A 112,544-nucleotide genomic window follows, 5' to 3' on the forward strand; every position below is an offset into this window, starting at 1 on the left:
CAACAGCGATTACTTACCCTATTTCTATGTATATGTGTATATTATCATTGCTAACCTGTTACACTTATATCCTTGCAGTTAGTGTGCTGTATTTCTCATTTTCTTAATTAAAAAAAAACTTTATTAGTTTCTAGTAATCACAGACTCCAACAAGTGTTCCATTTCTGCTGGTTTGACAACCCAGTTATGGGGTACGTAACAGAGGATAGACAAAGAAAAATCAGTGGATGCTGTTTATTTGATTTTCTGGTTTTTGACAAGGTGCCACCCATGAGGCTGATCAACAAGAGCCCATGGAATTAAAGGAAAGGTACGAGCATTGATGGAAGATTGGCTGACTGACAGGAGACATAGGACGAGGCCTTTTCTGGTTGGCTGCCAGTGACTGGTTGGGTGCCGTAGAGGGACTGCTTGGGACTGTTTCTTTTCATGTCATATGTCAATGATTTGGATGAAGGAATCGATGGCTTTGTAGCCAAGTTTGCTGACGATATGAAGATAGGTGGAGGAGCAGGTTTTGCTGAGGAAGCAGGGTGTTTGCAGAGGAACTTAGACAGAATGGGAGAATGGGCGGAGAAGTGGAGATGGAATATAGTATAAGGGAAGTGTATGGCAGAAGTAATAAAAATGTGGACCATTTTCTAAACGAGGAGAAAATTCAAAAATCAGAGGTGCAACTTGACTTGGGAGTCCTCATGCAGGAATCACTAAAGGGTTAACTTGCAGGTTGAGTTGGTGGTGAGGAAGGCTAATGCAATGTTAACATTCGTTCTGAGAGGACTAGAATACAAAAGAATGTAATGCTGAGGCTTTATAAGGCATTGATCAGAATGCACCTGGGAGTATTGGGAGCAGGTTTGGGTTCCTGGTGGCATTGGAGACAGTCCAGAGGAGATACCTGACTCTCATAGTTCATACACTTACCAATAAAGGCAAGGATGCCAAAAAACCTTTTTACCTCTCAGATACTTGCTGAGACAGAAGGTGCGAGAGAGTGCATGAGAGAAGCCCATAATTAAAGTGACAAAGAAATTGGGATCAAACTTCGCCTGTAGGTGTGTTTTCAGTGAACTATAATCTGAAGGGGAGTGTCATGATAATTGTTGGGGATTTTAACATGAAAGTGGATTGGGAAAACCAGGCCAGTACTGGACCTCAAGAGAGTGAATTTGTAGAATGTCTGATGGATGGCTTTTTAGAACAGCTTGTTGTTGAGCCCACTAGGGGATCAGCTGTGCTGGATTGGCTGTTGCGCAATGATCCGGAGGTGATAAGAGAGCTTAAGGTTAAGGAACCCTTTGGGAACAGTGATTACAATATGATCAAGTTCCCTTTGAAATTTGAGAAGGAGAAACTAAATTCCAATGGTCGGTATTTCAGTGGAATAAAGGAAGTTACAGTGGTATGAGAGGGAAACTGGCCAAGGTTGACTGGAAAGGAACACTAGCAGGAAGGACAGCAGAGCAGGAATGGCTGGAGTTACTGCAAAAAATGAGGAAAGTGTAAAACAGATTTTTGAATGGAAGAAGGAAATTACTGTGGCTGACAAGTGAAGTCAGCACCAAAGTAAAAACAAAAGAGAGGGCATACAAGGAAGCCAAAGCTAGTGGGAAGATAGAGGATTGGGAAGCTTTTAAAAACTTGCAGAAGGAAACTAAGAAGGTCATTAGGAAGGAAAAGATGAATTATGAAAGGAAACTGGCGACTAATATCAAAGAAGATACTAAAAGCATTTTTTAAGTATATAAAGGGTAAAAGAGAGTTGAGGGTAGATATAGGATCAATAGAAAATGACGCTGGAGATATTGTAATGGGAGACGTAGAGATGGCAGAGGAACTGAATGCGTACTTTCCATCAGTCTTCACAGTGGAAGATATCTGCAGTAAACCAGACATTCGAGAGTGTCAGGGAAGTGAAGTATGAGCAGTGAAAATTACGACTGAGAAGGTGCTCAGGAAGCTTAATGGTCTGAGGGTGGATAAATCTCCTGGACCTGATGGAATGCACCCTAGGTTCTGAAGGAAGTAACTAGAGAGATTGCAGAGGCATTAACAATGATCTTTCAAGAATCAATAGATTCTAGCATTGTACCGGATGACTGGAGAATTGCAAATGTTCTCCGCTATTTTAGAAGGGTGGGAGGCAGCAGAAAGGAAACTATAGACCTATTAGCCTGACATCAGTGGTTGGGAAGTTGTTGGAATTGATTGTTAGGGATGAAATTACGGAGTACCTGGAGGCACATGACAAGATAGGCTAAAGCCCGCATGGTTTCCTGAAAGGAAAATCCTGCCGGACTAACCTACTGCAATTTTTTGAGGAAATTACAAGCAGGGTAGACAAAGGAGATGCAGTAGATGAGGTGTGGTGTACTTGGATTTTCAGAAGGCCTTTGACAAGGTGCCACACATGAGGTTGCTTAACAAGATAAGAGCCCACGGAATTACAGGGGAGTTACTAGCATGGGTGGAGCATTGGCTGATTGGCAGAAAACAGAGTGAGAATAAGGGATCCTATTCTGGCTGGCTGCCAGTTACCAGTGGAGTTCCACAAGAGGTCACTGTTGGGACCGCTGCTTTTTACAATGTATTCAATGATTTGGGATTAATAGATTTGTGGCTGGATTTTGACTAAATTTGCCGATGATACAAAGATAGGTGGAGGAGTGGCTTGTATTGAGGAAAGAGAGAACCTGCAGAGAGACTTAGATAGTTTAGGGGAATGGGGAAAGAAGTGGCAAATGAAATACAATGTTGGAAAGTGTATGGTCATGCACTTTGGTGGAAGAAATAAATGGGCAGACTATGATTTAGATGGGGAGAGAATTCAAAATGCAGAGATGCAAAGGGACTTGGGAGTCCTTGTGCAAGATACCCTAAAGGTTAACCTCCAGGTTAAGTCAGTGGTGCAGAAAGCGAATTCAATGTTGGCAGTCATTTCTAGAGGTATAGAATATGAGAGTAGGGACATGATGTTGAGGCTCTATAAGGCACTCGTGAGACCACACTTGGAGTATTGTGTGCAGTTTTGGGCTCCTTGTTTTAGAAAGGATATACTGATATTGGAGAGGGTTCAGAGAAGATTCATGAGAATGATTCCAGGAATGAAAGGAACATCTGGCAGCTCTTGGGCTGTATTCCCTGGAGTTCAGGAGAATGAGGGGTATCTCATAGAAACATTCCAAATGTTAAAAGGCCTGAACAGATTAGACATGGCAAAGTTATTTCCCATGGTAGGGGAGTCTAGGACAAGAGGATGCAACTTCAGGATTGAAGGATGTCCATTTAGAACAGAGATGCAGAGAAATTACTTTAGTCAGAGGGTGGTAACTCTGTGGAATTTGTTGCTATGAGCAGCTGTGGAGGCCAAGTCGTCAGCTGTATTTAAGGCAGAGATAGATGGGTTCTTGATTAGCCGAGGCATCAAAGGGTACGGGGAGGAGGCAGGGGATGGGGATGACTGGAAGAATTGGATCAGCCCATGATTGAAAGGCAGAGCAGACACGATGGGCCAAATGGCCTACTTCTGCTCCCATATCTTATGGTCTTATCCAGTGGAACCCAACATGCTTATGCTCCCTTAACTAACTTTGAATTGCCATGAGCTTCTTTGTAGGTCAGAAAAATATCATACTTTATAGGTCAGAAGAATATCATAATAGTGAGGGGAAAGCATTCTTTTCAAACACAAGTTGTGCTATGTGATGGGATAGAGAGATGCAGTATTTGGTTTTACAAAGTATGTAGAATAAATATTTTAAAAGGGAGAAAAAGAATTGAATTGTTCTGGGTTAGGAACAGCAGTGTGTGATTAACCAAACAGCTCATAGGACAGGTATAGGCACAAGTCAGTGGGAGTACAGGTAAACAATCCTCCCACAGAAGAGGAGATCGGAATTAGAATCAGGATTAATATCACCGGCATATGATGTGAAATTTATTAACTTAGCAGCAGCAGTACAATGAAATACAGTGCATGATTTATAGAGAAAAAATATGACTGACGGTAAGTATATATGTCTATTAAATAGTTATGCAAGTAGTGCAAAATAAGAAGTGTGAAAAAACAGAAATAAAGAAGTAGTGAGATAGTATTCATGTGTTCAATGTCCATTTACAAATCGGATGGCAGAAGGGAAGAAGCTGTTCCTGAATCACTGAGTGTGTGAGTTAGGTTTCTATACCTCCTTCCTGACGGTAACAGTTTGAAGAGGGCATGTCCTGGGTGGTGGGGATCCGGAATCATAGATGCTGCCTTCCTGAGGCACTGCTCCTTGAATTAGAACCAGAATCAGAATCAGGTTTATTATCACCGGCATGCGACGTGAAATTTGTTAACTTAGCAGCAGCAGTTCAATGCAATACATAATCTAGCAGAGAGAAAAATAATAATAATAATAAATAAACAAGTAAATCAATTACGTATATTGAATAGATTTTTAAAAAGTGCAAAAACAGAAATGCTGTATCTTAAAAAAAAAAGTGAGGTAGTGTCCAAAGATTCAATGTCCATTTAGGAATCGGGTGGCAGAGGGGAAGAAGCTGTTCCTGAATCGCTGAGTGGGTGCCTTCAGGCTTCTGTACCTCCTTCCTGATGGTAACAGTGAGAAAAGGGCATTCCCTGGGTGCTGGAGGTCCTTAATAATGAAAGCTGCCTTTCTGAGACACCGCTAGCTGAAGATGTCCTGGATACCTTGTGGGCTAGTACCCAAGATGGAGCTGACTAGATTTACAACCATCTGCAGCTTCTTTCAGTCCTGTGCAGTAGCCCCTCAATACCAAACAATGATGCAGCCTGTCAGAATGCTCTCCACGGTGCAACTATATAAGTTTTTGAGTGTATTTGTTGACATGCCAAATCTCTTTAAACTCCTAATAAAGTATAGCCACTGTCTTGGCTTCTTTATAACTACATCGATATGTTGGGACCAGGATAGATCCTCAGCGATCTTGACACCCAGGAACTTAAAGCTGCTCACTCTCTCCACTTCTGATCCCTCTATGAGGATTGGTATGTGTTCCTTCGTCTTACCCTTCCTGAAGTCCACAATCAGTTCTTTCGTCTTACTGACATTGAGTGCCAAGTTGTTGCTATGGCACCACTCCACTAGTTGGCATATCTCTCTCCTGTACGCCCTCTCGTCACCACCTGAGATTCTACCAACAATGGTTGTATCATCAGCAAATTTATAGATGGTATTTGAGCTATGCCTAGCCACACAGTCATGGGTATACAGAGAGTAGAGCAGTGGGCTAAGCACACACCCCTGAGGTGCGCCAGTGTTGATCGTCAGTGATGAGGGTATGTTATCACCAATCCGCACAGATTGTGGTCTTCTGGTTAGGAAGTCGAGGATCCAATTACAGGAGGAGGTACAGAGGCCCAGGTTCTGCAGCTTCTCAATCAGGATTGTGGGAATGATGGTATTAAATGCTGAGCTATAGTCAATGAACAGCATCCTGGCGTAGGTGTTTGTGTTGTCCAGGTGGTCTAAAGCCATGTGGAGAGTCATTGAGATTGCGTCTGCCATTGACCTATTGTGGCGATAGGCAAATGCAATGGGTCCAGGTCCTTGCTGAGACAGGAGTTCAGTCTAGTCATGACCAGCCTCTCAAGGCATTTCATCACTATCGATGTGAGTGCTACCGGGCGATAGTCAAGATGTTTTGGATACTATGGAGGCTAGTACCCATGATGGATCTAACTAATTTTACAAGTTTCTGCAACTTACAGTGCCCAGGTGTCAATACTACAATGTAGTTTCAGTTACATGATTATGCTAGTGGGCAAATAACCCCTAGGCCTCACTTGGCCACTCAGTTCACCTGCTGACACATGCTCTAATCCAATCACAGCAACTGGGAACTGTTTAAGTTAATAAAATAAACCTGAGATAAAAAGTAACAAAAATAGTGAGTCGTGAACGCTTGAAATCTGAAATAAAAATAGAAAATGCTGGAAATTCTCAGTAGGTCAGGCAGCATTCATGGAGAGAGAGAGTAATGTTTCAGTGTTTGTGGAATTTTCAATTTTCATTGTTGAAAAATTATCTATTCAAACATTACAATTAAGCTTAGCTTTATTTGTCACATGCACATTGGAACACACAGTGAAATGTGACATTTGCATTAACGGCCAACATGGTGCAAGGATGCACTAGGTGCAGCCCACAAGTGCCGTTGTGCTCCCGACACTAACGCAGCACACCCACACCTGCTAACCTGTACGTCTTTGGGATGTGGGAGGAAACCAGAGCACCCCAAGGAAACCCACGCAGTCACGGGGAGAAAGCACAAACCTCCTTACAGACAGTGGCAGGAATTGATTTCCAGTCGCTGGCACTGTATAGTGTTACGTTAACTGTTCCACTACCATGCTGATGCGTGGAAGGTGATCAAGGGTCAGAGTGCTGAGAGTCAGCATGTTCCTCAAAGGGCAAGAGGCAAAGGTGGCAAGATTAGGGAACCGGGAGATTTGATCGGAGATAAAAAGGAAGCACATGGCAGGTACAGGAACTTGGCATTGAGTGAGCCCGCAGAGGAGAGAACTTCAGGAAAAAATTACAACAGCAAAGAGAACACATGAAGTGCCCTGGCAAACAGGATTAAGAAGAATCCCAGAAGTATATTAGAAGTAAGAAGGTGTTATGGAGGGAGTAGGTCCCTTCAGGGATGAGCAGGGAAATCTGAGAGAGGATCCAGGGGATATGAGCAAGATCCTGAATTGGTATTCACCAGAGGGAAAGATGTGGGGACTTAGGGGAAGGATATCCCGGAACACAGCACTGTCAAGGAGAAGGAAGTGTTAAAGACATTAAGATGGATATTTCCCCAGGGCCTGAAGGGAACTACCCCAGGATACTCCGAGCAAATTTCTGTAACCTGAACAGCCGTAACATCTAAGGGATGAGATTTATGTTCACTTGGAGAGGCAAGGACTGACTAGGAGGAGTCAGCATGGGAGATCATGTCTCCCAAATCTGATAGAGTTTTTCTGAGGAGATAACCAAGAAAATTAATCAAGGCAGAACGGTGGACAAGGTTTACATGCATTTTTAGCAAGGCTTCTGAAAACTGTTATCTATCTTAAACAAACTCAACAATCATTCCATTGCATATAACAGCAAAAAAAAATCACATGGGACCTAGCAACAGTCACAACAGACACAAAATGCGGAAGGAACGTAGCAAGTCATGTTCAATACTTCAATCATTCCATTTAATGTCAGAAAAAGTACACAAAATACAATCTGAAATTCTTGTTCTTCACATCTGCGGAAAGGAATGCAGCCAAAGCTAATGGCTGAGATCCTTCATCAGGGCTGAAAAGGAAGAGGGGAGAAGGCAAGAGGAGAGTAAGGATTACAAGCTGGCAGGTGATAGTTGAGAGGGAAAGAGGGTGGGGAGGCAATGAAGAAAGGAGCTGGAGGGGATGGAGGACAATGGTAAAGGGCTAAAGGAGGAGGAATCTAACAAGAGAGGACAGAATAAAAGGAAGGAGGTGGGGAACCAGAGAGAGGTGATGGGCAGGTCATACTGGCGGGAGAGAAGGGGTGACGGGGGGGAGAATTTAACCAAAATGTGGAATGGTTAAAAGAAACAGGGCAGGTGGCTGGAAGAAAATAATTACTGGAGGTTAGGGAAAAAAATCAATGTTTATACCATAAGGTTGGAGACTACCCAAATAAAATGAGGTGTTCCTCCTCCAACCTGAGTTTGGCATCATCCCACCTTCCCTTCATCTGTGCTCACCTATAACCACCACCTGCCCCACATTCTTATTCTGGCTTTTTGCCCCCTTCCTTTCCAGTCCTGATGGTACATCTCAGCACAAGATATCAGCTGCTCATTCCCCTCCATAGATGCTGTCTGATCTGCCGAGCTCCTTTTGTGGGTGTCACGCAAGATTTCCAGTGTCTGCAGAATCTCGTGCCAGGGGCATAGCAGTTTACAATAACCACCCAACAGTACCTCCAAAGTTAACTTGGTATGGGTAGGCTGTGCCAATGTTGCACACATCACCTTAACTAACTAGTGAGACTTAAATTGTTTGTACGTAGGAGTGAGAGGAAGTGATAAAGGTAACAAGAGTCAACCATTTTGGTACAAGAAAGGAGAGGGGTCGGGTGAAAGGGGGCTCCATTTTGAGATACATCAACTTAGCTGTGGCAGAGGTAAAAAGACTTGTATTTGCAGAGCATATTCATGATGTTAGGACATCCCGAGATAGTTTACAAACAACAATGTACTTTCAAAGTGAAGCACAGTAGCCAACTCGTACACAGGAAGCACACAAATAATGGCCACATAATCTCAGCAGGAGATGAAGAGCATTGACCAGGAGGCCAGGGGGAAAGTACTCTTCAAAATAATGCAGGCATTGTTCACATCCACCTGAGGGAACAAGCAGATGTAACCTTACCAATTGAAGCAACTGGTAATTGAGCATAGGTAGGTCAGGGCAATGATGATGGGAAATTCTGGACTGATAATTTGCCTCCGACAATTGTTGGTGTAGAGCAGGGTTCCCAACCTGGAGTCCACAGGCCCCTTGCTTAATGGTATTGGTCCATGGCATAAAAAAGGTTGGGAGCCCCTGGTGTAGAGTATTATGTTAATATAGTGCTGGACTTGTTCACAGTCAGATATGCTGCTGAGGTCTGGAATCGTACAGGCCAGAGCAGCTGAGGGTGGCAGATTTTTTTTCCCTCTAAAAGGACTTGCAAACCTCAGGAGGCATGGTAGTGTAGCAGTTAGCATAATGGGATTACAGCACCAGTGACCTGTGGTTTATTCCCATCACTGTCTGAAAGGAGCCTGGACATCCTCCCTGTGACTGCATGGCTTTCCTTTCAAGGGGCCTTTTCTTTAAGGGAACCTCAGCCAAGGTACAAGGAAGACAATTTAGCTGCCCTGTGTCAATTCGTATCATCGCTAACCTTCCTCAGAAGGCCAAAGGAAGTCAAGTTGTATTTCTAAGCTAGTTACTTGTACTTAAATTGTTCATGGCCCATATTCCTCTAAATATTCTTATCCATGCACCTGCCTTCATGGCTTTTAAACATTGTATTGTGACCACTTCCTCTTCCACCTGCTTTAAGTGTTAACCCCAGCTTCTTTGGTCTATCCACATAAATGTAACCCTTCATTCACAAATGGTCTTCTGCACTCTCTAAAGCCTTCTATAGTAGCAGGAAATAGACAAGAATCTAAGCCTATGCATTCAAGAGTTGATAATTATTTATTAAATGTCAAGGGTAGTGTTTGTCAAGTAAAATAAACTTGTTGCATTTGGAGAGAGTCCTTAAACACTCAGTACAAAATCTATTTTTTCTAAAGAATGAAGCTGCAAGATTAGATCAGTGATATGTACAGAGCTGCCTAAGGGTTGTAGAAAGATGCATGTCACGCAAAGCTTCTCAGTTACCAGCAGGACGAGGTCCAAACACACCCCTAGGATTGTTTTCCTGCTACTACATTGGAATACAGATCTGAAACAGTATTTGACCTGCAAGGATTAACAACACAGTAGAAGACTGCTGAAATCGGCAATATGCCTCGCTACTTGCCAGCCAGTGTAATTTATTTTTGTAATTGTTTGTTTATCATCCTTTAATCAACCATAATATTGCTCTTTGCCCAACCCTGAGCAAATTCCACAATTTAGCAAGGTGACAGTATTTTACCAATTATCTACTAAGTGATGAAATGCCCTCACCGAGGTTCAAAACAAAGGGAAAATGGAAAATAGGCTTCTTACCAAGGAGGTTTATGATCCCCATTTTCACTTGGCAGAGGCTCAAGAATGAAAGCATTTTATAGAATGACAATTTTATTCCACTTGGCCTGGGTTCAGAAGCAGAGCAAAAATGACTTGCCTTGTTCCACATTACCAAACCAATTCATAAATGTGTCTTGAGCCCCAGGACTCCGAACCTTTTGTACTAGTCACCCAGGGACCACATGGGAGGCTGGTCCATGGAACCCAGGGCAAGTTGGTAGATTGGATAGGCAATAGGAGGTAAGCAGGTGACGGTAGGGGACCGGTAGCTGTTGGTGATTGGAAGCCCAGGGAATGGTAGCAGGAGAAGAAGATGGCAATGCAACGCAGCTCGCAGCGGCCACTCCGGTGGTGATGTCTGTTATTTGTCAAGTAGGGTGCCGTGCACAATCCTGATTTGATGGAGATAGACGTGAGAGCACGGAGGAACATCTAGTGAAACTTCTGAAATGCCTGCTTCGCTGCTGCTGCTACTGTGTGGTCCAGAATCTCCGGAGGAGAAGGCCCCGAGTCCTCGGCTTTGCTTGTTGCTCAGCAGCCGGGGCGGGGTCGAAGCGCTCGGTAGAGGATGATGCTCAGAGAGGCTGTGTCGGAAGGGGCTGGTCAGAGGCTCGAAGTTTTCGGACGGACTCAGAGTCGGCTGCGGGTCGGGTGCTTCCAATGGTGCTGCATCTGCAAGTTGGCGACCCTTGGAGGTTCATGGCAGGGAGAGTTTCTCCCTTCTGCCACCTGCGTGAGATGATGAGTCTATCAGGACTTTGAGACTTTTTTTTACCGTGCCCATGGTCTGCTCTTTATCAAATTATGGTATTGCTTTGCACTGTTGTAACTGTGTGTTATAATTATGTGGTTTTGTCAGTTTTAGTCTTGGTTTGTCCTGTGTTTTCTTGTGATATCATTCTGGAGGAATGTTGTATCATTTTTTAATGCATGCATTTCTAAATGACAATAAATGAGGACTGAGTGTCCTCATAATCTAATCTAATCTAATATAAAGGATGTCAGGGTGGGGATGGGTACTGTACCGTCAGCAAGTTTGTGGATAACAAAGATTGCCCAAGTCCTTGAGGCTAGGTTCAGGGATCTCCAAAAAAGGAAGGAGACAGGCAATGCATTTTCAGAGTACTATTGAGGCTAGGACACACAGCATGAATTGGCAAGGTCCTAGGAAGTACAGACTAAGATGCATGTCGATGGGCAACTTCAAGGATCTAACAGAGGTAGATAATGTGGTTAGGAAGGCAGGTGGGACACGGCCCCTCGTTAATCAGGGCACCGAAAACAGGAGGTGGTTACACTCCAACTTGGATCAACCCTTGGTCAGACCTCAGCTGGAGTACGGTGTACAGTTCTGGTCAGCACTCTACAAGGATGTGGTTGTGCTAAAGAGGATACAGAGGAGATGCACTGGGATGTGCAGGGAGCAGTTTAGTTATGGAGGAGAGAATGATTCTGTCCTCTCTAGAACAGAGGTTAGGAGGGGAAATGATTGAGATGTGCAAAATTAAGAGGGTCAAGAGGGGTAGGCTGCTTATGTGAATAAAACTAGAGGACATGTGTATAGAGTCAGAAGTACAGCATAGAAACAGATCCTTTGGCCCATCATGTCCATACTGAAAACCATTTAAACCACCTACTCCCAACAACCCTCCATGTCCCTACTACCCATGTATCTATCCAAAATGTTGAAACCAAGCTAGCATGGACTACTCAGGCTGACAACTCATTCCACATCCTCACAACCCTCTGAGTGAAGAAATTTCCCTTCATTCAAATTTCTTGCCTTTTACCCTTAACCCATGACCTCTGGTTGTAGTTGCACCCAACCTCAGTGGAAAAAGCCTGCTTGCATTTACCCTATCTATACCCCTCAATTTTGTATATCTCTATCAAATCTCCTTTCAATCTTCTATTTCCTAAGCAATACAGTCCTAACCTAATACTGTACAGTCATTTCTTTGGCAGTTTGAACGGGGTATGACTGCGCAAACGCATGAAGGTCGGCCTGTGAGACAGCGGGAGAGTTTAAAAAGCGAGCAGATTAACGGAGCAGCTGATGTAGTAGCGGGCGACAGAGTAGTGGGACACAGAGTAGGAGTAGATGAGTGAGCTTTGGCTCGAGAGGCTTCGGTGAGCAGAGGCCGAGGACGAGCTTGCTCCCAGTGAGGTAAGGCCGGGTAAGTTCCTTTAATTACTCTAATTAATTTAGGAATAGGTAATGGAGGCAGCCGTTAGGGCAGTCAAGTGCTCCGTTTGCAGTATGTGGGAAGTCAGGATGAGCGCAATTGTCCCTGATGACTATACCTGTAAAAGGTGCATCCAGCTACAGCTCCTGACAAACCGAGTTAGGGAACTGGAGCTGGAGCTGGATGATCTTCGGATCATTCGTGAGGCACAGGCAGAAATAGACAGCAGTTTCAGGGAGATAGTCACCCCTAAAAGTCAGGAGGCAGGTAACTGGGTGACTGTCAGGAGTGGGAAAGGGAATAGACAGAAAGAGCAGAGCACCCCTGTGGCCGTTCTCATCAACAGTAAGTATACTGTTTTGGATACTGTTGGTGGGGATGACCTACCAGGGACAAGTTGCAGTGGTCGCGTTTCTGGCACCGAGACTGGACCCTCAGCTCAGAAAGGAAGGAGGGAAAAGAGGAGAGCAGTAGTGATAGGGGATTCGATAGTTAGGGGGACAGATAAGAGGTTCTGTGGAAGAGATCGAGAATCCCGGATGGTCTGTTGCCTCCCTGGTGCCAGGGTTCACGATATCTCGGATCGAGTTCTCGGTATTCTCAGGAAGGAGGGTGAGCAGCCAGATATCGTGGTCCATGTAGGGACCAAAGACGTGGGTAGGAAGGAGGAGGTCCTGCAAGGACAGTTTAGGGAGTTAGGTGTAAAGTTGAAGGACAGGACCTCCAGGGTTGCAGTCTCAGGATTGCTACCCGTGCCACGTGCTAGTGAGGCTAGAAATAGGAAGATAATGCAGCTAAATACGTGGCTAAGGAGTTGGTGCAGGAGGGAAGGCTTCATGTTTCTGGACAATTGGGCCTTGTTCCAGGGAAGGTGGGACCTGTTCCGACAGGACGGGTTGTACCTGAACTGGAGGGGGACTAACATCCTTGCGGGAAGGTTTGCTAGTGCTGCTCCGGGGGGTTTAAACTAGATTTGCCGGGGGGGGGGGAGAGCAGGGAACCAGAGTGTCAGAGCAGATAGTGAGGTGGAGGAGGATAAAGGTCATGTGAGAACAGCAAGTATAGTGCATGGAGTAAGCCGGATCTAACATATAAAGAGACTTTGAGGAAAGAGACGCAGAATAAAGGGTGTAAAAGTAGTAAGGCAGAAGGGCTAAGGTGCGTGTACTTCAATGCAAGAAGCATCAGGAACAAAGGTGATGAACTGAGAGCTTGGATACATACATTGAATTATGTGGTGGCCATTACAGAGACTTGGCTGGCACCAGGGCAGGAATGGATTCTCAATATTCCTGAATTACAGTGCTTTAAAAGGGATGGGGGGGGGAGGGGGGAGGCGGGGTGGCATTACTGGTCAGGGATACTATTACAGCTACAGAAAGGGTGTGTAATGTAGCAGGATCCTCTTTTGAGTCAATATGGGTGGAAGTCAGGAACAGGAAGAGAGTAGTTACCCTATTGGGAGTATTCTATAGACCCCCTGGTAGCAGCAGAGATACCGAGGAGCAGATTGAGAGGCAGACTTTGGAAAGGCGCAAAAATAACAGGGTTGTTATCATGGGTAACTTTAACTTCCTTAATATTGATTGGCACCTGATTAGTTCCAATGGTTTAGACGGGGCAGAGTTTGTTAAGTGTGTCCAGGATGGATTCCTGTCACAGTATGTTGACAGGCTGACTCGGGGGAATGCCATACTAGATCTAGTACTAGGTAACGAACCGGGTCAGGTCACAGATCTCTCAGTGGGTGAGCATCTGGGGGACAGTGACCAACACTCCCTGGCCTTTAACATGATCATGGAAAGGGACAGAATCAGAGAGAACAGGAAAATTTTTTAATTGGGGAAAGGCAAATTATAAGGCTATAAGGCTAGAACTTGCGGGTATGAATTAGGATGATGTTTTTGCAGGGAAATGTACTATGGACATGTGGTCGATGTTTAGAGATCTCTTGCGGGATGTTAGGGATAAATTTGTCCCGGTGAGGAAGATTAAGAATGGTAGGGTGAAGGAACCATGGGTGACAAGTGAGGTGGAAAATCTAATCAGGTGGAAGAAGGCAGCATACATAAGGTTTAGGAAGCAAGGATCAATTGGGTCTATTGAGGAATATAGGGTAGCAAGAAAGGAGTTAAGAAGGGGCTGAGGAGAGCAAGAAGGGGGCATGAGAAGGCCTTGGCGAGTAGGGTAAAGGAAAACCAAGGCATTCTTCAATTAGGTGAAGAACAAAATGATGACAGGAGTGAAGGTAGGACCGATTAGAGATAAAGGTGGGAAGATGTGCATGGAGGCAGTGGAAGTGAGTGAGGTCCTCAATGAATACTTCTCTTCAGTATTCACCAATGAGAGGGAACTTGATAAAGGCGAGGACAATATGAGTGAGGTTGATGTTCTGGAGCATGTTGATATTAAGGAAGAGGAGTGTTGGAGTTGTTAAAATACATTAGGATGGATAAGTCCACGGGGCCTGATGGAATATTCCTCAAGCTACTCCACGAGGTGAGGGAAGAGATTGCTGAGCCTCTGGCTAGGATCTTCATGTCCTCGTTGTCCATGGGAATGGTACTGGAGGATTGGAGGAAGGTGAATGTTGTCCCCTTGTTCAAAAAAGGTAGTAGGGATAGTCCGGGTAATTATAGACCAGTGAGCCTCATGTCTGTGGTGGGAAAGCTGTTGGAAAAGATTCTTAGAGATAGGATCTATGGGCATTTAGAGAATCATGGTCTGATCAGGGGCAGCCAGCATGGCTTTGTGAAGGGCAGATCGTGTCTAACAAGCCTGATAGAGTTCTTTGAGGAGATGATCAGGCATATAGATGAGGGTAGTGCAGTGGATGTGATGTACATGGATTTTAGTAAGGCATTTGACAAGGTTCCACACGGTAGGCTTATTCAGAAAGTCAGAAAGCATGGGATCCTGGGAAGTTTGGCGAGGTGGATTCAGAATTGGCTCACTTGCAGAAAGCAGAGGTTCGTGGTGGAGGGAGTACATTTGGATTGGAGGGTTGTGACTAGTGGTGTCCCACAAGGATCGGTTCTGAGACCTCTGCTTTTCCTGGTTTTTATTAACGACCTGGATGTGGGGGTAGAAGGGTGGGTTGGCAAGTTTGCAGACGACACAAAGGTTGGTGGCGTTGTGGATAGTGTAGAGGGTTGTCAAAGATTGCAGAGAGACATTGATAGGATGCAGAAGTGGGCTGAGAAGTGGCAGATGGAGTTCAACCCAGAGAATTGTGAGGTGGTACACTTTGGAAGGACAAACTCCAAGGCAGAGTACAAGGTAAATGGCAGGATACTTGGTAGTGTGGAGGAGCAGAGGGATCTGGGGGTACATGTCCACAGATCCCTGAAAGTTGCCTCACAGGTAGATAGGGTAGTTAAGAAAGCTTATGGGATGTGAGCTTTCATAAGTCGAGGGATAGAGTTTAAGAGTGCGGGGTAATGATGCGGGTCTATAAAACTCTGGTTAGGCCACACTTGGAGTACTGTGTCCAGTTCTGGTCACCTCACTATAGGAAGGATGTGGAAGCATTGGAAAGGGTACAGAGGAGATTTACCAGGATGCAGCCTGGTTTAGAGAGTATGCATTATGATCAGAGATTAAGGGAGCTAGGGCTTTACTCTTTGGCGAGAAGGAGGATGAGAGGAGACATGATAGAGGTATACAAGATATTAAGAGGAATAGATAGAGTGGACAGCCAGCGTCTCTTCCCCAGGGCACCACTGCTCAATACAAGAGGACATGGCTTTAAGGGTAAGGGGTGGGAAGTTCAAGGGGGATATTAGAGAAAGATTTTTTTTCCCCCCCACTCAGAGTGGTTGGTGCATGGAATGCACTGCCTGAGTCAGTGGTGGAGGCAGATACACTAGTGAAATTTAAGATACTGCTAGACAGGTATATGGAGGAATTTAAAGGTGGGGGGGTATGTGGGAGGTAGGGTTTAAGGGTCGGCACAACATTGTGGGCCGAAGGGCCTGTGCTGTTATGTTCTATGTTCGATCCTATTCAAATCTTTTCATACAACTCGGGTCCTCCAGACCCAGCAACATCCTTGTAAACTTTCTCTGCGCTTTTTCCAACCTTGTTTACATTTTTCCTGTAGGTAGGTGACCAAAACTACACACAATACTCCAAATTAGGCTTCACCAACATCTTAAACAACTTCAACATAACATCCCATCTCCTGTACCCAATATATTGGTCTATGAAGGCCAAAGCTTTCTTAATGAACCTATCTACCTGAGCAGCCACTTTCAATGAATTATGGACCTGCATTTCCAGATCCCTTTGTTCTACCACACTCCTCAGTGCCCTACTTTTCACTGTGCAAGACCTACCCTGGTTGGTCCTACCAAACAGCAACATCTCACACTTGTCTACGTTACAAGGTGAGGGGCAAAAGATTCAGAGGGGATCCCAGAGAATTTTTTCAGAAAGTAACCAGTACCTGGAAAGCACTGCCCAGGACAACATTAAAGAATGTTCTGAACACTTAATCATTGGACACAGTGGGCCATGTATGGATCAGGTGCCAAGAGTTGGGATAGAAGATGCCCACAGGTCATTGTTGTTAAGTTAGACCAAGTGGTATTTTCCATGCTATACAATTGACTAGATTTCTGAATGAAGGCTGCAAAAGCTATCATCCTTGTGTAGTGTCACCATCATCCCACTCACCACAATCACCACCCCTCCAGACTTCCCTCCGCCAAAAATGGAGGCAGAGCACCTTCCACTTCAGGATAAATACGAGACCCATTCCACAAACTGGAAGTGACATATTTTGGGCTTTTACAACTGCGTCAAATTTAATAAAACAGGAGCACAAAATAAATCTCAATACACGAGGCTACAAGTCCGAAGAGATGATTGAGGTAGTGTCTTTTCACAATCCATTGAAGGAGGCACCACTGGCTTTGGCCTTCAGCTTACAGCAGAGTGAAAGCCTTTCACTGCAGCTCCCCGTCAGCTCTGCGTCTCAATTCTCAGGGAAACGAAGACGCAAAGCCAGTCATCCTCTTTAATAGAACCACACAAAGTCCAGGCAGCCACTAAAGCAATAATTGTTTTTTAATTGAAAAATTCATGTCTGCATTACACAACTTCTGACCTCTCTTCTACACTTTCATTGATACAAAATGGATACTGTTGGCAAAAAGCACAAAATAAACTTCAATACACAAGGCTACAACTCAAAAGAGATGCAGCATTTTTCCCCAGATTTCAACATACAACGTACGAGTCAAGACTAAATAATTTAGAGGGTTTTTAAGTGATTTAACAGGCAGATGAAGCAAAGCTCTCAAGTCGTTGTGCTGATTTCCACGTAAATGACTTTACATCTGCAGTGAACATTTCATTATGGAAAGCACGGAACATAACTGGCTCAGTCAACTGTGATTTCAATAGAGAAGACAAGTTTATATTTATGATTCTGTCAATCACAACCCTTACATCTGACAGCCAATGCAGCATTTTTGTTTTCGTTTCTCACTCTGGACATCAGTCCAAAAAAAGTTTCATGATTGATCCGATTTAATGAAGTGCCATCCAAGTTTTGATTCAGTAGAATACACACATCTACAAATGGCATCCACTGTAGGTGAACTGCCCTTCTGACCACTCAGCAAACCAGCAACACAACCAGGTAATGAGTGAAACAGGTGCAAATGTCCAATCTTGACAATCAAAACACTCGAAGAGCCAAGCCAACAACTTGCTAGGTCAAGCTGTCGTTCAGTACATGTGATCAGCAACATTCAAACACCCACCAACCGATGGGGAACCATGTTCACATCACCCTCCAAAAAGTGTTGGGCTTGCCCCTACAGAACAGTTGGACAAGCTTTGTGCAAGAGCAAAAGGATTCTTGCTTGTTCAAAAAAAAAAAAAATGGGATACTGTCGAAATTCAGGGATTTCACCCAAGTTTATTGCACACACTTCAGTTAATTTCTTTTTCTTGGATTATTTGTGGCCCCACATAATTAGGTTTATAATTCGGTGTTTCCTTAATTCTTGGAGGCTGGTACATTCAGTCTGTTCGTCTCAAATCCATGAAATGGAGGGACGCTTCAATATTCCTTCAGTTAGGAATCAAATCTAGAATTTAAAAAAGTGTTGAGACTGAGATTTTTTAAAAATTACTTAATCTACATTTAATTAGAGATGCTGATATTAAGCAATTGAACACACCATTACTAAAAAGTTACTTACAGACTTTGGTTAAATGGTTGTGATTCCTCAGTACAGTAATAGACACCCAATTTTCTTTCCTGATTAGAAAGAATTTGGTGGATGTTGCCATGCCCCAGAATTGGAATGAGTCAGCTGCTCTCCCCACTCATTGTTATTATTGCAGGCTTCTAATGGACAGGACGACTCACAGCACAATTTCTTTGACACTGAAATGGCAGCAGTGAGGAATCTTTCAAAATGGAGATGCATAGAAATTGCATTTTGTAGAGGGTGGCAAATCTCTGGAAAACTATACTCCCATTCCCATGCCCACCCCCGGCAGATCAAGGAAGTGAGAGCTCTATTAAACTGGCAGAGGAGAGGCCAGCATAGATCAGCCAGTGGCATATTCAATGGCAGAGCAGATGGTGTATTCACAGGACACAGAAGTACAGCACAGGAACCGGCCCTTCCGCTCAAGTTCACACCAAACAATGCTAAATTAAAGTATTTCTCATCTACCTGTATCCCTCCATTATTTAGACACATAGGTGTACAGATATTGAACCAGCTTTCATCATTCCCCCAGCACTTTCAGGAATCTTGACTTAGGACTCTTAAATCCCTCTGTATGTTAAATGCTATTAAGGGTTATGCCATTAATGCCATACTTTCCCCTTATATTTCACCTCCCTGTAATGCCTCACACTTGCTCAGATTAAACCATCTGCCATTTCTCTGGCCATGTTTGCAATTGATCTATATTCTGCTGTGTCCTTTGACAGCTCTCTACACTGTCCACAATTCCACTCTGCAAACTTACTAACCCCACTCACCCAGATTTTCAAAGTTACTTGTACAGATCACAGATGTCCCAGCACCAATCCCCGCAGAACACTACTGATCACTGATTACAGACCTCCAGCCAAAGTAACGTCCTTCTACTACTCTATACAGCAGGGGTTCCCAGTCTGGGGTTCATGGACCCCTTCATAATGGCATTGCTTCATGACACAAGAAAGTTTGGGAACCTCTATAGGGCACCATGGACCCGATGCATCTTCTTCTGTATCACGACCTTGAGGGACCTGGTAAATACCATACTGAAGTCCATGCAGACAATACACACAAAATGCTGGAGGAACTCAGCAGGCCTGGCAGCTTCTATGGAAAAGAGTAGAGTTGATATTTCAGGCTGAAACCCTTCGGCAGGACTAGAGAAATAAAGCAGAGGAGTAGATTTGAAAGGTGGGGGGGGGAGGGGAGAGAAACACCAGGTGATAGGTGAAACTTGGAGGGGGAGGGATGAAGCAAAGAGCTAGGAAGTTGATTGGTGAAAGAGACAGAAGGCCATGGAAGAAGTGGGGGGTGCGGGGGAGGAGCACCAGAGGGAGGTGATGGGCTGGCAAGGAGATAACATGAGGGGGTCAAAGAAATGGGAAAGGGTGAAGTGGGGGTGGAGGCATTACTGAAAGTTTGAGAAATCGATATTCATGCCATCAGGTTGGAGGCTACCCAAATGGAGTACAAGGTGTTGCTCCTTCAATCTAAGTGTGGCCTTATCCTGACAGTGGAGGCCATGGATTGACATATCGGAATGGGAAGGGGAATTATAATGGGTGGCCACTGGGAGATCCTGCTTGTTCTGGCGAAGGGAGCATAGACACCTCCGTGAAGCGGTCTCCCAATCTACGTCAGATCTCACCGATATACAAGAGGCCACACTGGGAGCGCCAAGCACAGTATATGACCCCAGCAGACTCACAGGTGAAGTGTTGCCTCACCCGGACTGACTGTTTGGGGCCCTGAATGGTAGTGAGGAAGGAAGAACACTCAGGTTGGAGGAACAACACCTTGTATTGTTTGGGTAGCTTCCAACCAGATGGCATGAACATCGATTTCTCAAACTTCCAGTAACACCTCCACCACCCACCCCTCACCATTTCACATCCCCTTGTTCCTCTCTCATATTATATCCTTGCCCACCCATCCCCTCCCTCTGGTGCTCCAAACTGCACCCCCCCTTTCTTCCATTGCCTTCTGTCTATTTTACCAATCAACTTCCCAGCTCTTTGCTTCATCCCCTTCAAGTTTCACCTATCACCTGGTATTTCTCTCCCCTCTCCCCCAACCTTTCAAATCTATTCATCTTGTTTTCCTCCAGTCCTGCCAAGGGGTCTCGGCCCAAAACATCAACTGTACTTGCCCCTCCACCCCCTCACAGATGCTGCCCGGCCTGATGAGTTCCTCCAGCATTTTGTGTTGCTCACATATCAGATGTTGTCTTGCCCAAAAGCAGCTGCTGTCAGTTAGCTCTCCCGCACACACCCCGCCCCCAGCTCCTGTCCAATGTCGGCACAATTTTCCCTCCCTTACTTCAGTACTTCACTGCAAATCCAGACTTGGCCATGTATGTAACCATCTTAAAGCCCAAGGAGTTGTGATCATTGTTTCCAAAACGCTCTCCCTCTCAGAGGCCAGCCAGCTGGCCAGGTTCATTTCCAAATCAAGGTTAGTATGAACAAAATCCTCCTGAATGCACTGAAAAACTTCTGCCCATCTCAGTCTCTTTGTACTAAGGAAGACCCAGTCAATATTCTGGAAATTAGTCACCCATTACAATATAAATAATGCTCTACGTCTTTCCACATATCCCCCCCCCCCCCGCCCAGTAGCTACTGGGAAGCCTATAACATAATCCCCAGAGTGACTAGACTTCCCTTATCTTCAGTTTCCCCATATTGCTTCAAGTGATCAGCCCTCTGGGGAGGACTGCAGCAGTGATATTCTCTTCCAAATTAGTAATGCTAGTATACCACCTTTTACCTTACACTCTACCTTCTAAAACCCAGCTGCCAGTCCTATCCCTATCCCAGTCATCTTTGTAAATGGCCACAGCATCATAGCTCCAGGTCCTGATCCATTCAAATTCATTCCTTACAGTACTATTTCAGCCCACCAGTCCCACTGGTTTGATTAACCTGCTCTTATTTTCTTGCATTCTTGTATCTTGACAAGTTGTCCGTACCCGAGCAGAAGTGTGGGATTGTGGGATAGGAATGCAATGTGACCTCGTGCGCAAACTCACCGATCCTCCTCGCTCTGAATGGTCCAACAGTCAACGCCTGAACAAGACTCCAGTTTAATCAGTCTCTGGTTCATCTTAACAAGTAGTGTGGGATTCACAAGCTTGCGGATATTGGTTAATTGATATGCATCAGCAGTCAAGTTATAGACTTCAACAAAATTCTAAAAGGTAGAGGGGAAAGAAACAACAAAATTAATACAAGCTAACATGGTGAAACCTACAGGAAGTCCAGTACCTGATTCCTCACTGATATTTACAGGTTTCAAATTAAGGAGATAATAATCACTATAAAGTATTCTACTTTGTACTTCTGGAGGTGGAGCGAAGTCAAGATGGTGCTAAACAGTGACTCCTTTGCTTACATCTTTGGAAACAGCTCCATTTCTATCTTTGGTATCTCTTTTTTCCTTTTCAAGGTTCTTTTGAAGACCCTGACCTGGAGTTACACTCTTGGCTTTGATCCTTTGCAGGAAATGGATCCACTCTCAGGGCTTCACGACCGGCCGCTTTTTGATCGCCTAAGGATGTGGCCTGGAAGACTAGCGCGCCTTCAGGGTTCTGGATTTTCGTGGCTCTGGCAACGGGCTGTTTCTAGGCCGGTGCCCCTGACTGAAGTGTCGCGGGAGAACACAGAACATCGGGAGCAGCGGGTTAGCTGCCGGGGGTTGTGTGTCTGGAGAACCGCGCCAAGCCGAGCCATGCTGGGACCAACTCTCTGGGAACAGCACTCGGAAAAAGCGACGCAATGGACTTTTAACATCGTAAATCAGCAAGTTGTTTGTTATGTCTCCCCTCTCGCTGTGACATGGGACACCTCTTTTTCCCTTATTAGGGAGAGAGCGAGCGCCTGTGGCATGTCGAATTAACGGATGAACGAGTAGTCTTTGGGGTACTGCAAGTCTGTGTCTTTATTGATGCTTTGCTGCATGCTTGAGTGCTCGGTGAAGGATGCTGATGCTTTTTTTGCTGGTAGGGGTAGGGGGGATCATTGCCTTGCTACTGCTTGTGCGTGGGGGGGCTTTGGGGTTCTAATGTTTTAACTGTCATTTATTCTTTAAGGTACTCCTCTGTTTTTGTGGATGTTTGCGAAGAAAAAGAATTTCAGGATGTATATTGTATACATTTCTGACTTTCAAAAGGTATATTTAAAGTTATGGAAAGTGGGAGGCACAGAAAGCACAGTGATGGAAGTACAATGGCAGGATATACTTCACTCACCTCATAGTCTGCAAACTCACAGTACTGCAGATTGCTTTGGGATAGTGTCCGGACACAGGCGTAGGTGTTGTTGAAAGCATCCTCACACACACAGTCTGGAAAACATTCCTAGGAAGGAGAAATGAATGTGTTTTAAAAGTTTCCTGATTTTTTTTTAATACAAATTCATACGTTGGAGCCCTTTGTTGACCTGCAGGCTCTATCTCATTGTAGGAACTCTGAGCAAATTCCAGCCATGAGCAAGATTTAATCATTCACCCTCTCCCTCAGAATCCGATTTAATATCACTAGCATATGTCGGTGACAAACTTGGTTTCTCAGGCACCAAACACCCTCCAGCACTTTATACAAGTGTTGGCCCCAGAGCAGACGCACCTTTGGTACACAACCACCACCCAGCACACCACAGGGGAGTCTCAGACACTCAATCACCACCATTGCAGCAGAGAAATGCCCAATTCCCCCCACCCACACACACACAGTTTCCTTGGATAAAAGCCCAAGATTATTGAAATATTCGCAGTCCTAAACCCATTGTTATTTTTAAGAATTTGCCCTTGAAACACAACAGCACAATTAATTTTGCCTGCAAATCTTATCCCAGCGATGTCTTTATCAAGTGCCATTGAACGAGTTGGTCTGATGTTTCAGTCACCTTTCTTCATCTGCCACCCACACACAGCAATGTTTCAGTTACAAAAGTAATAAGCCACTTAGAAATAAAGTCTTTATTATAAGAGAAGTATTCTGCAAAAAAAGTGCATTGCTCATATTTATTGAGTGTGTCTTCCCTACATTAAGCAAGCCTACAAAATACAAGCCAGTGACAAGTACTCACAGCCTCACCAGGCCCTACGTGGGGGCATGAAGGGTCACTCTTGTCATGACCTTCCCCTGTGTATTCCACCAGGAAGTCAGTGCGCCACTTGCTTTTAGTCTGCGAAGGGACCTGGGATAAATACCAATGCAAACAGAAAGGTGTTCAGACAACTCCACTCTCTAGAGTAAACAAAATGGACTTGAGCATCCAGAAGTTCAGAGAAACATACAATATTCTGGATGGAGGGGAGAGGGGAGAGGGGAGAGGGGAGAGGGGAGAGGGGAGAGGGGAGAGGGGAGAGGGGAGAGGGGAGAGGGGAGGGGAGGGGAGAGGGGAGAGGGGAGAGGGGAGAGGGGAGAGGGGAGAGGGGAGAGGGGAGAGGGGAGAGGGGAGAGGGGAGAGGGGAGAGGGGAGAGGGGAGAGGGGAGAGGGGAGAGGGGAGAGGGGAGAGGGGAGAGGGGAGAGGGGAGAGGGGAGAGGGGAGAGGGGAGAGGGGAGAGGGGAGAGGGGAGAGGGGAGAGGGGAGAGGGGAGAGGGAGAGGGGAGAGGGGAGAGGGGAGAGGGGAGAGGGGAGAGGGGAGAGGGGAGAGGGGAGAGGGGAGAGGGGAGAGGGGAGAGGGGAGAGGGGAGAGGGGAGAGGGGAGAGGGGAGAGGGGAGAGGGGAGAGGGGAGAGGGGAGAGGGGAGAGGGGAGAGGGGAGAGGGGAGAGGGGAGAGGGGAGAGGGGAGAGGGAGAGAGGGGAGAGGGGAGAGGGGAGAGGGGAGAGGGGAGAGGGGAGAGGGGAGAGGGGAGAGGGGAGAGGGGAGAGGGGAGAGGGGAGAGGGGAGAGGGGAGAGGGGAGAGGGGAGAGGGGAGAGGGGAGAGGGGAGAGGGGAGAGGGGAGAGGGGAGAGGGGAGAGGGGAGAGGGGAGAGGGGAGAGGGGAGAGGGGAGAGGGGAGAGGGGAGAGGGGAGAGGGGAGAGGGGAGAGGGGAGAGGGGAGAGGGATGGAGCCAAGAGCTGGACAGTTGATTGGCAAAAGGGATACAAGGCTGGAGAAGGGGGAGTGTCATAGGACAGAAGGCCTTGGAAGCAAGAAAGGGGGAGGGGAGTACCAGAGGAAGATGGAGAATAGGCAAGGAGTTATTGTGAGAGGGAAAGAGAGAAAAAATAATAATAAATAAATTTGGGATGGGGTAAGAAGGGGAGGAGGGGCATTTACAGAAGTTAGAGAAATCAATATTCATGCCATCAGGTTGGAGGCTACCATATTTTAAAGTTTTTAACCAGTCTGAATCTGAGATGAAGGAGATGTGGGAGGGCAGAGTGACCTTTAGGGGTAAAAAGGGGTACAGGAACTACTGCGGGATTTTGCCACAAGCCTTCAGGTAGAACAGCAACAGCATGGATTTCAAAAGGAATTTACCGAAAACAATTGCTGCCAACAGCATACTTGGATTATCTGGGAGAGAGCGCTTTCCACACACCTCACTTCCTCCCCACCCAAACACTCAGTACATGGTCTGTGAGCATCCATGAAACTTCCCTGTATTAGGACTAAGCATCCCATTATCTGGTATAAAGATGGCTGCTCCTTCTGTGACTGTAACCAGGGTGACCAGTGCAAGAATCCTTCCCCTCCAAGAGGCAGAAAGATAACGAGTTCATATTGTGCAAAAATAACCAATACTATTGAAATTAAGTTGGCAGAACTTGTTAGTATTTAGGATTGGGGAGGGGTGTGACTCTAGGCTCCTCTCTCCGACAGCACCATGTCATGACCTTCTAGAAATGGTTTCAGTGTTCCAGAAACCAGAACGGAACGAAAGATTTAATGTTATCAGATACTCACACAATACCAAAGCGCAGTGACAAATTTTATTAACACTTCAGTCAGGTGGGAACTATTCCATCTTAAAACAAGGTAACTCCAATTCTTGTGTCACTCCAGATTTCCAGTATATGCCACCTGACCCACTGAAACCGTCCAACATTGTGTGTGCGTTGCCTTAGAGCCCCTCACCACTGCACAGTGCACTCACCACGAGTGGCAGGAAAGACCTTCCATCCATGCCCTTCGGTTCATCACTCCCAGCAATGTCCAAGAATGTAGGAGCCAAGTCTATATTGAGCACAGGTTCCTGCCCGGAGAGGGGAACAGATGCAATTCTGTTAATCGTTGTACAACAGCACACAGCTGAGAAGATCTATGTAATCCCAGTGAAGCACATGACTCCGTCTTGTACAAGTGTTCCTGGGCGCTCGGTGCCTGATGTTACTCCTGTTGTGGCCAAGACTGACTGCGTTTCAAAATTGAAGGTGACATCCATAATTCATTGCAACTTTAAAATAGTACTCACGTTAAAAGTTCCACACAAGAACTAACCCTTCAGCTCACAAAGTCTGTACTGAACATAATGCCAAGTTAAATCACTTCTGCCTCCCTTCATGAATATGTGCTCATCTAAAAGCCTCTTAAACGCTGCTACTGTATGTATGAGTTTCCAACACTACCCCCACAGCCTACTACTAAGACACAAAACCTGCCTGCACACATCTCTTTCAAATTTTCTCCCTCCCACCTTAAATGCATGCCCTCTCGTGTTTGACATTTCTGCAGTGGGAAGAAGACTGTCTCTCAAAGCATTATTATATAGCTCCTCTTCATAACATACGCCGTCTGATCTAGGCAGCTCCCTGGTAAACTTCTACATCCTCTCCAAACCTTCCACTAGCTTCCTGAAGATGGGCAAAGAGAATTGCACACAAAACTCCAACTGCAGCCTAACCAGAGCAAACCAATGTTTCCCTGCAGTACGTAAGCTCAGCGATCGCCAATTCCAATGCAGTTATGTGCCCGGATGGAACTCACATGTCAAATGAGCAGGTAAACTGCTGGGAGAAGCCAGTACACACCTTAATGCTCTGCTTGGGTTTGATGCCTGGTCCACGAACCAGCAACGGTACTCGGATATCGAACTCATAGAGCTGCCGCTTGTCGATGGGGAGGGAGAACTGCCCTGCAAACAGAACCCAGCGTTAATGCTGCACGCGCAAAATGCTGGAGGAACACGGGTCAGTCTTCCCTCCTCGGCAGGGAAGTAAACAGTCAATATTCTGGGCCAGCAATGCTCCCTCTCCTAGATGCAACTGCCTCCACAAACTGAGAACCCAATTAAAAAAAAAACCCTAACTATGGGTCTCTCGCCTCTCCCAGGTGCACAGGGGAGCACCCGTGTTCAGAGGGAGCAGGGGCAGTGTAGCGATCAGCACCAGCAACCCAGGTTCAGTTCTGCCATTGCCTGTAAGGAGTTTGTATGTTTTCTCCAGTTTCCTCCCACAGTCCAAAGACACACCAGGTTAATCGGTCATTGTAAATTGTCCCATGATTAGGCTAGGGTTAAATCAGGGGATTGCTGGGCAGTGTGGCTCGAAGGGCTTATTTCACACTGCATTTCAATAAATAAACGTCTTCACAACATATTCCTGCCTTGTCATTCACAACCCTACCCAGCTCCAGGTTTTGTGAACAGCTAGTCATAAACCTACTGGAGCGACTCAGTGGCTTTCCAGTGCTCTTAGAACTAGCGATACGAGGCCACCTCGTATTAGTCACCAACAACACCCTGTGATCGATGGAGAGTGTTGGCACTTCACTCGGGAAACATTCCATTGCATTTTCCAGCAGCACGTGCACATTTAGGGTAGAAGCTAATTTAGGTTGACAAGTCTGAAAAGACAATTGCAACAATATCTGCATATCATGGCTTCTCTCCGACACAGCGACAAGCAGCTTCTGATGTCACATTCTTCGAAAGGAAATTCCCACCTTCATTGCAAGATCACTAGGTGTCAAATGTACAAAGCAAGCACAAATAAAACTTCACAAAGATGCATTAGATTCTGAGATTTTAATCCACAGTTCTTTCGGATATCAGGGAAGAGGCAGGAAACTTGTCGCTTAACAATAGCTTTATTAAACATTGATAAAACAAGGGAAATTGAAAACGGACAGTAACAGGGGTAGAATCTAGTAGCAAAAGGCTTAAAGACGAAGACAAAGATGGCACTGGCCTTGTGGTCAGCTCTTTTATACCCATTGCAAAAACACCATTTAAACTCGGAGATAAGAGTCAACCAATGAGAAAGCTTTATTCATACATAGGGCACCAAGGGAATCTCCCCCTCCCCCCCCCCATACTTTTATTCTGGAATCTTCCCTCTTCAGTCCTGAAGGTGGGTCTCGGCATGAAACATCAACTGCTTATTCATTTCCATTGATACTGCCTGACCTGCAGAGTTCCCCCAGCATTGTGCGTCTTGCCAAGAGAAGCTTACAATTTTTTTTTTACATATAATATAAATAATAGATTACTTAAAATACAAGCAGATAATTAATTGTTAAACTACAAAGAAAGTAACAATTAAATAGTTTTATCCAAGAATTAAGTAGTCAGATCCAACAAATGTAACAAAATCTTCAATACACAGTGTATTAGCTACTGGCTTACATTAATGCAAAACTCATGAGCAGGATTAGTGATACTACAGGATCTATGGTACCAAACCAACCTGTGTGGTAGCCGTTGTCGGATGTATAGAATATGTAGGTGTTGTTCAGCTCCTTCACTTCCTCTAGTTTATTGATCACCTTCTCGACCAGGTCATCCACAGAGAGCAGAGTCTGCCACCTGGTGAGAACAGGAGGAAGTTAAGCAGCTTGCAGGAAATTGGCAGGTTTGCAGTACAAGCCGAAGCTACCTCATTCACTGCACTTGTGCAGCAAGAGCTGCTGGATACACTGCAGAAACTGCCCACAGAAAGCTCATGGCCAAGACTGCATTCCATTTGACTTGGGACTGTTCATTTGTTTAATATAGTGACCTTCAATGAATGAATCTCAAGGTAGTATACAGAAACATAGTTACTTAGATAATAAGTTTATTTTGAATGTTCTTGTGAAAATAGAGCAGCACAGTAGAGTAGCGACCTGGGTTTAATTCTTATCACTGTCTAGGTACGTTCTGCCTGTGACAGTGTGGGTTTTCTCTGGGTGCTCTGATTTCTTCCCAGATTCCAAAGATATATAGGTTAGTAGATTGTCAGTGACGGCCACCTCTGCTGCCATGATGAGGCCACACTCAGGTTGGAGGAGAAACACCTTATATTCCATCTGGGTAGTGTCCAGTCAAATGGCTGGAACATCAATTTCTCAAAGTGCCGGTAATTGCCCCCCCATCCTTTCACCATTCCCATTCCTGTTTCCCCTCTCACCTCAGCTGTCCATCACCCCTTCAAGTGCTCCAGTTCCTTCCCCTTCTTCCATAGTCTGCCATCCTCTCCCATCAGGTTCCCCCTTCTCCAGCCCTTTACCTCTTTCACCAATCAATTTCCCAGCTTTTACTTCAATCCCCCCTTCCAATTCTTCTTCCTCCCTTCCCTGACCCCCACCCACCTTCTGACCCTGAACTGATCTCTGAACTCAAGTAAAAATGGTGTATAGTTTAAGTCTGTTTTTCTTGTGTATGCTGCTTGCACAATGCTATGCATGATGCTTCCCAAGCAAGTTTTTCCATTATACCCGAGCATTATGTACTCTGAGCATATGGCAATAAACTTGACTTTGAGCAAGCAACCCGTCTGCAGACACAAGATCACTTTGCGGGGACTGAACAGGTCGAAAATTGTGGGATAGTCCGGCACTTGGCTGGAGAATAACTGATCACATGCCAACACGGGCTGAAAGAATCACTAATCCTTTGGGGTCTTGATAGATTGCTGCAAGAGGCGTCCTACGGATTAACTCCACTCATCTTTAACCTGCCAGGAAACAGACCAGAAAGCAGTAGTTGGGGTTCAGGGACAAAAAGATTGTGATGGAATGAAAGTGGGAACTATAGCAGTAACAGATAAAGATGGATTGCAGAAGATTTAGCAGGCAACTGCACAATCAGCACCAATAGCAACCAACCAAAATCAAATGGCATGATCAAAAACCCTTGACTGGAAGGTGGTGAAAGTCATTAATAGTTTGGGCACTCCGCTTCAGTTACAACAATCACCCGACCAGTTCAAACTCTCAGTAATCGCAGGGGAACTAAAATTTTTGGTGTGACAACTAAAAGACAAGTGAACCAATCCCACTGCATTATGACTTAAAACTGCCTAATGGGCCAAGGACCCCGTGTCTGTGGTGTAGCAGTCTAAGACTCATAATTTTGGATTTGTCACCTGTAGTTCTAGACATGCCTCACTTCATCTTAGAAAATAAAAAAATCAATTGCTTTGATATTGCTGGAAATGATTTGCCTTCATTGTCTGGTGTGAAATTAAACCAAATTCAGGACTGCAAACTCCATAGGGTAGAGAACTCTACCACTTGATCCACAATAGGTTCGGATTTTGAAATGAGAGAACATAGTACCTTCTTCTATAAACATTGTCCAAAAATTCAATGGAAGTGTTCTTCATGGGTGTTTTAGCCTGTCGGATCAGCCAGTGTTTGTTCTGTGGGGGTGAGCACAAACTATCTTAAACTCCAGGTTAGATACAATTGCAGTTACATCTTATCCAAATTCCCCGGCCAACATTAATGCTAATTCAGGTCACAGGACGAACTTTGAACCCTGTTCATGAAACTAAAAGGGTTATTGTAGTCTCCCTGATGATTAATGAAACTAATTAGTAAAACTCAAGGGGGATTGGTTTAAATATAATGTTAATTCTTAAGTGACCAACAGGCACTTAAACAAGTGCATTAACTTAAACATCTCCTGGTTTCTCCTGCCATCTATTGGCAGTTATTGATAATTACAATTTAAAACTAGCTCTCACTGTTCAACTTCATGGCAAAACAAAAATCAAGCAGATCTGAAAAGCATAGATTAGCAAACAACTCAGAACAGGTGTAGTATGTCATGAAGAAAATGCTGCTCCAGTATTTGTGCTGATCTACCCCCTCGGGCTGGCTGGTGGTGTAGTGGCAGCAACATTGGACTTCAAGGCAGATGATCCTGAGTTCAAACCCAGCCAAGTCCCAACCTGGGCAGCAGTGTCTGCGCGGAAGAAAGGCCTGGCAACCTACTTCCGTATCTTGTCATGGAAACCCTATCGATCCTATGGTCCATGAGGTCACGAGGAGTCGGACTCAACTTGACAGCTGAATAACAAAACTCCCTCCAACTTCTGAAAGCAAGATAAGTGATTTCAAGAACTACCAATAACCCTGAAAAATAATCTTTGAGCTTCTTAAAATGTTCCTAATTCCCCCTGCAGAGCTCCACGAGTGGCTGTATTTGTTCCACTCACCTTTCCGTGGACATTGAAACTTCCGTGGCGTGGAGCCTTGGTGCTGTTGAAGGACTTGCTGTACTTGGGAGCCGCGGTCCAGGGGGAGTGACAGGCTGGTGTGGCCAGTGCCATGAAGAATGGAACATGGCGACTCCTGGACTCCAGAAACTCCACGGAGCGGTTTGCCTGTACAAAGGGCAGCGATGATCAGACTGAGGTTCGCCCAGGGGGCATGGTTTTAAGGTGCTTGGAAGAAGGTACAGAGGGTATGTCAGGGGTAAGTTTCTCCCCCACACAGAGGGGTGGGTGCGTGGAATGCACTGCCAGCGATGGTGGTGGAGGTGGATACAATAGGGTCTTTTAAGAGGCTCTTAGATAGGCACATGGAGCTTAGAAAAATAGAGGGTCATCAATATGGAAATTCTGGGCAGTTTCTAGAGTAGGTTACATGGTCAGCACAACATTGTGGGCCGAAGGGCCTGTAATGTGCTGTAGATTTCTATGTTCTAAATTGGACAAACTTACTTTCTACTGCTCACCAAAAACAGAAAGCCAATATTTCAGGTTAAAGTAAATTGTTAAAGATAGTAAAGAAACAATGAATGTGGAGAGGAGACAAAAGGTTTTTTTTAAATTTTAGATCTGCAATCTCTCATTAGAATACACATCATACTCCCTTCCTGGGACTCAAATCCAAAAGTGACCACACAAAAAAAAATCAACCACGTATTTCAAATGTTTCAGCTGAAACATTCCCATCCTCCAGGGCAGCGCACAGTACAACTCTGGTCATGGATCAGTCTTCCCGAGCTCAAGTCTGAACCACCAATTGTGAATATTAAATGCAGCCACAATGTTCTGAAGCTACCCGAGACAGACTGGTTCCAGAAAGGTATACAGTCCAGAAGAATCAGCAGCTCCTAGAGAGCTTTCCAACAGTTGCAAACCAAGCCTGAACAGACAACTCCTTCCTAACCTTGAAAAAAAATCACCGCGACAGAAAAGCAACATTTTGTTAAATTACTAATTTTAAAGGTTGCTTATTTTAATAAAAGGGACAAAATGCATCAGCATGCAAATGTAAACGCTTTCTTTCTCTCCTACAATGCCCCTTCCCCAAGCCTAATTCACTTGAGCGAACAAAATACATTTTGATTTGAGGTTCCTCAGTAACGGATGTACCAAATCCAAGTTCGCTCAGCTGTACAGCAATCTCAGCTCTTCTTTCCAACGTCAGGGGTTACCATGGTCAAAGTCACCAGCTGAAGATTGGCACAGACATATCACCGTGGGCTGAAAAGAATTATAATCAAACATGTGGTTTAGCAAAGTAGACTAGTTTTTACCTGAATATGCCACTATCCAAATTAAGAAAATATTCAAGTTATTCCTCAAGGCTCAAACCAACAGCCTGTGAATTGTTGATTAAACAAGATCATACATATACCCACAGGTCCCTGAAGCTGTGTCATGTTCGATTGTAGTTCAGCAATAAAATCATAGAGAGGTACAACACAGAAACAGGCCCTTCAACCCATCTAGTCCATGCCAAAACCATTTAAACTGCCTTCTCCCATTGACCTGCACTGGGACCATAGCCCTCCAAACCCCTACCATCCATGTACCTACCCGAGCATTGAAATGGAGTTTGGATGCACTGTTTGTGCTGGCAGTTCACTCCACACTCATGACCCTTTGGGTCAAGAAGTTTTCTTTCATGTTCCCCTTAAACTTCTCACCCTTAACCCATGACTTCTGATTGTAGTTCCACCCAATCTCAGTGGAAAAAGCCTGTTTGCACTTACCCCATCTATAGCCCTCATCATTTTGTATACCCCTGTCAAATCTCCTCTCCATCTTCTACGTTCCAAGGAATACTGTCTCAACCTATTCAATCTCTCCATACAACTCAGATTCTCCAGACCTGGCGACATCCTTGTAAGTTTTCTCTGTACTCTTTCAAACTTACTATAAGATCTTCTACATTATAGAAAAATAAAAAGTAAAGTCCCTGATAGCTCCACAATACAGATCTAACAGAATACAGAACGGCTGTGCCTTACTATGAGGTCAGTCAGATAGTCCTTTTGGTAGTTGCTACTGTGCTTTTCCGCAGCACCATTCACAGATAACGTGTAGTTGTAGTACTTGGAGTTTCCCACCTGCAAAATAAAATAGAACTGTGATCAACTCATTCAATTAAGTGATCCTCCACAAGTGTGGATGCCAATCTGAAAACACCTACAGATGTACTGTGGAGAGCATTCTGACAGGCTGTATCACTGTCTGCTACTGCACAGGACTGAAAGTTACAGAAAGTCGAGAAATTAATCAGCTCCATCTTGGGTACTAGTCTCCATTGTATCCAAAACATCTTCAAGGAACGGTGTCTCATAAAGGCAGTGTCCATTAAGGACCCCCCACCCCCAATCACCCAGGACATGCCCTCTTCCACTGTTACCATCAGGTAGGAGGTACAGAAGCCTGAAGGCACACACTCAGCGATTCAGGAACAGCTTCTTCCCCTCTGCCATCTGATTCCAAAATGGACATTGAACCCATGAACACTACCTCACTTTTATTATTTCTATTTTTGCACCATTTTCAATCTATTCAATATACATATATACTCATAGCAATTTATTTACTTTTTTCTTTCTATATTATTTTGCATGGCATTGTACTGCTGCTAAGTTAACTCATTTTGTGACACATGCCAGTGATAATAAACCCGATTCTGAAAAGCTACAAGAATTTATCAACCATCTCAATAAAGTCCAAGAAACAGGAAGTTGTCAATGTACTACCCCTCGATGTAAAGCCGCAGCGCTGGAGGAGCTCAGCTAGTCAAACAGCACCCGTGGAAAGTCAACATTTTGGATGAGGAACCCTTCCTCAGAAGAACTTCCGAGATGGAGACAGTTATTGCAATGGAGCTGGTGGATCAGGGAGCTACAAGACAAATGACCTCATGGAGACAGATCACCCGATAAAGAATCAGAGTACCGAGCGGCACAATAGCATGGCGGTTAGCGTGATGTTTTACAGAACGAGCTGCAAGATCGGGATTCAATTCCTGCCCCTGTCTGTGCATGTTCCCCATGATTGCATGAGCGCTGGTCTCCTCTCACTGTCCAGTCGATTTCTTTGTCTTCTTTGAACATGTACAGCTTCCCAACTTGAAAGAGATTGAATGCGTCTACCCGAAGGTTTTTTTTAAACTGGATTCCAGTCAATGACCAAACAACTTTTCCTTTTCCTCCTTTTATTTTTCACAAGTGCGGCAGTCTGATAGTTCCATCAACCACTGGACCCTAGATGAAAAAACTGGCTACCTCCCCAGACTTTGCAGACGGACTCCGACCGGCCCCTCTCCCCTCCCTCACAGGCCGTTATGTTTTCAAAGCGGGCGTGCCTTCTCGAAGGTTCCCGAGCTCTCAAACCTGGCGCCATTTCCCAGCAGCGCCAGCGTGCGAGGATCCCCGTGACGTGACGTGACGCGAAGCTCGCGCGGACCCGTGACGCAGTGACAGCAGTGTGCTTCTCCATCGAACAGTCTTTCAAGTTCAGCATCTTACCGTGGATTCCAGCGCTGCTCCCGGACGGCCACTGTGATGCTGCTGGGTCCTCCCGATGTTCTGGGCTCAGGCAGCAGGTTCCATCCGGTCTATCAGTGGATTCTTCCTACTACTTCTAAATTTTATTTTCTTTTGTCTCTGGTTCCCAATACTTTCTAGAAACACTTGACACTCACATTCCAAGGACATATCGGCTAGGGTTCATAAGTTGTGGGCACACTATGTTGGCACTGCAAACATGATGACAATCGCACGTGCTGCCTCCAGCACATTTGACGCAGCCGATGTATTTCACTGTCTTGTTTCGATGTACTTGCGACAAATGAAGCTAATCTTTAATCTCAATTATAGAAGCAGGTGAGAAAAGGATATCAGCATGAAAATGGGAAGCACTGAGACCTGGAGTTGGAAAACTCAGCGTTCCTCGCAGGGAACTGAAAAGTGCCCAGACAGAAGGTGTCCTTCTTTGCTGGGCAATAGAGGAGTCAACAGGCAGAGGTTAGAATGGGAGTGGGAGCCGGATCGAGACTGGGAGCAGCAGGAAGCTCGGGGTCATCCCTGTACATAGAGTACAGGAGCTCCACTAAGTGGTCACCTAATCTGCGTTTGGTTTCTCCAGGTGCAGAGGAGACCACATTTGAGTGAGCACCAAATCCAGCAGAGCGAGATGGAAGGGCAAATAAAAATCACTGCCTCACCTGGAACGGTGGTTCGCATCCCTGGGTGGTGAGGAAGGAAAGGAGTGAATGAATACAACCTCTGGCCATATGGGAGGGGGGAAGTGGAGGGAGGGGCAGGAAGGAGGCTCAAAGACAGCAGTCCCTTGAAGTGCAGAAAGGGGAAGAGAGCAGAAGAGTTACTGGTGATGGGATCATGTTGGAACAGGTGGAAATTCGGAAGGACAACACTTTGAGTCAGGGTGTGGGGCAGAAGGAGAGTAGGGGCAGCGCCAACTTTGTTCTGACTGGGGAGAGGGGGTGAGAAAAGTGTGGGACAGGAAATACAGGTCTCATCCCACACGGCAGAGTGCAGCCGTGTTTCAGGAAGGAGGACGTTTCACAAGCACCAGAGCAAGAACTGCATCAGTAGAACGAATGACAAAGAAACTGGGACGAATGGAGTCCTTACGGCAGGCAGACAGAGAGGATGTTTCAGGAGGGTTGCTGTGAACTCAAAGCTAGCCACTACCATCGTATCTCCCAAGATGGAGACAGAGGTCACATAAACGTGAAGTCAGGCTGGACACTGGTAGTGAAGGTGATGAGATCTGAGTTGTGGGTGGGAGTCACAGGAACAGTGCAGCAACTCGGTCAATAGTGCATCAGAGAAAGAACCAGGGTAGTGGTCTGAACAAGGCTGGAATATGGATTGTTCCAGGTAGCCAAAGACACAGGTGTAGCTCGGCCCAAGTGAGTTTCCACAGCTATACACCTTTACCTGGCCTTTTGTCTTAGAGCACACTCTTCCCCTAGATTCCCGACCCTCCACTCTTCTCCCAGCTCTGAAGAAGGGTCTCTGACATAAAACAATAACTGGCATTTCTTTCCACAGAAACACCTTTACTGAAGGATCTCTCCCGCCCCCCCCCCCCCAATATTAGTGTCATATTCCAGCACTGGAGTTATTCATTCTCCCACTCAGTACCGGATTACTGAGGCCCATTTTTGCCACAGCCCATCTACCTCTAGACTGAAAACGAGAACACACACACACACACACCCCCGCCAGATTGTAAGCATAGCCAAGACCAGGCCGAAGGCCGAGTAATGACAGGTGGCTGGGGTCACATGATTGTCACAGACCAATGAGCAACATCAAAGGCATCTTATAACCCCGCCAGTAAGGATTTATAATAAATTATCAAGCCAAACACTTCTGGTTATACGTATAATCCGAATCTGACTTTTCCCAACAAACTTGATTTAATTAAAATATCAAATTGTTTTTCATAAAATATGATGTATGATCAAAAAGGCAAGATCTGGTTACTCCCTCCCCTCATACCCCCGAATCCTTTTCTTTGAAGGATGCAATACATTTCTGCTTTGACTTGTCCTATTCAATCTATTACCCAATTCAGTCAGCTATAAGGCCTTCTCATCTTCCTTCCCAACATTAATGACATTTATGATTAAAAGGACTAGCTAGGAATTGGAACAAACCTATCACGATAGCTTAAAAAGGAACATTAGTCAGTTTTGCAGAGTTAACAAGTCAAAAATGGCTTAATTTGTTAGATAAAACTTCAAAAGTTTTGCGTATTTAATATTTCAATAATATTTGACCAATATTGTAATTATATTATTTGATTAAGCATTCTTCATTGTTACACAATTCATTACATGTTATACGTAAAAGTAAGTGAATGGCATACATCATCACACCACCATGTCATATGCTCGTGCCTTGCTAAAAGTAAAAAAAAACTACACACGTTCTCCCAGCCTCCGTGTTTTCCTTTCTATTGGTTTTAAGTTTTGCAGTACAAAACTCAAGTGGCAACAAGGATGTTTTAAAAGAACCTGAGACAACTACCTACCTGTTAAAGCACAGCATGATGTTAGAGATATCATTGTTTTCTTGTTAAAAAAAAAGAGCACAGCGAGAAACAGTTGAGTAAAAGAGAACAACGCAGCACATGCATCTTCAGAAGGAACAGAGATGGATGAGATTTTTTTTTAAAAAAAGGAAGAGGCACATTACAGGTTCATAAACAGCGAGCACTGGCTGATATTAAATCATTAAAAAAAGGAGCAGACATGGAAAGCTAGACACATTAGATCGACAAGAGATAACTGGGTACTATACACCGAGTGAATTGAACAGTATTTTGAAGCAAATGAAATAGCCAATGCAAAGTGAGTGCCAGTTTTGCCGAGTGCATTTGGTGGAATGGCATACCGTTTGCTTAGAGGTTTAACTACTCCAATCAAACCAACCAACGTGAGCTCTGCTGATATCATGAAAATAAGTCAACAACATTTAGAACTGAAACTACTGTTGATTGCAGAATGCTTTAGGCTTCAGAAGCGGAATCAAATAGGAAGGCAAGTCCATTTCCGTATATGTGGCTGAATTGAAGAGATTGCCTGAGCATTGCCAATTCAGTGATGGGCTGAATGATGCACCGATAGATTAGTTTATGAAATCTTACAAGAGTGTTTTTTTTTATTAAAGTGGCAAGGGCTCACATACACCTGACCAAAGTGGATTTAAAGGTGAAACATGTAGAAAATGCAATAAAGTAGGACACATACAAAGAGCATTTTGGACAGACAAAAAAAAAACGTAACTGGACTGCACAGGGTAGAGAAAAAGATCAAGCTGTGGCGACCCACTTTTTGGCACCCACGAACCGGCTCACGAAACAGCGCGCGCAGGCAGGGGGCCGGCAGCAAAAAGGGCGCCAGGCCATCTTCACCAGCAGGGGGAAAATCCCGTGCGCGGAAAGGGTCTGGGAATATACATTCCCCACAGTAGTCCCGCCCAGGGAGGGCGGGAACGGGAAGGCTTTAAAGCGGGCCGCGAAGTTTGAATAAATCTCTTTCATCACAACTCCCTAACTCAACGACTCCGTGTGGTTATTCTAGCGCTGTGTGTAGCACACCGCTACAATTGGTGACCCCGACGGCCCAAACGATATTTGGACCAGAGATGACCGACGCTGCACCTGTTCACGCAGTTTCGTTAAAACTGCCAAGCTTCTGGACGCTGCGACCCCATTTATGGTTCGAACAAGCAGAAGCACAATTCCACATTCGGCAGATAACCTCGGAGTCCACTCGCTACTACTACGTGCTGAGCTCACTCGACCAGGAGACTGCTGCACAAGTTGAGGAGTTTATACAGTCTCCCCCAGAGAATGGCAAATACACAGCATTCAAAGCCCTGCTCATAAGGACTTTCGGAATCTCACGGCGCGAACGAGCACGCCGCTTAATGCACCTGGATGGTTTGGGAGACAGGCGCCGTCAGCATTAATGAACGAGATGCTGACCCTGGCTGAAGGACACAAACCCTGCCTCATGTTTGAGCAGGCGTTCCTAGAGCAACTGCCCAAGGACATATGCCTGCTGCTGTCCGATGCAGATTTCAGCGACCCCCGGGAGGTGGCGGCCCGAGCAGATGTGCTGTGGAATGCCAGGAAAGAGAGGAGCATCCGTCGCACAGATCACCAAGCCGCGTGCCCAACGACAGACCAGACCAGGCCCGGCAGCAGAGCCTACAAAACCCGGCGACGGGAGTGAGGAGCCCAACGAACAATGGTGTTTCTACCACCAGCGGTGGGGCACAGAGGCCCGCCGCTGCAGACCGCCCTGCAAATTCCCGGGAAATGCCAGGGCCAGCCGCCGCTGATGGCTACGGCGGCTGGCCATCAGGACAGCCTCCTGTACGTCTGGGACAAGCAGTTGGGATGCCGATTTTTGGTCGACACCGGAGCGGAGATCAGCGTTTTACCTCCAACGAGTTACGACACCCGCAACAGAGAACCGGGACCCACCCTGAGGGCCACAAATGGCAGCAGAATACGAACCTACGGCACCCACACGGTGCGGCTACAGTTCAGCTCCAGCCGGTTCACGTGGGACTTCACACTGGCCGCCGTGGCCCAACCACTGCTGGGGGCAGATTTTCTACGAGCCCACAGTCTGCTGGTCGACCTGCAAGGGAAGTGACTAGTCCACGCCAAGACTTTTCAAACGTTCTCCCTGGGTGAAGCCAAGTTGCCAGCCCCGCACCTGGACTCCATCACGCTGTCCGATGATGAATTCACCAGGGTCCTGGCGGATTTCCCATCAGTACTGACACCGCAGTTCACGGCAGCCATGCCCAAACACGGAGTACAGCACCACATCCCGACCCAGGGACCACCCCTCCACGCCCGTGCTCGAAGGCTTCCCCCGGACAAGCTCCGACTGGAGAAGGAGGAGTTCAAGAAGATGGAGGAATTAGGGATCATACGACGGTCCGACAGCTCATGGGCCTCCCCCCTTCACATGGTGCCCAAGGCAACGGGGGGCTGGAGACCATGCGGTGACTACCGCAGACTGAACGAGGCTACAACGCCAGACCGCTACCCTGTGCCGCACATTCAAGACTTCGCAGCAAACCTACACGGCGCAAGGATCTTTTCCAAGGTAGACCTCATCCGGGGATACCATCAAACCCCGGTACATCCGGACGACATCCCCAAAACAGCACTCATCACCCCGTTCGGACTTTTCGAATTCCTCCGAATGCCGTTTGGTCTAAAGAATGCCGCACAGACTTTCCAGCGGCTAATGGACGCGGTGGGACGCGACCTGGACTTTGCATTCATCTATTTGGACGACATCCTCATAGCCAGCAGTACTCGGCAGGAGCATCTATCCCACCTCCGCCAGCTCTACTCCCGCCTGAGTGAATTCGGCCTTACAATCAATCCAGCCAAATGCCAGTTCGGACTCGACACCATCGACTTCCTGGGCCACAGGATTACTAAAGACGGGGCAAACCCGCTGCCCGCCAAGGTAGACGCGGTCAGCCACTTCCCCCGACCCAACACAATCAAAGGCTTGTAGGAATTCGTGGGTATGGTGAATTTTTACCACCGTTTCCTCTCCTCAGCAGCCCAAACCATGCGCCCCCTGTCCACCCTGATGTTGGGTAAGGGCAAGGACATTACCTGGGACGAAGTGGCCGCAGCCACTTTCGTTAAAACCAAAGAAGCCTTGGCAAACGCCGCGATGCTAGTGCACCCCAGAACGGACGTTCCTACTGCCCTCACGGTGGACGCATCCAACACAGCAGTCGGTGGAGTGCTGGAACAACTCATCGAGGGTCGCTGGCAACCCCTGGCGTTCTTCAGCAAACACCTACGACCACCCGAACTCAAATACAGTGCTTTCGACCGGGAGCTATTGGCACTATACCTGGCAATCCAGCATTTCAGGTACTTCTTAGAAGGTAGGCCCTTCACCGCGTTCACAGACCACAAACCGCTTACCTTTGCGTTCACTAAGGTGTCCGACCCCTGGTCGTCCCGCCAGCAGCGACATCTGTCCTACATCTCCGAGTACACAACGGACATCCGGCATGTCTCGGGAAAGAACAACGTCGTGGCGGATGCACTTTCCAGACCTACCATACAGGCCCTGTCCCAGGGGGTGGACTATGCAGCGCTGGCAGAGGCACAGCAGGCAGACGCTGAGATCCCAAGTTACAGGACTGCAGTCTCTGGTTTGCAGCTCCAAGACCTCCCCATAGGTCCAGGTGAGAGGACCCTACTATGTGACGTAGCTACTGGCCAACCCCGCCCCGTCGTCCCAGCAGCCTGGCGCCGGCGGGTGTTCGAACCCATTCACAACTTAGCGCACCCCTCCATCAGGACAACCGTCCGGCTGGTCGCCAACAGATTCGTGTGGCATGGACTTCGTAAACAGGTCAGTGAATGAGCCAAAACGTGTATGCAGTGCCAAACGGCCAAGGTGCAGCGGCACACCAAGGCTCCACCGCAGCGGTTCGAACCCACCCGCCGGAGGTTCGACCACATCCATGTGGATATCGTGGGGCCCCTGCCAGTGTCACGAGGAGCGCGGTACCTCCTAACTATGATAGACCGGTTCACCAGATGGCCAGAGGCAGTCCCGCTCAGCGACACCACCTCCGAATCCTGCGCCCGAGCACTGATCGCAACCTGGGTAGCACGCTTTGGGGTACCGGCCCACATTACCTCCGAGAGGGGCGCCCAGTTCACCTCCAGCCTGTGGTCGGCTATGGCCAGCTTTTTAGGATCGCAGCTACACCACACAACTGCCTACCACCCACAGTCGAACGGATTAGTGGAGCGCTTCCACCGTCACCTGAAATCGGCTCTCATGGCCCGCCTGGAGGGGCCTAACTGGGTGGACGAGCTTCCCTGGGTCCTGCTCGGAATCCGCACGGTGCCCAAAGAGGATCTGCACACCTCGTCGGCCGGGTTGGTGTATGGCGCGCCCCTGTTCGTCCCAGGAGAGTTCATACCAGCCCCAAGGGGGCAAGAGGAAGAACCCACAGCAGTCCTGGACAGACTACGAAAGAGACTCGGTAACCTGGCCCCCATACCCACTTCACAGCACGGACAGAGCCCGACCTGCGTACCCAAAGACCTGTAGAACTGTAAGTTTCTTTTTATACGACCGGGCGGACACCGGTCACCACTACAGCGGCCCTACGAGGGACCGTTTAAGGTGATCAGGAACAACGGGTCCACGTTCGTGCTGGACATTGGGGGGGAGAGAGGAGGTATTCACGGTGGACCGACTCAAACCAGCCCATGTGGACTTGGCGCAACCGGTCCAGGCTCAGGCACTGCGGCGCAGGGGCAGACCTCCCAAACAGAGGCCGATCCAGACTGTGGACATTGGGGGAGGTATCGCCAGTTCTGGGGGGGGGGGGCGGGGGGGTTATGTGGCGACCCACTTTCTGGCACACACGAACCGGCTCACAACAGCGCACGGAGGCAGAGGGCCGGCCCCAAAAAGGGCGCCAGGCCATCTTCACCAGCAGGGGGAAAATCCCGCACGCAGAAAGGGTCTGAGAATATACATTCCCCACAGTAGTCCCGCCCAGGGAGGGCGGGAACGGGAAGGCTTTAAAGCGGGCCGCAAAGTTTGAATAAATCTCTTTCATCGCAACTCTAACTCACCGACTCCATGTGGTTATTCTAGCGCTGTGTGTAGCACATCGCTACAAAGCTGCAGTTTCAGAAACAGCACTAAAACTACAGTGTTGCTGAAAAATCTGATAATGACTGGGTAGCCTTGAGATTTTCAATGTGAAAAGCAACCATAGACAAGCAATGCAGCTTACACCAGAAGTGAATGGAACATTAATTAAGATGGAAATTGGACACTGGCTTGGCTGTTTCAGTCATTCCACAAAATGAGTTTGAACGCCATTTCGAAACTACTGAACAGAAGCCTGCAGATATCCAACTGAGAACTTATACTGGAGAAAAGATCATTCCTGTGGGAATGACAATAATAACAATGAAATACGACAACCAAGAAGCCTCATTGCACTTATATGTGGTTTAAAAACAGCAGGGCCAGCATCGCAGGGTCATGACTGGCTGAGACAACTACAACCTGATCAAAGATCTATCACCCTTTGCATGCCACATCTCCTGTAATGAAGTCAACTGAAATCGAATTAAGAAAAGTGCTGGATAATGCCACAGCAGTGTTCAAAGATTGCATTGGAAGATTCAAACGTAAAGATAGATGGATACCCTCTTCCCAGGATAGAGTTAAAAAGTTTAGAAGATTGTGGGCTCAGAACATGACACAACATTTGTGAATTCTTTAAAGCAAGCATCACATCATCGAAGCACAAGGATTACACAAGTGTGCTGAGTAAATTCAAGTAGCGATGGATGCCCCAAGGCCAAAGTAAATATCACAGTTTTGGGCCTTTTTACGCATATGTTAATCACTACAGCAGGTTCCTGCTAAAGCCTGATTTATACTTCTGCGTGAACTTGACGCCGTGTACTGCGTCGTCGCAAACCCTACGCAGAGCCGACGTGGATCCCTACGCCAGAGCCTGACGCGCACCTCTCCCAAAATGTAACTGCTTGTCACAGCAACGCAGACCGAACAACTGTGATTGGTCTGCTTGGTAGCATCGCATTTCCTCCTATGCTGCAATAGCTTCCCATTGGGCGACTGAAGGGCAGGGAAGGAACTCTGGCTGCAATGCTTTCCATAAAGCTTTACAGACCTCAGAATTTATGGAGGACACATTTCGCTTTTACAAAAAAAAGACGCTCGCTTTAAACTTGTTTACCCGAGAAAGACTACAATGACCACGATGCCTTGCGCGGGCAGGTGTGTGCACATGCGTGACGTTCCCGAATTGCAGAGCGACGCAGACACACCAACGCACAAGTATAAATGCTCACAACACGTGCAAGTCAATTGCGTAGGTTACGGCGTCGAGTTAACGCAGAAGTACAAATCAGCCTTAAATCCGGCTACTGTGCTTCACCGCTTGAACTCACTCCCGCAGATCAGGAAGGAATGGCACTGGACAAAGCAATGTGAGATGGCTTTCCAAACGACAAAGGAAATGGGCTGTGCTGACGCATTATGATCCATGTCATTCTGTGAAGTTTGCCTGTGACGCCTTTCCTTATGGTATAGGTACGGCCATGCCATGTTTGAGCGATGGAAGTGAACGTCCATAGCCTTTGCATCAATTCCCTCACCGCTGCAAAGAAAAGTTATATAGATTAATGGAGAGGCCTTAAGTCTGCTTTAGGGTGTAAAGTATTTCAACTAGTACTTGTATGGGAGAGCCTTTATCCTCATTACAGATCATCAACGATGGGTATCCACAGGAGGGTGCTCTACTAACAGCAACAGCGCGAGTGCAGAGATGGGCTCTGTTTCTTGGAGGACACAATTATAAGATCAAATTCAAGAGGACAACTAATCATGGACATTCTGATGGATTGTCCAGTTTACCCTTGGAAAAGCAAATACCTGAAAAATTTACAAAGGAGGACACTTCTCTTGACGCATATTCCCCCAATGCAAATTGAAAATCTCCCCATTGTGGCAGAGATGATCCACAGGGAAACTGGTAAAGACCCCGCACTGTCTCAGGTCTACATGGTGACTCAAAATGACTGAAATGAGCAGCAGGATCCCAGTGCAAGGATGAACTTCACCTTGACAGATGTTGCCTTATGTAGAGATTGAGAGTTGTTATACCACCCAAGCTGAGAGCTGAAGTGTTTGAGAAGCTACATGCCAGTCATCTAGGCATGGTCAAAATAAAAGCATTGGCTCGAAGCTTTGTCTGGTGGCCTGGGGAGGATTAGCTGACCGAGCGACTTGCCATGCACTCTTTGGGATACCAACGTGTCCAGAAGAAACATATCCAAAGCTCAGAACTACTTCCTGCAGTCCCAGAGTCAACTCCTACAATCACCACAGACAAGGCCCCAGAACCCGAGATTGTTTCACAGCCACAGGCCTCACCTGTCAGCAGAGTGACCCTCTTTGCCAGGAAAGACATTATCCTACAAGAGTAAGAAATTCTTCACAGCGATTACTGTAAACCTTTAGGCTTGAATGGGACAATTTAAAATGTACAATGCTGTGGATGTCTATATATAATAGTTGTATTATATAATATACTGTGTCTACAGGTTGAGATGCATTCTCTACTGAGTTGGAGTTTATAGCCAAGCAGGGAGGAGTGTTGTGTATTTAATACTTCAATAATATTATAAATATATTTGATTAAGCATTGTCATTACATACTTCATTGTGGGTCATATGTAAAATTACGAGAATGACATACGTCATCACGCCACATCACATGTGCACACCTCACTTAAAGGCAAAACTAGACACGTTCTCCCATTCTCCGTGTGTTTTTCATTCAATTAGTTTTGTGTTTTGGAGTACCAGTAAATATCATTTATTGGTCAGGCTAGCTCTGGAGCAGAGTTCGAGAAGGGAGGCCAGTGGTAGATTATGTCTCCAGCAGCTCCAAGAGTGGACCTGCAATTATAGTAACAACACTGGGTGGTGGAGATATTGACCAGGTGAGACAACGTGTGAGACATAACTGCATTCCTACAGCGGGGCAAGTATCAGAAGGAAGGGGGAAGCAAGCAGAAAGTAATAATTCACGGGGAACAAATGTTATCCTTTAATACTCCTGATAACTGTCCTTGAAGTGACCCAAGTCAACCACTATGTGGCTCATCTGGAGTTACAAATTTAAGAATAGTTGATTGACTTATCCAAAAGGAGATAGTGAACCAACTGGGTTACAATAATTAAAGAGTGCTTTACAAAGTTTACAATAGAAATTGTCACTCAGAAGTAAAAGAACAAATTGGCAGATATGTGCAACCCAAAGAAAACTAACCTACTGCAATATTTTAACGGTTTACAAGCTAAGGACACTGAAATTTGTGCTGATTGTACCTCTATTTGCAATGAGTACCTGTGTGGTTCAGTTTGCTTGTATTCAAAAGTGAAAATGGATATTCTAACAAGTTATTGTTAGATAATCTAAGCCATTACATATCTTAGTCAACACGTTATCAAACAATTAATGTGAAGAATTTGCACTCTATCGGACAGGCAATTAGAACCATAGAAACCATAGAAACTACAGCACAGAAACAGGCCCTTTGGCCCTTCTTGGCTGTGCCGAACCATTTTCTGCCTAGTCCCACTGACCTGCACACAGACCATATCCCTCCATACACCTCCCATCCATGTATCTGTCCAATTTATTCTTAAATGTTAAAAAAGAACCCGCTTTTACCACCTTGTCTGGCAGCTCATTCCACACTCCCACCACTCTGTGTCAAGAAGCCCCCCCCCCAATGTTCCCTTTAAACTTTTCCCCCCTCATCCTTAACCCATGTCCTCTGGTTTTTTTCTCCCCTTGCCTCAGTGGAAAAAGCCTGCTTGCATTCACTCTATCTATACCCATCATAATTTTATATACCTCTATCAAATCTCCCCTCAGTCTTCTACGCTCCAGGGAATAAAGTCCTAACCTATTCAACCTTTCTCTGTAACTGAGTTTCTCAAGTCCCGGCAACATCCTTGTAAACCTTCTCTGCACTCTTTCAACCTTATTAATATCCTTCCTGTAATTTGGTGACCAAAACTGAACACAATACTCCAGATTCGGCCTCACCAATGCCTTATACAACCTCATCGTAACATTCCAGCTCTTATACTCAATACTTTGATTAATAAAGGCCAATGTACCAAAAGCTCTCTTTATGACCCTATCTACCTGTGACGCCACTTTTAGGGAACTTTGTATCTGTATTCCAAGATCCCTCTGTTCCATTGCACTCCTCAGTGCCTGACCATTTACCCTGCATGTTCTACCTTGGTTTGTCCTTCCAAAGTGCAATACCTCACACTTGTCTGTATTAAACTCCATCTGCCATTTTTCAGCCCATTTTTCCAGCTGGTCCAAGTCCCTCTGCAAGCTTTGAAAACCTTCCTCACTGTCCACTACACCTCCAATCTTTGTATCATCAGCAAATTTGCTGATCCAATTTACCACATTATCATCCAGATCATTGATATAGATGACAAATAACAATGGACCTAGCACTGATCCATTGTAGGGATGATAATGGAAATCTCATTCTTTCATGGACTTCAAAAGGTTTAAGTGTGCTTCATAAAGAGCTGGGAGTTAGAGTTTAAACCAAAGTAAATTTACTAAAGTTCTATGCGTCACCATACACTACCCTGAGCTTTATTTTCTCGTGGGCATTCACAGTAAGTGCAAAGAAAACACAATAATATCTATAAAAAACTACACAAAAATAAAGATTCACGAGCAACTGCAAAAAGATGACAATTGTGCAAATACAAGAAAAACAAAATAATAATAAATCAGAAATAATATTGAGAACATGAATTGTAGTGTCCTTGGAAGCAAGTCCAGAGATTGTGGAATCAGTTCAGTATCGGGATGAGTGACTTTGGTTCAGGACCCTGATGGTTGAGGGGTAGTAACTGTTCCTGAACCTGTCAGAGTGGGACCCAAGGCTTCCATACCTTAGAGAGAAAGGGGGAAATACCCAGCATGGAGAGAAAAGTTAGGTATTTCACTGTAAAAGGAGGAAGCCAGTTTTGGACGGACAGATTGCAGTTCCTGGCTTGCTGAGGAGCAGAAGCCCCCACCCCACCCCACCCCTCCACTTATAGTCAAACCACAAATTGAAGTCATCACCTACCAGTCCATACCAATGATCCCAGCCCATGGGGACGTGAGCTGTTCCACCAACTGCAGGGTGCCCATACTGTCAGAAAATAAAGCAAACAATGTTATAATGGAAGGATCCACCAAAGCCTACAAGATGAGAAACTACGTTCAGGAGGGAGTACACACCAGGTCACTGACTGGAAATGTTACACTATACAAGCAGAGCAGACCTTTGCTGTTCCAACAGCCACTGTACACCAAGGGATTGGTTTATACAAATGACCAGGATGCCATCTTGTCCAGTTGCCACCCCTGCCCCCAAACTGAGAAGACAGCAAGAATGATCCACACTGGGTGAGTTTAGAGTCACACACTAGGAAGGATGCCAGAATTCCTTCCAAGGGCTTCACTGAAACACATCAGTTTCACACCAATCCTGTTCTAATGTTTATAGTCACCTTTAGAAATTATCCTCAATTCCAGATTAGCCCAGTTTAAATTCCTCAGCTGCCATGGTGGGATTTGAACTTGATTTCTGCAAATCCAGACCTCCATCTTACTGGTTTAATGATTTAAACCACTGTAGCACCACTGTAAAATAGGTTGATGATATTCTCTTTAAAAAAATCATATACAAGGTCAGTAATGCCAAAACAGTATGGCCCCACAACATAAAATTAATATGTCAAATGTAATTTATTATAATTAAATAATTGAAGTATTTAATTCTTTTGAGCTTGGTTACAAGTTTTTGGGGAAAAAAATTAAGAGCCTTTCTTAAAATCAAGAGTTCAAAAAAGCTTTAAAACTAAATACATACTGGTACGTCAAAATCTGCAGATGCTGGAAATCCAAAGCAACACACACACACACACACACACACAAAATGCCGGAGGAACTCAGAATCTATGGAGCAGATGGAACAGTCGACGTTTCAGGCCGAGAACATTCATCAGTCCTGATGAAGGGTCTTGACCCGAAATGTCCACTGTTTACTCTTTTCCATAGATGCAGAGTTCCTCTAGCATTTTGTGCGTGTTGCAATAAATACTGGTTTTCTGTTCGTGAGAGGACTTCAACTACCTCGATTGCATCATAGCTACCAAAAACCAGGAATCCATTTAAAAATGGATGTCCAGTACAAGTGTAAAGACATCAAACTTTTTGGAGAGGTAGAATTTCCAAACTAATTAAAGATCTAGATAATACTTCTGCAGTTTCTTCTAATGTTGATCTATTTAAACAAAGGGTTGAACTTCAATCTCAATATAATTTATTATTAACTTATTCGATAGAAAGAAATTTGCTTAAATTAAAAATTTATACGTCTGGAGATAAAAGTAACAAGCTAATAGCATCTCAACTTAAAGCAGTTAGAGCTAAAAGACAAATTTTAAAAATTCATAAGAGAGATGGTAGTTTAGCGTGTAATTATGAAGATATTAATAAAATTTTTTCAAGCTATTACAGTGAACTTTATAAATCTCAGTTTCCAGCTGACCCTTCTAATATGTATGCCTTTTTACAAAAGATTGATTTTCCTAGAATATCTGTTGAAAATCAGCAAATTCTTGATGCTCCTTTTACTGAAAGAGAAATTCAGAAAGCTATTCTTTCAAAGCAATCTGGTAAAGCTCCTGGATTGGATGGTTTTACTGTAGGATTTTATAAAAAATTTGAACATTTGCTTACTCCTTATATGTTGGAAATGCTAAAAGATTCTTTTATGTCAGGAGAGTTACCTTCCACATTTTATGAAGCTTCTATTTCTTTAATTCTTAAGAAAGATAAAGACCCTACTGATTGTGCTTCATATAGACCTATTTCATTATTAAATGTGGATGCCAAAATTCTTTCAAAAATAATGGCTAATCAGATGGAGAACATACTAGCAAAAATTATCTCTCAGGATCAAACGGGTTTTATAAAAGGCTGTTATTCTTTTTTCTAATTCTCGGAGATTGTTAAATATTATATACTCATCCCTCTCTAAGACCCCCCAATATGTTGTTTCTCTAGATGCTGAAAAGGCATTTGATAGAGTTGAATGGAAATATCTATTTAAAGTTTTAGAGAAATTTGGCGTTGGTACTAATTTTAATAAATGAATTAGATTGATATATAAAAGCCCTATTGCCACTGTTACCATGAATAACTGTAGATCCCCCTTTTTCCAACTTTATCGGGGTACGAGACAAGGATGTCCATTAAGTCCTCTGTTACTTAACTTGATGTTGGAACCCTTGGCTATTGCACTTCGTGAAGCTAAAAATATTCAAGGAATTTCTATAAATGCGACTACTGTATTTATAAGATCTCCCTTTATGCAGATGATCTTTTGGTTTATATTTCAAATCCCAAAGAATCTATTCCTAGCTTACAGAAATTATCAAATGAATTTGGATTGTTTTCAGGATATAAATTAAACCTGCATAAAAGCGAATTATTTCCTTTAAATGATTCCGCTTCTATATATGATAACATTCCTTTAAAAGTTACGGATTCTTTTAAATATTTAGGTATTACCATTACTAAAAATTATGGAGACCTTTATAGAGCTAATTTAGTTCCCTTAGTGGATTTTATGAAGCAATTTTTTTCTAGATGGAATCCACTTACACTTTCCTTAGTAGGTCAAATTCATGCAGTTAAAATGATGATTTTACCAAAATTTTTATATGTGTTTCAAAACATTCCTATTTTTCTAATTAAGAAATTTTTTGATCAAGTTGACTCTATTATTTCATCTTTTGTTTGGAATAATAAAAGACCAAGAATTGGAAAACGTCATTTACAAAAATTAAAAAAAGGATGGAGGTCTTACTTTGCCTAATTTAAGAATGTATTATTGGGTGGTTAATATATATTATGCGTGTTCTTGGTTGTATTGGACCGATAAAGAGGGACGACCATCTTGGGTTGACTTGGAATTGAAAACTGTGAAACAATTTCATTTAGCTTCGTTATTAGGAGCTCCTATACCTGTACAATTAGCCAAAATTTCTATTCCAAATATAAATCCTTTGATTAATCAATCACTACGAACTTGGTATCAGTTTCATAAGTTTTTTTAACCTTAAAAAAAATTAACCTTCCTAGTTTAATTTATCGAAACTATTTATTTAAACCTTCACTTAATGATCCTACCTTTTCTCTTTGGAGGAATAAAGGAATTTTTTTCCTTTATGGACTTGTTTCAAGAAGGTCGATTGATGTCCTTTGAGAAATTAGTAACTAAATACTCTCTCTCATATTCACATTTTTTGCAATATCTTCAGGTCAGACATTTTTTTACAAGAATATTTAAGTAATTTTCCTATATACAAGATTCTGACCTGTTAGACATTATTTTAAAAATGAACCCTTTAGTGAAAGGTTTATTGGGAAAATTTATAATTTACTATTACAACAGGACAATTATCCTTTACTTAGGATCAAGCAAGATTGGGAAAGAGAGCTTAATATGACCTTGATAACAGAGGATTGGTTGCAAATTTTAAAGCTGGTTAACTCTTCTTCGATTTGTGCCAGTCATTCTCTAATTCAATTTAAAATTGTACATCATTATTATTTGACGAAGGAGAGATTGTCTAAGTGTCTAGGAGTGTGATAGATGCAAAACTGAGATAGCTACATTGACACATATGTTTTGGTCGTGTTCCGTTTTGAAACAATTTTGGAAATTTATTTTTTCTATAATCTCTAAAGCTTTAAGAATCAATTTTCAACCTAATAAATTGACAGTTTTGTTTGGTATAATTCCTCAACATATTCACGGTATTTCTATATCTGACCAACACGTAATTGCATTTGTCACATTATTGGCTAGAAGGGCTATTTTATTAAAATGGAAAGGTGCCTCTGCTCCCACTTTGATACAATGGTTCTCTCAGGTGATGTTATGTCTTAGTTTGGAAAAACTTAGAAGTCGAACTTTTGATCCTAAATTTGACTTTGAGAAAAGGTGGGGTTCTTTTGCCCATTATTATCATTTGACTTGAGCTAATAAAGATGGTCCTTTTCTGATGCTTGGGTAAATGGATTTGGTTGGCGGTTTGATGTCTTTTTTTATGGAAGCTTGTATGGCGCACAGCTCCAGGTTTGTGCTCCAGATGGGTTCCCCCCCCTTTTTTTTTATATAAAGTTATTAAGGGTTTTTCTCTGTTTTAGTGAGTAGGGGTTCTTTTTTTTCCTTCTTTCCTTTTTTCCTTTAAAAAAAAGCTTTAATACTTTGTTTTTGATTATTATTGATATACTGTTTAGCCTGGTTGATAGTTTAACTTTTACTCTACATATGGATATGTTATTTGATTATTTTGATGTATCTTTTTCTGTTGCTGATTTTCAATAATAATTAATAAAAAGATTTAAAAAGAAACCTTTTTGGAGAGCTTCCGGGGTGAGCGACGAGCAGCAATGCTTTGCGGCTGATGATGATAGGTTGTGTACTAAGCAGTGCCTTCCTTGGGTTGGACAAATGACAGATGGTTGAAAACAAGAGTCTGTTGGACTGTAATGCAACTTCAGACACCAACCCAGCAACATTATATCCTGAATTATATCATCCTGAACACTTTCCATGCACAATGCTTTCGGATAGAGGAGTGGTCAAGTGTAGAGATAAAGGTAAGAAGAGCCAGTAGATGGAGGCATCAAATGGATTTCACACTGTCCAATGCACCCAATTTAACCAACAGCATCTTTTTGTCTGGACACAGTTCAAGACTCTTGTGGGAAATATACAAACACCAAGGCCCCATTATTTGCTGACTTACTATCTACAGATCCACCTACTTGAGGTTAGTCTCAAGTTACTGGGAGAGTCAGAACTTGGAGCGCCATGCCAGTGTAGCAGCTCGTGCGACACCATTGCAGTTCAGGACGTTGGAGTTCAGAGTTCAATTCCGACGTCATCTGTAAGGAGTTTGTACATCCTCCTCGTGGGGTTTGCCCAGCTGCTCCAGTTTCCTCCCACAGTCCAACGACGTACCGATTAGTAAATTAATTGGTGACTGTAAATTGTCCCGTGGTTAGGCTAGGGATCAATTGGGCAGCTGGGCTTGAAGGGCCAGGAAGGCCTATTCTGCACTATATCACAATACATAAGTAGCTGGAATCAGGGTCAGGAACATCACAATCAGATTTGTTATCACCGTTAAATTTGTTAACTTAGCAACAGCAGTTCAATGTAATACATAATATAGAAGGGGAATAACTAAGTGACAGTACATGTATATTGAATAGATTAAAAGTTGTGCAAAAAACAGAAATATATATTAAAAAAGTGAGATAGTGTTCAAGGGTTCAATGTCCATTTAGGAATCGGATGGCAGAGGGGAAGAAGCTGTTCCTGAATCGCTGAGTGTGTGCCTTCAGGCTACTGTACCTCCTTCCCGATGGTAACAGTAAGAAAAGGGCATGCCCTGGGTGCTGGAGGTCCTTAATGATGGACGCTGCCTTTCTGAGACACTGCTCCTTGAAGATGTCCTGCGCACTTTGTAGGCTAGTACCCAAGATGGAGCCGACTAAAATTACAACCCTCTGCAGCTTCTTTCGGTCCTGTGCAGTAGCCCCCTCTATACCAGACAGTGATGCAGCCTGTCAGAATGCTCTCCACAGTACATCTACAGAAGCTTTTGAGTGTATTTGTTGACATACCAAATCTCTTCAAACTCCGAATGAAGTATAGTCACTGTCTTGCCTTCTTTATAACTGAATCGATATGTTGGGACTGGGTTAGATCCTCAGAAATCTTGACACGCAGGAACTTGAAACTGCTCACTCTCTCCACTTCTGATCCCCCTCTCAGGATTGTATTGAACGTGTGCTGAGTGTGTAACTAAGCCACAAGTGGGGTTCAGCTTGTTTTAGCAACTTGCCCAAGAGGGGTTGTCATTGTATATGGTATCATTTCTAATAGCCTTAATCACATCTGTCTTTTAATGTCACCTACAGAAACTCCGCGCCTCTATCGGTCACATACTGAAGGGAATACGTGTAATGGTGCAATTACTAGGCTGATTGTTTGAACGGCTCTTATCTTCGCTCAGTGGCATTTAAAAGTTTACAGCCAGCAAAAAAAAACACATACAAAATAGATACACATATCTTGAAGAATGGGATGAGAATTTACAAAAGAAAACAACTCCAGGCAAAAATCACAATAGCAGATTCAGTACTCTGTCAGATCATAATGGGTGGGTGGAGGAGGTGGTGCTATTACAGACCACCCTGAGTGAGGCTCGAGCATGACCTGTGTCAATAAGGAGATTAATGTGTCTCTGTGAGGCTGACAGCTTGACCAACTGGACAAACCACACACAATGACGTTAGGATATTTGAACATCTCTAGCCCACAGATAAACGAGATGCAGCAACCTCCTCTACGTTGCCGTATGTCGTGTGAGTCAATGCAGGCAACACGTTCTATTTCCCCCATCACCTCATGACAAACATTTGCACCGTTGAAGCTACTCCATATTCATGAGCCAAGGGCTTAATTAAGCACTTTCCTGCTGAAGTTTTAACTGTATCGCTGAGCACAAATACGGATAACACCTTTAACGTCTTACAACTTCAAAACTCTCGGGAATGAACCAGATTTTCTTCCAACAGACCACTTCTCCAATGCACCAAGATTATATCAAGCCCCATTTAGTTTGCCCGTCTACCAATTTCCATCCTTAAATGAAGGTTGGGTGGAGCACCCATAGTGAGGGGTAGGGTCTCAACTCCCAGGACCTTAAATCTATTCACATACGCTCCGTCCACTAGAAGAAGCAGGATCTCCCAGTGGCCACCCATTTTAATTCCACTTTCCATTCCCATATTTCAATCCATGGCCTCCTCTACTGTCGCAACGAGGCCACACTGAGGCTGGAGGAACGCCTTATATTCCCTCTCGGTAGCCTCCAATCTGAGGCCTTTAGTTACTAAGAGGCCTCAACTTGCCAATATCTTCCACACTTGCCTCAATTTTAATATCTTGTGGTTCAGGATTGTCTTACATTTGATAACATGTAAAATTTTTGAACTTCCCATAATGCCCACCCACCGCCTCACCATTCCCTCTTCCCATTTCCCTCTCTCACCTTGCCTCCTTCCCTGCCCGTCACCTTCTCCTGGTGCTCCTCCCAACTTTTCCTTCTTTAATGGCCTTCTGCTCCCTCCCATCAGACTCCCCCTTCTCCAGACCTGTATCTCTTTCACCAGTCAACTTCCCAGTTCTTTACTTCACCCTTCCCAGTTTCACTTATCACCCTGTGTTTCTCCCTCCCTTCCCCCCCACTTTTAAATCTACTCGTCTTTTTTTTCCCTCCAGTCCCACCGAAGGGTCTCGGCCCAAAACATCAACTGTACTCTCTTCCATAGATGCTGCCTGGCCTGCACAGTTCCTCCAGCATTGGATTACTAGCATTTGCAGATGTTCTCTTGCTTATGATTTGACTTCACAGATGTTTCACAGTTTGTGTACCTAGAAGTCCTCACACATTTGATGGGATTTAATTTTTAATTTGATTTAATTTTTAAAAATTTCAATCTAGATTAGAAATTCCTGCAGTCTCACCACTCCCTGTTTCTGTAGTCACCTCCATCCGCAAAAAAAATAGCCTAGCTCCCCCTCCAGGCAGCAATGAATTGAAACTGCCATTGCTAGCCATGCCTTTCGTTACTAAGGGGTCTCAACTCTCCAATATCTTCCACACTTGCCTCAATTTTAATATATGTGGGTCAGGATTGTTTTACATTTGATAACATTCCTACAGAAATCTCTGTATATTTTAGCTATATTAATGGAAGCATTTGTTACTGTACAAGCAGACTACAATCTTCAACTGCCTACCAAGACACGACCACGTGTCTGCTCGAAACATTGCTGGCGTTAGCCCACTCTCTATCAAGGGCATGTATACAAAAGGGAGCCAGAAAGGGTCAGTAACATCATGAAGGATCACACCCAGCCTGCTCATAGACTGTTTGTCCCACTCCCATCAGGGAGAAGACTACATAGCATCCACACCAGGACCTACAGAACCAAAAGTAGTTATTTTCCCTCAAGCTGCAAGGCTGACCAACACCTCGCCCCATTAACCCACCCCTCCACACCCACAACCATCATCACTTTATCATTTCCTGTCAGTCACCTTAGCACTTTATAGACATACAATCAACCAGAGAAAAGACTATCCTACATATTTATATTTATTGTGCTTTTTAATTATTGTGTTCTTAATCTGAATAGATTTTTTGTGCTGCGTCGGATCCGGAGTAACAACAATCTTCCGTGTCCACGCTTGCGTACTGGAAATGTTAAACTATCTTGAATCTTGTGTCAGTAACTAGAAGGCTGGATTAAAGGAAGTAACTCAGAGCAAACAATTTCATTCTCACCCAACACCCACACACATGCTGCTTCAGCAGAAGCCACTGGACGCAGATATTCTCTCCCCACCCCAAGTGTAGGGGAACCGAGACTATTCACTGCCATTACTCCCACTGACAGTAGTTCATGTGGACAGTTGTGCTTTAATTAGCAAGGACCCCCCCCCACCCCCACCCCAGGGAGAGCAGCTGAGTCACAGCCAAGCCCAATATAGAATACAAAACTATTCCTTTTTAATATACAATAAATGCAAAGTTCAATTAATAACTTTTAAAAAATGTAGCTGCTGTAATTCAGCAAATATGCAGCTGCCCACCTACACATAGTAAGATCCAAAATTTTAAAAAAAAACAACACACACTGAACATCAGCCACAGGATCAAGAATAACTTCCCTTCTTTTCCATAAAGCAGAAAAAGAGTGCCATAGGGTCTCGACCGTCTCGACTTCACCGCACCTTGTCCCCATTCCTGTTGTTTGCCATAGGGTGTTTTTTTTTAAATATATACCCACTGGTGGCACCAGACTTGTTTCTAATATCCTATTGAATGACAAAGCAGCACTCTTGGTACTGCAAATGAGAACAGGCGAGATTTTTGTGCACAAGTGGCTGGAGTGGAACATCAGCCCATAATTTTACAAAGCAGTGCTGAGATGGTGGAGAAATCCTTTTTCCCCCCAAATCAGTCTGAAATTTAACAACGCAACCTGCTGACTTTAGCATTCATATTGTTGACAGGCCCATGACTGGCAGACTATCTCACCTGGTTGAGGTATTTGCCTGCATAGAAGGTCTGGTATCCCTTTTGCTTCAAGTAGGCAGAGAAGACTTGTGGCTCCATGACCTTCTGCCATTCCACACTGCTGCAGTTTCCACTCAGCGAGTTGTTCCGCACCATGTGATTGTGCGGATACTTCCCAGTTAGAATCGCACTGCGACTTGGGCAACAAAGTGGGGTGACAGTAAACTGAAACAGAAAGAACAAATCGGGCTCGGTGTGAAGGGGAGTCAAAAGCAGAGACACCGCTGGCACATACCCTATTCACAACCAGCCACCCTCATCCAATACCAATGATCAGCACGGTATTTTTGTATTGTGAAAGCAAGACCTTGATGGAGACAAGGTGCACTGAGCTCCAACAATAACTGATAACTCAGTGACTCAAAGCTCGTATGTCAAGTCTGTTGACTTCTAACGGAGTTTGAGGTGAACATTTTCAATGTAAAGGAGACAACAGGACAGGATGAGCAAACACGAGGAGATCTGCAGATGCTGGAATTTCAAGCAACACACATAAAAGTTGCTGGTGAACGCAGCAGGCCAGGAAGCATCTCTAGGAAAAGGTACAGTAGAAGAGGACAGGATGAGCAAAGCTTTGAAACTTTGAGATCAGACTGCAAGGAAGCATATATATAGGAATCATTTGGACTTCTGGAGGATTAGAGCAGCCAAAAGCCCATCCTTAAATGGTTAAAGCACTGTGAGGGTCATGCTTTTTAACTTCTCCAGTGCATTCAACACCATCTGCTCTGCTCTGCTGGGGAGAAGCTGACAGCGATGCAGGTGGATGCTTCCTTGGTATCATGGATTCTTGATTACCTGACTGGCAGACCACAGTACGTGTGCTTGCAACACTGTGTGTCCGACAGAGTGATCAGCAGCACTGGGACTCCACAGGGGACTGTCTTGTCTCCCTTTCTCTTCACCATTTACACCTCAGACTTCAACTACTGCACAGAGTCTTGTCATCTTCAGAAGTTTTCTGATGACTCTGCCATAGTTGGAGGCATCAGCAAGGGAGATGAGGCTGAGTACAGGGCTACGGTAGGAAACTTTGTCACATGATGTGAGCAGAATTATCTGCAGCTTAATGTGAAAAAGACTAAGGAGCTGGTGGTAGACCTGAGGAGAGCTAAGGTACCGGTGACCCCGGTTTCCATCCAGGGGGTCAGTGTGGACATGGTGGAGGGTTACAAATACCTGGGGATACGAATTGACAATAAACTGGACTGGTCAAAGAACACTGAGGCTGTCTACAAGAAGGGTCAGAGTCGTCTCTATTTCCTGAGGAGACTGAGGTCCTTTAACATCTGCCGGACGATGCTGAGGATGTTCTACGAGTCTGTGGTGGCCAGTGCTATCATGTTTGCTGTTGTGTGCTGGGGCAGCAGGCTGAGGGTAGCAGACACCAACAGAGTCAACAAACTCATTCGTAAGGCCAATGATGTTGTGGGGATGGAACTGGACTCTCTCACGGTGGTGTCTGAAAAGAGGATGCTGTCTAAGTTGCATGCCATCTTGGTCAATGTCTCCCATCCACTACATAATGTACTGGGTAGGCACAGGAGTACATTCAGCCAGAGACTCATTCCACCGAGATGCAGCACAGAGCGTCATAGGAAGTCATTCCTGCCTGTGGCCATCAAACTTTACAACTCCTCCCTAAGAGGGTCAGACACCCTGAGCCAATAGGCTGGTCCTGGACTTATTTTATAATTTACTGGCATAATTTACATATTACTATTTATGGTTCTATTACCATTTATTATTTATGGAGCAACTGTAATGAAAACCAATTTCCCCTGGGATTAATAAAGTATGACTATGACTTCAACTTCTCCTCCACCTGTGACCTTGTCCGTGTGGCAGAACCTCCTCAGGGTATCTGTTATTTTCATTGCCACCCACTTCCATGGAATGATCCCTCCAGAAGCTGCACTAGGAACAGGTGGACACCACCACCCCGCACCACTACCTCCTCTGCAACTTATTTTGTCTCTTTCCCTGTTCAGATGAAAGAAGCGGAAACATTAAACTGTTCCCTTCTTCACAAATGAGGTCGGAAACAGTCAGTGTGCAAGGCAGCGAACAGTATTTAAGCAATAAACTTGTTCCAGGAAGCTGCAAATAGTTAAGTGGGAAAGCATATGGTTTCCACCGCCGTCCCCATCAACTGCTGCACGGTTTACAGTTGCTGACCAGTAACATTTTAGCATGTAACACTCAACACTATTCTAGATCTGAGCAGAAGTCGAGTTCCTGTACAGTATCAGTGCATGGTGTTAACCAAGTTGTGACATGCACTGTAAAAGCTCGTTATACTTACTGCATTAGTGAAGGTAGCTCCTGCATCACCAATTAAAGCTCGAGTCTTCTTCATGGGAGTCTGAAACAGTGACAGACAATACAATAAGTGACATTGCACAAGTACAAACTTCACAATGTTCTAAACTGGGACCCACGCTAGACAAAAATTGAAAGTTGTTACAATGAAGACCACATTTACATCCCTTGTAGATGTGGTACTTTAATGTTAATGCACATCACGATAGGAAGCCAGATTTTCACTGTCCGAACAATTAACTGCATGGATCAGGACTCGATGCAAAAAAAAAGGTTAGCACGACAGAGTAGAGATAACACTTGTCCACACGAGGAAATCTGCAGATGCTGGAATTTCAAGCAACACACATGAGAGTTGCTGGTGAACGCAGCAGGCCAGGCAGCATCTCTAGGAAGGGGTACAGTCGACGTTTCAGGCCGAAACCCTTCGTCAGGACTAACTGAAAGAAGAGCCAGTAAGGGATTTGAAAGTGGGAGGGGGAGGGGGAGATCCGAAATGATAGGAGAAGACAGGAGGGGGAGGGATGGAGCCAAGAGCTGGACAGGTGATTGGCAAAAGGGATACGAGAGGATCATGGGACAGGAGGCCTAGGGAGAAAGAAAGGGGGCGGGGGGGTGGGGGAGTCCATCCAATCTCTTAAAGTAAATATAAAAAATAATCTACATTCAGTACTATAGAGAAGAGATTCTCCGGCTGATGGAAATCTTCAGTAACACAAAATGCTAGAAGATCGCAGCAGGTCAGGCAGCGTCTGCGGAGAAGAGTGAACAGTCGAGATGTTTTGAAAAAGGTCTCTGCTCGAAACATCATGACTGTTCACAACCTTCCATACAATGCTGCCTGATCTGTTAAGTTCTGCGAGGATTGTGTGTGTGTGTGTGTGTGTGTGTGTGTGTGTGTGTGTGTTACAGACAGCATTTAGTTTGCATTTAACGTCTATCCATCCTCAAGACCTTCTGAAGTGATCTTCCTCTCCCACCCTGCCCCAGCAGTAGGCAAGGGAAAAGACGACAAATGGGACAATTATAATAGTCTTGTGTCACTGCATTTTGTAAAATAACCAAGATAAATTTTGTTCATAATAAAAGGTGCAAAACCTTTTACATTCATGGTCATTACATTCAGTAGTGTTTTTTTTAAACCATGGCACTATTGCTGCTCATGTGGCTGCTGTCTAGGGTGAGAATATTTGAGGGGCTTCCTCACCCCACTCAGCCCTTCCATTTGCAGCAGCAGAAGGAGCCCAGACTGTTGTTCTTCTCCACAGAACCTTTGCATCGGTTGACCTGAGCTTCAACACATCTCTCAGCATGTACTCCTGCAGCCTGGAAGCTGCCAGTCAGCAGCGTTCCCATATGGACATCTTGCCAAGCTGGAAGACCAACAAATTTCGAGCAGACCAAAGGGAGTCTTTCACCAAGTTGATGATCTTTACGCCCATCTTGGTTTGGGTCTCAGGGAGTCCTCTGCCTCCATACCCTCTTAGCAAATCACCCATCTGTCCATCTCTTCCCCATGGCTTCTATCTTCTATCACATAGGGCGGGGGTAGGTGATACTCCCACAGGAAGGATCTGACTGGGAAAGGCTCCTCTCACTACCAGTTAAGCAAGGCCTTGGTGCTTGTTTGCGAGTTCTGGTGAGGAGGCATTCCACCAGATGATTTGGACACTGGTCCATCCACAGTCCTATATCCACCTGCTCCCAGATAATCCTTACCTTGGTCCATGTCACTTAACCGCATTCCTGCTGAAAATAGGAAGCATCTGAAGGCAATGTTGAGAGGTCAACCCACTTGTCCCGGAGTTCTTGGTGCAAACATCAGGTTTTCCCAGAAAGATCATCAGGAGAGGAAAAGTGATATATATCCTGGTACATTCAAGGCCTACTGAAGAGGATGAGGGAATGGATGGGTGGATAGTTAATGCAGCACTTCCAACACATACGTGTTCTTATCGTTTACAGACTGTCCAGAGGGAGTAGAAATGGGCATGTCCTTATCTTGGCACAGCCAGCAAGGGAGGCTTGAAACCACACCCAGCACCACCCTCTCAATCACTGAGCTCAGCTGTGAAAATACAGACAAAAACCATTCATTTTATTTGCCACCAAATAAATATAGATATTTTAACACCTATATCCCCCATCACAATTTCATTGTTATTTTAGTTGGGCCTCAGTTGGAAAATAGTGACAAATTCAGGGCATTACACTTTAGAAAAGACACCAAAGCCTAGGAAGACTTGTGGAAAAGCTACATGTGGAGAGATTGGATAACTTACTCAAATGTCACTGCAGATGGGGAAGTACAATTGTTCAAAGTTATGAACTTTTCTCATGTTATTAAACTAGAAAGAGTGCAAGAATTATTTACCCAGATGTTACCTTGACTTGGGGCCCCGAGATACAAGGAGAGGTTGCGTAGAGTAAGACTTTATCCCCTCGAGCACAAGAGATTGAGAAGTGATCTGATGGGAGGTATACAAGATTATGAGGGGCATAGGCAGGGTGAAAGCACAAAGTCTTGTCTCCAAGGAGAGGATGCCAAAAACAAGAAGGCATAGGCTTAAGATCAGAAGTGAGAGATTTAAAAAAAAAAGGGGGGCAGCTTCTTCACGCAAAGGGTGGTGTGTATTTGGAATGAGCTGCCAGAAATGGTGGCCAAAGCAAGCACATTAGCAACATTAAAAAGCCATCTGGATAGGAACTTGTGTGGGAGATGTTTAGAGGCTATGGGCCAAATGCAGGCTGATGGGATTAGCTCGCTGGGCATCATAATCAGCATGGATGAGCTGGGCTCACTTCTGTGCTGGATAGCTCTACAACTTTGTGAATAATCAGGAGTTTGTCCCACTGGCAAGTCAGTAATACAACCCCACAGCAAACTGCTATGCACACAAAGACGCTGGAAGAACTCTGCAGGTCAGGCACAGGGGGGAAATGGACAGTCAATACTTTGGGTCTCGAAAATTACAAATATGACTCCACTATTTAAGAAGTTAAAGTCTGTCATGAGCCTTGTGGCCCATCAGGCCAGTGCTTATGCCAGTTTCCATGGCGTGAAGCGACCGCAAGTATGAGACTTGCTCAAGGATACACACACTGCCCCGGCCAAGGCTTGAACTCACAACTTTCAGATCACTAGTCCAACGCCTTAACCACTTGGCCACATGCCACACACTATTTAAGGAGGAAGAGAAGTAAATGATGGCCAGATAGCCTGACGTCAATGGTTGAGATGTTGGAGTCTATTATCAAGGATGAGTTTTTGGGGTACATGATAAAATAGTCCAAAGTAGGTATGGCTTCCTTCAGAGGAATCTTACCTGAAATCTGTTCGAATTCTTTGAGAAAATAACAGGCATGATAGACAAAGGAGAGGTTTACTTGGATTTTCAGAAGGCCTTTGACAAGGTGCTGCACATGAAGCTGCTAAACAAGGAGCCCATGTTATTACAGGAAAGATACTAGCATGGACAGAAGATTGGCTGGTTGGCAGGAGGTAAAGAGTAGGAATAAAGGGGCCCCTTTTCTTGGTGGCAGCCTGTGACTAGTGGTATTCTGCAGAGGTCAGTTTTGGAAGCAGTTTCTTTCATGTTATACATGCTTATGTCTTGGATGACAGAATTCGTGGGCTATACTGTTACATGCTCAAGGAGATGTGTTTTTTTTTGTGAGAATGATGTAATGGTCTTTTGGAGGTTACCTGATGTGATTTTCCCGCCGATGTGAGGTCATGTGATGACATGTGACCCATGACTATATAAGGGTCGACCCAGGTGACACAGTGGGTTTTTAGTTTGTAGATTTCCAGGTAGAACGTGCTGTGTTTCCGTTTCTGTTGCGTGTTTGTTTTTATGATGCAGTTTCATTTTTAAAACAGTTGTGCGTTTTGTTGCGAGACACCATATTATTGGACTGGAAATTTTTGCTAGATGTGTTGATTTACCCAATTCCAACAGTGGAAGGGAGAGTGAAGAATTTATCGAAGCACAGGACCGAAGGATTGAGAGAAGTCGGCATCGTTTGGCAGTTTAATAAAGGATCGACCTTATTGAGTCTTCGTTGGAGGAGTAGCTACCTGCATCGAGGATAACTCTTGCCAAAAGGGAAAGGAGTTCATGCAAAAAGGTGCTCTCTCTCTCGCTAAAGGAATTTAAGGTCAGTTGATTTAAACTGTTTATTTTCGGCATCGTAAATCCTGTGGACAGAACCAGCAGGAAAGTTGCATCTGTGAAGAAATCTTTCTCCAGAGAAGTCTCTCCCAATTGAACGTGTAAATCTGTTGGACTTTCGAATTTACCATTTTAAAAACTATATCTGACTGTATCGCTTTAAGAACTGTTTTCGCATTTAACGCTTTAAGAACCAGAGCCGAGTGGCGAGTTGGTGAATGGCACCATATCTGTTAACTTCCGGTTAAAGTTTTCGTTTGTTTTTTTTTTCCTTATCGCTTATCCATGTTTAATAAATTTTGATTGTTTTTCTATAACCTGTCTCAATTGATATTCATTGTTGCCGGTTATGTAACAATACAAAGATAGTTGGAGGAGCAGGTAGTGTTGAGGAAGCAAGGAGTCTGCAGATGGACTTACAATGAGCAAAGTGGCAGATGAAATACAATGGGAAAGTGTAAGCACTTTGATAGAATGAATAAAGGCATAGACTATTTTCTAAACAGGGAACAAATTCAGAAACCAGGAGGTACAAAAGGATCTGGGAGTCCGCATGAAACGTCAACATATAAAGAGCACTTGAATGCTCTGGGCCTGACCCCAAAAATGAGAGTGTTAACATTTTAAGGAATGTTGGATGGCTCTGGCCCCGTACTCACTGGAGTTTAGAAAAACAAAGGAGAATTGCATTGAAACCTATTGAAGATTGAATGGCCATCATAGAGCGGATGTGAAGAGGATGCTTCCAAAGTGGGAAACTGTACCACTGCACAGGATTTGAAAGTTGCAAACTCAGCCAGCTTCATCACAGACACTAGCCTCCCCGGCAGAAGCAATGTTCAAATGGCAATGCCTCAGGAAAGAAAATACCACTTCCATTAACAAGTACCCCCATCACCCTTTTCTCATTGCTTGTGTCAGGGAGAAGGTACAGAAGCTTGAAGAACTTAATGCTTTAAGAACAGCTTCTTCCACTCTACTATCACATTTTGGAACGGACAATAAACCCACTTGTGCTCTCTTTTTGCACTACCCATTTATTTTAAATATGTCTCATGTAATTAGTTATTTTATGATACATTGCACTGTACTGTTGCTTTAAGACAACCAACTTCATGACATATGCCAGTGATATTACATCCAATTCGGATTCTGGGGGAGATTAGCACCAAAGGGCACAGCCTCAGAACAGAATGGCGTTTCTTTGGGGGAAAAAATGAGGAGGAATTTCTTTAGCCAGAGAATCTGAGGAATTTATTGCCACAGACAGCTACAGAGGACAAGTCTTTGGGTATACTCAAAGCAGAGGTTGATAGATTCTTGGTTGTTAAGGGCATTAATGGTTACAGAGAGGACAGTTGAGAGAGATAATAAATCAGCCATGATGGAATGGCGGAACAGACTCAATGGGTTGAATGGCCCAATTCTGCTCCTATGCCTTTCGGGTCAGGTCCCATTCGAACATCAAAAAAAATTTAGTTTCTTGATTAACAGAAGTGCAATATTGATACACAAAGCATTTTTCTCCCCGATTTACAATCTAAGATGAATAAAGTCTTATAATCTTGCTGCTCGTGGTCAAACATCTGAGCGAGTGACCAAAAAGGTTGATTTTTGGAGTTGTGTTATCAAAGACAATTCCCTATCTACCTTACGGAGAGGTTTATCAGTGTGTAGAATGAGCATTGCATTTGAACTGATATTCCAGAGGCGAAAAATTTTCTAGCCATTCCTTAAACCCCCTCCCCCTCAAACTACAAGGCAATGTCAATAAAACACTGAGGCCCAGCACAAACAACCAGAGCACCAACAAGAAAATTTAAGAATGCAATTACAGAGTAAACATGGGCTGCAGTGTAGATTACAAAATTACCAAACACAGGATAAGAATTCAGAACAAGAGATTTTTCTCTTACAAAGGCATTATTTAGTACTCTACATATTGGGTCTTAAAGATAGTAAAAAAAAGATTTCTGTAATTAGTTTATAATCCCCAGTTTAACTCATTTGACATCACATTCATTACACGAGACGTGATATGTTCAGGACCAGCCCTAGCCTGGAGCAGAATTAATCTTTAAAATGAGTATTTCCTTGACCACTGTGATAGGATGTGGCCGTCTCCTCACCTGCACTTCCGAATCAGCAAGTGCAGAAAAGGGTTAGTGCAGAGATAGTGTTGAAAGAGGACAGAGAAATGGATTTGATTTAATGAAACCAAATCTGCACTAAAACAAAAGCACTCTGTTTGAGTAGCAACATCAAAGGTGCACTGCCTGAGTTGGTTATGTGCAAAATACATCTTTTTCTGCATTTTTGGAAAAATCTGCCTCAAATTCACTCCGAGTCCCCACTGCAGCAGAGACAGACGTGCCACTTGTCACAGCAGCCCTGCCTTTCCAGCAGGAATATTAGCAATTTAATCAGATCAGATCCAAATTAAATACAAGATAAGATGTCTTGCCAATTCCACAGAGAACAAAAAAGGGAAATGGAGAGGGAACTAAAAACCCATCGACTCAAGAAAAAACAGCAAGATGGGGGATCTCACACTGCAACCCAAAAAAGCCACATAAAGGAAAATTCTCTCTCCAGCAGAGGTGGGGATGAAAAGTAATGAGAGATGGTCTTTCCTGACAAAGACTTCGCATTGAGATTTCAGTAGAACTCCTCAAGCACTTCTAGGATTCTCTGTAACACAAGCTGAAGATCACAGCCTGATTTGCACAAAGTCTACCAGATATTACAAGAAGTTATCAATGGACCTGGTGCTGGCATGGCAAATGGAGTATGCACCAAAATCTAGTTGCAATATTTGGACAGCTCCTCAAATAGCACCAAAGGAATTTTTTTATTATTAGTCTTAGCATTTTACTATACATTTTGACAATCCAGGATTCAGTCATTCATCACTGCATGGGAGTTCCAGTCTGGTGAGACTCCAATGTTGTTCAAACTCATGATACCATCTGAGGGAGAAGTTGGGCTGAACACATGACAACACATCATAAGGCCAGTGCTTCACCTGCTCCAGCAGCTGATGATTTCCATAAAGATATTTCTGAACAGAATTTCCAAAAGAAAACATTTAAGCTACAAACGGGAAATGAAACTGTAGCACTGAAAGACAGGGTGACTGGCCTCCAGCTCGTGGAAAGTCACAAGGCCGTTTTCATATCTACAAGCAAATTGTTTCTGGTCAGCATCACTTGCATTGATAACTATTGCACGGTTCCCTGCTTCACTGCCCCATATTATTGGGAGGGTGCAAGGGTTTCTGGGACTCGGTTCAGCGAACCCACTATTAGATCCCAATGCTTTAAATAATTTGCACTGGGAAGCATTTCCTTAGTGTCAAGCACTTAAGGTCAAAGTTTAAGGGGCAGAAAGCAGAGAAGGTACAAACTCGGTGTTATAAAGCCTACATCAGAATCAGGTTTAATATCACTAGCATATGTCAAGAAATTTATTAATTTAATGGCAGCAGTACAAAGGGGAACAAAGGGGAAAAAGTAAAAGTATATTAAATAGTTAAATTAAAAATAGTGCAAAAAAGCGAGACAGTGGTTTTGGCCTGAAACATTGACTGTACTTTGTCTCCCCCATAGATACTGCCTGGCAGAGTTTCGGTGTGTGCAGCATCTGTAATATATCAGTAAAATTCAATGGTGTGAACAGCTTCATGTGGTGTCTGGGGGTTATCACTATGTAAATGAAGCAGTTTTATAGATTTTTTAAAAAATGCATGAACATCCAATTCCTAAATGAACATTGAACCCATGAAACACACACAAAATGCTAGTTTCATTTCCCATTTGCAGCTCCAGCATTTTGTGTGTGTTTCATGGATTCGATGTCCACTTGGGAATCAGATGTTCATGCATTTTTTAAAAATCTGTAAAAATGCTTTATTTACATAGAGTGATAACCCCTAGACACCACATGAAGCTGTTCACGCCATTGAATTTTACTGACATATTACAGATGCTGCACACACCAAAACTCTGCATCAGGTGCACTCGAAGGGAAAAAACCCAAGGATGGAGCTGTGGTTAACCACAGGGAGACAAGTGAAAAAGAAAGCACTGGACAGCAGAGACAACTTGACCGGTTAGTTCACAAAACACGAGCAAGAACACCTGCAGGCCAACGCACACCTCAAGCCCGCTCCTCCATTCAAAGTGCTCATGGCCAACCTCCTACTTCAAAGTTCAAAATACAAAGTAACTTTATTATCAAAGTATACAGATGTCACCATATACCACCCTGAGAGTCACTTACAGGCATTCTCAGCAGATAAAGGAACAATAGAATCAACATAAAGATACACACAAACAAAAACAACCAACATTCAAGAGAAGACAAACTGCAAGTACAAACAAAAACACAAACAAATAGTAATGACAATGAAAACCTTGTGAAATCAGTTCGAGGTGTGCCGAGTGGTTGAAGGGTAATAACTGTTCCTGGACCTGGTGGTGTGGTGCCATTTCCCTGCTCAATCCCCAAATCCCCTTAACATCCAGTTTTTAAAACATCTCTGCTTCCACAGCCCTCACTAGTAAAGAATTCCAAGGGTTCACTCCTACGTGAAGACGTAGAGCAGATGTTTCCTACAGTGGAGGAGTCAAGGCCAGTGGACACAGCCTCAGAATAGAGGGTGTCCTTTTAGAATGGAGACGAGAAGGAATTTCTTGAGCCAGAGGGTGGTGAATCTGTGGAATTCGTTGCTACAGGAGGCTGTGGAGGCCAAGTCATTGGGTATATTTAAGGCAGAGGTTGATAGAATCTGATTAGTCAGGCTATGAAGGGATACAGGGAGAAGGCAGGAGATTGGGGCTGAGGGGGAAAATGGATCAGCCATGATGAAATGACAGAGCCGACTTGATAAGCCACAAGGCCCAATTCTGCTCCCATATCTCATAGTCTAAATGATCCACCTAAATATTTCAAGAGGCATGTCCCCAGCTTAGACTCTTCACCCTGAGGAAACATGCCTCCCGAATCTGAGATTCTGCAGATGCTGGAAATCCACACACACACACACACACACACACACACCTCTACCTACCTAGTGGAACTCAGCAAGCCAAGCAGCATCTACGGAGGGGAGTAGACAGTCAACGTTTGGGGCCTACCCCTTTCATCAGGAATGACGAATTAAGGATTTCAGCCTGAAACATCATCTGCTTCTATTTATTTTCATTGATACTACCGAACTTGCTGAGTTCCTCCAGCATTTTGTCTGTGCTAAAGCAAGGTACTACTTGCCTATCTACATACCCACATCATGAGCACATTAGCCGTGACTCATACAAGGACAGCCAGGTTCATTAGAACACTAAACTCACCACAAGAATCCATTTATCTCTTTCTACTGAAGTGAATAGCCTCTTGTAGCACCTTGTCCTTCATTTGCCACGTTGCTCCCATTCACTCAGTTGGTCCCTCTCCCCTCGAAGGCCCTGTGCATCCTCATCACCAACTCCCATTCAATGTTACCAAAGTTCTCCTCAGCCAAGCAGTCAGTAAAGACCGACTAGCTGAGTCCTAGCACTAACCCTATGATAGCAATCCTCCTGCATGAGACGGTCTCTTTCATTCGATCTGTTATAAAACTCTTAATAAATACCAGCGAATTGCCCCAATGCCCAATTCGTTTTCCTCAGACCTGGTCACTAGCCATTGCAAATCCTTACCAAAAGCAAATCAATGGTCCAAACTGCACCCATTCCCTCTCAACTACCCAACAAATCCTATAGACAAGACAACCATGATTCACAAATGCCCGATGACTCGCATTGCTGTTCTTCTCACATCTTGACACCACCTTTCATTACCTTCCAGCATTACCCCCAAATACCCATTTCAGCCAAGAAATCAGTTCTTCCCTCTATTTTCTTATCTCTTCCACCCCCCCCCCGCCACTAAGAGGGTGAACAGACTGTGGAGTTGCAAATGTGATGGATCTATTTAGACCCTATTACGAGGGTGAACAGCTTCAAGTTCCTCAGCATAAACATCACCAAGGATTTCATGTGGTCTGTATACAACAGCACCTCTTTCACCTCAGATGGTTGAAGAAGTTTGGTATGGGCCCCCAAATCCTAAGAACCTTCTACAGGGACACAACTGAGAACATCCTGACTGGCTGCATCACTGCCTGGTATGGGAACTGTACCTCCCTTAATTGCAGGACTCTGCAGAGAGTGGTGCAGACAGCCCAGCGCATCTGTAGTTGTGAACTTCCCATGATTCAGGACATTTACAAGGACAGGTATGTAAAAAGGGCCCGTAGGATCATTAGGGACCCAAGCCATCCCAACCACAATCTATTCCAGCTGCTACCATCCGGGAAGTGGTACTGCAGCGTAAAAGCCAGGACCAACAAGCTCCGGGACAGCTTCTTCCACCAGGCCATCGATTCTTGCCAATAACAACTGTATTTCTATGTTATATTGACTGTCCTGTTTTACATACTATTTATTATAAATTGCACATTTAGACAGATGCAACATAAAGATTTTTAATCCTCATGTATATGAAGGATGTAAGAAATAAGTCAATTCAATCAATGGTTTGAACTGATAGCTCTGTTACCACATTTCCAGATGGTACAAAGATAAATGGAAGGGCAGATAGTGCTGAGGAAGCAGGAAGTCTACATGAGGATTTAGACGAGAATGGGCAAAGCAGGGGCTGATGGAATATAGTGTAGGGAAGTAAATGGCTATGCACTTTGGGAGAAGGAATAAAGGCATAGACTATTTTCAAAAAAGGGGGAAAATTCAAAACTCAGCTGCACAGGGACTTGGGAGTCCTTCTGCAAGATTCTCTAAAAGTTAACTGTCGGACGCTGTTCGGAGCAGTGCTGCCAGGATAATTAAGGACACGACCCACCCAGCCAACACACTTTTCGTCCCTCTTCCCTCCAGGAGAAGGTTCAGGAGCTTGAAGACTCGTACGGCCAGATTTGGGAACAGCTTTTTTCCAACTGTGATAAGACTGCTAAACGGATCCTGACCCAGATCTGGGCCGTACCCTCCAAATATCTGGACCTGCCTCTCGGTTTTTTTGCACTACCTTACTTCCCATTTTTCTATTTATGATTTATAATTTAAAGTTTTAATATTTACTAATTGTAACTATTTTTAATATTTAATATTTGTAATCCAGGGAGTGGGAAGCACAGAATCAAATATCGCTGTGATGATTGTACGTTCTAGTACCAATTGTTTGGCGACAATAAAGTATAAAGTATAATTTGCAGGTTGAGTCAGTGGTAAGGGAGGCAAATGCAATGTTAGCATTCATTTGAAGAGGACTAGAATATAAAAGCAAGGATGCAATGCTGATGCATTGGTCAGGGTCAGACCCCACTTGGAGTTAGGGCCCCTCATGCTGCTCTTGGAGAGGGTCCAGGAGGTTCACCAGAATCATCCCAAGAATGGAAGGGTTAATGTATGAGCAAAGTTTGACAGCTCTGGGCCTATACTGGCTGCAGTTTAGAAGAACAAGGGGGATCTCATTGAAATCTGTCAAATATTGAAAGGTCTACACAGTGGATGTGGAGAGGATGTTTCCTGTAGTTTGGGAGACTAGGAGCAGGGCACACAGCCTTAGAAAACAAGGACAACCCTTGGGCTGCAAATCTGAGGAAATCATTGCCACAGATTGCTGTGGAGGTCAAGTCATTTGGTATATTTAAAGCAGAGTTTGGTAGTTTTTGACTAGTAAGGGTGTTAAAGGTTACATGAGAATGGGGTTGTGTGGGAAACTAAATCAGCCATGATGGAATGGCAGAGCAGATTTAATGGCATAATTCTATGTCTTCTGGTCTACGCACTCCTTAGTTCTATCCACATTGATTGTACACCTCAACCTGCTGAGCTAACGATTGTACCAATGCCATCCACCTCTTTTCTTAACTGCCCATCCCTTCTAAACTGCAAGCTTGCTCTTACTTTAATATTTTACTTCTCTGCTCACCACCCGCCCCCAGCAACCCCAGCTCCCCAAAGAGAATTTCCCAGTCTGCAAATTAGTTAGATAGTGGGAAAGTTTGAAAGCTGGTGAAAGTTACTACAGGGATACAAACAAATTTAACGACAATATGTGGTGTGGGGGTGTCCATAGCGAGGCTGCCTGTGTCAAGGTAATTGATGTGTCAGGTATGTAACCCAAAGAACATCAATACTAATCGGAAAGTTGGCCAAATTTTTTCACATTGTCTGTAAAGGAAACCCGGACGGGGGAGCGGGGGGTGGTGGTGGAGAGACAGAGTGACAAATATGTATAAAGTTCACGCTGCAGACTCCACTCTAAGACTTACAAAACCTGCCACGGCAATTCATCGTCAATGCAACAGCTCAGACGCGGACTGGAAGCGAGGAGTGGGAGGGCATCAAGTTAATTGAAGCAACTGTAGTTTTACAATTACCCTCAAAACCAAGTTGCCGCGACCTACCATTCCTCCCAGTTCCACATCTTGATCATCCGTTAGTATTAGCACGATATTTTTCCTGGCGCAGAGCCCGAACCGACAGGACCCGATCAGGAACAAAAACGTTACCAACTTCATGACACGGGACCAGCAGCTCCGCGAACGAGCCAACGATTCAACTTCCTGGCCCGAAACTTTACCGGCGCACGGTTTTAATACAGCGGCGGGTCGCGCCTTTAATTGACATACCACCAAACCAATCACCTGCGCGGATAATGTATCTGTCTGCTGACGTTTGTGTTCAAGCACCAATAATTTTGCAGGGACTACAGCCAAGGGGCGGCTCGTCCCTTGGCAACTTATTAGCATAAAAGGGGAATGATCTAGTAGTGTTTTGCTCAATAGCATTGGTCGTTAGATTTACTGATACTGAAATACGCCTCCCCTTTGATTGACAGCTTTGACAAAATAATTTATATTATTTTGTTAAAGAAACTTTTAAACTAAATATAGTTGGTATGAAAGTCAAGGCTAACTTCAGATGAGTTAGATTGTACGTTATTGCAGAAACAATCTGCGGGAGGAACTCAGCAATCTCCTCCAGAATTGGCATATTGCTTCAGATTCTAGTACAGTACCTGCGGTCTCCCGTGTCTTCTCGTCAGGTTAAAGATGTGTCCATAGTCCAGTGTCACTACTGCATTGTTGACCAAAACGAAAGCACCATTGAGCATGGGATGTGTCACTAACTGCTTGAATGTTGGTCAAACATCTTGCTCAACGCAGATACAATCTATTATTTATATGAGGTATTATAATAGTATAATTATAAGGCATGATAATAACTTGAACTGAAACCATAATTTAGCTGAAGTTGTCAACATCCAAAAATATGGTTGGATATTTTAAGCAGAAGGTGCATTTGATGATATAAGGAAGTGAGAAAAGGTTTTTAGATTGGCAAATTTAAGCTTGTAAATTGACTTAATATGTCCAAGGTACAGTGAAAAATTTTGTTTTGCATTCCATTCATATGAAGCACTTCATTACAATAGGGTATTGAGTAGGACGGAATGCAGAATATTTTGCACTATCTATCTAGATTTACAGTAGTTTTGTGTCTTGCACTATTGCCATTAAAACAACAAAATTCACAACATACACCCAAGTGGCCACTTTGTTAGGTACCTTGTATACCTAATAAAGTGGCCAGTGAGTGTATGGTCACGATCTCAGGCTGCCATCGCACATCCACTTCAAGGTTCAATGTGACTTGAATTTAGGAACACTCTTCTGCACACCACAGGTGCAACGCGTGGTTATTTGAGTCAATGTCGACTTCCTGTCAGCTTTCACAACTCTGGGTATTCTCTTCTGGCCTCTCTCATTAACAAGGCTTCTTCACCCACAGAACTGCCACTCTCTGGATTTCCTTTTTTTTTTCTGTTGTTGTTGTTGTTGTTCTCGCACCATTTTCTGCAAACTCTAGAGACCCTTGTGTGTGAAAATCCCAGAAAATCAGCAGTTTCTGAGATACTCAAACCTCCCCATCTGGCAGCAAAAGTCACTGAGATCAAGGTTCTTCCCTGTTCTGATGTTTGGTCTGAACCTCTTGACCATGTCTGCGTGCTTTCATGCACTGAGTTGCTGCCACGTGATTGGCAGATTAGATAGAGTATTTGCATTATTGAGCTGGTGTTCAGGAGTACTTCATAGACCAGCCACTGGGTGTTTGTCAGTGACGATAAATTTCATTCTGATTCTGATTATTGAGAATGTGCAGTGCAGGTAGCCAGTAACATACAAGTCCAAATTGTGAGGTCACAAGATCATCTTCTCGTAGGAGGGGACCATTCAATTGTCTTATAACAGTGGGGTAGGAACTGAGCTTTAGCCTAGTGGTCTCTGCTTTCAGGCTTTTTGGATCTTCTATGTGGTGGAAGGGAGGGAGAAGAGAGAACGGCTGGGTGGGTGGGGTTACTTTATTAAGGCACTGAGAAGTGTAGACTGAGTCAATGGAGGAGAGGCTGGTTTCTGATGTACTGTGTCCATAACTCTGTCAGTTGTTTGCAGTCTCAGACCAGTGGTCATGCCAAGCTGATACGTATCCAAGTAAGATGCTTTCTATGGAGTTTCATTAAAAATTGTTGAGGGTCAAAGGGGAATATGCCTAATTTGTTTAGTTTCATGAGGAAGTAGAGGTTTTGGAGAGCCCTCAAGTCAAGTCAAGTCACTTTTTTTTGTCATTTCGACCATAACTGCTGTACAATACATAGTAAAAACGAGACAACGTTTTTCAGGAGCATGGTGCTACATGAAACAATACAATAACTACACTGAACTACGTAAAACAACACAAAACTACGCTAGACCACAGACCTACCCAGGACTGCATAATGTGCACAAAACAGTGCAGGCACTACAATAAATAATAAACAAGACAATAGGCACAGTAGAGGGCAGTAGGCTGGTGTCAGTCCAGGCTCTGGGTATTGAGGAGTCTGATGGCCTGGGGAAAGAAACTGTTACGTAGTCTGGTCGTGAGAGCCCGAATGCTTTGGTGCCTTTTGCCAGGTGGCAGGAGGGAGAAGAGTTTGTATGAGGGGTGCGTGAGGTCCTTTATAATGCTGTTCGCTTTACGGATGCAGCGTGTGGTGTAAATGTAATGGCGGGAAGAGAGACCCCGATGATCTTCTCAGCTGACCTCACTATCCGCTGCAGGGTCTTGCGATCCAAGATGGTGCAATTTCCGAACCAGGCAGTGATGCAGCTGCTCAGGATGCTCTCAATACAACCTCTGTAGAATGTGGTGAGGATGGTGGGGGGGTGGGAGATGGTCTTTTCCCAGCCTTCACAGAGAGTAGAGAAGCTGCTGGGCTTTCTTTGCTATGGAGCTGGTGTTGAGGGACCAGGCGAGATTCTCCGCCAGGTGAACACCAAGAAACTTGGTGCTCTTAATGATTTCTACAGAGGAGTCGTCGATGGCTGTGGTTCTCTATGTGGTTGAACAAGCTATTGGTGATGTTCACTTGTCAGCTTTCAACGGTCTTGACCTCAGAACCATTGATGTGGGGAGGGCTATGTGCACCATCCCCTCCCTTTCTGAAGTCAATGACCAGCTCGGTGGCACGAGGGAAAAGTTGTTGTCATAACAGCATGTCACAAGACTCCTTATCTTCTTCCCGTGCTTCGACTCTGTGTTATTTAACGTTCCTTGGTGTTATCGTATCAGAAGGTAAGCACGTATCTGCCATCACAAAGAAGGAATAGTATTGCCTGTGACACACACAAAAAATGGCGGTGAACGCAGCAGGCCAGGCAGCATCTCTAGGAAGAGGTACAGTCGACATTTCGGGCCGAGACCCTTCGTCAGGACTAACTGAAGGAAGAGTTAGTAAGAGATTTGAAAGTGGGAGGGGGAGGGGGAGACCCAAAATGATAGGAGAAGACAGGAGGGGGAGGGATGGAGCCGAGAGCTGGACAGGTGATTGGCAAAGGGGATATGAGAGGATCATGGGACAGGAGGCCTAGGGAGAAAGAAAGGGGAGGGGAACCCAGCGGAAGATGGGGAGCAGGCAAGGAGTTATAGTGAGAGGGACAGAGGAGAAAAAAGAGAGAGAGAAAAAAGGGGGGGGGGATAATTAATAAATAAATAAATAACGGATGGGGTACGAAGGGGAGGTGGGGCATTAACAGAAGTTAGAGAAGTCAATGTTCATGCCATCAGGTTGGAGGCTACCCAGACGGAATATAAGGTGTTGTTCCTCCAATCTGAGTGTGGCTTCATCTTTACAGTAGAGGAGGCCATGGATAGGCATGTCAGAATGGGAATGGGATGTGGAATTAAAATGTGTGGCCACTGGGAGATCCTGCTTTCTCTGGCGGACAGAGCATAGGTGTTCAGCGAAACGGTCTCCCAGTCTGTGTCGGGTCTAGCCAATATATAGAAGGCCACACCGGGAGCACCGGACGCAGTATATCAGCCCAGCCGACTCACAGGTGAAGTGTTGCCTCACCTGGAAGGACTGTCTGGGGCCCTGAATGGTGGTAAGGGAGGAAGTGTAAGGGCACGTGTAGCACTTGTTCCGCTTACATGGATAAGTGCCGGGAGGGAGATCGGTGGGAAGGGATGGGGGGGGGACGAATGGGCTAGGGAGTCGCGTAAGGAGCAATCCCTGCGGAAAGCAGAGGGGTGGGGGAAGGAAAGATGTGCTTAGTGGGGGTATCCCGTTGGAGGTGGCGGAAGTTACGGAGAATTATATGTTGGACCCGGAGGCTGGTGGGGTGGTAGGTGAGGACAAGGGGAACCCTATTCCTAGTGGGGTGGCGGTAGGATGACGTGAGAGCAGATGTGCGTGAAATGGGGGAGATGCGTTTGAGAGCAGGGTTGATAGTTGATGATGGCATTGCCTGTGCTTTCTCAGGATCTCACACAGATTCACCGTGTTTTCCAAGACACTGACAAACTTCTACAGAGGCAGAGTGGAAAGTATCCTGACTGGTTGCACAGTCGCCTGGTATGCAAACACCAATGTACAAGAGCAGAAAAGCCTACAAAAAGTGGTGGATGCAGCCCAGTCCATCGCAGGTAAAGTCCTCCCCACTACTGAGACCATCTATACGGAGGACTGCCACAAGACAGCAGCATCCAGGCCATCCTCTCTTCTCACTGCTGCCATCGGGCAAGAGGTACAGGAGCCTTAGATCCCACACCACCAGGTTCAGGAGCAGTTATTACCCACGAATCATCATGCTCCTGAATAACCTCAACTCTGAACTGATTCCACAACCTATTGACTCACTTTCAAGGACTTTCATGTTCTCAGTATTAGTTATTGATTTATTATTCATTTTTTAATATCTGACGGTCTTTTAAACATTGGTTGTTTGTCAGCCTTAAATAATAATGCATGCATACATACATACATATATACATACATACATATGTATATACATAAATAATACCGACAACATAGGCTGCAGAGTCCTTGAAAGTGAGTCCAAAGGTTGTGTTCAGTGAACAGTTCAATATTGTGTCGAGTGAAGTTGATCACACTAGTTCAGGAGGTTGTAGGGCAAAAACTGCTCCTGAACCTGGTTACACACATCAAAGTTGCTGGTGAACGCAGCAGACCAAGCAGCATCTATAGGAAGAGGTACAGTCGACGTTTCAGGCCAAGACCCTTCGTCAGGACTAACTGAAGGAAGAGTGAGTAAGAGATTTGAAAGTGGGAGGGGGAGGGGGAGATCCAAAATGATAGGAGAAGACAGGAGGGGGAGGGATGGAGCCAAGAGCTGGACAGGTGATTGGCAAAAGGGATACGAGAGGATCATGGGACAGGAGGCCTAGGGGAGAAAGAAAAGAGGGCGGGGGGGAAAGCCCAGAGGATGGGCAAGGGGTATAGTGAGAGGGACAGAGGGAGAAAAAGGAGAGAGAGAAAAAGAATGTGTGTATATAAATAAATAACGGATGGGGTACGAGGGGGAGGTGGGGCATTAGCGGAAGTTTGAGAAGTCAATGTTCATGCCATCAGGTTGGAGGCTACCCAGACGGAATATAAGGTGTTATCCTGGTTGTATAGGACCTAAGGCTCCTGTATCTCTTTACTGACGTCAGCAGTGAGAAGGCAGCGTAGGGTAGATGGTGGTGCTCCTTGATGATGGGTCCTGCTTCCCTACGAAAATGCTCAGTGGTGGGGGAGATCTTTGCCCATGATGGACTGGGCTGTACACACCACATTGTGTAGGCTTTTCTATTCTTGAGTTCCCACACCATGCAATCAGTCAGGATACGTCCTACTGTGCATCTATAAAAGTTTATCATTGTTTTAGATTACATAGATAGATACCTTATTGATCTCAAAGGAAATTACAGTGTCACAGTAGCATTACAAGTGCACAAATAAACAAACATTAGAAGAAAAGTAAGTAAGAATAAAAAATAAGTTACCTTAAAATAAGATGTACAAGATTTACAAATCAAAGATTACAATTTTTACAAGTTTTACAAGTTCACACTGATAAGATGGTAGTACAAGAATTATCGTAATATTACACAGTAATGGGTGCATATTCACAGTGATGGTGGTATTGCACAAGGTGTCCACAATAGCAGGGTGTGGTAGACAAAGCTAAACAGAACATCAGCAAAGGTTAATAACAGTCTGACAGGAGGGGGTCATCACTTCCCCGCTGTAGGTTGACTCATTCTCAAGCCCAATGGCCAAGGGTAACAATGTCCTCATATCACACTCTTTGAGGCAGCACAGTTGTCTTAGCCTATTACTGAAAGTGCTGAATATGTGCAAAATTCTGAGGAAGTAGAGGGGCTGTCATGCTTTCTTTGTAATAGCAATCACGTGCAGGACCCAGTACAGGCCCTCTGATATGATAACACCCAGGAATTTAAAGTCACTATCCCTCTTCACTTCTGATCCCCCATTGAGGACTAGTTCGTTGACCTCTGGCCTTTTCTTCCTTTAGTCAATAATAAATTTATTGGTTTTGCTGTCATTAGCAAATTTAAATATGGCATTGGAGCTGTACTTAGCCGCACAGTCATAGGCATAAAGTGAGTAGAGCAGGGAGCTAAGCTCACAGCCTTGTGGTGCACCTGCACTAATGGAGAACGTGGAGGAGATGACGTTGCCAATCCAAACTGACAGGGGTCTGCAAGTGAGGAAATCGAGGTTCCAGTTACACAAGGAGGTATCGAAGCCAAGGTCTTGGTGCTTATTGACTAGTTCTGAGGGGATGACAGTGTCGAATGCCGAGCTGTAGTCAATGAAAAATATTCTAAAGTATGCATTTTCACTGAACAGATGTTCCAGAGCAGAGTGGAGAGCCAATGAAATTGCATCTGCTGTTGACCTATTGAGAAAGTAAGCAAACTGGAGCGGATCCAAGTCGCTCCTCAGGCAGAAGTTGATATGCTCCATGACCAGCCTCTCAAAGCACTTCATCACAGTGGACGTAAGTGCTACTGGACAAGAGTAATTGAGACAGGTGGCCATGTTCTTCTCGAGCACCAGTCTGATTGAAGCGGGTGGGTACCTCAGACTCCCGAATCGAGAGGTTAAAGATGTCAGTAAACACTCCAGCTAGTTGATCAGCACAGGTCTTCATTATTCTGCCAGGTACACTATCTGGGCCAGGTGCTTTCTGTGAGCTCACCCTCCTGAAGGATACTCTCGTGTCAGCCTCAAAGACTCAAATCACAGGGTCGTTGGGGGCTGTGAAAGTTCGCGCAGGTGTTTCCATGTTTTGTCGGTCAAAGCATTGAGCTTATCTGGGAGTGAAACTCCATCGTCACATAGTTGTTTGGTTTTGCTTTGTAGGAGGTGATGGTATTCAAGCCGCACCTCAGCTGTCGAGTGTCATTCTGTATTTCAAGTCTGGTCCAGAATTGCCACTTCACGTGTGAGATGACTTCCTGGAGGTCGTGCCTGGATCTCGTGTACTTTCCTGAGTTGTCAGACTTGAATGCCCACAGCAGATTGCGGATTTCTTGGTTCATCCAGGGGTTCTGGTTGGGGAATATTCTGAGTGATTTTGTGAGTCCTCACTCATCCATGAGTATCTTTATAAAGTCCATGACAACTATGGCATATTAATTTTGGTCCTCTGATGAGTGAGTCCTTGAACATGGCCCAATCCACTTACTCTAAGCAATCCTGTAGCCACTCCGATGCAACCCATGACCACTTCTTTGTTGGCGATGGACAACAGCAGGTACTGGCCAGTAGGGAACAGTGACATTTACAATATAGTGGCATTTCCTCTGCAGGTCCCTCCCCACCTACGCCATTCCTACCCACCACTACTACTTCCTCGCTCCATCTGAATCATGAGTCCTGCGTGATTTTGATGCTGCACATGGCAAGGAGCCTAGCAAAAAGGGTTTCAACCAGAAATGTTGACAATTCCCTTCCCTGCACGGATGCAGCTCAGCCTGCTGAGTTCCCCCAGTGGATTGTTTATTGCTCCAGGTTCCAACGCCTGCTGTTACGATACACACCCAAGCGCGCCAGCTACCAGAATTTCGACGCTCTAGCTCTTTGGAGAATGACTAGCTGGCATGGCCCCCTTAAGGATTCACGACTGTCCTGCTAAATGGCTGCCATGTTTTGGCACCAGCGTTTCCGTAATTAAACAGCATCTGAACAGAGGTTCAGTGCTCAATCAGAAGCTTAACTTGGGTTATTGTCTAGCATCTTGGTCGATGCTCAGTTCTCGTTTCAGTCTCGTTACCGTGTCTCGATCCTGGCCTCAAATATTCCAGCACTTGGGTTCTAACCATTCTCGTCAAAGTCTCTCGTCACACCTCCAGTCTCTTGTGTCTACCTGTGGTTACAATTTGGTCTTCCACATGAAGAAAGGCCACTTGGCTCACATCTCCAAGGGGAGTGCCTGAACAAGAATCAACAATAGCAAAGGAACAGACAAGACGTGCTGGAGGAACTCAGCAGGCCAGGCAGCATCTATGGAACAAATACAGTCGACGTATCGGGCCGAGACCCTTTGGCCGGAGAGCAGAGGAGAATCGGGTGAGGAAAATTAGAAAATGAAATCCTTCTTGTTAGGTTCCTTTGGCCCCAAATTCAAAGAGTTCAAGGTTTTATTTTTGTTTCAAAGCACTGCATTAATCAACATGGTGTTCTGATTTCTCAAATATATCACATTATCTGAAACGCATCTTCAGTGGATAGTGCAATGCCAACATGCAATGCCACCATGTCACTGGCAGATACCCTTGCCAATCTCAGCTGCATTCCTGCGAGAGGAGTTGAAGGTCTCCAGTTCACTTTCCACCAGAGGAGACTGGAAGCTATAGAGAAAGCGTCCATGGGGTTGCCCAACAATAGAACGAAGAAACTGAAGAGAACCAAGCATAATTGACTGGTAGAAACGATGATGAAATCCTTTCTGAAAGATGTAATAAGAATATCTACAAATTACTGCAACTGGTGATTGCTGCAGCTTCCATAAGGAAATACCATGGGCTGTGTGATCAGCTTGACTGAAATCTTTAAGAATTAATAGAATTGGTAGACTATATCTGGATTTCCAATAAATTTTGATATGATTTCATGACTGAATATACAATTGAAAGACATTTGGACATGGGTAAGAAGGGGATAGAGGGGTGTCGACCAAATGCAAGCAAATGGAACTAGCTCAGTTGGACACTTAGAAATCTGGGAGCTGCTTATCTTGTTGCCCTGAGCACTCACAAGAAGTAAATAAAAAAAAAGGGAGCAACTTCACAGTGTCTGATATTAAATATACATTATGTAGGTGATTTCTGAAATGAATATTCACCTGCATTGGCTCAGGCCAAAATTAAGTTTATTGTCGTCTACACAGGTGCAATGAAAACCTTACTTGCAGCAGCATCACACACACATCATCATCGTCATTATGTGCTGTGTGGTATGACATCATCATTATGTGCTGTGTTATATGACATCATCATTATGTGCTATGTGGTATGACATCATCATTATGTGCTGTGTTATATGACATCATCATTATGTGCCGTGTGGTATGATGTAGGCAATCATGGCCTCCATGGCTATGATTGTTCTAGGCAAATTTTTCTACAGAAGAGGTTTGCCCCTGCTTTCTTCTGGGTAGTGTCTTTATAAGACAGGTGACCCCAGCCATTATCGATACTCTTCAGAGATCGTCTGCCTGGTGTCAGTGGTCACAAAACCAGGACTTGTGATATGCACCAGCTGCTCATAGGACCATCCACCGCCCGCTCCCGTGGCTTTATGCGACCCTCACTGGGGGGAGGAGGCTAAGTAGGTGCTACAGCTTGCCCAAGGGTGACCTGCAGGCTAGTGGAGAGAAGAAGCACCTTACACCTCCTTTGGTAGAGACGTATCTCCACTCTGCCACCCCATACACACATCACATCTGATCTACAAGATTCACAGAAGAAACATAAATTAACTATAAACTATATATATTTTTTACAAGAAAGAACACAATTAGAAATTTTTAAAAGTGCATTATAGTATAGAGTGATCCAAATGTTGCTGTAATGAGGTAGTGATTAGGATTGTGTAGGTAGCTAGATTCAAGAACCAAGTGGCTGGAGGGAAGCTGTTGTTTCTGAACCTAGTGGTGTGGGACTTCAGGCTTCTGTACCTCCTGCTCAAAGGTAACTGTGAGAAGATGGCATGGACGGGATGGTGGGGGTATTTGCTTTCCTGAGGCAGCATCTCCTGTAGATACTATGACTGGTGGGGAGGGATGTATTAGATTGCATCCACTCCCTCTGCAGCTTTCTATGTTCCCGTGTTTCCGATTTGCCATGGCAGACTCTGATGCAAGCAGTCAGGATGCACTCAACAGTATATCTGTCAAAGTTTGTTAGAGTGTTCATTAACGCGCAGAACCTCCTTAACCTTCTGAGAAGGTAAAGACACTGGCTCGCCTTCCCTTTGATTGCATCTGTGTGTTGGGCTCAGAACAGGTCATCCCATAGGTTCAAAGTTCAAAGTAAATTTATTATCGAAGTACATAATGTCACCACATACAACCCTGAAGTTCATTTCCTTGCGGGTATACTCAGTAAACCATAATAGAATAAAAACTGAATGGAAGACCCCATCAACTTGGGCATTCAACCAGTGTGCAAAAGACACAAACTGTGCAAATACAAAAAGAAATAAATAAATAAGCAATAAATATTGAGAACAAAAGATGAAGAGTCCTTGAAAGTGAGTCCGTAGGTTGTGGGAACATTTCAATGATAAGGCAAGAGAAGTGAACAATAATGACAAATGACAATAAATGAGGACTGACTGTCCTCATAATCTAATCTAATGTAAGTGGAGTAAAGTTATCCTCCCCACTGGTCCAAAACCCTGATGGTTGAGGGGTAATAACTGTTCCTGAACCTGATGGCATGAGTCCTGAGGCTCCTGTATTTTCTTCCTAATGGCAGTATTGAGAAGAGAACATCTCCTGGGTGGTGGGGCTCCTTGATGATGGATACTGGTCTCTACGACAATGTTTCGTGTAAATGTGATCAATGGTGGGGAGGGCTTTACCCGTGACGTACTGGGCTGTATCAACTATTTTTTGCAGGATTTTCCGTTCCAGGGCATTGGTGTTTCCATACCAGACTGTGATGCAACCAGTCAATATACTCTCCACTACACATCTATAAAAGATTTAGATGTCATGCCGAATCTTCACAAACTCCTAAGGAAGGAAAGGTGCTGCTTTCTTCATAATTCCTCTATCATGCTGGGCCTCCAAAATAATAACACTGAGGAATTTAAAGCTGCTATCCCTCTTCACCTCTGATCCTCTACTCATGAACCTCTGGTTTTCCCCTCCTGAAGTTAATAGTCAACTCTTTGATCTTGCTGACATTGAGTAAGAGGTTGTTGTTATGGTATCACTCAGCCAACTTTTCAACGCTCTCTACGTGCTGATTCATCACTACTTTGATTCAGCCTGTGACAGTGGTGTCGTCAGCAAACTTGATAACGGCATTGGAGCTGTGCTTAGCCGCACAGTCATAGGTGTAAAGCAAGTAGAGTGGGGGGCCAAGTGCACAGGCGGGTGGTGCACTTAGGCCGATGGAGATCGTGGAGGAGATTCTGCCATTCTGAACAGGCTGGGGTCTGCAAGTGAGGAAATCGAGGATCCAATTGCACAAGGAAGTAATGAGGGCAAGATTTTTTTCATTCAAATTTTTATTATTATTTATTGTTATTTTACAAAGCAGCACAGCATATCATAGAGCAGATACAGTACAGCATATTTACACAGCCATCCCATGACAGGAAAACAAGTAAAACTTAGAAACAGAAGGAAGTTTTAATTTAAGTTTAAATTAACATACAACCAAACTTGATCCCACACGCCTTGCACTTTTCCCTCACTGTTAATTCTGGTTGTAAGGGATTTGTAGCCCATTCTTTAGTTACAGCCTTCAGCATTTTGGGCATCGAGGGAGAGAGGAAGAGGAGAGCCATCCGCAGTACCACCGATGCGGCAGAGAGGGCCTCAAGATGGCTGTGGCTCAAAAGAGGGGAGACATGGAGTCATAAGTAGCTAGCCATCTGGACACAAGCTGGGGTCTGATCATCCCCGGCTGGGTCACCTAGAGGAGGTTGTATGATGTTGAAAGACCCGAAACACCCGATGATTCCAGGAACATCACTGAAGATGTGTCCAGAAGCATCAATAGATGTATGTACACGGTTCCCAACATGTGTTCATATGATGAAATCTTCATCATTTCCTCAGTCCATTCCTTCACAGTGGGACATCTGGGTTTTTTCCAGTTTTGCAATATAATTCTTGCAGCTGTGATGAGAACCACCTTTAAAATTGTGAACTTGTCATTGTTTACATTAGGTATCATTGTCCTATCACCCAGGAGACAAAGCCACGGGCACAAGGGCAGTGTGGAACCCGACCAATTCCCCAACAGATCAAGAACTTTACACCAAAATGGACAAACCATGGAACACTCCCAAATCATGTGAAAATATGTGCCCACCTCATTTTTACATTTCCTGTATAAATTATTATCAACAATCCCCATTTTATAGAGTCTAGTTGGTGACCAATAATATCTGTGTACTATCTTATATTGAATAAATTTCCCTCTCGCTTCCCTAATATGTCTACCCACATTTGATAAAATATTTCACCACTCATTATCTTCAATATCGCTTCCAAGATCCTTCTGCCATACTGCTTTGAGATTGTTACATGATTTACTCACAGAGTGCTTGAACATTTTATCAAACACTGATGCTTTATGAACTTCCTGTGGTAATGTAAAGTATTGTAATGTAATGTAAAAAGGGCCACTTTTCAACATAATTGTATAAGGGCTAAGAGAGTTGTAAAAGAGTGCCTGAAGGCTTTATGTGTCAATGCAAGGAGCATTCGTAATAAGGTGGATGAATTGAAAGTGCAGATTGTTATTAATGATTATGATATAGTTGGGATCACAGAGACATGGCTCCAGGGTGACCAGGGATGGGAGCTCAACGTTCAGAGATATTCAATATTCAGGACGGATAGACATGAAGGAAGGGGAGGTGGGGTGGCGTTGCTGGTTAAAGAAGAGATTAACGCAATAGAAAGGAAGGACATAAGCCAGGAAGATGTGGAATCGATATGGGTAGAGCTGCGTAACACTAAGGGGCAGAAGACGCTGGTGGGAGTTGTGTACAGGCCACCTAACAGTAGTAGTGAGGTCGGAGATGGTATTAAACAGGAAATTAGAAATGTGTGCAATAAAGGAACAGCAGTTATAATGGGTGACTTCAATCTACATGTAGACTGGGTGAACCAAATTGGTAAAGGTGCTGAGGAAGAGGATTTCTTGGAATGTATGCGGGATGGTTTTTTGAACCAACATGTCGAGGAACCAATGAGAGAGCAGGCTATTCTGGACTGGGTTTTGAGCAATGAGGAAGGGTTAATTAGCAATCTTGTCGTGAGAGGCCCCTTGGGTAAGAGTGACCATAATATGGTGGAATTCTTCATTAAGATGGAGAGTGACATAGTTAATTCAGAAACAAAGGTTCTGAACTTAAAGAGGGGTAACTTTGAAGGTATGAGACGTGAATTAGCTAAGATAGACTGGCAAATGACACTTAAAGGATTGACGGTGGATATGCAATGGCAAGCATTTAAAGGTTTCATGGATGAACTACAACAATTGTTCATCCCAGTTTGGCAAAAGAATAAATCAAGGAAGGTAGTGCACCCGTGGCTGACAAGAGAAATTAGGGATAGTATCAATTCCAAAGAAGAAGCATACAAATTAGCCAGAGAAAGTGGCTCACCTGAGGACTGGGAGAAATTCAGAGTTCAGCAGAGGAGGACAAAGGGCTTAATTAGGAAGGGGAAAAAAGATTATGAGAGAAAACTGGCAGGGAACATAAAAACGGACTGTAAAAGCTTTTATAGATATGTAAAAAGGAAAAGACTGGTAAAGACAAATGTAGGTCCCCTGCGGACAGAAACAGGTGAATTGATTATGGGGAGCAAGGACATGGCAGACCAATTGAATAATTACTTTGGTTCTGTCTTCACTAAGGAGGACATAAATAATCTTCCAGAAATAGTAAGGGACAGAGGGTCCAGTGAGATGGAGGAACTGAGCGAAATACAAGTTAGTAGGGAAGTGGTGTTAGGTAAATTGAAGGGATTGAAGGCAGATAAATCCCCAGGGCCAGATGGTCTGCATCCTAGAGTGCTTAAGGAAGTAGCCCAAGAAATAGTGGATACATTAGTGATAATTTTTCAAAACTCGTTAGATTCTGGACTAGTTCCTGAGGATTGGAGGGTGGCTAATGTAACCCCACTTTTTAAAAAAGGAGGGAGAGAGAAACCGGGGAATTATAGACCGGTTAGCCTAACGTCGGTGGTGGGGAAACTGCTGGAGTCAGTTATCAAGGATGTGATAACAGCACATTTGGAAAGCGGTGAAATGGTCGGACAAAGTCAGCATGGATTTGTGAAAGGAAAATCATGTCTGACGAATCTCTTAGAATTTTTTGAGGATGTAACTAGTAGAGTGGATAGGGGGGAACCAGTGGATGTGGTATATTTGGATTTTCAAAAGGCTTTTGACAAGGTCTCACACAGGAGATTAGTGTGCAAACTTAAAGCACACGGTATTGGGGGTAAGGTATTGGTGTGGGTGGAGAATTGGTTAGCAGACAGGAAGCAAAGAGTGGGAATAAACGGGACCTTTTCAGAATGGCAGGCGGTGACTAGTGGGGTACCGCAAGGCTCAGTGCTGGGACCCCAGTTGTTTACAATATATATTAATGACTTGGATGAGGGAATTAAATGCAGCATCTCCAAGTTTGCAGATGACACGAAGCTGGGTGGCAGTGTTAGCAGTGAGGAGGATGCTAAGAGGATGCAGGGTGACTTGGATAGGTTGGGTGAGTGGGCAAATTCATGGCAGATGCAATTTAATGTAGATAAATGTGAAGTTATCCACTTTGGTGGCAAAAATAGGAAAACAGGTTATTATCTGAATGGTAGCCGATTAGGAAAAGGGGAGGTGCAACGAGACCTGGGTGTCATTATACACCAGTCATTGAAAGTGGGCATGCAGGTACAGCAGGCGGTGAAAAAGGCGAATGGTATGCTGGCATTTATAGCGAGAGGATTCGAGTACAGGAGCAGGGAGGTACTACTGCAGTTGTACAAGGCCTTGGTGAGACCACACCTGGAGTATTGTGTGCAGTTTTGGTCCCCTAATCTGAGGAAAGACATCCTTGCCATAGAGGGAGTACAAAGAAGGTTCACCAGATTGATTCCTGGGATGGCAGGACTTTCATATGAAGAAAGACTGGATGAACTGGGCTTGTACTCGTTGGAATTTAGAAGATTGAGGGGGGATCTGATTGAAACGTATAAGATCCTAAAGGGATTGGACAGGCTAGATGCAGGAAGATTGTTTCCGATGTTGGGGAAGTCCAGAACGAGGGGCCACAGTTTGAGGATAGAGGGGAAGCCTTTTAGGACCGAGATTAGGAAAAACTTCTTCACACAGAGAGTGGTGAATCTGTGGAATTCTCTGCCACAGGAAACTGTTGAGGCCAGTTCATTGGCTATATTTAAGAGGGAGTTAGATATGGCCCTTGTGGCTACGGGGGTCAGGGGGTATGGAGGGAAGGCTGGGGCGGGGTTCTGAGTTGGATGATCAGCCATGATCATAATAAATGGCGGTGCAGGCTCGAAGGGCCGAATGGCCTACTCCTGCACCTATTTTCTATGTTTCTATGTTTCTATGTATTCAGTTAAAGGGTTACTTTGTGAGTCACCGTACTTAAATATGCTACTAATGCAATGTCTTATTCATAAACACTTCCAAAAATTCCCTTTATCCACAAAGTTATATTTCCTCTGCAAATCCACATATGACATAAAAATCCCATTCTCATAGAGATCGCCTACTGTATTTACACCTTTAAACTTCCATTCCTTCCAGTACACCATTCTTTTCCCAATGCATATCTCAGGGTTATTCCAGAGCGAGGAGTATAACTGGTTTAAATATGACATTCTACAAGCTTTATGAATTGTACTCCACACACTCCTTGAGTGAGATAGTATAGGATTTAGGTTAGTCTTGTTTTCTACATGTTGTGAGAGGATGTTAAGGGGAGAATGTGGTGCAGCCAGGCTCCGTTCCGTAATGACCCAATCTAAATCAACATCAGCCCAGTCCCAATGTTTAGCTAACTTGGTCATTTCAGAGGATAATTTATATGCCCTGACGTCTGGTAGACTGAGCCCACCCATGTCCCTGGACATACACATCTTACTCATTTTAATTCTGGGCTTCTTCTTATCCCATAGAAAATCACTGATGATTTTGTTGTATTGCTTGTAGATCAAATCTGATATATTTAAAGGGAGCATCATAGAAAGATAGTTAAACTCAGGTGCTATGACCATTTTAACTACATTGACTTTCCACCAGAGTGACAGTCTCAGTGCCCCCCACCTATCCAGATTATTTCTTATCCTACTCAATAATGGGTCATAATTTAAAGTAATTATTTCATCCAAATTCTGACTGAGTTTGACCCCTAGATACTTCATTCCAACTGGCACCCATCTGAAATTAAACCGAGATACTGAATTTGAATAACACCATTTTGACGTTGGCATAGCCTCAGATTTATTGCAGTTGATTTTATAACCAGATACCTCAGAATATAATTGAATTGTTTTCATTAGTGGGGGTAAGGAATTAGGAGGGTCACTAATCGGTAATAAAATGTCATCAGCATATAGCATCAGCTTATGCTCCTTTCCACCTCCCTTCTCCCCTTTAATATTTCAATCTACTCTAATCATGATTGCCAACGGTTCCAAAAAAAATCGTAAATAACAGTGGGGAGAGGGGGCAGCCTTGGCGTGTACCCCATGAGATGTTGAAAAATGGGGATATGATACCATTTGTAATAACTGCAGCTTTAGGGTTTTTATACAAAATACTAATCTATGATTTAAAGATAGAGCCAAACCCAAAGAATGACAAGACTGTGGTTAAAAATCTCCACTTAACCCTGTCAAAGGCCCTTTCAGCATCCAGGGAGATGGAAGTAATTGGGATATTACTTGCGGAGTTCAGCCATATTAAGTGCAGTAATCTCCTTAAATTGTCAGTTGGGGATCTGCCTTTAATGAAGCCAACCTGGTCAGTATTAATTATAGATGGCAATACTTTCTCCAATCGTGAAGCCAGTATTTTAGTCAGTATCTTACAGTCCACATTAACTAAGCTTATAGGCCTGTAATTGGAAGGACCTATTGCATCCCTGCCTTTTTTTTGGGATCAACGATATTGATGCTTCATTAAATGTATTAGGTAAAGATTACAAATTAAATGCTTCTGAATAGATTTTTGTTAGAATAGGAGCAATATGCCCAGAAATTTCTTATAATATTCAACTGGGAAGCAATCCATACTTGGCAATTTCCCCATTTTCATAGCCACAATAGCCCGTCTGACCTCATCCCCAGTAATTGGGGCATCCAAGGACTCGGCTTGTTATGGGGATAATGTAGGCAATTTTATGTTGCAAAAAACTGATTCAGCTCCTCCTGGTCATGGTTAAACAATGATGCATATAAATGTTCATAGAACTGTTGAAAGACTTCGTTTATTTCTTTAGATGATGACACTAATGATTTTGAAGTTTATTAATTATTTTTGAAGGGATGATGGTATTTGCATGTTGAGCTGTATTTGATAAAGAGCATCCTGATGTATGCATCATTGCTGTCCAGGTGTTCCAGGGTTGAGTGAGATGGCAAGGGCTGTGGACCTGTTGTGGACCGGTTAACATTCGGCAATTTAAAGTATTTTCCACCATTTTCTGTTGTGTTATTAGTAATATGGATATGAGAGGATGAGGTGTGATTAAGTTAATGTACAGATCACACAAACATTGGTGGTGTTGTTGAAGGGGAGTCTCAGACCACAGGATGATGTTAATCAGTAAGAAGGGCAGGATATCTGCAGGTGGTACTTAATCCCGGTCAGTAAAAATTGATGCACTAAGGGGTGTGATGCACATACATAATGAATGGTTGGAGTATTGGGGAACAGAGGGACCCTGGGGTACAAGTCCCATGATCCCCAGAGTTGGTAGCACAGTTAGATGAGGTAGTGAGAAAGGAAAATGGGAATATGTCTTCAATAACAGGGAGGTTATGGCATTACTTTATAAACATTGGTTAGGACTATGGAGTTCTTTTATCTCTTTCACCAATGGACTTCTCAGCTCTTTATCTCACCCCTCTCCCTCCCCTAGTTTCACCTACCACCTCGTATGTCTTCCTCCTTCTTACTCCGACCTCTAATCTCTTTTTTCCAGTCCTGCTGAAGGGTCTCAGCCAGAAACATTGACTGTTTACTCCTTTCCATAGATGCTGCCTGACCTGCTGAGTTTCTCCAGCATTTTGTGTGTGTTACTTTGATTTCCAGCATCGGCAGACTTTCTCTTGTTAATGTAATATTCTGGTTGCCACACTACAGAAAGGTATTGGAGGAGGTGCAGATGGTGCTGTCACAATCCACCAGAATGCTGCCTGGGATGGGTTGTCTCAATGAAGAGGAGGGGAATGGTTTGCTTTCCTTGGAGCAGTGCGGATGGAAGGATACACAATTATGAGGAACAATTCGGGTAGATGGTTGGAAACTTTTTTCCCATAACAGAAATTTCTAAAACTAGAGGGCATACTTAGATTAGATTAGGTTAGCTTTACTTGTCATGTGTACGTTGAAACAATGAAACACACATTATTTGTAAAGTTCATTATTTGCGTCGATGACCGACATAGTCCTCAAATGCAGCCGTGCTTCACCACCAACATAGCATGCCCACAACTTACTAACCCTAACTCCTGCACCTTTGCAATGTGGGAGAAAGCTCAAACATCAGGAAGAAACCCACACGGTCAAATTCTTTACAGACAGTGGCGGAAGTTGAACCCCAATCAATTTCTGGCACTGTAAAGCATTACAGTAACTGCTATGATACTGTGCTGCCCTGTTCTATGTTTAGAGCATATGGTAATGATTTGAAAGAATCTAAGCAAGTATCTTTTCATTCAGCGGTTGGTTGCAATCCAGGTTCAAGGCGACGGACTGAGTGCATGTCGGTGGTCAGCATGAACGTGATGGGCCAAATGTCCCGTCGTTGTGCCGTATGACTGAGCAATAGAAAGGAACATTGGAAGTAATACAGTGGAACGGGTAAATATAAGGTCCAGAGGTTCTTGGTTGTTGATTGCTCTACTTCTGTTATTTGCCTAAGGTCCTGAGGTTCTTGGGCAAGTTACGGAAGCAGAGCCATCAACTAAGCATCAGCACAAGATGTTCTGCAGATGTTGGAAATCCAGAGTAACACTTACAAAATGCTGGAGGAGCAGGTTTGGCAGCAACTATGGAGAGACATAAGGAGTTGACGTTTCGTGCCCCGATCTTTCGTCAGGACAGGAAAGGAAGGGGGAAGAAGCCAGAGTAGGAAGGTGGGTGGAGGGGAAGGGGTACAAGCTGGAAGGTAATGGGTGAAGCCAGGTGTGTGGGAGGAGTAGGTGGGAGGGGGAGGGAGGACGAAGTGAGAAGCTGGGAGGTGATAGGTGGAAAAGGCTGAAGAAAGGGGAACCTAACAGGAGAGGACAGTGAACCATGGGAGAGAGGGAAGGAAGAGGGGCACCAGAGGGGGTGATAGGCAGGTGAAGAAAAGAGAAGGGTTTAAGAGCGGAGCCAGAACGGGAAATGGAAGAGAGGGAAAAGGGATGAGAAATTACCAGAAGTTGGAGAAATCATGGTTTTGTCGTCAGGTTGGAAGCTATCCAAATGGAATGTGAGGTGTTCCTCCTCCAACCACACGGTGTTTGTAAGGATGGTTCTCAGTTTGGAGACCCATGACAAATGCCTCAGGAGTTGGTGCTGTTTCTACTGTTGTTAATCATTCTGTAGCAAAAGTTTGGATAAGAATGGACAAGGCATGGCTAGCAAGTTTGCAGATGACACCAAAATGGGTGGACAATGAAGAAGGTTATCAAAAATTACAAGGGGATCTTGATCAACTGAGTAAATGGACTGAAGAATGGCAGGTGGAGTTTAATTCAAATGCCATTTATAAATTTGCTGATGATACAACCATTGCTGGCAGAATTTCAGATGGTGTCGAAAGGGCATACAGGAGCAAGATATACCAGTTAATCGAATGGTAACTCAGCAACAAACTTGCACTCATTGTCACTAAGACCAAAGAGCTGATTGTGTACTTCAGGAGGGGTAGATGAGGGAACACAAACCAATCTAACTTTAACTAATTACTAAACACTAACTTTAAGAGCTCTATCCATCTCTTTTTTGAAAACATCCAGAGACTTGGCCTCCACAGCCTTCTGGGGCAGAGCATTCCATATATCCACCACTCTCTGGGTGAAAAAGTTTTTCCTCAACTCCGTTCTAAATGGCCTACCCCCAATTCTTAAACTGTGGCCTCTGGTTCTGGACTCACCCATCAGCGGGAACATGCTTCCTGCCTGCAGCGTGTCCAATCCCTTAATAATCTTATATGTTTCAATAAGATCCCTTCTCAGCCTTCTAAATTCCAGTGTATACAAGCCCAGTCGCTCCAATCTTTCGACATATGACAGTCCCGCCATCCTGGGAATTAACCTCGTGAACCTGCGCTGTACTCCCTCAATAGCAAGAATGTCCTTCCTCAAATTTGAAGACCAAAACTGCACACAGTACTCCAGGTGTGGTCTCACCAGGGCCCTGCACAGCTGCAGAAGGACCTCTTTGCTCTTATACTCAATTCCCCTTGTTACGAAGGCCAGCATGCCATTAGCTTTCTTCACTGCCTGCTGTACATTAACCCTGATTCTGATTCTGATCTACAGACTCACTTTCAGAGACTCAACAACTCGTTTTCTTACCATTTCTTTATTATTTGTTTATTCAGTGGTCTATCCATCTGTCTATTTATTTGTTTGTTGGTTTATTTATGTTTTTCATCAATTCTGTTGTATTTTTTCACTTTCCTGTAAATGCCTGCCAGAAAATGAATCTCAGGGTAGTATATGGTGTCATATACACTAAGTAGCTTTATAATAAATTTTCTTTGACCTCGACCTTAAAAGTTAGGAGGTCATGGTGCAGATATACTGAACATTAGTGATGCAGCCCTTGGAGTATCGTGTCCAGTTTTGATCACCCTGCTATAGGAAATGATCTTAGTAAACTTGAAAGAGTGTGGAAAAGGTTTCCAAGGATGTTGCCAAGGCTTAAGGGGCTGAGTTATAGGGAGAGATTGGACTGGCTAGACCTTTATTCCATACACCACAGTTGAATGAGAGATGATCTTATAGAAATCAGAAGGGGCACAGGTAGGGTGAATGGTCTCAGCCTTCTCTGCAAGGTTGGGGAATCAAGAACCAAAGGCAAAGGCTTAAGGTGAAAGGGAAAAGATTTAATAGGAACTTGAAGGGCAATGCTTTTACAGAATGGGTGGTATGTACTGCATGTGGAATGTGCTGCCAGTGGGTGTGGTAGAGCAGGTACAATGACAATTGGACTGGTACGTGGATTGGAAAGCTTTAGAAGGTTATTAGGCAAGAAACATCAATCCTCGTTCACCAAGAGAATGGCAGCGTAGGAAAAGGTCTCTCGACAAAAAAAGAACGTAAACTGCCCGAAAGTCGAAATTAGACAGATATTTAGTATTATATAACTATATCAATAAAAGGGGCAAGGATGGAGTCTAAGTACAAGAATAAAAAGTCCGCTCAGAAGGCTGATAGATATAAAAAGACGCAGCAAGACGAGGGGCCTAGCTCCCCCACGGCTAGCCAGGACGGAGATAATGTGGAAGAATTGGTGAACCTGACTTTGATTCTTAGAGAGATTCGTGATTTCTGACAAGATATCAACAAACAACTAGAAGATATTAAAGGAGAAATAGGAAAAACTAATCTGAGGTTAGATGAAGCCAAAGCGAGGATTGTAGGGACCGAGGAGAGGCTGCAAAACACAGAGGAAGTGATAGGAGAAATGCTAAAGCTACAAGAGCAGCTCCAGTGGAAGCTAATAGGCCAAGAAGTCCGCTCAAGAAGGGAAAATGTGAGGATCTACGGAGTTCCCGAAGGAGCTGAAGGTAATCCCGGATTGATGATTCCCTTCGTGGAGAAGCTGCTTAGAGAGAACCTTTATATACCGGACGCAAAAGACCTACAGATAGAAAGGGCCCACCGCACGTTGGCATCACAACCCCTGGCAGATGCCCAGCCCAGATCGATTTTAGTCAGATTTCTCAGTTACAGAACGAAGGAAGAAGTGCTTAAACTGGCATGGTAAAAGAAAGGCTTTATGTGGAACAACTGTAAAATCAGATTAGACCACAATTACACACCGGGAATCCTTGCCATACAGAAGGAATAGACGGAAACACGGGGGGTCCTGAAGAAAATCAACATCAGATTTCAGACCCTGTATCCAGCTCGGCTAAGAGTCTTTTACAATGAAGGGACTAAAACCTACGCTACAGTGGAGGAGGCAACGTCGGATCTGGCGGTTCGGGGACCACCCATAAAAGTTATCACCCACACGGAGTCGTTACTGGAGAAGATTCGGCGGTGGACATGGCAGCCAGTGCAGCGAGGATGCTCCACTGGAACCAGAGTGCCAAGCTATAAGGAAAAGCTGCAAGTATTCAGATGCAAACGTACAGAGAGTGTAGAATAATTGAGAAATGTCTAAAAAGAGTAAATCGCACTTAAAGGTAAAATGAAAGCTGATAATTGAAAATAATGTAGACGGAATAACTTGAATGATAGCAATATGGTTGAGACATAAAAAGGAAAGCATTCTCTATGGCTGTTCACTCTGCGGAGGGCCCTCTAACACAGACTGGAGATGGGGGTTATCCCACTGAACTGAGGTGGGTCGGTGCTCAGGCCTTACCGTTGGAAGTCCGGAAAAATTTTCAAATGTTCTTTGTTCAAAAATGCCTAGGGTTTGGTTTTATGTTCTGGGTTACTGTTGAGAAGGGATTGCTTACTGTTGGTTTAGAAAAGGAGAGTGTTTTTTTTCTATCAGAGAAAAATGCAAATTGAACTGGTAAAAATAATTTCCTATAATGTAAATGGGGTTTTGAATCCAATTAAGAGAAATAAGATTATGTCTAAATTGAAAAAAGAGAGGGCACGAATAGTTTTCCTTCAGGAAGCGCACATGAGCCAATCCGAACATGAAAAATTAAAAAGAATGGGCTTTAAGCATGTATTTTATTCATCATATAAATTGGGCCACAAAAGAGGTGTAGCTACTTTAATATCAAGTGCTCTTAATTATGACGTGTTGGAGAAGGTGTGGCTCCAAGGAGGCAAATGATTTCCATATTTTTTGGGATTGCCCTAAATTAAGTTTATATTGGGAAGGTATTCACAGAACATTAGTTATGGTATTTACGACTCAGATACCTCTGAACTTTGAGACTCTATCTACTTGGGGCATGTATTGTTTTTGGAACAGAAGAAAGATATAAAGCTGCTGCTGGCCCTTTTAGCGGCAAGTAAGAAATCAATCACCAGAAAGTGGTTAAATCCAACATCACCTACATTAGAAGATTGGCATGAAATCATTTTGGAAAGATTTAAAATGGAAAAGATGACCTGCTCTCTGAGAATTCAAAAGGAAAAATTTTATCAAATTTGGAATAAGTGGTCTGAATTTATAACCCCAGAGCGAGCAGACTTTAGATGACTTGCCTAATGGTTTATACTGTTTGTCTCACCAACATAGTAATGGTGTTAAAGTAAGCACCCTTGGCTCGAACGTTTACTGTTCTTTTTTTTGGAAAATGTGGACTTAACACAAATAAAGAAAAGATCTGGGGAAATTTTGGACCAGAAAGAAATGAACCAGAAGAGATTCATGGAAATTAGTATTCGACCACTATTATTAATATTTTTATAACAACTTTAATCATCATTTAGTTTAATAGAGTGGAATTACAATTGCACATAAACATCTATTTGAGTGCCTATTTATTTTCTATATTATCTCAATGTGCACTTGTGAATGTACAAATTAATATAGATTTACTCACATAAAAAATGGAAAAGGTTATATATGTAAAAAAAGTTTGTGTATTACTTGTGAATACCTTATCCAAATAAAAATAAAATTTTTAAAAAAGGGGTAAAAAGAAGGCTATTAGACAAATGCTGGCAAATGGGACTGTGCCTGATCCGTTTTGCTCATTTTTGTGCGGGAGGAGGATTTGGGGGGTTGATGTGCCTGTTCTGTTTTTGTTCATTTTTTTGTATGGGGAGGGGGGATTTTGGGGGTAGATGATCGTGCTTCCTAGTAAATGAACCTTTGAGCCTTGGAGACACTCATCAGGACTGTTCTGGGCCTGAAACGTCAATTGTTTATCCCCACCCGCAGATGCTGCCTAACCTGCCAAGCTCCTCTGGCACATTGGGCGTCTTGCACTTTATTATCTGCCTGCTCTGCACCTCCTTTGCTACTGTAATACTTTATTCTGCGTGTTATACCACCTCAGTACATGGATGTAATAAAGTGATCTGTACGGATGGCATGGAAAACAAAGATTTTCACTGTACCATGGTATATATATGACAATTATATCCAGTTAAATCCCATTTCTACCATGTTTGTATCTTAAATCTCTTCGTCTTTCAAACAATCACATTGTTTTCTTTTTGACTTAGATTCTTTCTTCTGATAGGAGGGATTTCAGGGTCAATGTACCTGTTCTGATTTTGTTTATTTTTTTGAGCGGGAGGAGGGATTTGAGGGTCATGTGCGTGTTCCATTTTTGCTTGCATTTTTTTGTGGGGAGGTGGGATTTGGGAGTTGATGTGCCTGTATCATTATTATTTGTTTTTTTGTACGGGGAGGGGGGATTTTGGGAGTTGATGATTGTGCTGCCTTTCTTTTTCCTTCTTGATTTCATGGCTGGCTGGAGAAGAAGAATTTCAAGTTGTATACTTTGATAATAAATGAATCTTTAATATTTCCTCATTTCCTGCTGTACATTTGAAGTCACAAGGCCATCTGCTCTGAACTTGTTGCTCAGGGTGGCTCTAATTCTCACTGTTGCATCATTTGGTGTCTCTGGTTACACCATTGTCACAGTGATCGGTGGGACTGTCAAGGGATCTTTGAGGCTTTTGAACTGCCATCATGTTGCAACATTAGTTCTTTCTCGAATCATCCAACTCAGTCTGCATGTGATTCAGGCCACTCATTATTCAGTAAGACTCAGGACCCTTGTACACATTCTGCTCTTCCTCATCACTCACATGGCATCATGTGTCCCAGATGACTTTTAGAGCATGCCTACACTGAGCCATTTGCTTCCACTTCGCCTGTGGGTTTTCTAAAAGCACAGTCTGAGGCAATAGTGAACTCACGGTTACAGTCAAGTCAAGTCAAGTTTATTGTCATTTAACTATATACATGTGTTTACCATCAATGGTTTCTGCGGACCAGGGCATAAAGCACAATAGTACACATAACACACATGTAACACACAATAACTTAGGAAAGCTAGGATAACATCTACAGCTGAATGAGGCATAAATAAGCTAAGTAAAGTGCATAAATTAAATATTGCAAGGTACAGAACAGATTAACTTCTGATACAATGAGGCAGGGAGTTCAGACGCCTAATGGCCTGAAGAAAGAAACTGTTTCCCATGCTGACCATTCTTGTTTTTATGCATCAGAGTTTCCCAGCTGATGGTGGAAAGTCAAAGAGGATGCTGGATGGATGGTGGTGGGGGGGGGGCTGCGGATGGAGCCTTGATTATACTAAGGGCCCTGCATATGGAGAGCTCCTGATAAATATCCCCGCTGCATGGTAAGGAGACCCCAGTGATGCTGTCAGCCGTGCTCACAGCCCTTTGTAGGGACTTCTAGTCTCATGCTCGGCTGTTCCTACACCAGATGGAAATCCAACTTGATGAGGATCAAGGGGGGTGCTGTAGTAGTCTGGTGGACTGACCCCTACCTTGCTGAGGCCAGGCAACAACTCTCAGACACCTCCTCTTACTTACTCCCGGAACAGGATCCCATTAGGCAGCACCAGGCCCTTTTCACCCACACCTTATTAACTCTGGGGATCTCCCATCCACTGCCACCAATCTCAGAGTTCCCTTACCTCGCACCTCCTGTTTCTACCGCCTACCCAAGATCCACGAATACAAAATACTCTGCAGATGCTGGGGTCAAAGCAACACTCACAACACGCTGGAGGAACTCAGCAGGTCAGACAGTCATCAACTCATCGTTTCCATGGATGACTGATGAAGGGTTCCGGCCCGAAACGTCAACTCATCGTTTCCACTGATGCACCTGGAACCTGCCAGCCTTCTCCTTCCCACCCTCCCCCCACCTTCTTTACAGGGCCTCTGCCCCTTCCCTCTTCAGTCCTGACGAAGGGTTCCAGCCCAAAACATCAACTCATCGTTTCCACAGATGCTGCCCGACCTGCTGAGTTCCTCCAGCATGTTGTGAGTGTTGCCAAGATCTACAAAATTGCCTGTCCAAGTAGACTCATTACTTCAGCTTGTTCCTGTCCCACTGAACTTATATCTGCATACCTCGACTCTGTTTTATCCCCCGCAGATCAGTTCCTTCCTACCTACACCCGAGACACTTCACACACTCTGGATCTTTTCAATGATTTCAAGTTCCCTGGCCCCCGTCATCTTATTTTTACTATGGATGTCCAGTCCCTATACACCTCCATCCCCACCAGGAAGGCCTCAAAGCTCTCCATTTCCTTCTAGATAACATACCCAACTCACAAACATAGAATCATAGAAAACCCTCAGCACAATACAGGCCCTTCAGACCACAATACTGTGCCGAACATGTACTTACTTTAGAAATTACCTAGGGTTACCCACAGTCCTCTATTTTACTAAGCTCCATGTACCTATCCAGGAGTCTCTTAAAAGGCCCTATTGTATCTGCCTCCACCACTGCTGCTGGCAGCCCATTCCACGCACTCACCACTCTCTGCATAAAAAACTTACCCCTGACATCTCCTCTGTACCTACTTCTAAGCACCTTAAAACTGTGCCCTCTCATGTTAGCCATTTCAGCCCTGGGAAAAAGCCTCTGACTATTCACACGATCAATGCCTCTCATCATCTTATACACCTCTATCAGGTCACCTCTTATCCTCCATCACTCCAAGGAGAAAAGGCCAACTTCACTCAACCTATTCTCATAAGGCATGCTCTTCAATCCAGGCAACATCCTTGTAAATTTCCTCTGCACCCTTTCCATGGTTTCCACATCCTTCCTGTAGTGAGGTGACCAGAACTGAGCACAGTACTCCAAGTGGGGTCTGACCAGGGTCCTATATAGCTGTAACATTACCTCTCGTCTCTTGAACTCAATCCCATGATTGATGAAAGCCAATGCACCATATGCTTTCTTAACCACAGAGTCAACCTGCGCAGCAGCTTTGAGCGTCCTATGGACTTGGACCCAAGATCTTTCTGATCCTCCGCACTGCCAAGAGTCTTACCATCCATACTATATCCTGCCATCATATTTGACCTACCAAAATTAACCACCTCACACTTATCTGGGTTGAACTCCATCTGTCACTTCGCAGCCCAGTTTTGCATCTTATTGATGTCCCATGCAGGATATGACCCATCTACAACCACTCTTTGCCTTCTGTAGGCAAGCCAATTCTGGATCTACAAAGCAAGGTCCCCTTGGATCCCATGCCTCCTATGCCTCCTTACTTTCTCAATAAGCCTTGCATGGGGTACTTTGTCAAATGCCTTTCTGAAATCCATATACGCTACATCTACTACTCTACCTTCATCAATGTGTTTAGTCACATCCTCAGAAAATCCAACCAGGCTTGTAAGGCATGACCTAACTTTGACAAAGCCATGCTGACTATTCCTAATCATACTATGCCTCTCCAAATCTTCATAAATCCTGCCTCTCAGGATCTTCTCCATCAACTTACCAACCACTAAAGTAAGACTCACTGGTCTATAATTTCCTGGGCTATCTCTACTCCCTTCTTGAATAAGGGAACAACATCTGTAACCCTCCAATCCTCTGGAACCTCTCCCGTTCCCATTGATAATGCAAAGATCTTTGCCAGAGGCTCAGCAATCTCCTCCCTCGCCTCCCACAGTAGCCCGGGGTACATCTCATCCGGTCCCGGTGACTTATCCAACTTGATGCTTTCCAAAAGCTCCGGCACATCCTCTTCCTTAATATCTACATGCTCAAGCTTTTCAGTCGCTGTAAGTCATCACTACAATCACCAAGGTCCTTTTCCGTAGTGAATACTGAAGGAAAGTATTCATTAAGTACCCTCCGCTACCTCCTCCTGTTCCATACACACTTTTCCACTGTCACATTTGATTGGTCCTATTCTCTCATGTCTTATCCTCTTGCTCTTCACATACTTATAGAATGCCTTGGGGTTTTCCTTAATCCTGCTCACCAAGGCCTTCTCACAGCCCCTTCTGGCTCTCCTAATTTCATTCTTAAGCTCCTTCCTGCTGGCCTTATAATTTTCTAGATCTCACTCATTACCTAGTTTTTTGAACCTTTCATAAGTGTTTCTTTTCTTGACTAGATTTTTTACAGCTTTCATACACCATGGTTCCTGTACCCTACCAACTTTTCCCTGTCTCATTGGAACGTACCTATGCAGAACGCCACGCAAATATCCCCTGAACATTTGCCACATTTCTGCCGTACATTTCCCTGAGAACATCTGCCCCCAATTTAAGCTTCCAGGTTCCTGCCTGATAGGGCCATATTTCCCCTTACTCCAATTAAATGTTTTCCTGACTTGTCTGTTCCTATCCCTCTCCAATGCTATGGTAAAGGAGATAGAATTGTGATCGCTATTTCCAAAATGCTCTCCCACTGAGAGACCTGACACCTGACCAGGTTCATTTCCCAATACCAGATCAAGTACAGCCTCTCTTCTTGTAGGCTTATCTACATATTGTGTCAGAAAACCTCCCTGAACACACTTAACAAACTCCACCCATCTAAACCCCTCACTCTAGGGAGATGCCAATAAATATTGGGGAAATTAAAATCTCCCATCACGACAACCCTGTTATTATTGCATTGTCCCAGAATCTGTCTCCCTATCTGCTCCTCAATATCCCTGTTACTATTGGGTTATCTATAAAAAAATCTAGTAGAGTTATTCACCCCTTCCTCTTTCTAACTTCCAACCTCAGAGACTCAAGAGACAATCCCTCCATGACTTCCTCCTTTTCTGCAGCCATGACACTATCTCTGATCAGCAGTGCCACGCCCCCACCTCTTTTGCCTCCCTCCCTGTCTTGACCCCTTTCTGAAACATCTAAAGCCTGGCACTCTAAGTAGCCATTCCTGCCCCTGAGTCATCCAAGTCTCTGTAATGGCCACAATGTCATAACTCCAAGTATTGATCCATGCTGTAAGCTCATCCGCTTTGTTCATGATACTCCCTGCATTAAAATAGACACATCTCAAACCATTAGTCTCTATAACCTGCCTATTCTCCCTCTCACACTGCCTACAAGCTTTCTCTATTTGTGAGCCAACCACCCCATCATCCTTCTCTTCAGTTCAGTTCCCACCTCCCAGCAATTCTAGTTTAAATTCTCCCCAATAGCCTTAGCAAACCTCCCTGCCAGGATATTGTCCCCCTCGGATTCAAGTGCAACACATCCTTATTGTACAGGTCACACCTACACCAAAAGAGGTCCCAATGATCCAGAATTCTGAATCCCTGCCCCCTGCTCCAATCCCTCAGTCACACATTTATCCTCCACCTCACTCTATTCCTATACTCACTGTCGCAGTAGTCCCGAGGTTACTACCCTTGTGGTGCTGCTTCTCAGCTTCTTTCCTAACTCCCTGTAGTTTGTTTTCAAGACCTCCTGCCTTTTCCTGCCTATGTCATTGGTACCAATATGTACCACGATCTCTGGCTGTTCAACTTCCCACTTCAGGGTATCGCGGACACGATCAGAAACATCCCGGACCCTGGCACCTGGGAGGCAAACCACCATCTGTGCTTCTTTCCTGCATTCACAGAATCGCCTGTCTGACCCCCTAACTATAGAGGGTCCCCTGTCACTTCTGCCATCCTCTTCCTTTCCCTACTCTTCTGAGCCACAGGGCCAGACTCTGTGCCAGAGACACGGCCACTGTCGTTTCCTTCCACCACTACTCTCCTCCATCTGGCAGAACCGGTCCTCAATCTCAATAATTTCTCTTTCGGCTCCTCCCATTTCCTCCAAACCAAAGGTGTAGCCATGGGTACTCACATGGGTCTCAGCTATGCCTACCTTTTTGCCAGCTACGTCGAACAGTCTATGTTCCAAGCCTACACCGGTATATCTCCCCAACATTTCCTATGCTACATTGACGACTGAATTGGTGCTGCTTCCTGCACACACACGGAACTCGTCGACTTTATCCATTTTGCCTTTAACTTCCACCCTGCCCTCAAGTTTACCTGGTTCATTTCCGACAGCTCCCTCCTTTTCTCGGTCTCTCTGCTCTGTTTCTGGAGACAGCTTATCAACTGATATCTTTTATAAACCCACCAATTCTCACAGCTACCTGGACTAAATCTCTCCCCCACCCTGTCACTTGTAAAAATGCCATTCTCTTCTCTCAGTTCCTCTGTCTTCATCACATCTGCTCTCAGGATGAGGATTTTCATTCCAGAACTAATGAGATGTCCTCCTTCTTCAAAGAAAGAGGCTCCCTTCCTCCACCATCAACGCTGCCCTCATGTGCAACTCTTCCATTTTGCGCACACCAGCCCTCACAATATCCTCCCACTGTCACACCAGGGATAGGGTTCCTCTTGTCCTCACCTACCACACCACTAGCCTCTGCGTCCAGCACATAATTCTCGGTACATTCCGCCATCTCCATAGGATCCCACCACCAAGCACTTCCCTTCCCCCTGCTTTCTGTTTTCTACAGAGATCACTCCCTACGCAACTCCCTTGTCCATTCTCCCTCCTGGTACTTATCCTTGCAAGTGGAACAAGTGCCACACCTGTCCCTACACCTCCTCCCTCACTTCTATTCCCTCCAATCTTCCGTCCGTGGACTCACTTTACACTGCACGCTGTCGGAGCAGTGCTGCCAGGATAATCAAGGACACAACCCACCCAGCCAACACACTTTTCGTCCCTCTTCCCTCCAGGAGAAGGTTCAGGAGCTTGAAGACTCAGATGGCCAGATTTGGGAACAGCTTCTTTCCAACTGTGATAAGACTGCTGAACAGATCCTGACCCAGATCTGGGCCATACCCTCCAAATATCCGGACCTGCCTCTCGGTATTTTTTTGCACTACCTTACTTCCCATTTTTCTATTTTCTATTTATGATTTATAATTTAAATGTTTAATATTTACTAATTTTAACTATTTTTAATATTTATTATTTGTAATCCAGGGAGTGTGAAGCACAGAATCAAATATCGCTGTGATGATTGTACGTTCTAGTACCAATTGTTTGGCGACAATAAAGTATAAAGTATAAAGTATTCAAGGCCCTAACAGTTCTTCCAGATGAGGTGACACTTCACCTGTTTCCAGTGCTCTCAATGTGGCTCCTGCATATCAGTGAAATGCGATGTGGACTGGGAAACCACTTTGCTGAGCTTCTACGCTCAGTCACCAGAAAAATGGGATCTCCCGGTGGCCACCTATTTTAATTCTATTCTGGCACATCAGTCCATGGCCTCCTCTACTGCCGTGATGTGGCCACACTCAGACTGGAAGAGCAAAACCTTATATTCTGTCTGGGTAGCCCACAACCTGATGGCATGAACATCGATTTCTGAAACTTCCAGTAATTGCCTCCCCCATCCCATCCTTCACCATTCCCATTTCTCTCTCTCACCTTATCTCCTTTCCTGCCCATCACCTCCCTCTGGTGCTCCTCCCCCTTCTCTTTCCTCTCCTATCAGATTCCTCCTTCTCCAATCAACTTCCCAGCTCTTTATTTCATCCTGCCCCCTCTCCCAGCTTCATCTAGCACCTACTACCTTGTACTTCTTCTTCCAATCCCCCCACCTTCTTGCTCTAACTTCCCATCTTTTGTTTCCAGTCCTGATGAAGCGTCTCAGCCCGAAACGTTGACCGTTTACTCTTTTCCATAGATGCTGCCTGGCCTGCTGAGTTCCTCCAGCCTTTGGTGTGTGTTGCTTGGAGATGCAATTTGTCAGGATGCTCTCAATGGTGCTCCTAGAAAATTCAGTTAAGATGGGGAGAGGGGAAGACTTGCTTCCCTCAATCTCCTTAGGAAGTGGAGGTGCTGTTGTACCTTCTTGTTCAGGGAGGTGATATTAAGGGACCAGATGACATCATCCGTGACGTGAACACCCAGGAATTTGGTGCACGAAAGTCTCACTGTGGAGGAGCCATGTATATGCAGAGAGGGATGGTTCTTCTGTATCTTCCTGAAGCTCACGATGGTTTCTTTGGTCTTCTCCAAGTTCAGGGTCAGGTTGTTCTTCTCACACCAATCCACCAGCCGCTCCTATTCCTCTCTGCACTCGGACTCATCATTGTTGTTGATGAGGCCAACCACTGCTGTGTCATCTGCAAACTTGCACTGTTGACACTGTTTGAGCTGAATCCTGTGACACAGTCATGTGTCGGCAGTGTGAGCACACAGCCCTGCAGAGCGCCAGTGCTTAGCATAATGAGTCTAGAGACATTGCTGCCCACACGGACTGACTGCGGCCTTCTGTTAAAAAGTCCGGGATCTGATTCCAGAGACAAGTTACAGACTTTTCCTCTAAAATCTTTACTATCAAATTTGTGTACTTTCCCATTATTCTGACAATGTTACATCACGATTCAGATCACACTCTGGACTTGTTCTGTTTGTAACAATGCCCTTCAGTCTGAGACATTTCAACCATGTGTAATTCTCTGGCCAGCCTGTTACTTTGCTTCACAGGTAATTTTTCAACTTGGCAGAGGCACTGCAAAGCCAAGTAATGGTACGGTAGCATTCATTCTCTCAGCCTCCATGAACATTTAGGTGACAGAGCAAATTGTGCTTCTAAACTGCCCTTCAAGCTTCCCTAACCAGTGGAAGGTTTGGGAGGCACAGTCTGAGTGGTTCTGGGAGCTTTTCACTAATCAGTTGTATGATCTTTCAAGCAGCTTTCAGCCAATCCAACAGTTCACTTCTCCTATAACTTGGAGACACAGGGTGGCAACACTCCTGCAATCCTGAATCAGAACCAGAATTGGGTTGACTGTCACTGACATATGTTGTGAAATGTGCTGTTTTGTGGAAGCAGTACAGTGCAAGACTTAAACATTACCATAAGTTACAAAAATAGATAAGTAGATAGTGCAAAAGAGTAATCGTGAAGTAGTGTTCATGGGTTCAGGGACCGTTCAGAAATCTGATGGCAGAGGGGAAGAAGCTGTTACTGAAACGTTAAGTGTGGGTCTTCAGGATCGTGTATCTCCCCTGTGATAGTACTAATGAGATGAGGGCAGGTCACGGGTGGTGAATGTTACGTTTTGTGACTCCAATACATAAAACCAATCGAAAGAAAAACAAGGGAGACTGAGAGATGTGCATAACCTTCATTTTTACTTTTAGCAAGGCACACACTAATGACGTGATGGTGTGATGACGTATGCCATTCATGTACTTTTACATATGACCTACAAAGCACATGTTAACAACAAAGAATGCTGACTCAAACAATATATTTACAATATTACTCAAATATAACTAAAATATTAAATACACAACAGTGAGGGTCCTTAATGCTGGGTGTTGCCTTTTGTTGGCGCGTGGCCAAGTGGTTAAGGCATTCGTCTAGTGATTTGAAGGTCGCTAGTTCGAGCCTTGGCTGAGGTAGCATGTGTGTCCTTGAGCAAGGCACTTAACCACACATTGCTCGGTGACGACACCGGTGCCGAGCTGTATGGGTCATAATGCCCTTCCCTTGGACAACATCAGTGGCCTGGAGAGGGGAGACTTGCAGCATGGGCAACTGCCGGTCTTCCATACAACCTTGCCCAGGCCTGCGGCCTGGAAACTTTCCAAGGCGCAAATCCATGGTCTCACGAGATTAACAGATGCCTATTAAAAAAAATGCCTTTTGAAGACGTGGGAAGGATTGTGCCCGTGATAGAGCTGACTGAGTCTTCCACCCTCTTTCAATCCTGCAAACTGCAGCCTCCATACCAGGCTATGATATAGCCAGAATGCTCTGCACCGTGCATCTGTCGAAATTTGTAAGAGTCTTTGCTGGCATAGAAAATCTCCTCTAACTTCTCAAACTGCTTCTTTGTTATTGTGTCAACGTGTTAGGTCCAGGATAGGCTTTCTGAGATATTATGCCTCAATGGAAAGTGGTTGAGTCCACTTGTCTGGGACTCCACCTATCACTGTAAAGATTCACTTCCACCACCAGCCACAGAACACTGCCTGCAGTGTGTTCCTTCTAGGAAATGCTCTGCAGTCACTTACACAAGCAACATAGGAACACCATGCTCTCCAAGTTGCACACGACCCTCACTCACCGATGTATGACTATTTGTCTTTGTTGCTGGTTCCCAATACTGAAATTCCTTTGCCTACAGCACTGTGTGAATACCTTCATCAGGTTTACAGCAGTTCTAGAATGAGGCAACCCAATGTATTCAAGGTCAGCGGGACAGGTAGTGTCAAGGAAGCAGGGAGTCTACAGAAGGACTTTAATAGATTAGGAGAATGGGCAAAGAAGAGGCAGATGGAATACAGTGTATGGTCAGGCATTTTTGTCGAAGGACTAAAAGCATAGACTACTTTCTAAACAAGCAGCAATTCAGAAATTAGAAGTGCAAAAGGACTTGGGAGTCCTAGTAAAGGTTTCTCTAAAGATTAACTTACAGGTTGAGTCAGTGTGAGGAAGGCAAATGAAACAATAACATTCAGTTTGAGAGGACTAGAATATAAAAGCAATGATGTAATTCTCAGGCTTTCTAAATCATCAGTCAGACCATGTTTGGAGTATTGTGAGCAGATTGGGACCCCTTCTCTCAGGAAGGATGTGCCGGTTTTGGAGAGGGTCCAGAGGATGTCATGAGAATGATTCCGGGATTAGCGTGTGAAGAGTGTTTGATAGCTCTAGGTCTATACTCTCTGGAGTTTAGAAGAATGAGAGGCGATCTCATTGAAACCTATTGAATACTGAAAGGTCGAGACAGAATGGACATGCATATGATGTTTTCAATAGTGGGAGAGTCTAGAACCAGAGAACACAGCCTCATAATACAAGGGCATCCGTTTAGAACACGGATAAGGACGAATTTCTCTAGCGAGAGGGTGATGAATCTGTGGATTTCATTATTACAGATAGCTATGAAATCTAAGACATTGCGTATATTTAAAATGATAGGTGTTTGATTAGTAAGGGCATCAAAGGTTACAGGAGGAGGCAGGAGAAAGAGGTTGAGGGGGTAATAAATCAGCCACAATGGAATGGCGGAACAGATTGATGGGATGAATGCCCCAATCCTGCTCTTATGTCTTATGGTCGATGGTAATCAGGGAATAGAAATAAATGCTGGCCCTTACCAAAATGCCAATACCCCAGAAAATTAATAAATAAAATATACACCGTTTGAGTAACTACTGGATCTTCACATCAGCCAAGACACACAGTCCTTCACCTGATTGTTGGTGCCTGATTTTAATACTCACTGTGGCTCTTCAACTTGATAGGTCACTGGATCCATCCCAAAAACTCCACTCTTAACAAGAGCATCATGGACCTCCGGATGGCCAACAGCAGGAGTGATTGATAAGTTTGTGGCCTTGGGTAGAAGGAGATGAGTTATACAGCTCTCATTACATGCACGTGCAGTTCAACTCTTTGAGTGAAAATGCAGAAAGTTTGAAGTTAATAACTCATCTCCTTCTACCTTAGGCCATGAACTTATCAATCACCCCTGCTGTGGGCCACTTTCTGGAGGTCCAAGACACCAACTTCTACAAAGAAGGGATCCGTATGCTCCATAGCCACTGGACTAAGTGTGTAAATGTAGGAAAAATAAATGTGCTAGGTTTTCTGGAACTGACTCCTTCTACCGTTGGCCATGAACTTATCAATCACCCCTCGTACTGAGCAAAACCATTTCACATTCTTTAGCGCCTTTCCATACCAGGGACAATTCTGCACCCTGTCTCACACATCCAATCAAGGACGCAGGAGAGATTTTTAAAAATTCTCAGACAGTGAATTATATTCAACAGAAAAGATGGTCCTTTCAACCAGTCTTGGGACAGGCAAGAGAGGAGATTGCTGGTCCTTTACAAAGATCTTTGCATCCTCTCTAGCAACAGACAAGAACTGGAGACAATATTGTTCTTTTGTTGATGAAGGGTAATTGGGATAATTTTAGAAGTTATATGTGGGTGAAACTCATGTCACTGTTGAAGCTTCATTTGTTGAAGCTATTAGAGAGGATTCTCAGTTCTAAGAATTCCTCGCATTTGAAAAAAATCATGAGCTTATTAGAAATAGTCAGCTTGGCTTTACGTGGGGCCAGTCACGATTTAGAAATGTAATTGAGTGTTTTGAGAAGGTGTTGAAGACGGTTGATGAGGATAAGGCAGTGGATATTGTCTATATCAACTTTTGTAACACATTTGACAATGTCCCCCACAGTGGGATGATCAACAACAAAGATTCCCAACATGGGATCCACCTATCGCCTGTCACTTCTCTCTACCCTCCCCCTACCTTTCAAATCTGCTGCTCAGCTTTTTTTCTCCAGTCCTGCCGAAGGGTTTCGGCCCGAAACGTCGACTGTACTTTTTTTCCACAGGTGCTGCCTGGCCTGCTGAGTTCCTCCAGCATTTTGTGTGTGTTATTCTACCTGGAGATCTGTGACCAGTGGTGTTTCACAGAGAGCGGTGCCAGGAGCTCTGTTGACAATATGATCAGTTGTGTGGCTCTACAAAAAGCAGGGTTAAACATAGAACATAGAATAGTACAGTACAGTACAGGCCCTTCAGCCCACAATGTTGTGCTGACCCTCAAATCCTGCCTCCCATATAAGCCCCCACCTTAAATTCCTCCATATACCTGTCTAGTAGTCTCTTAAACTTCACTAGTGTATCTGCCTCCACCACTGACTCAGGCAGTGCATTCCACGCACCAACCACTCTCTGAGTAAAAAACCTTCCTCTAATATCCCCCTTGAACTTCCCACCCCTTACCTTAAAGCCATGTCCTCTTGTATTGAGCAGTGGTGCCCTAGGGAAGAGGTGCTGGCTATCCACTCTATCTATTCCTCTTATTATCTTGTACACTTCTATCATGTCTCCTCTCATCCTCCCTCTCTCCAAAGAGTAAAGCCCTAGCTCCCTTAATCTCTGATCATAATGCATACTCTCTAAACCAGGCAGCATCCTGGTAAATCTCCTCTGTACCCTTTCCAATGCTTCCACATCCTTCCTATAGTGAGGTGACCAGAACTGGACACAGTACTCCAAGTGTGGCCTAACCAGTTTTATAGAGCTGCATCATTACATCGCGACTCTTAAACTCTATCCCTCGACTTATGAAAGCTAACACCCCATAAGCTTTCTTAACTACCCTAGCCACCTCTGAGGCAACTTTCAGGGACCAGTGGACATGTACCCCGAGATCCCTCTGCTCCTCCACACTACCAAGTATCCTGCCATTTACTTTGTACTCTGCCTTGGAGTTTGTCCTTCCAAAGTGTACCACCTCACACTTCTCCGGGTTGAACTCCATCTGCCACTTCTCAGCCCACTTCTGCATCCTATCAATGTCTCTCTGCAATCTTTGACAATCCTCTGCACTATCTACAACACCACCAACCTTTGTGTCGTCTGCAAACTTGCCAACCCACCCTTCTACCCCCACATCCAGGTCGTTAATAAAAATCACGAAAAGTAGAGGTCCCAGAACAGATCCTTGTGGGACACCACTAGTCACAATCCTCCAATCTGAATGTATTCCCTCCACCACCACCCTCTGCCTTCTGCAGGCAAGCCAATTCTGAATCCACCTGGCCAAACTTCCCTGGATCCCATGCCTTCTAACTTTCTGAATAAGCCTACTGTATGGAACCTTGTCAAATGCCTTACTAAAATCCATATAGATCACATCCACTGCACTACCCTCATCTATATGCCTGGTCACCTCCTCAAAGAACTCTATCAGGCTTGTTAGACACGATCTGCCCTTCACAAAGCCATGCTGACTGTCCCTGCTCAGACCATGATTCTCTAAATGCCTATAGATCCTATCTCTAAGAATCTTTTCCAACAGCTTTCCCACCACAGACGTAAGGCTCACTGGTCTATAATTACCCGGACTATCCCTACCACCTTTTTTGAACAAAGGGACAACATTCGCCTCCCTCCAATCCTCCGGTACCATTCCCGTGGACAACGAGGACATAAAGATCCTAGCCAGAGGCTCAGCAATCTCTTCTCTCACCTCGTGGAGCAGCCTGGGGAATATTCCATCAGGCCCCAGGGACTTATCTGTCCTAATGTATTTTAACAAATCCAACACCTCCTCTCCCTTAATATCAACATGCTCCAGAACATCAACCTCACTCATATTGTCCTCACCATCATCAAGTTCCCTCTCATTGGTGAATACCGAAGAGAAGTATTCATTGAGGACCTCGCTCACTTCCACAGCCTCCAGGCACATCTTCCCACCTTTATCTCTAATCCGTCCCACCTTCACTCCTGTCATCCTTTTTTCTTCACATAATTGAAGAATGCCTTGGGGTTTTCCTTTACCCTATTCGCCAAGGCCTTCTCATGCCCCCTTCTTGCTCTTCTCAGCCCCTTCTTAAGCTCCTTCCTTGCTACCCTATATTCAATAGACCCATCTGATCCTTGTTTCCTAAACCTCATGTATGCTGCCTTCTTCCACCTGACTAGATTTTCCACCTCACTTGTCACCCATGGTTCCCTCACCCTACCACTCTTTATCTTCCTCACCAGGACAAATTTATCCCTAACATCCCGCAAGAGATCTCTAAACATCGACCACATGTCCATAGTACATTTCCCTGCAAAAACATCATCCCAATTCACACCCGCAAGTTCTAGCCTTATAGCCTTTCCCCAATTAAAAATTTTCCTGTCCTCTCTGATTCTGTCCTTTTCCATGATAATGCTAAAGGCCAGGGATCGGTGGTCACTGTACCCCAGATGCTCACCCACTGACAGATCTGTGACCTGACCCGGTTCATTACCTAGTACTACATAATGTTGTTTGAGATAAATATAAATGCTCGCTTGACATGTAGATGAGTGGATTAGTAAGTTTGCAGCCGACACAAAAAAACATAGAATTGCGGAGAGTGAACAAGGTGTTCAAAATGTAGAGCAGAATATAGATATGGGATGGGAAATGACAGAATCAGCTTAATCCAAGGATTTGATCATGTTGTGCTTTTGGAGATTTAATGGGGAAAATTATACCATTAATAGCACAACCTTTAAGAGCACCGATGTACTGAAGGATCATGGGGTCCAAGTGCATAACTCCCAGAAAGTAACAACACAAGTAGAAAGGATGGTTAAAAGGAAAACATACAACTTGCTTGCTTTCAGCAGTCAGAGCACGGAGGATATGAATAAAGAAATCAAGTTGCAGCTGTATACAACTGGTTCGGGCGCACGTGGAGTATTGGACACATTATAAGAAGTATGTGGAGGCTTTGGGGAGAGTGCAGAAGACATTTAACAGGGTACTGTATGGATTGGAGGTTATTTGCTAGAAGAAAAGGTTGGACAAACTTGTGTTGTTTTCTCTGGAGTATCACAGGCTGAGGGGAGACCTGACTAGAGGTTTACAAAAATATGAAGGGCAAACAGTTAAAATCTGTTTCCCAGCGGAGATATGTCGAATACTTAAGGACCTAGGGAGAGTTTAATGGAGATGCGCGTGTAAGTTATTTTACACAGACAGGTGCCTGGAGCACGTTGCCGGTGGGAGTTGGCAGAAGCTCAAGTCGAGTTGAATTGATTGTCATGTGGACATGTGTGGTAAGGTGAAGTACAATGCCAAACTTGCTTGCAGGGCATCAAAAACATGTAGGTACAGACAACAGACTGAACATTAACCATGCATAAAATTATACCATTCAGTGGAAAATGAAGACTGTGCAAAATTGCAATGAAAAACTAAGACACAATTGAAGTTGACGGCATGTTGACATGATAGAGACGGTTAAGGGGCATTTAGAAGGAGGGGTTATGGATCATGCAAAGGCAGATAGGTTCAGGTTATCTTGGGATCATGTGCTGAAGGGCTTGTTTCTGTGCTTACTGCTGCTTGATGTCCTGTTGGAGAGAATCTCTCTTGGGTCCTGCTGGCTGCTTTTGTGAAAATGTTCCACTAAAGCCATTATTTTAAGTCCTTATAGGAAATGGCCTGTGGCAGTAATAAATTCACTGGCTTTTCACCACTTCTTCTGTTCCCATTCCTTTTTTCTCTGTCCTCTAGGACCTTGGTGGTATCATTTGTTGAAATAAACAGTTCCCAGCGCAGAGAAAACACTGCCCCCTCTCAAACTTCAGCACGAGGAAATCTGTAGATGCTGGAATTTCAAGCAACACACATAAAAGTTGCTGGTGAACGCAGCAGGCCAGGCAGCATCTATAGGAAGAGGTACAGTCGACGTTTCGAGCCGAGACCCTTCGTCAGGACTAACTGAAAGAAGAGATAGTAAGACATTTGAAAGTGGGAGGGGGAGGGGGAGATCCAAAATGATAGGAGAAGACAGGAGGGGGAGGGATGGAGCCAAGAGCTGGACAGGTGATTGGCAAAAGGGATATGAGAGGATCATGGGACAGGAGGCCTAGGGAGAAAGAAAGGGGAGAGGGGAAGCCCAGAGGATGGGCAAGGAGTATAGTGAGAGGGACAGCGGGAGAAAAAGGAGAGAGAGAGAAAAAAATTAATAATAATATGTAAATAAATAACGCATGGGGTATGCATCTCTCCCATTTCACGCACATCTGCTCTCACCCCATCCTCCCGCCACCCCACTAGGAATAGGGTTCCCCTTGTCCTCACCTACCACCCCACCAGCCTCCGGTCCAACATGTAATTCTCCGTAACTTCCGCCACCTCCAACGGGATCCCCCCACTAAGCACATCTTTCCCTCCCCCCCCACCTCTGCTTTCCGCAGGGATTGCTCCTTACGCGACTCCCTTGTCCATTCGTTCCCCCCCCATCCCTTCCCACCGATCTCCCTCCCGGCACTTATCCTTGTAAGCGGAACAAGTGCTACACGTGCCCTTACACTTCCTCCCTCACCACCATTCAGGGCCCCAGACAGTCCTCCCAGGTGAGGCCACACTTCACCTGTGAGTCGGCTGGGGTGATATACTGCGTCCGGTGCTCCGGATGTGGCCTTCTATATATTGGTGAGACCCGACACAGACTGGGAGATCGTTTCGCTGAA

General features: G+C 44.4%; 1 protein-coding gene across 1 annotated transcript; it reads right to left on the reverse strand.

Moving 5' to 3' along the window:
• Window positions 1-16,763: 16,763 nt before the first annotated feature.
• gnsb (glucosamine (N-acetyl)-6-sulfatase (Sanfilippo disease IIID), b) lies at window positions 16,764-71,177 on the reverse strand. Its single transcript, XM_063056835.1, has 14 exons — window positions 70,992-71,177; window positions 58,333-58,392; window positions 55,989-56,192; window positions 46,873-46,938; window positions 32,601-32,699; window positions 30,556-30,723; window positions 29,672-29,754; window positions 27,820-27,938; window positions 26,164-26,267; window positions 25,290-25,388; window positions 23,288-23,398; window positions 22,450-22,557; window positions 21,232-21,392; window positions 16,764-18,068 (listed from the first exon to the last, which is right to left on the reverse strand). The coding sequence occupies exons 1-14, from the start codon at window positions 71,103-71,105 to the stop codon at window positions 18,056-18,058; spliced, it is 1,509 nt and encodes a 502-aa protein (XP_062912905.1). The 5' UTR covers window positions 71,106-71,177; the 3' UTR covers window positions 16,764-18,055.
• Window positions 71,178-112,544: the final 41,367 nt, after the last annotated feature.

The sequence above is a fragment of the Mobula hypostoma genome, chromosome 8, assembly GCF_963921235.1.
Source record: "Mobula hypostoma chromosome 8, sMobHyp1.1, whole genome shotgun sequence".
Taxonomy (NCBI): domain Eukaryota; kingdom Metazoa; phylum Chordata; class Chondrichthyes; order Myliobatiformes; family Myliobatidae; genus Mobula; species Mobula hypostoma.

Excerpts from the sequence above, each read along its gene's own strand:
- gnsb (XM_063056835.1), bottom strand. The coding sequence starts at position 71,105 with ATGAAGTTGGTAACGTTTTTGTTCCTGATCGGGTCCTGTCGGTTCGGG. Across the intron at positions 32,700-46,872 it reads GGGATCATTGGTATGGACTG|GTGGGAAACTCCAAGTACTA; the intron begins GTAGGTGATGAC and ends TTTATTTTGCAG. Across the intron at positions 25,389-26,163 it reads AACCCAAGCAGAGCATTAAG|GAACCTGTGCTCAATATAGA; the intron begins GTGTGTACTGGC and ends CTCTCCGGGCAG.